The sequence below is a fragment of the Oratosquilla oratoria genome, chromosome 12 (assembly GCF_046742065.1).
Source record: "Oratosquilla oratoria isolate Oo_2021 chromosome 12, ASM4674206v1, whole genome shotgun sequence".
NCBI classification, from domain to species: domain Eukaryota; kingdom Metazoa; phylum Arthropoda; class Malacostraca; order Stomatopoda; family Squillidae; genus Oratosquilla; species Oratosquilla oratoria.
In genome coordinates, this window is record NC_134788.1 from 46470032 (window position 1) to 46591878 (window position 121847).

Sequence of the window (121847 nt, forward strand, 5' to 3'; positions counted from 1 at the left end):
CTGGGGGACCACAATGTCGCCGCATACTCTAATCTAGGCCTTATCAATGTAACCAATATTTTTTTTATCAAGTCTTCGTCCAAGTATGTAAATGACACTTTTATTGATCTTAGCAAGTTGTAAGTCTCCCCGACAATTTTGTTAATCTGTATATCATAGGACAAGTTGTTCGTGATAATTACACCCAAATCTTTTTCGGATCCTACTTTCTTTCCTTCCTTGGTTCCAATTGTATATTTTCCTGATATTCTGTTTTTGTTTTTTCCAAACTCCATTATGCTACACTTCTTAGTATTAAAGTCCACTTCCCATTTCTGACTCCAGTTCCATACCCTATTTAGGTCTTCTTGCAGTGCTTCACAGTCCTCATCAGTTTCTACTTTCCTTAACAGTTTGGCATCATCAGCAAAGAAGCTCATGTAGCAGTTCATGTCCTCGTCCATGTCATTCATATAGATAGCAAACATTATTGGTGCCAGTACAGATCCTTGCGGTACTCCACTGATCACCTCTTTCCAATCTGAATATTTTTCTCTGAGCACTACTCTCATATTTCTACCAGTCAGAAAGTCCTCCATCCATTTTAATAGGTTTCCTTGTATTCCTCCTATGTGTTCCAGTTTTTTTTAGTAATTTTCTGTGTGGTACTTTGTCAAAGGCTTTTTGCAAGTCTAGGAATGCACAATCAGCCCATCCATTTCTTTCTTGCACTATGTCTATTAGTCTTGAGTAAAAGCATATTAAGTTTGTGGTGCATGATCTTCCTTGTCTGAACCCGAATTGTCTTGCGTTTAATATGTTGTTGTCTTCCAGATGTTTTACCCATCTATTCTTGATTATTTTCTCACAAATTTTGGCTATAGTGCTTGTTAGTGATACTGGCCTATAGTTGGTGGGTTCTTCCTTGTTTCCTCCTTTATATATTGGTACAATGTTAGCGTTTTTCCAGTCCTTGGGTATCTTTCCTTCTTTGAGTGAGCTGTTTATTAAGATGTGTATTTTGTCTGTTAGTTCTTCTTTGCACTCCTTTAGAATCCAATTTGCAATACCATCCGCGCCATGTGATTTTCTGACGTCCAGTCTTGATAGATGTTCTGATATTTCTTTTAGTGATGTTGTAAACTCACTCATGTGGGGAGATTGCTTGTTATTATCTATGTCCCAACTTTGTATTTTCTCTCTGGTGAAGACAGATTTAAAGTGATTGTTCATGACTTCGGCCATCTCTAAATCTTCTGTGTATTCTATATTTCCTTGGCATAGTTTCACCATTTCCTGTTTGGTTTTAAGTTTACCATTCACATACCGATAGAATAGCTTGGGTTGATCTTTGCATTTGTCTATAATATCCTTCTCATGGTTCCTTTTTTCCTCTCTTCTCACTTTAACATACTAATTTTTACATTTTATATAAATTTGCCATTTGCTTTGTTTTTTGTCTTTTCTCCACTTTTTCCAAGCTTTGTCCCTTCTGTCTTTTGCCTCACTGCATCTTTTGTTAAACCAACATTTAATGTACTCACTCTCTCGCTTTTGTCTTGGTACATGCCTGTTTACCCCTGTGTGTGTGTGTGTGTGTGTGTGTGTGTGTGTGTGTGTGTGTGTGTGTGTGTGTGTGTGATCTGTAATGGAAGCTGCTCTTCATTAAACCATATCTTATTCCAATCTCCTCCTGTCAGGCCATTTGTGATGTTCAATAGTGGTGTCCAAGTTGGGTAATGAAAGAATATAGGGTTTTCTATCTGAATTATTAAATTGTAGTAAATTATATGTGGGTTCTATTCAATACTCATTAACTTGTATCAAACTTAGCAAGAAAATATATGTGGATCTTAGATTAAAAATTGTATCAAAAGTAGTGAAAAAATATATATGTGGTTCTTCTCCAATAGTCATTAACCCCTTCCATACGATGATGCCTACGTAGGTGTCATGAGGAGCAAGTGGGTACACAAGGCTGCCATATCGGCATCTTGATTATATTTATTGTAGTTGTACCTGCGTGACCCCCATACTCTGTAAACTGGCTTCATCGTATTTTCTATGGTTATCAAAATTCACGGGTGAAGGAGAGAACGGTCAATACAGCGGTGACTTTATTTTCTATAATGCAAGTATTATGACGCAACATCGTACGGTTGGCAGCCAATACTGCCTGCGAGATTTTGGCCCGGCATGAAGTGGTTAAATTGTAATAAACACAGAAAATATATGTGGGTCTTGTTCAACAATTATGGTACTTAAGATACGTAGGTCCTGTTCAACAACTGCAGTGACTCCACTGACTTAGGTTTAATAACCTGAACATTCGAGGTAGCTTATGACATGAGCTACCACTTTATTAGATCTTATCTATTTATAATGTTTTGCTTAAATAATAACACAAGTACACCACTTACCAGTATATCTTAAACAATATAATTTGCATCACTTATTTGAGTCAGATGAGTAACATGAACTGAATAAATCTTCCTAGAGTGGATCATATTTAGATTCAGGTATTATGAGTCCAAACATGGAATGTCATGGAGTTATATCAAAATATGACTGCTGTGGCCAGGTGGACCATTCCCCACTTCTAAACCTCATGACATGAGAAAAAAAGCTAGAACAAAATTTGAGTTATTCTCGTGTTTGTGGGTTGGGTATGCATGTAGATTATGGGTGGCTCAGCATATTTCTAATGAAAAAATAGAATGCAATATATCATAGCACCATCTCTGTTAGTGTTACTACTTATTTGATATTAAGTGATGGCAAGTACAAAGGGACTTGAGAATGAAATGGCTTGTGTATGAAACATCCATTATCCTATTGCAGTGTATTACAGATTTTTAAAGAGTTTAGGTATCAACCTTATAAATACATTTTTTTTTTCCAGGATGAGGGTACCTATCACCATTTCTTTGGAAGAGCTACCCATAGATTCCATGTGTGTCATGCAATAATAAGGATCCAGTGTGACATCTTTGGCACAGCTATATCATGAGTCATCTTAGATATATAATGACCCACACTATAGAGAATCCTTTCCAGTGTGACCTGTGTGATTTTGTTTTCTCACAAAAAGATGGACTTGCAAAGCATATGAGGACCCACACAAGAGAGAAGCCTTTCCAGTGTAACCTTTGTGATTCTGCTTTCTCACAAAAGGGTTATCTCACAAAGCATATGAGGACCCACACTGGAGAGAAGCCTTTCCAGTGTAATCTTTGTGATTCTGCTTTCTCACAAAAGGCTCATCTCACAAAGCATATGAGGACCCACACAGGAGAGAAGCCTTTCAAATGTTACCTGTGTGATTCTCTTTTCTCACATAAGGATGGACTTACAAAACATATGAGGACCCACACAGGAGAGAAGCCTTTCCAGTGTGACCTTTGTGATTCTGCTTTCTCACAAAAGGATGTTCTCACAAAACATATGAGAACCCACACAGGAGAGAAGCCTTTCCAGTGTGACCTGTGCAGTTCTGCTTTTTCACAAAAGGATCATCTCACAAAACATTTGAGGACCCACACAGGAGAGAAGCCTTTCAAATGTGACCTGTGCAATGGAGTTTTCTCACAAAAGAATAGCCTCAATTTACATATGATGACCCACACTGGAGAGAAGCCATTCCAATGTGGCCTGTGCAATAAAGCTTTCATACAAAAGCATGAACTCAAAACTCACATGGTGATCCACACAGGAGAGAAGCCTTTCCAGTGTGACCTCTGCAACTCTGCTTTCACAATAAAGAAATCCCTCACAAAGCATAGGAGAACCCACATGGGAAAGATGCCTTTCCAGTGTGCCCTGTGCAATTCTGCTTTTTCAGCAAAGGATTATCTCACAAGACATATGAGGACCCACACAGGAGAGAAGCCTTTCCAGTGTGACCTTTGTGATTCTGCTTTCTCATTTAAATGTAATCTCACACAGCATATCAGGACCCACACAGGAGAGAAGCCTTTCCAGTGTGACCTTTGTGACTCTGCTTTCTCACTAAAGAGTAGTCTCACAACACATAAGAGGACCCACACAGGAGAGAAGCCTTTCCAGTGTGACCTTTGTGATTCTGCTTTCTCAAATAAGAGTAATCTCATAGAGCATATGAGGATCCACACAGGAGAGAAGCCTCACCAGTGTAGTCTTTGTGATTCTGCTTTCTCACGAACAGGTAATCTCACAATGCATATGAGGACCCACACAGGAGAGAAGCCTTTCCAGTGTGACTTTTGTGATTCTGCTTTCTCACAAAAGGGTCATCTCACAGAGCATATGAGGACCCACTCAGGAGAGAAGCCTTTCGAGTGTAATTTTTGTGATTCTGCTTTCTCACAAAAAGGTAGTCTCGCAGCACATATGAGGACCCACACAGGAGAGAAGCCTTTCCAGTGTGTCCTATGCAATTCAGCTTTCTCACTAAAGAGTAGTCTCACAACACATATGAGGACCCACACAGGAGAGAAGCCTTACCAGTGTATTTTTTGTGATTCTGCTTTCTCACAAAAAGGTAGTCTCACAGGACATATGAGGACCCACACAGGAGAGAAGCCTTTCCAGTGTGACCTATGCAATTCGGCTTTCTCACTAAAGGGTAATCTCACAAAGCATATGAGGAACCACACAAGAGAGAAGTCTTTCCATTGTGACATGTGCAATTCTGCTTTTTCAAAAAAGGGTTCTCTCACACAGCATATGAGGACCCACACAGGAGGGAAGCCTTCCTAGAGTGTGACCTGTTGGAATCAGCCTTCTTGACAAGGTTTACCTCTCACAGCATATGACGATCTTCACAAGAGAGGAGCCTTTCCAGTGTGACCTGTGTGATCCCACTTTTTCACTAAAGGCTATCTCACAAAACATATGAGGACCCATCCAGCATGACCTATGCGATACAGCTTCTTTCTTACAAAAGAATCGCCTCAAATGTTAGGTGATGACCCACACAGGAGAGTATTCTTTCCAGTGTGACCTGTATGATTCTGCATTCTCACATAAGAGGTCTAAATTGGCACATGGTGGCTCACAATGGTTAGAAACCATTCCCATGTGATCTGTGCAGTGAACAGTGTTCCCTCTAAGCTGTGCGCCTGTGTGTGCACATATGTTTTACTCGTGCACAAAGGAAAAATGTGTTCATGGAAGGTGTTCAAGATGAAATTGAAATGTTTTGATTAAATAAATGTATAATTCCATAATGAATTCAAAATTAAAGAGGTGAGTTTGAGAATCTGGCGATGACACCTGAAATGTAAGTGTACAATTTCATTATTTTACATATAATTATGAGATTCTTTGTACTGTGTTTGGTTGTTATTCATCATGAGTGGTTCAGTCAAGTGAAATAAATCAAGAAGTATGTAATGAATTTTACCTCCTCACATTAAATAAATCTGATGGCCTGATAACTCCAAATTCTTTATACAATCTTTATTTTTTTTTTTATGCATCAAATTCTATTTGGAAAAGAAAAAATTAGTAGTGTTTCCTACTGAGACATTATATTAAAAAATAACAGCATGAGTGAAGAAGATACGAAAAAAGGCTATTCAAAGAGCTTTGGATTAGTAGAAATATTAAGATAAGCACATCATTAAAACAAAGCCAAACCAAAGTTCAGAAATGAAAAATTATAAGGGAAAAGGAAGCTGTTGGAAAGGCCCATCTTGACTGCTTGACTTTAATTGAAGAGAAGACAAAATAAGGTGACATGTCAAATTCAAAGGAAGCAAATGGTGAGAAGCAAAAACAAACTGCTAGTGAATAATTGGATGAAATATTGAAAACTGCCAAATTACCCAATTACAGGACAGATTCCCTGAGGATAAGGTACAAGAATGGTCATTGTTTGATCTCTCCTATTTCACATTATTATTTCTTGTTTGGTAGTGAACATATTAATGCCCTTTGTCTTGAATATCATGATTTTCTGGCTGATACTGTAGAAATTATAGTTTAATGATTTCAATTTTTTTGTGCACAAAAGAGATGAAATCCATATTTATATAAAATTCACAAATGGTGGTATTTGGTCTTCAGAATGAACAGTTCAATGACTAGGTAAAGGAGATGGAGATTGGAGGAGCCTTCCTTGCGTTTAGTGCAGACTTTGAGACTTGGCTCCGGAGGATTTTTCAAGTGTAACCATACAGATATTTTGTGATTTAATTGGCTCCAGGAGCCAAAGGCAACCACCTACTGAGACTAGGAGAGGAATGAGCAACAGGGTAACTTGTCTCCGTGGTAACCGCTTGTTTTGAAAAGTGGTTCCTCATGATTTGAAAGTTTGTTCATGACGGAGCAAAGACTTGACCTCACAACTCATCCCATCCAGCACATGACAGCCTTATAAGATGGTCCCTCTTGTGGGCGTCACTGTTGGCCCACACAGGCAGCCTTGCTCCAGGAACCATTTCATCTAGTCCCTCACTGGTGAACTTGCTAGCATGGGTGGGCCTCTTCCCCTAAGTAAGGAAGACTTGGGGTGACCCCCCCCTCTAGCCTCATTTGCTAGGTCATAGGAACACGCAAGCCCCCAACCCCATCCCACCACCACAACAAGGCGGTTCCCATCAGGGGAGCACAACTAGGCAAATGCGAGACCAACAAAAGAGTGTGGGCTAAGTGGAATGTGGGTGGATGCTTTGACTCTGGCCCATATAGGAAGAAAAGGCCCAACAGGTACACTGGTTGGAATGTAGCTCATGTTTGAGTTGATCTGGACACTGCGTATTCACAATATGAAAAAGATGGCACCAACACTCTCCAAATTGACATACAAAGGTTGGACACACTTGAACTGCTAACCCTGGAACAAAGAAGAGAAAGAGGAGATCTACTAAACATCTACAGAATTATGAAAGGGATGTAAGTCCTTGATAGAGATGATTTACTAAAGTGGGATAATAGAAAAAGAAGAGGGCATGAATTTTTTTTAAAAAAGATAGTCACAGAAGAGATCTGAAAAAGAATAGCTTCCCACACAGAGTGGTAGGTATCTGGAACAAATGGAATGAGGAAACAGTGCAAAAACTATACAAGAATTTAAGATCAAACTGGATGCTGAAAGATACAAAAGTGGGTCACTAAGAGCATGGCTCACCTCCCATAAAATACAACTAGGTGAATACATTATATCAACTTTATAAATATAGTAGAAATTCTGATAATGGTAAACTAGTCATTATGATGATGGGTGCTCTGATCCATTCATATTGTTTCACTACAATGTAAACAAACATACAGTTGCCAGATCAAGTCTTTGACACAAGCCACTGTCTAACCAGTACACTGGATATAATTGCTGATGATAAAATATCTGTCTGTACTATTATAATGTTCTTGTATAAAGTGCTCATATGGGAAGCATCCATTTGAAAAGCATTAATGTGGGAAATGCTCAAATGAAATCAAAGCTCACTGAGCTTTCATCTATACATTGATTAATGTTAATAGGTAGGGACACCTTCTCAACCGAGATAATAATATCAAATAAAGGTTCCAGAATGAGATTTTTTTCCCTTTCTTTTTTAAGCCATTAATATTGCACCAAGTGCCACAACCAGTAAAGATGTTGCAGGCTTCTTGAAAGATGACTGTGTTTATGCACAGTACTTGTCAAAAGTATGTGCCCCCTACTCCTTGCAGCCACTTATTCATGATGAAAATAAGAAGGCTTTTTCCGAGATGAATGTAAATAGAGTGTATCTGGCAACCCCCTGCTGTCACGCTGGGCCAACAGAGAGGAACATGAGGGAGACCAGCCAGTCGCTCCCACAATGCCATAGGAAGGGTATTTACAGGTAACCCCTCTCTTCGGGACTGCCTTTTTACACTGACATTCTTCATTTCCTTTGGGTCTGTATCATTACCATGGCCCCTACAAAGAAATTAACTAATGAAATTATTGTCCAAATCATTGGGCTATGAACCAAAGAAATTAGTGAAATGTTGAAGATGGCCAAGCCCAAAGTCAAGAGATGTATTGTGCGATTTCAGGAGGGAAGAGGGCTGGAGATACCATCCCAGAAACCTGGTACAGGGGATCCTAAGAAGACCTCTCCTTTAGAGATTTTGCTTTTGTTAGTGGATTTGACCATAAAGTACACTTTATGATGTTCAAAACCATTGGAGAAATCTTAGAACGCCCTACCCTATACTAGGTTTCTGGGATGATGTCTCCAGCCCTCTTCCCTCCTGGAATTGCACCATGTATCTCTTTGACTTTGGACCTGGCCACCTTCAACATTTCACTTATTTCTTTAGTTCCTTGGCCTGCCTTCTGTAATGCAATGACTCAGGCAATTATATCTTTAGTTAATTCCTTTGTAAGGGTCATGGTAATGATACAGACCGTAGGGAAATAAAAGAAAACTAGTGTGAATAAAGGCAAGGTCCCGAAGAGAAGGGTTACCTGTAAATGCTTATCCCACAGCAGTGTGGGAGCAACTGGCTAGGTTCTCCCTCATGTCCCACTCTGTATCTGGCAGGGGGCTGCCAGATACATTCTATCTACATAATTTCATCTCGGATAAAGCATTCTTATTTTCGTCATTAATAATTATTGGCCGCATAGAGTAGGGGTCACATACTTTTGATGAGTACTTTATGTAATGCCAATCTAAATGACCTGTAGCTTGAAAATGTTAAAGCACCAGTTCTCACAAAGGATTACAAAGGAGGAGCATGCTGAGAGGAGACCTTTTGGTCCATAACTAGGTCGAATGCAAAAAAAATATAATGATAGAAATTATAATATAAGTAGAATTGATAAAATAGGTAAAGTTAAATAATAAACATAAGTAGTAAATAAAAAATGATATAGGACAAATGGCAAGCATTACAGGATTCTGTTTGGGTGTTTATCTAAACTAATCTTCCTCAAAGATCATGTGATGACTCACACAGGAGAAAGCCTTCCCACTGTGTCCTTTGTGATTCTGCTTTCTCACAAAAGGATGGTCTCGCACATCATATGATGACCCACACAGGAGAGAACCTTTCCACTGTGACTTGTGTGATTCATTTTTTTCACCAAAGGGATCTCTCAAAACATGAGGACCCACACAGGAGAAAGGCCATTCAATTGTGGTCTGTGCAATAAAGCTTTTGCACAAAAGTATTACCTAAAAAGTTATGTAATGATCCGTATAGTAGGGAAGACCTACCATTGTGTCCTGTGTGATTCTGCTTTCTCACAAAAAAGTTGTCTCACAGAGTAATGAGTATATGGAGACTTACACATGAGAGAAGCCTTTCCAGTTTGACCTGTGCAACTCTGCTTTCTCAAATATGGATTCACAAAGCATGTGAGGGACCACACTGGAGAGAAGCCTTTCTAGTGTGACCCATGCAATTCCGCTTCCTCATAAAAGGGCTATCTTACACAGCATATGAGGACCCACACAGGAGAGAAACATTTCCAGTATGACCTTTGCAATTCTGCATTCTTACAAAAGGGTTATTTCACACAGCATATGATGGCCCACACAGAAGAGAAACCTCTCCAATGTGACCTGTGCAATTTTGCTTTCACCTGAAAGTATCCTCAGCACAGCATATGAGGACCCACACAGGAGAGAAACATTTCCAGTGTGACCTTTGCAATTCTGCATTCTTACAAAAGGGTTAGTTCACACAGCATATGATGGCCCACACAGGAGAGAAGCCTTTCCAGCATGACCTATGTGATTCTTCTTTCTCACCTAAGATTTCCTTCTCAAAGCATATGAGGACCCACATTAGAGAGAAGTCATTCCTGTGTGACCTATATAATGCAGCTTTTTCACAAAAGAATCGCCTTGCATATAACATGACCCACAATGGAGAGTAGCCTTTTCAGTGTGACCTGTGCAATTCACCTTTCTCACAAAAGAGGTCTCTCAAACTTCACATGGTGACTCACACTTGCCAGAAATTCCAGTGTGATCTGCTTGATGAACAATGTGTCCTCTAAACTGTGTGTGTGGGCACACAGTTTTTACAACTAGTGCACAAAGGGGAAAAAGTGTGCACACAAGATATTCAAGATTAAATTCAAATGTTTTAAAGAAATTATTTCATAGTGATGAATTTTAAAGAAAAAGATGTGATTTTGAGAATCTGTCAATGACTTTTGAAATGCATGTGTACAATTTCATATCTTCACATGTAGTTAGATTGTACTGTGGCAATTATTCATCACTACTACTTGTTCGGTGAAATGCTCTAAATCAAGAAGCATGTTATAAATTTCGCCCCTGGAAATTTAATAATCCTAATACCCTGATATAATTGAGAGTACTTGATACAATACAATTTTTCTTAATTCTATTTGGAAAAAAATCAGTAGAGATTCCTAAAAAAAAAAAAAAAAAATCAGGAAAAAACATGAGCAAAGAGGGTACTGATAAAAAAAAAAAACTAAATGAGCTTTCGAATAGCAGATAAAAGTGCAACTTTGAAACAAAGCCAATGCAAAACTTGAAAGTTTAAGATTATATTAAAGGAAGAGGGAGTTGCTGGAAAGCCCCCTCCCAACTTTCTACTTGAAAGGTAAAGAGAGGAAAACAAAACAAGTGAACAGTCATGTTTGGTAAATCATGCATGCAGACATGGTCTGTAATTTAATCTGCAGTCCTTTGTAAATTTACAAAACGGTAAAGGAACATTCTTCAAATAATGAAATTGCAAAGAACTGATGCACCATGTCAAATTCAAAGGAAGCAAAAGGTGTTTAGTGAAAATGAACTGCTAGCTGCTAGTGAATGTCTAGATGAAATAATGAAAACTACTGTGCCCATTTACAACCCAGATTCCCTGAGGATGAGGTACAAGAATGGTCAGTGTTTGAAATCTCCTCTATTTCACATTTTGATTCTTCACGAGGTAATGAACATGTTAATACCCTTTGTCTTGATACTACAGAAATAATCTATTTGTCAGGGTAACTATTTAAAAACTCTGTGTAAGAAAATAAAAAATTATATCTAATATTACATAAATGGTGGTATTTTCTCTTCAAAATGAAAACTTCTGTGACTTGTTAAAGTTGATGAATCTGCATCAGTCTAAGGACTTGTTTCTTGGCCTAAGACCTGCCTTTCCATAAAATATAATCACAATGTGATTTTACATACATATATATATATATATGTATATATATATATATATATGTATATATACATATATATATATATATATATATATATGTATGAATATATATATATATATATATGTATATATATATATGTCTATATATATATATATATATATATATATATAAAAATATATATATATATAAATCAAATATTGCTAAGAAAGAAATGCTGGGAGAAATGTAACTATCTTGGTGGAGATAATACACACTCAAGAACAGTGCTCATTTGCTTAACTGGTCATTATGATGACTTGTATGGATGAGAATGTATTATTGTGCAAAGAAGGTCAACTTTGACGAGATAAACACCATGTGAGGACGGACCCTTCATTTGTACGACGTTTCGCTTATTACAGCTTTTTCAAGTACAAGTTGAGATACAAATGCTTGAGATTAAATAAGGGGAAAGGAGGGAACGGGGAGAGAAAAAGGGGGGGGAGGAAGAGGAGGAGGAGAAGAAGGGGGGGGGATTGGACACTGGGAAAGGATGAGAATGCTGGCCCAAACGTCCGTGGGCGAAATGTCCACAAAGGGTGGTTTAGATATTTAATATTTTGCTGGCCATGGGTATTAGGGGAATAATGTGAGGAGAGATGTTAAACATGCCCCTGTTTTGTTCAATAGTGTTCGTTCCTTGAATGATTGCTGCTTCTAAACATTTCCTGCGGATTTTGTCTGGTTCCCGTATCAGCAGCTCTGCATTCTTCCAGTCCATAAGATGGTTTTCCTTGCAGACAGCAGACCGCTAAGATTCGGGAAAGTGAACGTATTCTGGCTCTTCCATATACCTGCTTGAAGAGCCTGGTTGATTGACAGATTCTTTCTGAAGGCTAGGGAGGTCCCTACTGCCCTCAGATCATGGGCTTTCACTTTAGGGCAATCTGTGTGGTTCATTTCGTAGGTTCTGCGAATGACTTCCTTGATCCATCAAGAAATTGAATTCTTAGTCCAGATGGGTCGTACCGGGCATAGGACTAATTCCGTCTGCTCTCCCCCTACAAATTCGTCTAAGGACGGAACACTAAAGGACCAGAATCTAGGGTCGGGCTTGGCAGGATCTTGGTTTTCGGCAATGAAAGCGAAGGAGACCTCTTTCCATCCTTTTGAATGGGCGACTCTATAAGAGATGGCGTGTAACTCCCCTACTCTCTTAGAAGATGCTAGGGCTAGAAGAAAAACTGTCTTCAAGGTGAGATCCTTCAGATGTGCCTCTCGGAGGGGTTCGTAAGGGGGACCCATCAGAGAGTTCAGGACTCTACATCCCACGGAGGAGAACTGATTTCTCTGGGGGTGGGGAGCACGATTTTTTTAAATGCCTGAAGAGCATGGAAATTTATGGTGAAAAGGCTAGGTCCATTCCCTTCAAATAAAACACCTGATTTAGTGCTGCCCTATAGCCTTGCACTGCCGAGAAGGAGATCTTCTTGGACTTCTTGAGGAAGTGGAAGAAGGAGGCGATCTCAGGAACGGTGGCTTGATCTGGGACTATTTTCCTGGAGTGGCGCCATTCTGCAAAGGCATTCCATTTCCCTTGATAAAGGTTAGCTGAGGAAGAGCGAATAGGAGTGGACATGTCTTCTGCCACCTCTCTGGGAAAACCCTTCTTTAGGAGGATCCGGACCATAGTCTGAACGCGTGAAGATTGAGTGCTGAAGGGTTCTTGTGCCAAGCCCCGTTGATAGATTGATGTAGAAGATCTGGTCTTCCCTGAAGGGCCAGGGGATCTTCTACTGCTAGATCGGGGGCGTCTGGAAACCATGGGGCTTCTGGCCACCAAGGAGCGATAAAAGTGATCCGAAGGTTGGATGCGTTTCTTGCTCTCTGGAGTACCTTCTGGAGCAAGGGAAACGGTGGGAAAGCGTAGGTGTCTAAGTTGTTCCAACTTTGCAGAAGTGCGTCCTCTCCTGCTGCCAGAGGATCCGGGAGAGGGCCGATATATATTGGGAGTTGGTGATTCCATCTGGTGGCGAAAAGGTCCACTAGAGGGGAGCCCCATTTGCTGAGGATGGAGTTCGCTACTTCTTGATGGAGGGACCATTCTGTGCTGATGATCTGACTCCTGCTGAGGTGGTCCGCCCAGACATTCTTCTTCCCTGGGATGTAGCGAGCTTTGAGCGACACTTGGAGATTCTCGGCTAGATTGAAGATGTCCATAGTCAGAAGGCATAGGTCCTGGGAGACTGTGCCCCCTTGCTTGTTCAGGTAGGCTACTACCGAGGAATTGTCCGACATTATGCCCACTACTTTCCCCGAGACTTGATCCTTGAAGTGACGGAGAGCCAGGAGTACTGCTTTCAACTCTAGCCAGTTGATATGGGCTGTCTGCTCGACTGTGGACCAGGAGCCGCTGACGTGATCGTCGTTGAGGTGGACTCCCCAGCCCTCCTTGGAGGCATCGGAGAACAAGAGGACTTCGGGGGGGAGATGGGCCGAGGGGCATCCCCACGAGCAGGTTGCACGGATCCTTCCACCAGAGAAGAGAATTCTTGAGTTCTTCGGTGAGGGTGATGTGCTGTAGGGGTTCTCCCTCTTGCGGGGACCACTGAGACTTGAGGAGCCACTATAGCGGTCGCATTCTTTGTCTGCTCCTGGGGATTAATCTCTCTACGGAGGCCATATGGCCCAGGAGGACTTGGCACTGTTTCGCCGTCAGGAACCCGGTCGATAGTGCTTGTACAACGAGAGAAGTGAGATTCTGGATCCTCTTTTCTACTGGGAAGGGCTTCATTAGGTATGAGTCCAGGACCATACCCAGGTACGTGACTCTCTTTGTTGGCAAGAAATCTGACTTCTTCGGGTTTACTACGGTGCCCAATTTTCAGACGAAGGTTAGGACCATTCTCAGGTGTGCTTGCCATAGCTGTGCGGAATGGGCAAGGATCAGCCAATCGTCCAGGTAACGGAGTAGGCGAATTCCCTTGGAGTGGGACCACGCTGAAACGAGTTTGAACACTCTGGTGAAGACTTGGGGTGCTGTGGAAAGTCCGAAGCATAGGCAGGTGAAATGGAAGGTGTTGCCCTTGTGGACGATTCTGAGGAATTTCCTGGAGGAGGGATGCACTGGTACTTGGAAATAGGCATCTTGGAGGTCTAGCGACACCATGAAGTCCCTTCCCTGATAGACGCCCTTACGGACTCTGGGGTGTCCATTCGGAACTTCGTTAGGGAAAGGAACTTGTTGAGTGGCGACAAATCGATGACTGGTCTCCACTCCCCTGTTGTCTTTTCTACTAAGAATAGTCTTGAGTAGAACCTTGGGTCCAGAGTCGAGACTTCCTCTATAGCTCCTTTCTGGAGCAGAACGGAGATTTCCTCTGCTAGGGCCAGCCCGCGAGCCGAGTCCGGATGGTAGCTGCTGACTTGGATGGGATAGGGGGATAGCTTTGGGAGTGAAAAGGGAGACGATAGCCTATCTTGATGACTTTTAGGGTCAAGTCTTCCGCCTCGGCCTCTTCTCATGCCCTCCAGTAGAGAGAGATGCAACCTCCTATCTTCTGCAGACGGGTAGGCGAATTCCTAGAATTTTCTGTGGGGGGGGGGGCGGAGTCTCTATGATGTTTGCGCTTAGGTTCTCTATTCGGAAAGGGGCGGGGCTTTTCTGTCTGCATTTTCGACTTGTAGTGGAGGGGTGGCCTTTCTTCTTTCTTGGAGTGATGAAAGGGCTGTCTCTGCGTCTGAGAGGGCCTAGGGGCTGATGGGGGGGGGGGGTGGCCTTGGCCTCGAGGTAGGAACGGCTACTCTCTCGATGGCTCTGTTATGCATCAGTTGGTTTTTGCTTGTGATTGCTGAATCCACCATTTCCGGGGGAATCAGCATGTGGGTTAGAAGGGGGCCCCTCTTCGATGGAGCATAAATTTCTCTGAGGAGGGGGTCACTGGATCCTCCTGATCAACGGGCATGCCAAGGTCTCCGTTGATCACCCGGCTCTTCTTATGATGGGTTTTAGGTGGACTTCGGGACTCCTGATTAGAAGAAGAGGCTAAGGCACTCTTTTTCTTCGAACCCGGGTTCTTTGTCCGTCTCGGACCCGAGCCTACGGGAAGGGTTGAGGGCGAACCGCAAGCAACCGCCTCCGGGAAAAAAATCGTACAGGAGCGGTAGCTAGAGGTGGCCGGAGGCGCATGTCCGTCTAAGCTAACCGCCCTGGTTTATAAATTAAGAAAGTCGAGCTTCCGGGAAGGGTTGAGGGCGAACCGCAAACAACCGCCTCCGGGAAAAAAAAAACTCGTACAGGAGCGGCTGCTAGAGGTGGCCGGAGGCATATGTCCGTCTAAGCTAACCGCCCTGGTTGAAGAAATACAAGACAACTTGGCCTGAGATTGACTCGAGGTGGACGTTGTACAACCTTCCTGTCTACTACGCTTTGGAGGAGAGAGAGAATTGCTCGTCTCCTCTGAAGCCGCAGTATGCCTTCTCTTGTTTTTGGGGGGTGAAGGTGGAAGCCATTTTCTGTGCTTGTGCACCTTTTTCCCTGCATGCCCTTGAAAGCCCTATGAAAGCACACTGACCACTGATTATCATCCCATTGAGTGCACGTCTCACACGGGGATGAAGGTGAACACTTTAGACCTCTACAACTGATATACCAAATATGTGGGTCCGCTTGTGCTGGGGGCAGGGGTATTTCCCTTTAGCGAAGGTACACAACCTATCTTGAACAACAACAACACTAGAACTAGATTCCATACTTACAGTGAAGGGTAGGATAGCCGGTGGTGGCTAAGGGAATAATAAAGGATAGGATGTAGATAGCACTCAAGAAATTCCAAGGCACAGGATGTCGTGGATAAACACCGATGTACAGGATGTAGATAGACACCGATGAATTGTAAGGACGACGAGCTCCTTAGCGTTCTGGAAACAGCTGGAGACGATCGAAGCCGGTTGCCTGATTTTCATCACAACACAAACGGCAATACTGTACAGCGTCTCCAATAAGAGATACATAAACAAAATTGGAGCAGGTATTGTTGAGAGATGTTGACCCTTTGGCTACCGCGAAGAGAATGGAGCATAGTGTGCGAGACTTGTGGTGGAGGGGAAGGGCCCCCTTGCCCCAAGTGGGCCCCTTACTGAGGATAAGCGTTACCCAGACCCACGGAGTGAGGATTCTAAAAACACACAATGTTTAGTGGTAGGAATCCTAACGCTACGCGAAGTATCCTATTGTAAGGAGTACCGAAGAGTTTGTATTCTTCGGAACAAATTTCGTCTGGACCCGGGGATTTTGTAGCTTAAAGTCTTTCAATTTGCTTGACTACTTCTATTTTACTAGTGCTGATATTAGACTACTTTCTTCATACCCACTGAAAATCGGATCGCAGTCAGGTACTTTATTTAACCTCACATTAGTAAACACTGGGAGAGAATATTTGTTAAACTCCTCACTCATTTTTCCTCCGATTCTATCATGACATTTTCATCGTTTTTAACTGGTCCTATTCTTTATTTTTTTGTTCTATAGAGATGAAAGAAACCCTTTGGGTTGGATCTTGCTTGACTGGCAACCGTAATCTCATAATAACGTTTCGCTGTACGTGTATTCTTTTTAACCAGCTTTGCCATTTCGTTATATCTTGATCTAAGGTGTGTTATATCTTGATCTAACGGACGGAAAGGAGACAAAAGAAAATGTGAAGTAATAGGCAGTGTGTCACACATGATTAACTTTATCACAGCGTCAAACAGATGCTGTGAATTCATTATTTCAATAGCAAGTGAATAAAAGATGTCTTTAGACGCTTTCACCAGCCTTTCCTAAGCGAATAAAAGCAGCGCCAAGTAAACTACGCTTAATATACAAAATGTAAAAAATCATAAAGTATAAATTATGAAAATATTAGATATAAAATATGAAACTTAGAATAGAAAACAGAAAAAGGAAAACATGAAATACATATAGAAAACCTACATCTTCACCTTAATGTAACGTTTGCTTACATGTGACGTCATAGCTCGATGTGAACTGCTTTGCACTCTTCCTTAAAAAATCTTATTTTCGTGGCTGTGCTATGTTCAGGCTAAACAAGTGTGCTTACTTCTTAAATTCGTAAGTGCAATGATTTAATGATATGGTAGCTTAGAGCATGCGTAGTGTGTTGGCAGTTGTTATATTTCAATTCCCGATTGGCTTTGCATTTGGTATTCAGAGCAGAAGTAAACTTGTGGGTAATTATCAAAATGTTTGTCAGTCGGGCACCCGCAGTTACCTAAATAATCGGCCAGCTCTTATCATTATGAGTACATAATATTCCATAAATAAGTATGGCAAACTAATGATAACGTTGGTAGCTATTGGAAAAAAGAAGCTGGGGAAACATCTTTATTTATATGTATCCAGGTCTCACAGCAGCAGTTCTTATCTTTATTATTGGCTAGTTCGTATCATTGATTATTTTGAATCTCATATGGAAGTATTGTAAATTAATAGTAATGTTGGTAGCAATTTTTAGAAAATTTAAACTGGTAAACATCTTTGTATATTATAGTTTCATTGACCCCACAGCTGCACTTCATAACTGTATCATTGGCTAGCTCTTATCATTGTGAGTATTTTGAGCTGTATGTACAATAAGTACCAGAAATTAATATTAAAATCAGTAGCAATTTTAAATATTAATGGAGACTGGCAAGCAGTTTTTATATATATCAATGTGTGTATCCAGTTTGTTTAAATTTTTCTTACAATCTCAGAGATGGTCTCCATCTTGCCTTCCTCTGTCCAAAAGTAAAGAATTCATGAAGTTCATTCTGAATTCAGTGTGCACTAATTGTTCTTGGAAGTAAAATCCTAATATTCATTCCACAAATCCACATCACATCTATTACAAGTCTTTGCATTATGGTATGTGTAATTATACCCATTTATTTTTAGAAGTGCACATCTAAACAATATAGCAATAGAAAAATATAGATTTGATAAGTTATAATACATCAATGTGATATGTTTTTCATGATGGAAATTAAAAACAAAAAACCTTGCTAAAAGCAAATACAAAACCAGAGCTGCAACAATAGGCTCAAAATGCCATGTTATCATCTGTCCAGTCCCATGAATAGTTTGATGATAATGACTATAACATGTACTGGGTTTTCTCCCACTCCAAGTGACATCATATATTTGAAACAGTTCTCTGGAGGTGAGTTTCATGCTTTTCTTGAAGTTATGGAGCTCCTCTACACCCTGCATTATGTTGGATACCAAAACTTGCTGTCAACAATGATGACCCTGACGACCTCTAGCATTACAGGGACCACATTATTAAATGCATGTTAGGTTAGACCATGCTAACATGTTTCAATTTCTTTGACTTCCTCGTCCATTGCTTTTGGCAACTTTCTCTTATTGATTTCCACAAAGAAAAATGTATTATGTTGATGTATTATATTATGCAAACTTGATATTTAATTTTCTATTACTATATTTTTTGGCATGTATTTCTAAAAATTTACCATTATACCTTCCCTTATGTAATCTTAGATAGTGGGTGCTGGTCATGTGACCTGTTGACTGCTGTGAATGATGTAATCATAAATAGATATGCCGCCATATTGGAGGACAACCATTAGCAAGAAAGATCTACTGATGCTGGTAATTTCCTGTGTTTCATATGTAAGAGGCCATTACAAAGGTAAAAATATTTTCAAAATATCAGGTAACGAATCTTCATTGTTGTTAGATTAGGTCTTTGTCAATGTGTACAATTTTGTTAATTTTTTGTACCTGTCAATGGGCAATTTAGTTTGATTATATGAGTGTCCTTTTTCTGGGGAAGCATTAATCCAAAAAAATTCTGAAATAAAACAAGTTTACATATTCTATCTTGGACCATGCCCTCTATTATATGATAACCTGCAAAATATGTATGAGGGCATGACAACACATAGGGGCTTCCCTATCTGTTATAAAACTATAGATTGCAACCATGTTGAATGGGATCATTCCTGATGTATCTACATTACATTGGGATCACCAGAAACATGGGAAGTTATGTAAAACTTGGCAAAATGGTTCTCACCTTAAATTTTAAGATTTCCCCAGAACTACTCACGGCATACAATTTTGTTCTTTCTTTCCAGCTCTTCTCAGGGCTGCAGTCTGTTCCCTGTGTCTCTGGACACTGAGTTCCTTACATTTTTCCCACTGGTTGGTGAAAACAGAGGGGATGCTATAGAAAGATTTTTTTCACTGTGACCTGCTTTATTTGAGGAGCTTATAACTACACAAAATTAACTGTAACTACAGTTCTCCAACAATCTCTTCTTGCTCGTGATTTGTCTTCCAATATGGATCAAACAAACCTAAATAATTATTTTATTTCTTTTTTTGACTGGTGTTTGGCCCAGAAGTGCTAGAACTGATTCAATTGAAGTTGAAGAATTTTCTTCAACTGAGTATTCACTGTACAGATCTCGATATGAAGATATGCCACTCAAATCACTGCTTGAAGATGATTGAAATATATGTTGCTCAGTCTCATTGTTTGCAATAGTTCTTAGTATTGTGGGGTTATTCATTATTAGTGTCCAACAGTTCACACATAACAGTGAGTATTTTTTTTTTCTAAGGATTATTGTTATGTGCCTCTTATGTGTTTTAGTATTGTCTTGGCAGTATTTTAAGTGCTGAACCATTCTGTTTTACTGAAAAGGCCTAATAGTCAAGATTTAGATATCATTATGAGTAGTTTCTCTAAATCTGTAAATAAAAGATATACAATAAGATGACACATTTAGAATACAGTTATACATACATACATACACCAAGGCTTTTTCCCCCTTACAAGGGAGGTAGCCAAAAAGGAAAAGGCATAAAATCATTCCCACCCATTCCATCCCTGAATACGCTCCACACCCCTCCACCCTCCCTCTTATCTTATCACCTCCTGGATGACGGGTCATCCACCTTGTCCACTGCCCTGGGTTAGAAGCAGTGCCGCAAGACACAGCTCATCCACAGGAAGGCCGCTTCATTAAATCGGTGACCCCCCCCCCTCTCCGTCCCCCCATGCATAAAGGAGAGGATGGGGTGAAATCCCTTTGGGCTGTGTCAAAAATTTGTTCACACATACTACCTCACCCCCCATCCCCCCACTCATTCCACCTCATGCATCACAACATCATCCATATACAACCATTCTCCATTCACCCCTGTCTTCTGTCCTCTCCCGTCCTTCCTCAACAGACATTCCCCTCTTCCCTAAAGCCCCCTTCACCCCATCCATCCACCTCATCCTAGGGCATCCCCTCATGTTCACTCCCTCCACATCTGCCTTCCATACCTCTTTTACTAGTCTTTCTTCACTCATTCTTTCCATGTGTCCAAACCATCCTAATACTCTTTCATCAACCCTATCTCCCAACCCCCTTTCCACCCATGTTCTTCTCCTCACCTCCTCATTTCTCACTCTATCCAGCCTAGTAACCCCCATCATACTTCTCAGACACCTCATCTCAAATACATTTAAACTCCTTCTCTCTTCCTCTCTTATGTTCCAAGTTTCTGCACAATCACTCCTTCATATAGTCTCCTCTTAGCATCCATTCCCAAATGTCTATTCCTCATTACACTATTTAACCCACCATGGCATTTACTCGCTTCTCTCAATCTACATTCTACCTCTGACGCTCCTGAACTTATGTTTTAGTTACGTTCCGAACGGCCGAATGTAACGTGAAAATGAACGTAAGTTGTTAAATCCATAAATTATATTACCGTATCAAGTAGAGAAGAAAAGGTAAAAGGTGCAGATGGGGAGATGATAATGGAGGAGAAGGCAGTAAGGGGAAGATGGGCAGAATATTTTAGGGAGTTACTAAATGTGAAGGAGGATAGGGAGGGAAAGATAGCTGCGGTGGGAAATGCTAAGAGAATGACCGTGATGAGTGAGGAAAAGGGAGGAGAAATAAGGAAGGATGAAGTGAAGGCAGCTGTTAATATGATGAAAGCAGGTAAGGTACCTGGTTTGGATGGATGCCATGCACAATGTCTGAAAAAGGGAGATGCAGTGATGGTGGACTGGTTGGTGAGGTTATTTAATGTTTGCTGGAGAGAGGGTAGAGTGCCGGAGGACTGGAGGAGTGCTTGTATAGTTCCACTTTACAAAGGAAAGGGGGACAAGTGTGAATGTAGTGGTTTCAGAGGGATTAGCTTGTTAAGTGTAGTTGGGAAGGCTTATGGGAGGATCTTGATTGAGAGAATTAGGAGAGGAACAGAGGGAGTAATTGGTGAGGAACAGTGTGGATTTAGGACAGGTAGAGGTTGTGTAGATCAGATCTTTGTGGTAAGACAGATATGTGAGAAAGCTATAGGAAAGGGGAAGGATGTTTTTTGGGCTTTTATGGACCTGGAAAAGGCTTACGACAGGGTAGACAGAAAGGCACTGTGGGAGGTTATGCGGATATATGGGATAGGAGGAAAGCTTCTCGGAGCTGTCAAGAGTTTTTATGAGAGTAGTAGAGCTTGTGTCAGGATTAGAAATGGAGAGAGTGAGTGGTTGGAGGTAAAGGTGGGACTTCGTCAAGGATGCGTTATGTCACCCTGGCTGTTCAACTTATACATGGATGAGGTAGTGCGAGAGGTAAATGCAAGGGTAGTGGGTCAGGGATTGGAGATGGTCAAAGAAAATGGAGACAAGTGGGAGGTGAGCCAGCTGTTGTTTGCGGACGACACTGCGCTTGTGGCAGGATCGGAGAAGGGATTGAGGAAGTTGGTGACAGAGTTTGGGAGAGTGTGTGATAGAAGAAAGCTGAAGATAAATGTGGGTAAAAGTAAGGTGATGAGATGTACAAGGGGTGAAAGTGGCAGTAGACTGGAAATGAGCACTAAGGGAGAGTGACTGGAGGAAAAGGATAGTTTTAGATACTTGGGTACAAATGTGGCAGGAAAAGGTGGAGTGAAGGTGGAGGTAGAATGTAGATTGAGAGAAGCGAGTAAATGTCTTGGTGGATTAAAAAGTGTGATGAGGAATAGAAATTTGAGAATGGATACTAAGAGGAGACTGTATGAAGGAGTGATTGTGCCAACAGCACTGTATGGAGCAGAAACATGGAACATAAGAGAGGAAGAGAGAAGGAGCTTGAATGTGTTTGAGATGAAGTGTCTGAGAAGTATGATGGGGGTTACTAGGCTGGATAGGGTGAGGAATGAGGAGGAGAACAGGGGTGGAAAGGGAGTTGGGAGATAGGGTTGATGAAAGAGTATTAGGATGGTTTGGACACATGGAAAGAATGAGTGAAGAAAGACTAGTAAAAGAGGTATGGAAGGCAGATGTGGAGGGAGTGAATATGAGGGGACGTCCTAGGATGAGGTGGATGGATGGGGTGAAGGGGGCTATGGGGAAGAGGGGAATGTCTGTTGAGGAAGGACGGGAGAGGACAGAAGACGTGTGAATGGAGAATGGTTGTATATGGAAGATGTTGTGATGCATGAGATGGGGTGGATGGGGGGTGAGGTGGTGTGTGTGAGCGGGGTTTTGACGCAGCCCGAGGGGATTTCTCCCCGTCTTCTCCTTTATATGGGGGGACGGAGAGGGGGGGTCGCCGATTTATGAAGCGGCCTTGCTGTAGATGTGCTATGTCTTGCAACACTGCTCTCTGATCCAGGGTAGTGGACAAGATGCAGGGATGACCTGTCATGTAGGAGGTGCCAAGATAAGAGGGAGAGAAGAAGGTGAAGGTGAGTGGAGTGTGATAGAGATGGAATGGGTGGGAGTGGTTTTTATTCCTATGTTTTTTAGCTACCTCCCTTGTAAGGGGGAAAAAGCCTTTGGTATATGTATGTACATAGTAAATTGTAGGTTTGTCCAACTATTTTGTTTACATGCTTGTCTGGTGACATGTCTTTGCTATTACTCCTAGGTTCACTGTGTAAGTGTCTGATTCGTCTACTTCTATCAAAACCTAACCTCACATCTATGTCCTTAATAGAGAACAATTTAGGACAAAATTTCACTTAACAATTACACGACAACTTCACCCAATTGATGTGTGATCCCTTTGATCACCTACCCTAAGCAACAAAGTGTTTTTGTGTACACTCCCTCAACCCCTTTCCTCCCTGTTAAGGGGAATAGTTGGGGTGTGAGACTCACTAGATATTTGATAATGATATCTGCCTATTATATTTTCAATGTATGTCCATTTCTCTCAGTTATGGTCATATATTTCTATTAATTTTACAGAATGCACTGACATACCTGTCAAGGGGAATAGTTGGGGAGTGAGACTAATCTAGCTACGCACAAGAAACAGAGAGATTGGCATATGTGTTCACATCCATGTGTAAATCTACCAACTCCCCCTTTGTGTTATATTGCAAAACCCCATCTCTCTTCTGAAGTCAACCCCTAGTCATCATAATCTCTCCTTAACCCGCTAAGACCGACGGCCGAAAATTTAGCAATCTCCCAGTACCGCAATTATCATCAAAAAATCAACTCTTATGAATTACTCTGGAAAAAAATCTGCTGTTAGTAGACATGACAATGCATCATCCTACAAGTTTTTATTGCTCTACTCACCATAGTTGTCTCGGAATAATTACCGAGAGTTGGAGAAGATTGTGGTAGCGGCAACTCTCCGCCTCTCTGGCGGTGGTACGCAGTGCTGCGTGGACACGATTTGCTTCACAGAATCCCGCTTTGCCCGACCTCGTGCACTAACAACAGGGGTTGTTGATGCCGTTTTTGGCACGTTTATGGTCACCACCAGATGCATAGTTGTAAATAATAGTTTCGTAAATAGGTAAATACGTAAATACGTAAAAATTCTCGCCGTGACACGATACGCACGCCTCTCACAAAATTTTGCGGCACACTGGCTGGCGAGAGCAGTTTACTTCCTGCTAGCCTACAGTACTACCATAGGACTACGTCATGGCCAAATATAGCAGTGCTACCAATTTTAGCGCGGTTTTTATTAGCGCTGAAAGTAGCTGCCCCATTTAAGGCCTGTCGGACGTTTGCGATGCAGCCCTATTTAAGGCCTGTCGGTCTTAGCGGGCTAAACTATCCCTCTAATGGAATCCTGAACAGGGGGTTGGGAATTTTTCTCATTTTCTTAATACTAACGGCCCTAGTTTATGTCTCTGTCCGAATGCATCTTAGTGACATCACAGATGGATCGAGCTACAGCACACTCGCTTACAGCGCTCTCTAGAAGAAACTTAATTAAATCAAAATAATATTCCTTTAAAAATACCTGGCCTTACAATGGCCCTATGCTCTCCTGGAAGAAAAATTCCGCAACACCACATGAAGGATTATCTGAATTGGTCCAAATATCCTGCAATAACTTCATCCTGTCATCTGAGAGTGATCACCCTTTTGATTGATTGGTGAGGTACTCTCCACTCAGCACACTGTAGGTGTGCAAATCACAGGTAACCCTTGGGTACACCAATTTACTGTGGATACCTCCATGGGTTCTTTCATCAGTTTTTGTATTGGCTGGATTCTCTTCAATGTTTGATGCATCTGTTCTACCACACCGTTTGGTTGTGGGTGGTATGGGGTGGTGTAGGGTAGGGTTATTTGCTGCTCTTCACACATCTTCTTGAAGGTTGTGTTGGTGAATTCTGCTCCGTTGTCTGACAAGATGCTCTCTGGGATGTCATAGTCTGCAAAGAACTGGGTTAGGGAGTATAGTATGTGTTGGTGGTGTTTTGTTCTTAATGGGAAGAATCTAACAAACCTACTGTAGATGTACCTCCTTCTAAGTAACTGTCTAACTCCTGTCATGTGGAGCTCTCCCTCTGTTTATCCTTGAGAGTCGTTTAAATGCAGTTGGTGTCTCTGTTTCTCCAACTGCCTTCTGTTGGCTTGTAAAACCTGCCTCTTCTCCTTCTCCCAGGTTAAAGCTCCACTCAATTTTATTTTCCAGTTTTGCTTAATTACCTTTAATTGTGTAGTTCTAACAAAACTATACACCTTAACACATTACTCCCCCTACAGTCTCATATGCTATTTCTATAGTTTTATTTGTGAACTGCCTAGGACCTATTCCCTCTCTGATGACACTACTGATAATCCACAGGATGCACAAGTTTTGTCTCAATCAACACACAGATAAGTGGACTTGAGGTTGGTTAATGGCATAAATCCCATGGCTACCACCAAAAACGTGGTGCCGTTGGCGTTTGATTGATTGTCATCCAATAAATACTAGGTTGTAATTGATAAGTATTATTATCTTTCAATTGATGAATGGAAGGGCAAGATGTCTATAACACCTCTACAGAATAGTGTTTAACCAAGAGCACCTCCAATGAGAAAAATCAAATATACCTATATGAGGGTGACTTGGGAATTATGATATTAAGCCCAATGACTTAAAAGGTATCACTGCCACCACCCAAGTCGATTATATGTGTATATATGATCTGTAATGGAAGCTGCTCTTCATTAAACCATATTTTATTCCATTCTCCTCCTTTGTGATGCTCAATAATGGTGTCCAAGTTGGGTAATGAAAGCCTATAGTTTTCTCTGATAATTATTAAATTGTAGCAAATTATATGTTAGCTAGTATTCAGTACTCATTAACTTGTATCAAATGTAGCATGTAAATATATGTGAATCTTAGATTAAAAATTGTATCAAAAGTAGTGAAAAAATATATATATGTGGTTCTCCAATAGTTATTAAATTAGTCAGCATATTTCTAATGAAAAAATAGAGTGCAATATATCATAGCACCCTCTCTGTTTGTGTTACTACCTGTTTGATGTTAGGTGATGGCAAGTACAAAGGGTGTATTTAGGTACAAAGGGACTTGAGTATGAAATGGCTTGTACACAAAACATCCACTATCCTATTGCAGTGTATTACAGATTTTCAAAGAGTTTAGGTATCAACCTTATAAATGCATTTTTTTTTCCAGGATGAGGGTACCTATCACCATTTCTTTGGAAGAGCTATCCGTGGATTCCATGTGTGTCATGCAATAATAAGGATCCAGTGTGGCATCTGTGGCACGGCTATATCATGAGTCATCTTAGATATTGTGTAATGACCCACACTATAGAGAATCCTTTCCAATGTGACCTGTGTGATTTTGTTTTCTCACAAAAGGATGGACTTGCAAAGCATATGAGGACCCACACTGGAGAGAAGCCTTTCCAGTGTAACCTTTGTGATTCTACTTTCTCAGAAAAGGGTTATCTCACAAAACATATGAGGACCCACACTGAAGAGAAGCCTTTCCAGTGCAATCTTTGTGATTCTGCTTTCTCTCAAAAGGCTCATTTCACAAAGCATATGAGGACCCACCCAGGAAAGAAGCCTTTCAAATGTGACCTGTGTGATTCTGTTTTCTCAAAAAGGGATGGACTTACAAGACATATGAGGACCCACACAGGAGAGAGGCCTTTCCAGTGTAACCTTTGTGATTCTGCTTTCGCAATTAAAAGTAATCTCACCAATCATATCAGGACCCACACAGGAGAGAAGCCTTTCCAGTGTGACCTTTGTGATTCTGCTTTCTCAATTAAATGTACTCTCACAAGACATATTAGGACCCACACAGGAGAGCAGCCTTTCCAGTGTGACCTTTGTGACTCTGCTTTCTCACTAAAGAGTGGTCTCACAACACATAGGAGGACCCACACAGGAGAGAAGCCTTTCCAGTGCAATCTTTGTGAGTCTGCTTTCTCAAAAAAGAGTAATCTCACAATACATACGAGGGTCCACACAAGAGAGAAGCCTTTCCAGTGTGTCCTATGCAATTCGGCTTTCTCACAGACGGGTGATTTCACAAAGCACATGAGGACCCACACAGGAGAGAAGCCTTTCCAGTGTGACCTTTGTGATTCTGCTTTCTCAATTAAATGTAATCTCACAAAACATATTAGGACCCACACAGGAGAGAAGCCTTTCCAGTGTGACTTATGTGATTCTGCTTTCTCACATAAGGGTCATCTCACAGAGCATATGAGGACCCACACAGGAGTGTGACCTGTATGATTCTGCATTCTCACATAAGAGGTCTGAATTGGCGACCACACTGGCGAGAGATTATTCCCCTGTGATCTGTGCAGTGAACAGTGTTCCCTCTAAGCTGTGCGCCTGTGAGTGCACACATGTTTTACTAGTGCACAAAAGAAAAATGTGTACATGGAAGGTGTTCAAGATGAAATTGAAATGTTTTAATCAAATATATTAAATGTATAATTCCATAATGAATTCCAAATAAAAGATGTGAGTTTGAGAATCTGTCAATGACTCCTGAAATATAAGTGTACAATTTCATTATTTCACATATATATATGAGATTGTACTGTGTTTGGTTGTTATTCATCATGAGTGCTTGTTCAGTCAAGTGAAATAAATCAAGAAGCATGTGATTAATTTTACCCCCTCACATTAAATAATTCTGATGGCCTGATAACTCCAAATTCTTTATACAATCCTATTTTATGTATCAAATTCTATTTGGAAAAGAAAATTTTTGTAGTGTTTCCTACTGAGACCTAAAATTAAAAGATAACAGCATGAGTGAAGAAGATATGAAAAAGGCTACTGAAAGAGCTTTGGATAAGTAGGAATACTAAGATAAGCACAACATTAAAACAAAGCCAAAGCAAAGCTTAGAAATTAAAAATCATAAGGAAAGGCCCATCTTGACTCTGCTCGACTTTAATTGAAAGGAAGACAAAATAAGGCGACATGTCAAATTCAAAGGAAGCAAAAACAAACTGCTAGCTGGAAATATTGAAAACTGCTACACCCAATTACAGGACAGATCCCTGAGGATAAGGTAGAAGAATGGTCATTGTTTGATCTCCCCTATTTTACATTGATTTCTCATTTGGTAGTGAACATGTTAATGCCCTTTGTCTTGAATATCACGATTTTCTGGCTGATACTAGAGAAATTATGGTTTAATGATTTCAATTTGTTTTGTGCACAAAAGAAATGAAATCCAAATTTATATCAAATTTTACACAAATGGTGGTACTTGGTCTTCAGAATGAACAGTTAAATGACTAGGTAAAGGAGATGGAGATTGGAGGAGCTTTCCTTGTGTTTAGTGCAGACTTTGAGACTTGGCTCCGGAGGATTTTTCAAGTGTAACCATGCAGATATTTTGCAATTTAATTGGCTCCAGGAGCCAAAGGCAACTACCTACTGAGACTTTGAGAGGAATGAGCAACAGGGTAACTTGTCTCCGTGGTAACAGCATGTTTTGAAAAGTGGTTCCTCATGATTTGAAAGTTTGTTCAATACGGAGCAAAGACTTGACCCCACAACTCATCCCAGCCCAGACACCCAACCATCCAGCACATGACAGCCTTATAAGGTGGTCTCTCTTGTGGGTGTCACTGTTGGTCCACACAGGCAGCCTTGCTCCAGGAACCATTTCATCTGGTCCCCCACTGGTGAACTTGCTAGCATGGGTGGGCCTCTTCCCCTAAGTAAGGAAGACCTGGGGCTGAAACTCCCCTCTATCCTCATTTGCTAGGTCATAGGAACACGCAAGCCCCCAACTCCACCCCACCACCACAACAAGGCGGTTCCCATCAGGGGAGCACAACTAGGCAAATGTGAGACCAACAAAAGAGTGTGGTCTAGGTGAAATGTGGGTGTATGCTTTGACTCTTGGCCCTTGTAGGAAGAGAAGGCCCAACAGGTACACTGGTTGGAAAGTAGCTCATGTTTGAGTTGATCTGGACACTGTGTATTCACAATATGAAAAAGATGGCACCAACACTCTCCAGATTGACATACAAAGGTTGGACACACTCGAACTATTAACCCTGGAACAAAGAAGAGAAAGAGGAGATCTACTAACCATCTTCAGAATCATGAAAGGGATGGAAGTCCTTGTTAGAGATGATTTACTAAAGTAGGATAATAGAAAAACAAGAGGACATGAAAAATAAATAAATAAAAAAGATTAGTTACAGAAGAGATCTGAAAAAGAGTAGCTTCCCACAGAGTGGTAGATATCTGGAACAAATTTAATGAGGAAACAGTGCAAAAACTATACAAGAATTTAAGATCAAACTGGATGCTGAAAGATAAAAGTGGATCACTAAGAGCATGGCTCTCCTCCCATAAAATACAACTAGGTGAATACATTGTATCAACTTCATTATCTGGCAGGTAGGAATGCTTATGTATCATATAATGGCCAATCATCACACATTAGAAACATTAAGAATGGAGTACCACAGGGCTCTGTTCTATCCCCCACGCTCTTTAATCTATACATGCATGACTTACCCACACCAGACACCTCAGAAATACAGATCTCTTCCTACGCAGACGACATAAGAATCACATGCACACATCGTAATACAGACAAAGCTGCAGAAATAATCCAGCCATACCTTGATACACTCAACACATGGTTCATCACAAACAGACTCAAAATAGCTCCAACCAAATCTACAGCAACACTTCTCACCAACTGGACAAAAGAACACAAATACATACCTCATCTCTACATCAACAACACTCTAATACCACACACAAACACACCGAAAAATCTTGGTGTAACATACGATACATCCATGTCTTTTAAACAACACATCACAGACATAAAAAAGAAAAATGCACACCTAGACTTAACGCACGTAAGTCAATCACTGGAGCAAAATTTGGACAAAACAAAGAAACTAATACAACAATATACAAACAATGCATATGCTCAGTGATGAATTATGCGAGTCCTGCATGGGCTCCTGATCTCAGTGAGACACACCACAACACCCTTCAAATCATACAAAACAAAGCCCTAAAAACAATTACAGGCTGCACAAATACAACACCTACAGACCATTTACACCATGAAACAAAAGTCCTCAAAGTCAAGGACCATCTCGACATGAGAGGCACACAAACACTTGCCGCAGCCACCACAAACACATCACACCCACTACACTACATAGCAGAACACCCACACACACCAAGAAACATTAAAACAACACCCAAAGACCTGTATTACACACAGATACTCTCTTCTCTTCCTCCACAACCACCAAATACCAGCCTCCGGAAACATATTCATAATCATATCACTCACCACTCCATTAACACACTGCTGCATGTCAGACCCCCTGATATCCACCCTTCTGAATCCTCTCTCCCACAAAAGGACAGAGTCCACCTGGCCAGACTGCGGTGCCGCCACCACCCAGCACTTCTAAGCTACCAGAAGAGGCTGGATGACCGCATTGTGAATAGCTGCCCGGGATGTAACACTTCACCCCATACCATACAACACATAATGGAAGACTGCATTATACACAATCATGCATGCAAACAACACAACATACACTCTATAAAAGATTTGTGGGAAAACCCAGTCTCGGCTGTGGCATTCCTTGGGGAGACGGGACTGCTCGGACAGACAGTCCAAGGAACCACAAGAACAACAACAACTTCATAAATATAGTGGAAATTCTGATAATGGTAAACTAGTCATTATGATGGTGGGTGCTTTGACCCATTCATATTGTTTCACTACAATGTAAACAAACATACAGTTGCCAGATCAAGTCTTTGACACAAGCCACTGTCTAACCAGTACACTGGATATAATTGCTGATGATAAAGTATCTGTATTGACGAGATAAACACCATATGAGGACGGAGCCTTTATTTGTACGACGTTTCGCTTATTACAGCTTTTTCAAGTACAAGTTGAGATACAAATGCTTAAGATTAAATAAGGGGAAAGGAGGGAACGGGGAGAGAAAAGGGTGGGGGGGAAGGAAGAGGAGAAGGGGGGGGGGGATTGGACACCTCCTCCTCTTCCTTCCCCCTCCCCTTTTCTCTCCCCGTTCCCTCCTTTCCCCTTATTTAATCTTAAGCATTGGTATCTCAACTTGTACTTGAAAAAGCTGTAATAAGCGAAACGTCGTACAAATGAAGGGTCCGTCCTCATATGGTGTTTATCTCGTCAATCTTGTCGGCAACTGCCACTTTTAAGGTATCTGTCTGTACTATGTTCTTGTATAAAGTGCTCATATGGTAAGCATCCATTTGAAAAGCATTAATGTGGGAAATGCTCAAACGAAATCAAAGCTCACTGAGCATTCATCTTTACATTGATTAATGTTAATAGGTAGGGACACCTTCTCAACCGAGATAATAATGATATCAAATAAAGGTTCCAGAATGAGATTTATTCCTTTCTTTTTTGAGCCATTAATATTGCACCAAGTGCCAGTAAAGATGTTGCAGGCTTCTTGAAAGACGACTGGGTTTGTGCACAGTACTCGTCAAAAGTATGTGGCCACTACTACTTGCAGCCACTTATTCATGACGAAAATAAGAAGGCTTTTTCCGAGATGAAATTATGTAAATAGAATGTATCTGGCAACCCCCTGCTGTCACGCTGGGCCAACAGAGTGGAACATGAGGGAGAAACCAGCCAGTCGCTCCCACACTGCCATAGGAAGGGCATTTACAGGTAATCCCTCTCTTCGAGACCTTGCCTTTTTACACATTGACATTCTTCATTTCCTTTGGGTCTGTATCATTGCCATGGCCCCTACAAAGAAATTAACTAAATAAATAATTGCCCAAATCATTGGATTACAGAAGGCAGGCTATGGAACTAAAGAAATCAGTGAAATGTTGAAGATGACCATGTCCAAAATCAAAAGATACATTGTGCGATTTCGGGAGGGAAGAGGGCTGGAGATACCATCCCAGAAACCTTGTACAGGGGATCCTAAGAAGACTTCTCCTTTAGAGATTTTGCTTTTGTTAGTGGATTTGACCATAAAGTACACTTTATGATGTTCACAACCATTGGAGATGTCTTCTTAGGACGCCCTATACTAGGTTTCCGGGATGTCTCCAGCCCTCTTCCCTCCTGGAATCGCACCATGTATCTCTTGACTTTGGACTTGGTCACCTTCAACATTTCACTTATTTCTTTAGTTCCTTGGCCTGCCTTCTGTAATGCAATGACTCGGGCAATTACATCTTTAGTTAATTCCTTTGTAAGGGTCATGGTAATGATACAGACCGTAGGGGAATAAAAGAAAACTAATGTGAAAAAAGGCAAGGTCCCGAAGAGAAGGGTTACCTGTAAATGCTTTTTGCACGGTAGTGAGGAAGGAACTGGCTGGGTTCTCCCTCACGTTCCACTCTGTATCTGGTAGGGGGATGCCAGATACATTCTATCTACATAATTTCATCTCTGATAAAGCCTTCTTATTTTCGTCATAAGTGGCTGCAAAGAGTAGGGGTCATATACTTTTGATGAGTACTTTATGTAATGCATGTTTTGATGAGCTGTAGCTTGAAAATGTTAAAGTACTAGTTCTCACAAAGGATTACAAAGGAGGAGCATGCTGACAGGAGACCTTTTGGTCCATAACTAGGTCAGGTGCAAAGAAATATAATAATAAAAATGATGATATAAATAAAAATGAATAAAATAGGTAAACATAAGTAGTAAATAATAAATGATAAGCAAATAATATAGAATAAATGGCAAGCATTACAGCATCTTCTTTGGGTGTTTATCTAAACGAGTCTTCCTCAAAGATCATGTGATGACCCACACAGGAGAAAGCCTTCCCACTGTGTCCTTTGTGATTCTGCTTTCTCACAAAAGGATGGTCTTGCACAACAAATGATGACCCACACAGGAGAGAACCTTTCCACTGTGACTTGTGTGATTCATTTTTTTCACCAAAGGGATCTCTCAAAACATATGAGGACCCACACAGGAGAAAAGCCATTCCATTGTGGTCTGTGCAATAAAGCTTTTGCACAAAAGTATTACCTCAAAAGTTATGTAATGATCCGCATAGTAGGGAAGACTTACCATTGTGTCCTGTGTGATTCTGCTTTCTCAAAAAAGTTGCCTCACAGAGTAATGAGTATATGAAGACTCACACATGAGAGAAGCCTTTCCAGTTTGACCTGTGCAACTCTGCTTTCTCAAATAATGACTCACAAAGCATATTTCGGCTTTTAATGAGATTGATAAGAGCAGGGAAAATATTCGTCAAGCAGGTATTTATTGTGTGCCATGTCTAGGTTGTGAAAAGGTTTACATTGGTCAAAGTTTCCGTGGTATTGATAAGAGAATATTAGAACATAAATATTATATGAAAACTTACAATATGAATGATGCCATTGTTAAACATAGATTCGATACCGGCCACAATGCTGATTGGAATAATTCCAAGATTATAAAATATGAAAACCATACAATGAAACGTAGATGTTTAGAATCGGCGTTTATATCCCTCATAGAAAATATAAATCAGAATAGTGGATTTTTTACAATAAACAAACCATTGGCAATTGTAATTACAAGTAACAAGCAATTTGCGTAAATTGTGTGTACATCATTTTAATGTTTGTTTCTCCCCGCAAGGCTTGGGCTATATAAGGAGTAAAATGTTTTCCATCGATGTTATTTCTGAAGAAGTCCTGCTGGGCGAAACGTAAAGTATATTGGACTCCCATACTCTGCGTTTGGCCTCTTTCCTACAAAGTCCTTTTGGTCTCATTTTTGTGAAGCAAAATCACTATAGCATTGCACCACGGTTCAGCAAGGCTTTCTTGACGTAAGCACTGTGTATCCAAGTGAGCTAACTTAATATGAACTTCTTTCCCTGCGCCTTTCAACAGATCTAACGGTATAGCTACCATCTTCCCCATATGTTTTTTCTCATTTCTTATTTTTAGAGCAACTATTCTACTTCTTCCTTTGTAATCTCTGGTACACTACTAACGTCTACAGATGAACTTACTGACTCAGCTACGGTCTTCGACGAGCAAAGCTCTTGGTAAAATTCTTCTACTCTTTTTACCATTATGTCTCTGCATTTAATGATTTCTCCGTTTCTATCTTTCAAATAGATCATTTGCTGTCTTCCTAAAGCGTGTCTGCGCTCGGTCCCTTTAATACTTTTACCTTTCCAAATATTTTTCTCTTTTTCATCCATGTTTCTCTTCCTTTTCTCTAATCTCTGCCTTTTGTTGATAAGTTTGTATAGTTCTGCTCTATTACATCTCTCCTGCTTTTAATCTGCATAGTCCTTCTTTTAATTAGGTCATTTGTGGCTTTGGAGTATTTGTTTTCTCTAATACGTTTTGTACGTCCTACTTTCTCTGCCGATTCCCAAATGATATTCACTAAATTCAAATTCATATCTTGGACGGTGTCCTCGTTAGTTCGTAGAACTTCGAATCTATTTTTAATTTCTAACTGAAATTTCATCTTATCACTTTTGTAAGGCTTTTTTAAGACTGGTTTAATTCTCTCGGCTCTGAAATTAAATTTAGCTGTGCAACCTACCATTCTATGGTCACTACCTATGTTGCCTTTATTTATGACCGTAACATTGCTAACGTTCTTGCTCTCATCTGCTAATATGAATTGTACTTCGTTCTTTGTTGTTCTATTTGGACTTCTCCAGGTCCATTTACTACCTACACGCTGCTTTTGTAAGAAAGTGTTCATTATACTCATGTAGTTCTCTACAAAATTGACTAACATCTCGCATGTGTCATTTCTTTCACCTACTCCAAACTTCCCAATATACGACTGATCTCCCATGTTCTTCCTCACTCTAGCATTAAAGTCGCTTATTACCTATGTGTACTTTTTTCTTGATCCATTACTTGACTTAAATCACCATAGAAGGATTCAATTTTATGGTCTGAACTCTGTAAAATTGGTGCATAAACTTGAACTATTTTTGGAGTGTACCTTTTACACAGCCTTGTCACATTCCAAGCTACCCTGTCTGATAAAATACTGAACTTGACTATGTTACCACCAACCTCTCGGTTTAGTCAAGAATCCTACTCCACTAGATCTTTCTTTGTCCTTACCTCTATAGTAGAATAGGTGGTGACCATCTTGTAATTGTATCAGCTTTTCTTCCGCTCTTCGGACTTCGCTCACTCCTACAATGTCCCACTTGATGTTGTCTAGTTCTTTCATTAAACTCTCCAGCCTGTAGTCTTCTGAGAGAGTTCTTACGTTGTAGTATAGATATTAATTTTCTTCATGTTGTTTAATGCCCAAGAATTGGATCTGCTTGGACAGTGCTTACTCACATTCGGTGCCACACTGCCCGTAAGCACACGCTATGTATCATTGTGCTGAAAAGGACCACAGATAGTGGTCGAAATATACAGAATTTCTGTCCATCTAATCTTATTCTCCGACAGTGGGTCAATAAGTCTTGTAAGAATAAAGGAGACTACAGGAGACCATAAAGGCTACACTAGGCGGCTCCGTATCCATCACTACCTGCCATCCCCATCCATAAATTTGTCTAATCGTCTCTTTCAACAACTGATAGTTTCAGCGCTTACTACATGGTTACTAAGTCTATTCCATTCGTCGATCACCCTAGTAGTAAACCAATTCATGCCTACTTCCTTCTTAAATCTAAATTTGTCCAGTTTAAATCCATTTCTGTGAGTCCTGTCCTGTTGTTTTAATATGTTTGCATCACCCTTGTTAAAGCCTTTGATCCACTTGAACACGTCTATTAGATCACCCCGCACTATGCGTCTTTCAGGAGAGTGTAAGTAAAGGTGCCTAAGCCTCTCTTTGTAAGGCAAATTTCTGAGTCCATGTATCATTTTGGTCATTCTTCTCTGTACTGATTCTAGTGAATTGATGTCCATTCTGTAGGACGGAGACCAAAACTGTACTGCATAGTCAAGGATGGGTCTAACTATCGCTAGATAGAGTTTTATAATCACCTCTGCAATTCTATTCGTTACCGTCCTAGCAATGAAACCAAATGCTCTGTTATCTTTATTCCTGGCACTAATGCACTGTTTCATGGTTTTAAGGACCGGACTCACTAGAACTCCCAAGTCTCGCACTCAGTCTTCTCTAAAAGCGTGTTATCTAAGCTGTGTCTATTTTCGGGGTTGTGTAGCCCTACGTTTAACACACTACAATTAGAGATATTGAAGTTCATTTGCCATTTCTCCGACCATGTGAAAATTTTGGTAAGACCATCCTGCAGGATCTCTACATCGTCTCCTGACCTAATTTGTCGTCCTATTCTAGTGTCGTCCGTAAACTTACTGACATCACTATCCCATCGTCTTAGTCGTTTATGTACACAATGAACAACAAGGGACCCAAAACCGAGCCCTGGGGGACCCTACTAGTAACATTGCCCCACCTAGATATTACTCCATTTATGGTGACCCGCTGTTTTCTGTTACTAATCCAAGCTCTAATCCATTCTAACACTGTTTCTCCTATGCCATGGACTTTGATTTCATTTAGTGGTCTCTGGTATGCCACCTTGTCGAACGCTTTGCTAAGGTCAAGGTAAATAACATCGTAATCATCATTGCTATCTGACGCCTTATATACTTTAGAGTAAAAGGATAGAAGATTAGTCACACATGACTTACCCTTGGAGAAACCATGCTGTGTATCACGAATTAAATGATGTCTTTCGATGTATTCTCTGATTCTATTTACTATTATTGATTCAAGCATTTTTCCTATAACCGATGTTAAGCTGATTGGCCTGTAATTGCATAGACGATCTATCTCCCTTCTCAAAACAGATACAACGTTTGCTTGCCTCCAAGCAGTAGGCACAAAACCAGTGTCTAGCGATTTATTAAATATTTCAGTTAACTGGTCGCAGATTTCAAATTTACACTCCATAAATATATTCGGAAAAAAAAATCGTTTGGAGCCGGGGATTTTGTAGTCAATCTGCTTGACTACTATTTTACTAATGCTGATATTAGACTACTTTCTTCATCCCCACTGAAAATCGGATCGCAGTCAGGTACTTTATATAACCTCACATTAGTAAACACTGAGAGAGAATATTTGTTAAACTTCTCACTCATTTTTCCTCCGATTCAATCATGACATTTTCATCGTTTTTAACTAGTCCTATTCTTTCTTTATTTTTTGTTCAATAGAGATGAAAGAAAACCTTTGGGTTGGATCTTGCTTGACTGGTAACCTTAATTTCATAATAACGTTTCACTGTACGTGTATTCTTTTTAACCAGCTTTGCCATTTCGTTATATCTTGATCTAAGGTGTGTTATATCTTGATCTAACGGGCGGAACCAAAAGAAAATGTGAAGTGAGAGGCAGTGTGTCACACATGTTTAACTTTATCACAGCGTCAAACAGATGCTGTGAATTCATTATTTCAATAGCAAGTGAATAAAATATGTCTTTAGACGCTTTCACCAGCCTGTCATAAGCGAATAAAAGCAGCGCCAAGTAAACTACGCTAATATATACAATGTAAAAAATCATAAAGTATAAAGTATGAAAATATTAGATATAGAATATGAAACTTAGAATAGAAAGCAGAAATAGTAAAACAGATGAAATACATATAGAAAACCTACATCTTCGCTAGTTAATGTAACGTGTGCTTACATATGACGTCATAGCTCGATGAGAACTGCTTTGCATTCTTTCATAAAAGATCTTGTTTTTCGTGGCAAGCTTTGTACAGGCTAAACAAGTGTGCTTACTTCTTGAATTCGTAAGTGCAATGATTTAATGATAAGGTAGCTTAGAGCATGCGTAGTGTGTTGGCAGTTGCTATATTTCAATTCCCGATTGGTTTTGCATTTGGTATTCAGAGCAGAAGTAAACTTGTGGGTAATTATCAAAATGTTTGTCAGTCGGGTACCCGCAGTTACCTAAATGATGGGCTAGCTCTTATCATTATGAGTACATAATACTCCATAAATAAGTACGGCAAACTAATGGTAATGTCGGTAGCTATTGGAGAAAAAACAACAACAAGAACTGAGGCTCGAAACATCTTTATTTATATGTATCCAGGTCTCACAGCAGCAGTTCTTATCTTTATTATTGGTTAGTTCGTATCATCGATTATTTTGAACCTCATATGGAAATATTGTAAATTAGTAGTAATGTTGGTAGCAAGTTTTAGAAAATTGAAACTGGCACACATCTTTGTATATTTATATTATAAAGAGTACCACTGACCCCTCAGCTGCACTTCATAACTGTATCATTGGCTAGCTCTTAAGATTTATCATTCTGAGTATTTTGAGCTGTATGTATAAGTACCAGAAATTAATATTAAAATCAGTAGCAATTTGAAATGTAAATGGAGACTGGCAAGCATTTAATGTGTATCCTGTTTGTTTACATTTTTCTTACATTCTCATTAAGAGATGGGTCTCCATCTTGTCTTCCTCTGTCCAAAAGTAAAGAATTCATGAAGTTCATTCTGAATTCAGTGTGCACTAATTGTTCTTGGAAGTAAAATCCTAATAATCACTCCACAAATCCACATCATATTTATTGCAGGTCATTGTACTGTATTATAGTATATGTGATTACACCAGTTTATTTTTAGAAGTGCACATCTAAGTAATATAGCAATAGAAAAATATAAATTTGATAAGTTATTATACATCAATGTAATATATGTTTTTCTTGATGGAAATTAATAACAAAAAACCTTGCTAAAAGCAAATACAGTACCAGAGATGCAACAATAGGCTCAAGATGCCATGTTATCATCTGTCCAGTCGCATCAATGTCAGTTTGACGATGTTGATCACTACAACGTGCACTGGGTGTTCTCCCACTCCAAGTGGCATCATATATTTGAAACAGTTCTATGGAGGTGAGTTTCATGCTTTTCTTGAAGCTATGAAGCTCCTCTACACCCTGCATTATGTTGGATGCCAAAACTTGCTGTCAACATCCCTAACAATGATGACACTGACGACCTCTAGCATTACAGCTATCACATTATTAAATGCATGTTAGGTTAGACCATGCTAACATATTTCAATTTCTTTGACTTCCTCGTCCATTGCTTTTGGCAACTTTCTGTTATTGATTTCCAGCAAGAAAAACATATTATGTTGATGTATTATATTACACAAACTTGATATTTAATTTTCTATTGCTATATTTATTAGGTGTGTATTTCTGAAAATTTACCATTATATCTTCCCATATGTGACCTGCTTTATTTAAGCAGCTTATAACTACACAAAGTTAACTGTAACTACAGTTCTCCAACAATCTCTTCTTGCTCGTGATTTGTCTTACAATATGGATCAAATAAACCTAAATAATTATTTTATTTCTTTTTTTGACTGGTGTTTGGTCCAGAAGTGCTAGAACTGATTCAAATGAAGTTGAAGTATTTTCTTCAACTGAGTATTCACTGTACAGTTCTCGATATGAAGATGTCACTCAAATCACTGCTTGAAGATGATTGAAATATATGTTGCTCAGTCTCATTGTTTTCAATAGTTCTTAGTATTGTGGGGTTATTCATTATTAGTGTCCAACAGTTCACACACAACAGTATTTTTTTTCTTTCAATCTTCCATCAACTTTTCAATAAGCACATCGGTCACTTTTCTTACAATGATTGTTATGTGCTTCTTATGTGTTTTAGTATTGTCTTGGCAGAATTTCAAACGCTGAACCATTCTGTTTTACTGAAAAGGCCTAATAGTCAAGATTTAGATATCACTATGAGTAGTTTCTATAAAGCTGTAAATAAAAAATATGCAATAAGATGACACATTTAGAATACAGTTATAGACTATATTTTAATTCTTGATATTCTTTGAGGTTCATTAGAAAACCATAATAACCAACCACACACACTTCTTGCTGAACCTGTACTAACATGTAGATCTAAACTGCAACTATCTGTGCTGATTCTGTACAAGTGGCAACATGTTGCAAAAGTTGCCAGCTCGTTCAGTACTTGTATGAATTGAGAATTTGTAAATACATGGTGTTTACTTATAAGTTAATTACATGAAGATTACCAAGATAAATAACCTTTATACGGCTGTTTGTAATAGCCTAGAGATTTTTTTTTATTAGAATAAATGTAATTACATTATGAGTTAAAATGCAAAAAATATGTACAGTTGACAGACAACGTATGAATATGGCACTCATTTATATGTTGATTTAATAAAAAAAAAAAAAATAGCATAATTTTTGTTTTTTACTGATTCTATTAGCCAGAGGTCATGCCTTCATTTTTATCTTTTTTTTTTACTGATTCTATTAGCCAGAGGTCATGCCTTCATTTTTATCTATAATATATATATATATATATACATTTTTTTTTTTTTTTTATATACCACAGGAGTTAAATCTTGACCACAAATATTTGGTAAAGTTGGATTTTTTTTCTCAATCTAGAGTTTTAAAACTGATATTTGGATTCTTGTCTTTTTCTGATTCTAAATATATATACATTAATATAATTACCAGTTTTATCACCATAATTATTGGTTGCCAAATGATAGTGACCTCTCCTATGACCTCAAAAAATCAGAAGTCATATCTCATGAACAGTTGTTTAGATTGACCTTAAAATTTCAGAAATGTGTTTAGGGCATTAAAACTACCTTAAACACAATTTTAGCAAAATTGGATAGATAAGGGTGTTGATTTGAAATTATTTTTGTTGCTCTCACAGAGAATTCCCCTATACAAAGTTTTACCTATATGCATGTATTTGCATTTTTATGGGTGAAATTTCAACAACCATTTTCTGACCATTTCTCCATTGATACAATATCATGCAATTTCTATATATTCATCTTTGTTTTTTTATCAGTAAACAGAATATATGTATATATATATTATATATATATATGTATACATACACATATATATTCTTATGTATATATACATATTTATATGAATATATATATGTATAAATATGTACATATATATATTTATATATATATTCATATATATATATATATATATATATATATATATATATATACATATATATGTACATATATATATGTGTATATATATGTACATATATATATATTCTTGTATATATATATTCTATATATACAATATATATGTATATATATATATTGTCAGTGTATTTGGGCAGGAGTTTTTCTCTAATGCATGTATCATTAAAAGTGATGGCTAGTTGTGCATTAATTATTTTCATAAAGGTATTTTCCATAGACCTTATTATGGATTTGTGTTCCTTAGAAAGGAAATTTATGACTTGGCTGTATGTAGTCACATTAGCTAGATCGCGATTTCGGGTTCAAGACCCTTCTTCAGTAGCTATAGGGATGTTCTTTCTTATCAGGATAAGAATTAATCCGATGAGTCTCGTTGAAGTTCTAAGATTTATACTAGAGTTTCTTCCTTGCTAATCACTTTAGGGGAGGTCACCTGGTATTTCGGGGAGTGACGAAATGTCACGTGCACTGGGGAGCCTCCGGGTTCGTGTTGTGGCGGAATGTGTCATGCTTATGGTAATAGCGTTTTGTCTCGTAATTGGACGAGTGGCGTTTTGGCATTTATGGTGTTATGTTATTTGTAACAGTTTGTATCATTCTTGGAAGGGCTCTAAGGTCTCGTGCTTGTACATTTAGGTTTGGGCTTAACTCTTTAATATACAACGCTTCTAAAATTGGGAGGCGTCTATCACCAGTACATAAATCCAAGATCTCAGAGTTTTTCTCTAGTGTCTCTCTTGCTAGTGTTATGCCATAGGCTTCTCTGAAGTGATTTTTAGGGGCTCCAGATGTCAGGTGGTATGAGAGGCGATGGGATAACCCCATTGTGGTCATGCCAATATAGGTGGATGGGAAGGCTTCACAGTTCCCTCGTGTACATGTGAATTTATAGATGACATGTGATTTCTGAAGTTCCTTCCTCTCTTGTTGGGGGCTGTTTCTAACAAGGAAGTGGCTAGTTTTCCTAGTTTTATAATAATTCACCAGGTTGAGTATTTTCTTTGGATTGACTGGTTTAATGTTTCTTTTTATAATTTGTTTCATAATATGTTCTTCTTCCTTATAAGCTGGTGAAAAAATGGATTTATAATATATGTTGATTTTTTCTTTATTTTGGTTATTATTGTTGTTTTTATGCCAGCCAGCCATCATTTTCTTTGAAGATTTATCTCTTTTTCACTGAAGCCGTTATTAATCAGAACTTGAGTGGAACATTCAATTTCATCATGCACTTGTGTCCATGTGCTGCAGTGAGTTAGTGCTCTTCGGATATAGGCACTGATGGTAGAGTCTTTATATCCTTGAGGCACTCACTAGTGCCATTATGGTAGTGTCCAGGGTTTGTGGGTTTTGTGTACACTGTTGTATTAAAAGAATGTTCATTTTGTTTCACTAGTTCTGACCCAGGGCAGTGGACAAGGTGCAGGGATAACCCGTCACCCAGGAGGTGTTAAGATAAGAGAGAGGGTGGAGGGGTGTGGAGTGTATTCAGGGATGGAATGGGTGGAAATGATTTTATGCCTTTTCCTTTTTGGCTATCTCCCTAGTAAGGGGGAAAAAGCCTTGGTATATGTATGTATGTAGGTGTGAATGTGGCAGGAAAGGGAGGAATGGAGGTGGAGGTAGAATGTAGATTGAGAGAAGCAAGTAAATGCCTTGGTGGATTAAAAAAGTGTAATGAGAAATAGACATTTGGGAATGGATGCTAAGAGGAGATTGTATGGGGTGATTGACCAGACAGCACTGTATGAAACAGAAACATGTAACATAAGAGAGGAAGAAAGATGGAATTTGAATGTGTTTGAGATAAGGTGTCCGAGAAGTATGATAGGGAGTACTAGGCTGGATAGAGTGAGAAATGAAGAGGTGAGGAGGAGAACGGGAGTTGGGAGATAGGGTGGATGAAAGAGTATTGGGATGGTTTTGACATATGGAAAGAATAAGTGAAGAAAGACTAGTAAAAGAGGTGTGGAAGGACTGAAAATTAGGGGACGACCTAGGGTGAGATGGATGGATGGAGTAAAAGGAGCTTTGGAGAAGAGGGACATGTCTGTTGAGGAAGGGTGAGAGAGGATAGAAGACAGGTGAATGGAGAATAGTTATGTATGGATGATGTTGTGATCCATGAGGTGGAATGGGTGGGGGATGGGGGGGTGAGGGAGAATGTGTGAGAAACATTTGACACAGCCTGAAGGGATTTCTCCCCGTCTTCCCCTTTTCTGCATGAGGGGACGGAGAGGGGGTTCATCAATTCAATGAAGCGGCCTTGCTGTGGATGTGCTGTCTTGCAACACTGCTTTCTGATCCAGGGTAGTGGACAAGATGCAGGGATGACCTGTCATGTAAGAGGTGCCAAGATAAGAGGGAGAGAAGAAGGTGAAGGGGAGTGGAGTGTGGTGGAGATGGAATGGGTGGGGTGGGAGTGGTTTTTATGTGTATGTTTTTTGGCTACCTCCCTTGTAAGGGGGGAAAAGGCTTTGGTATATATATGTACATAGTAAATTGTAGGTTTTTCCAACTATTTTGTTTACATACTTGTCTGGTGACATGTCTTTGCTATTACTCCTAGGTCCACTATCTAAGTGTCTGATTCGTCTACTATCAAAACCTAACCTTACATCTGTGTCCTTAGTAGAGAACAATTTCGGACAAAATTTCACTCGATAATTACACGACAACTTCACCCAATTGATATGTGATCCCTCTGATGATCACCTACCCTAAGCAACAAAGTGTTGTTGTTTGCACTCCCTCAACCCCTTTCCTGCCTGTTAAGGGGAATAGTTGGGGTGGGAGACTCACTAGATATTTAAGGATAATATCTGCCTATCATAAGAAGCCTTCTGGAAAACTGCAGATTACATGTCGAAATAAATGGCATCAAAAGCAGACGGCGGACACAAAAGAACGGTCTACCTCAGGGATCAGTCCTGGTACATCTGCTCTTTAACATCTATACAAACGACCAACCCTCCTTCCCCAACATCCGCAGATTCATCTATGTGGATGACTTGTGCCTAGCCACACAGGCCACCACCTTCCAAGAGGTCAAGACACGACTATCAGCCAACCTCGAGCTCATGGGGCAGTACTATGATAAACAAATCATGATGAGGAAAGGTTAATGGAGGGTGCCCTACCTAGTACTTACTGCAAAATTAATTTCACCATGTTATCATAAAACCCAGGAATCAGTTGAGGAAAGAGAGACAACCTTCCCCTGTGCACACTGTTCATAGCTGCTGTTGTTCCTCCCCTTTTCAGTCATCACCAAATGCTGTGACATATGTTCTAATGTCATTCCTATCTGGCCTCTGAGACTGGTCAAAGTTTATCTCAGGGCATTATCCCAGCATGACATAGCTCCTACAAAACAGTAAACCACACAAAAACACTTCCATTGACTTACATACATGAAGACGTATGTGCATAGTGCATATGTAGTGGATATATACTTTTGTCTACACTGTCATGTACATGTGTACATGATGGAGTTTTAGATGTTAACATAATTTGAATTAATTAGACTGTCAACAAAGGTAAAGTAGCTAGTTTAAATTATTTAAAGATAAAAATCATCACTGTCACTTGACAGTCGACGAATTATTCAAGAATTTGAATTAATCATTATATTTATTGAATATTTATTAAGAATAGAAATACATTCCACTGGCTAGAACTACCATAGTATAAAATGAATGAAGCATTAATACAAACTACATTCTGGAAACATCTATAAATGGTATATATCCTTATTTATGTTGAAGTAGAAGCATTGTAGTATAGTACAAAATATGATATATATACAGTATATATATAGTTTCACTCTCCTTACAGGAAACAATTACAAATACATGACCACAGACACTTTTACCCAGACTGACAACGATAACTTGTCAGTATTGTGTATTTTTCTTTTTTATTGTTGATGGATTGTTTTTTTTTTTTTTTCATCTGGAGAGACCACTTAGTGTACATATACACTGCACACACTATTACCTCCAAAAATATAAGCAAAACCATACAAAAACTGCTAAATTGTGCAACTGGTAAAAACCAAACAGGGAAATCATGTTAAAAAAAAATATTTTTTTTGGACTTAAGGAGTCGGAGTCGGATAAAAAATTCCAACTCCGACTCTGACTCCTATTACTCTTAGAAATCCGACTCCGACTCTGACTCCCAGCTAAAACCTCTGACTCTCTCCGACTCCGACTCTGCAACCCTGCTTACCAGTATATCTCAAACAATATAACTTGCATCACTTATTTGAGTCAGATGAGTAACATGAACTGAATAAATCTTCCTAGAGTGGATCATATTTAGATTCAGGTATTATGAGTCCAAACATGGAATGTCATGGAGTTATATCAAAATATGACTGCTGTGGCCAGCTAGACCATTCCCCACTTCTAAACATTATGACATGAGAGAAAAACTAGAACAAAATTTGAGTAATTCTCGTGTTTGTGGGGTGGGTATGCATGTAGATTTTGGGTGATTTTCAGCATATTTCTAATGAAAAATTAGAATGCAATATATCATAGCACCATCTCTGTTAGTGTTACTACCTATTTGATGTTAGATAATGGCAAGTGCAAAGGGTGTGTTAGGTACAATGGGACTAGTGTATGAAATGGCCTGTATATGAAACATCCACTATCCTATAGCAGTGTGTTACAAATTTTCAGAGTTTAGGTATCAACCTTACAAATACATTTTTTTTTTCCAGGATGAGGTTACTTATCACCATTTCTTTGGAAGAGCTATCCGTGGATTCCATGTGTGTCATGCAATAATAAGGATCCAGTGTGACATCTTTGGCACAACTATATCATGAGTCATCTTAGATATCATGTAATGACCCAAACTATAGAGAATCCTTTCCAATGTGACCTGTGTGATTCTGTTTTCTCAAAAAGGGATGGACTTACAAGACATATGAGGACCCACACAGGAGACAAGCCTTTCCAGTGTAACCTATGTGATTCTGCTTTCTCACAAAAGGGTAATCTCACAGAACATATGAGGACCCACACAGGAGAGAAGCCTTTCCAGTGCAATCTTTGTGATTCTGCTTTCTCAATTAAAAGTAATCTCACACAGCATATCAGGATCCACACAGGAGAGAAGCCTTTCGAGTGTGACCTTTGTAACTCTGCTTTCTCACTAAAGAGTAAGCTCACAACACATATGAGGACCCACACAGGAGAGAAGCCTTTCCAGTGTAACCTTTGTGATTCTGCTTTCTCAGAAAAGGGTTCTCTCACAAAACATATGAGGACCCACACAGGAGAGAAGCCTTTCCAGTGCAATCTTTGTGATTCTGCTTTCTCAAACAAGAGTAGTCTCACAATACATATGAGGACCCACACAGGAGAGAAGCCTTTCGAGTGTAACCTTTGTAACTCTGCTTTCTCACTAAAGAGTAAGCTCACAATACATATGAGGACCCACACTGGAGAGAAGCCTTTCCAGTGTAACCTTTGTGATTCTGCTTTCTCAGAAAAGGGTAATCTCACAAAACATATGAGGACCCACACAGGAGAGAAGCCTTTCCAGTGCAATCTTTTCTTGATTCTGCTTTCACGAACGGGTAGTCTCACAATGCATATGAGGACCCACACAGGAGAGAAGCCTTTCCAGTGTGACCTTTGTGATTCTGCTTTCTTACACAAGGGTCATCTCAAAGAGCATATGAGGACCCACACAGGAGAGAAGCCTTTCCAGTGTAATCTTTGTGATTCTGCTTTCTCACGAACGGGTGGTCTAACAATGCATATGAGGACCCACACAGGAAAGAAGCCTTTCCAGTGTGATCTTTGTGATTCTGCTTTCTTACACAAGGGTCATCTCACAGAGCATATGAGGACCCACACAGGAGAGAAGCCTTTCGAGTGCAAGCTTTGTGATTCTGCTTTCTCAAACAAGAGTAGTCTCACAATACATATGAGGACCCACACAAGAGAGAAGCCTTTCCAGTGTGTCCTATGCAATTCAGCTTTCTCACAGAAGAGTATTCTCACAATGCACATGAGGACCCACACAGGAGAGAAGCCTTTCCAGTGTAGTCTTTGTGATTCTACTTTCTCACAAACGGGTAGTCTCACAATACATATGAGGACCCACACAGGAGAGAAGCCTTTCCAGTGTGACTTTTGTGATTCTGCTTTCTCACACAAGAGTAATCTCACAAAGCATATGAGGACCCACACAAGAGAGAAGCCTTTCCATTGTGACATGTGCAATTCTGCTTTTTCAAAAAAGGGTGATCTCACAAAGCATGTGAGGACCCACACAGGAGAGAAGCCTTCCTAGAGTGTGACCTGTTGGAATCAGCCTTCTTAACAAGGGTTATCTCGCACAGCACATGAAGATCCTCACAAGAGAGGAGCCTTTCCAGTGTGACCTGTGTAATACTGCTTTCTCCCTAAAGGCTATCTCACAAAACATATGAGACCCATCCAGCATGACCTATGCAATGCAGCTTCTTTCTTACAAAAGAATCGCCTCAAATGTTAGGTGATGACCCACACAGGAGAGTGTGACCTGTATGATTCTGCATTCTCACATAAGAGGACTAAATTGGCACATGGTGGCTCACACTGGTTAGAAACCATTCCCATGTGATCTGTGCAGTGAACAGTGTTTTCTCTAAGCTGTGCGCCTGTGTGTGCACACATGTTTTACTAGTGCACAAAGGAAAAATGTGTACATGGAAGGTGTTCAAGATGAAATTGAAATGTTTTAATTAAATAAATGTATAATTCCATTATGAATTCAAAATAAAAGATGTGAGTTTGAGAATCTGGCTATGACTCTTGAAATGCAAGTGTACAATTTCATTATTTCACATATATTTATGAGATTGTCTGTACTGTGTTTGGTTGTTATTTATCATGATTGCTTGTTCAGTCAAGTGAAATAAATCAAGAAGCATGTAATGAATTTTACCCCCTCACATTAAATAAATCTGATGGCCTGATAACTCCAAATTCTTTATACAATCCTTTTTTATGTATCAAATTATAATATAAATAGAATTGATAAAATAGGTAAAGTTAAATAATAAACGTAAGTAGTAAATAATAAATGATAAGCAAATAATATAGAATAAATGGCAAGCATTGCAGCATCTTGTTTGGGTGTTTATCTAAACGAATCTTCCTCAAAGATCATGTGATGACCCACACAGGAGAAAGCCTTCCCACTGTCATTTGTGATTCTGCTTTCTCGCAAAAGGATGGTCTTGCACAACAAATGATGACCCACACAGGAGAGAACCTTTCCATTGTGACTTGTGTGATTCATTTTTTTCACAAAAGGGATCTCTCAAAACTAATGAGGACCCACACAGGAGAAAAGCCATTCCATTGTGGTCTGTGCAATAAAGCTTTTGCACAAAAGTATTACCTCAAAAATTATGTAATGATCCGCCTAGTAGGGAAGACTTACCATTGTGTCCTGTGTGATTCTGCTTTCTCAAAAGAGCTGTCTCATAGAGTAATGAGTATATGAAGACTCACACATGAGAGAAGCCTTTCCAGTTTGATACAGACCATAGGGAAATAAAGAAAACTAGTGTGAATAAAGGCAAGGTCCTGAAGAGAAGGGTTACCTGTAAATGCTTTTCCCACGGCAGTGTGGGAGCAACTGGCTGGGTTCTCCCTCATGTTCCACTCTGTATCTGGCAGGGGGCTGCCAGATACATTCTATCTATATAATTTCATCTCAGATAAAGCCTTCTTATTTTCGTCATGAATAAGTGGCTGCAAAGAGTAGGGGTCACATACTTTTGATGATTACTTTATGTAATGCCAATCTAAATGACCTGTAGCTTGAAATTGTTAAAGCACCAGTTCTCACAAAGGAGGAGCATGCTGACAGGAGACCTTTTGGTCCATAACTAGGTCGGCTACAAAAAAATATAATAAAAATGAAAATGATATAAATGAAAATTAATGAAATAGGTAAAGTTAAATAATAAACATAAGTAGTTAATAATAAATGATAAGCAAATAATATAGAATAAATGGCAAGCATTACAGCATCCTGTTTAGGTGTTTATCTAAATGAATCTTCCACAGGAGAAAACCTTCCCACTGTCATTTGTGATTCTGCTTTCTCACAAAAGGATGGTCTTGCACAACAAATGATGACCCACACAGGAGAGAACCTTCCACTGTGACTTGTGTGATTCATTTCTTTCATCAAAGGGATCTCTCAAAATATATGAGGACCCACACAGGAGAAAAGCCATTCCATTGTGGTCTGTGCAATAAAGCTTTTGCACAAAAGTATTACCTCAAAAGTTATGTAATGATCCGCATAGTAGAGAAGACTTACCATTGTGTCCTGTGTGATTCTGCTTTCTCAAAAAAGTTGCCTCACAGAGTAATGAGTATATGAAGACTCACACATGAGAGAAGCCTTTCCAGTTTGACCTGTGCAACTCTGCTTTCTCAAATAATGACTCACAAAGCATATTTCGGCTTTTAATGAGATTAATAAGAGCAGGGAAAATATTCGTCAAGCAGGTATTTATTGTGTGCCATGTCTAGGTTGTGAAAAGGTTTACATTGGTGAAAGTTTCCGTGGTATTGATAAGAGAATATTAGAACATAAATATTATATGAAAACTTACAATATGAATGATGCCATTGTTAAACATAGATTCGATACCGGCCACAATGCTGATTGGAATAATTCCAAGATTATAAAATATGAAAACCATACAATGAAACGTAGATGTTTAGAATCGGCGTTTATATCCCTCATAGAAAATATAAATCAGAATAGTGGATTTTTTACAATAAACAAACCATTGGCAATTGTAATTACAAGTAACAAGCAATCTGCGTAAATTGTGTGTACATCATTTTAATGTTTGTTTCTCCCCGCAAGGCTTGGGCTATATAAGGAGTAAAATGTTTTCCATCGATGTTATTTCTGAAGAAGTCCTGCTGGGCGAAACGTAAAGTATATTGGACTCCCATACTCTGCGTTTGGCCTCTTTCCTACAAAGTCCTTTTGGTCTCATTTTTGTGAAGCAAAATCACTATAGCATTGCACCACGGTTCAGCAAGGCTTTCTTGACGTAAGCACTGTGTATCCAAGTGAGCTAACTTAATATGAACTTCTTTCCCTGCGCCTTTCAACAGATCTAACGGTATAGCTACCATCTTCCCCATACGTTTTTCCTCATTTCTTAATTTTAGAGCAACTATTCTACTTCTTCCTTTGTAATCTTTGGTACACTACTAACGTCTACAGATGAACTTACTGACTCAGCTACGGCCTTCGACGAGCAAAGCTCTTGGTAAAATTCTTCTACTCTTTTTACCATTCTGTCTCTGCATTTAATGATTTCTCCGTTTCAATCTTTCAAATAGGTCATTTGCTGTCTTCCTAAAGCGTGTCTGCGCTCGGTCCCTTTAATACTTTTACCTTTCCAAATATTTTTCTCTTTTTCATCCATGTTTCTCTTCCTTTTCTCTAATCTCTGCCTTTTGTTGATAAGTTTGTATAGTTCTGCTCTATTACATCTCTCCTGCTTTTAATCTGCATAGTCCTTCTTTTAATTAGGTCATTTGTAGCTTTGGAGTATTTGTTTTCTCTAATGCGTTTTGTACGTCCTATTTTCTCTACCCATTCCCAAATGATATTCACTAAATTCAAATTCATATCTTGGACGGTGTCCTCGTTAGTTCGTAGAACTTCGAATCTATTTTTAATTTCTAACTGAAATTTCATCTTATCACTTTTGTAAGGCTTTTTTAAGACTAGTTTAATTCTCTCGGCTCTGAAATTAAATTTAGCTGTGCAACCTACCATTCTATGGTCACTACCTATGTTGACTTTATTTATGACCGTAACATTGCTAACGTTCTTGCTCTCATCTCCTAATATGAAGTCTACTTCGTTCTTTGTTCTATTTGGACTTCTCCGGGTCCATTTACAACCTACACGCTTTTGGAAGAAAGTGTTTATTATCCTCATGTAGTTCTCTACAAAATTGACTAACATCTCGCATATATGTCATTTCTTTCACCTACTCCAAACTTCCCAATATACGACTGATCTCCCATGTTCTTCCTCACTCTAGCATTAAAGTCGCTTATTACCTATGTGTACTTTTTTCTTGATCCATTACTTGACTTAAATCACCATAGAAGGATTCAATTTTATGGTCTGAACTCTGTAAAATTGGTGCATAAACTTGAACTATTTTTGGAGTGTACCTTTTACACAGCCTTGTCACATTCCAAGCTACCCTGTCTGATAAAATACTGAACTTGACTATGTTACCACCAACCTCTCGGTTTAGTCAAGAATCCTACTCCACTAGATCTTTCTTTGTCCTTACCTCTATAGTAGAATAGGTGGTGACCATCTTGTAATTGTATCAGCTTTTCTTCCGCTCTTCGGACTTCGCTCACTCCTACAATGTCCCACTTGATGTTGTCTAGTTCTTTCATTAAACTCTCCAGCCTGTAGTCTTCTGAGAGAGTTCTTACGTTGTAGTATAGATATTAATTTTCTTCATGTTGTTTAATGCCCAAGAATTGGATCTGCTTGGACAGTGCTTACTCACATTCGGTGCCACACTGCCCGTAAGCACACGCTATGTATCATTGTGCTGAAAAGGACCACAGATAGTGGTCGAAATATACAGAATTTCTGTCCATCTAATCTTATTCTCCGACAGTGGGTCAATAAGTCTTGTAAGAATAAAGGAGACTACAGGAGACCATAAAGGCTACACTAGGCGGCTCCGTATCCATCACTACCTGCCATCCCCATCCATAAATTTGTCTAATCGTCTCTTTCAACAACTGATAGTTTCAGCGCTTACTACATGGTTACTAAGTCTATTCCATTCGTCGATCACCCTAGTAGTAAACCAATTCATGCCTACTTCCTTCTTAAATCTAAATTTGTCCAGTTTAAATCCATTTCTGTGAGTCCTGTCCTGTTGTTTTAATATGATGACCTTGTTTGCATCACCCTTGTTAAAGTCTTTGATCCACTTGAACACGTCTATTAGATCACCCCGCACTCTGCGTCTTTCCAGAGAGTGTAAGTAAAGGTGCCTAAGCCTCTCTTCGTAAGGCAAATTTCTGAGTCCATGTATCATTTTGGTCATTCTTCTCTGGACTGATTCTAGTGAATTGATGTCCATTCTGTAGGACGGAGACCAAAACTGTACTGCATAGTCAAGGATGGGTCTAACTATCGCTAGATAGAGCTTTATAATCACCTCTGCAATTCTATTCGTTACCGTTCTAGCAATGAAACCAAATGCTCTGTTATCTTTATTCCTGGCACTAATGCACTGTTTCTTGGTTTTAAGGACCGGACTCACTAGAACTCCCAAGTCTCGCACTCAGTTTTCTCTAAAAGCGTGTTATCTAAGCTGTGTCTATTTTCGGGGTTGTGTAGCCCTACGTTTAACACACTACACTTAGAGATATTGAAGTTCATTTGCCATTTCTCCGACCATGTGAACAATTTGGTAAGACCATCCTGCAGGATCTCTACATCGTCTCCTGACCTAATTTGTCGTCCTATTCTAGTGTCGTCCGTAAACTTACTAACATCACTATCCCATCGTCTAAGTCGTTTATGTACACAGTGAACAATAAGGGACTCAAAACCGAGCCCTGGGGGACCCCACTAGTAACATTGCCCCACCTAGATATTACTCCATTTATGGTGACCCGCTGTTTTCTGTTACTAATCCAAGCTCTAATCCATTCTAACACTGTTTCTCCTATGCCATGGACTTTGATTTCATTTAGTGGTCTCTGGTATGCCACCTTGTCGAACGCTTTGCTAAGGTCAAGGTAAATAACATCGTAATCATCATTGCTATCTGACGCCTTATATACTTTAGAGTAAAAGGATAGAAGATTAGTCACACATGACTTACCCTTGGAGAAACCATGCTATGTATCACGAATTAAATGATGTCTTTCGATGTATTCTCTGATACTATTTACTATTATTGATTCAAGCATTTTTCCTATAACCGATGTTAAGCTGATTGGCCTGTAATTGCATATAGACGATCTATCTCCCTTCTCAAAACAGAAACAACGTTTGCTTGCCTCCAAGCAGTAGGCACAAAACCAGTGTCTAGCGATTTATTAAATATTTCAGTTAACTGGTCGCAGATTTCAAATTTACACTCCATAAATATATTCGGAAAAAAATCGTTTGGAGCCGGGGATTTTGTAGTCATTCTGCTTGACTACTCCTTTACTAATGCTGATATTAGACTACTTTCTTCATCCCCACTGAAAATCGGATCGCAGTCAGGTACTTTATATAACCTCACATTAGTAAACACTGAGAGAGAATATTTGTTAAACTCCTCACTCATTTTTCCTCCGATTTTATCATGACATTTTCATCGTTTTTAACTGGTCCTATTCCTTCATAATTTTTTGTTCAATAGAGATGAAAGAAACCCTTTGGGTTGGATCTTGCTTGACTGGTAACCTTAATTTCATAATAACGTTTCACTGTACGTGTATTCTTTTTAACCAGCTTTGCCATTTCGTTATATTTTGATCTAAGTTGTGTTATATCTTGATCTAACGGACGGAAAGGAAACAAAAGAAAATGTGAAGTAATAGGCAGTGTGTCACACATGTTTAACTTTATCACAGCGTCGAACAGATGCTGTGAATTCATTATTTTAATAGCAAGTGAATAAAATATGTCTTTAGACGCTTTCACCAGCCTGTCCTAAGCGAATAAAAGCAGCGCCAAGTAAACTACGCTTAATATATAAAATGTGAAAAATCATAAAGTATAAAGTATGAAAATATTAGATATAAAATATGAAACTTAGAATAGAGAGCAGAAATAGTAAAACAGATGAAATACATATAGAAAACCTACATCTTCGCCCTAATGTAACGTGTGCTTACATATGACGTCATAGCTCGATGAGAACTGCTTTGCACTCTTTCATAAAAGATCTTGTTTTTCGTGGCTGTGCTTTGTACAGGCTAAACAAGTGTGCTTACTTCTTGAATTCGTAAGTGCAATGATTTAATGATAAGGTAGCTTAGAGCATGCGTAGTGTGTTGGCAGTTGCTATATTTCAATTCCCGATTGGTTTTGCATTTGGTATTCAGAGCAGAAGTAAACTTGTGGGTAATTATCAAAATGTTTGTCAGTCGGGTACCCGCAGTTACCTAAATGATGGGCTAGCTCTTATCATTATGAGTACATAATACTCCATAAATAAGTACGGCAAACTAATGGTAGTGTCGGTAGCTATTGGAGAAAAACAACAACAACAACTGAGGCTCGAAACATCTTTATTTACATGTATCCAGGTCTCGCAGCAGCAGTTCTTATCTTTATTAATTGGTTAGTTCCTATCATCGATTATTTTGAACCTCATATGGAAATATTGTAAATTAGTAGTAATGTTGGTAGCAATTTTTAGAAATTTGAAACTGGCACACATCTTTGTATATTTATATTATAAAGAGCACCATTGACCCCTCAGCTGCACTTCATAACTGTATCATTGGCTAGCTCTTAAGATTGATCATTCTGAGTATTTTGAGCTGTATGTATAAGTACCAGAAATTAATATTAAAATCAGTAGCAATTTGAAATGTAGATGGAGACTGGCAAGCATTCAATGTGTATCCTGTTTGTTTATGTTTTTCTTACATTCTCATTAAGAGATGGGTCTCCATCTTGTCTTCCTCTGTCAAAAAGTAAAGAATTCATGAAGTTCATTCTGAATTCAGTGTGCACTAATTGTTCTTGGAAGTAAAATCCTAATATTCACTCCACAAATCCACATCATATTTATTACAGGTCATTGTACTGTATTATAGAATGTCACATGTGTGATTACACCAGTTTATTTTTAGAAGTGCACATCTAAGTAATATAGCAATAGAAAAATATAAATTTTATAAGTTATGATGCATCAATGTAATATATGTTTTTCTTGATGGAAATTAATAACAAAAAACCATGCTAAAAGCAAATACAGTACCAGAGATGCAACAATAGGCTCAAGATGCCATGTTATCATCTGTCCAGTCCCATCAATGTCAGTTTGACGATGTTGATGACTATTACATGTACTGGGTGTTCTCCCACTCCAAGTGGCATCATATATTTGAAACAGCTCTATGGAGGTGAGTTTCATGCTTTTCTTGAAGCTATGAAGCTCCTCTACACCCTGCATTATGTTGGATGTCAAAACTTGCTGTCAACATCCCTAACAATGATGACACTGACGACCTCTAGCATTACAGATAGGTACCACATTATTAAATGCTTGTTAGGTTAGACCATGCTAACATATTCCAATTTCTTTGACTTCCTCGTCCATTGCTTTTGACAACTTTCTGTTATTGATTTCCACCAAGAAAAACATATTATGTTGATGTATTATATTACACAAACTTGATATTTAATTTTCTATTGCTATATTTATTAGGTGTGTATTTCTGAAAATTTACCATTATATCTTCCCATATGTGACCTGCTTTATTTAAGCAGCTTATAACTACACAAAGTTAACTGTAACTACAGTTCTCCAACAATCTCTTCTTGCTCATGATTTGTCTTACAATATGGATCAAATAAACCTAAATAATCATCTTATTACTTTTTTTGACTGGTGTTTGATCCAGAAGTGCTAGAACTGATTCAAATGAAGTTGAAGTATTTTCTTCAACTGAGTATTCACTGTACAGTTCTCGATATGAAGATGTCACCCAAATCACTGCTTGAAGATGATTGAAATATATGTTGCTCAGTCTCATTGTTTTCAATAGTTCTTAGTATTGTGGGGTTATTTATTATTAGTGTCCAACAGTTCACACACAACAGTATTTTTTTTTTTTTCAAACTTCCATCAACTTTTCAATAAGCACATCGGTCACTTTTCTAAGGATTATTGTTATGTGCATCTTATGTGTTTTAGTATTGTCTTGGCAGAGTTTCAAACGCTGAACCATTCTGTTTTACTGAAAAGGCCTAATAGTCAAGATTTAGATATCACTATGAGTAGTTTCTATAAAGCTGTAAATAAAAAATATGCAATAAGATGACACATTTAGAATACAGTTATAGACTATATTTTAATTCTTGATATTCTTTAAGGTACATTAGAAAACCATAATAACCAACCACACACACTTCTTGCTGAACCTGTACTAACATGTACAGTAGATCTAAACTGCAACTATCAGTGCTGATTCTGTACAAGTGGCAACATGTTGCAAAAGTTGCCCGCTCGTTCAGTACTTGTATGAATTGAGAACCTGTAAATACATGGTGTTTACTTATAAGTTAATTACATGAAGATTACCAAGATAAATAACCTTTATACGGCTGTTTGTAATAGCCTAGAGATTTTTTTTTATTAGAATTAATGTAATTACATAATGAGTTAAAATGCAAAAAATATGTACAGTTGACAGACAGCGTATGAATATGGCACTCATTTATATGTTGATTAAAAAAAAAAACTAGCATAATTTTTTTTTTACTGATTCTATCAGCCAGAGGTCATGCCTTCATTTTTATCTTTTTTTTTTTTTTTTTACTGATTCTATTAGCCAGAGGTCATGCCTTCATTTTTATCTATAATATATATATATATACATTTTTTTTTTTTATATATACCACAGGAGTTAAATCTTGACCACAAATATTTGGTAAAGTTGGATTTTTTTTCTTCTCAATCTAGAGTTTTAAAACTGATATTTGGATTCTTGTCTTTTTCTGATTCTAAATATATATACATTAATATAATTACCAGTTTTATCACCATAATTATTGGTTGCCAAATGATAGTAACCTCTCCTATGACCTCAAAAAATCAGAAGTCATATCTCATGAACAGTTGTTTAGATTGACCTTAAAATTTCAGAAATGTGTTTAGGGCATTAAAACTACCTTAAACACAATTTTAGCAAAATTGGATAGATAAGGGTGTTGATTTGAAATTATTTTTGTTGCTCTCACAGAGAATTCCCCTATACAAAGTTTTACCTATATGCATGTATTTGCATTTTTATGGGTGAAATTTCAACAACCATTTTCTGACCATTTCTCCATTGATACAATATCATGCAATTTCTATATATTCCTCTTTGTTTGTTTTTTATCAGTAAACAGAATATATGTATATATATATTATATATATATATATATATATATATACATACACATATATATTCTTATGTATATATACATATTTATATGAATATATATATGCATAAATATGTACATATATATATTTATATATATACATATTCATATATATATATAAATATATATATATATCTATATTTATATATATATATATGTACATATATATATATGTGTATATATATGTATGTATATATATATATTCTTGCATATATATATTCTATATATACATATATATATATATGTATATATACATACAATATGTATATATATATTGTCAGTGTATTTGGGCAGGAGTTTTTCTCTAATGCATGTATCATTAAAAGTGATGGCTAGTTGTGCATTAATTATTTTCATAAGGGTATTTTCCATATACCTTATTATGGATTTGTGTTCCTTAGAAAGGAAATTTATGACTTGGCTGTATGTAGTCACATTAGCTAGATCGCGATTTCGGGTTCAAGACCCTTCTTCAGTAGCTATAGGGATGTTCTTTCTTATCAGGATAAGAATTAATCCGATGAGTCTCGTTGAAGTTCTAAGATTTAGAGTTTCTTCCTTGCTAATCACTTTAGGGGAGGTCACCTGGTATTTTGGGCAGTGACGAAATGTCACGTGCACTGGGGAGCCTCCGTGTTCGTGTTGTGGCGGAATGTGTCATGCTTATGGTTATAGCGTTTTGTCTCGTAATTGGACGAGTGGCGTTTTGGCATTTATGGTGTTATGTCTCATGTTTGTATTTGTAACAGTTTGTATCATTCTTGGAAGGGCTCTAAGGTCTTGTGCTTGTACATTTAGGTTTGGGCTTAACTCTTTAATATACAACACTTCTAAAATTGGGAGGCGTCTATCACCAGTACATAAATCCAAGATCTCAGAGTTTTTCTCTAGTGTCTCTCTTGCTAGTGTTATGCCATAGGCTTCTCTGAAGTGATTTTTAGGGGCTCCAGATGTCAGGTGGTATGAGAGGCGATGGGATAACCCCATTGTGGTCATGCCAATATAGGTGGATGGGAAGGCTTCACAGTTCCCTCGTGTACATGTGAATTTATAGATGACATGTGATTTCTGAAGTTCCTTCCTCTCTTGTTGGGGGCTGTTTCTAACAAGGAAGTGGCTAGTTTTCCTAGTTTTATAATAATTCACCAGGTTGAGTATTTTCTTTGGATTGACTGGTTTAATGTTTCTTTTTATCATTTGTTTCATAATATGTTCATCTTCCTTATAAGCTGGTGAAAAAATGGATTTATAATATATGTTGATTTTTTCTTTATTTTGGTTATTATTGTTGTTTTTATGCCAGCCAGCCATCATTTTCTTTGGAGATTTATCTCTTTTTCACTGAAGCCGTTATTAATCAGAACTTGAGTGGAACATTCAATTTCATCATGCACTTGTGTCCATGTGCTGCAGTGAGTTAGTGCTCTTCGGATATAGGCACTGATGGTAGAGTCCTTATATCTTTGAGGGCACTCACTAGTGCCATTAAGGCAGTGTCCAGGGTTTGTGGGTTTTGTGTACACTGTTGTATTAAAAGAATGTTCATTTTGTTTCACTAGGAGGTCGAGGAAGGGTAAAGCTCCCTGTTGGAGGTGGAGCGTTAGGCGACGGCTGAGACTACAGTTCGTAAACCCAATGTATGCACATTGGTAGAGCGTGCAGTCTCCATAATTGCAATTGAATTTGTACACACATTGGTTTTTGACAGAGTCCCAGACTTGCCAGACAAATCATTTTTCAGCACTAAGGAGCAAGTGCGGGGGTTCTTGTAAAAAATCACCATACATAAGACACCTTGACCGTGGTACTTATATTGACAAATGTAATCATTTACTACATGACCCTACAAAATTTATGCCACTTTCTAGTAATCCCACGGACAAAGAAGGTTACCCTTTAAGGCCCATTATTTCTCAAATTCCCACCCCTACCTACTCCCTTGCTAAATGCTTAAACCAAATTCTCACCCCTTACATCCCCACTTACTCCAATCCACAGATGAATTTATTAACATTCTAAGGATCAGTAGGCCTACTGGCATCATGGCTTCGTTGGATGTGGATAGTCTCTTCTCAAATGTCCCCCTTTTTAGAACTATTGATATCATTCTTAACTTTGTTCATCGCCACTCTGTGCTCCCTCCCCCCCCAAACTCCCTGAAAACATCTTGAAAGATATGCTCCTGGCCTCTACTTCTGAGGCCCCTTTCAGATGTCCTTTGGGTAATCTGTTTGTTCAAAAAGATGGAGTTGCTATGGGATCACCTTTAGGGGTTCTCTTTGCCCAGGCTTTCATGGCCCATGTTGAAGAAGCTATAAAAAACCTTCATACCAAACCAATTTTGTATCGTAGGTATGTTGATGATATTTTTGTGTGTGTAGATGACCTACAGTTACTTGAGGAACTCAGATCTAACCTTCAAGTTATTTCTGGTTCACTGTGGAGTTGAATAAGAACAACAGACTCCCTTTCCTCGATGTAATGGTGGATGGTGCCTCAGATGCTTTTATTACCTCCATTTACCGCAAGCCCACTAATGCGGGTAAGTGCATGAATGGTGAGGGTGAATGCACACAAGATTACAAGAGAGGGGTAATAAAGGCATACGTAAGGTGGGCAATTAAGGTATGCTCTTCTTGGCACCTGCTGCATGCCAAACTTCAGCACTTACATCAGATGTTGGTTAACAATGGTTACTCTAACACAGATTTTGATCAAATTACCAAATACTTGCTAGACCGTCGTGCCCCTGAGTACTCCCCGTGTCAGCAAAATAGAATTACAGTTTACCAACAAAATATTTTAAGCAGTTCGTACCAGGAAGATGAAAAACGTATTAAAGGCATCGTCTTTAGGAACTGCAAATTGGTGGAAGACAGCCATGTCTTATGTATGGTGATTTTTTACAAGAACCCCCACACTTGCTCCATAGTGCTGAAAAATTATTTGTCTGGCAAGTATGGGACTGTCAAAAACCAATGTGGTGTACAAATTCAATTGCAATTATGGAGACTGCACACTACAAATGTCCATACATTGAGTTTATGACCTGTAGTCTCAGCCGTCGCCTAACGCTCCACCTCCAACAGGGAGCGATTAAAAATCATTTTCAGTACAAGCATCAATCTTCCCTTGATAGAGTAACCATTGTATATAGATATAAATTAAATATAAACATATATATATATACACACACATATGTTGAAGTATGGAAGACAAATGAGTGGAAGGGCAGTGAGCTAAACACAGAGGACAGTTGGAGTTTTATTAACTGACGTTTTGTCTTTACCAGGACATTCTCAAAGTTGTTCATTTTCTGAGACTTTATGCACTATGAGAATGTCTTAGTAAAGATGAAACGTCAGTGAATAAAACTCCAACTGTTCTCTGTGTTTAGCTCACCGCCCTTGCACTTATATATACATATATATGTATATACATATGTCACCCTGGCTGTTCAATCTACACATGGATGGGGTGGTGCAAGAAGTAAATGCAATGGTGGTGGGTCAGTGATTGGAGATGGTTAAGGAAAATGGAGAAAAGTGGATAAGCCAGCTGTTGTTTGCGGATGACACTGCACTTGTTGCAGGATCAGAGGAGGGATTGAGAAAGTTAGTGACAGAGTTTGGGAAAATGTGTGAAAGAAGGAAATTGAAGATCAATGTGGGTAAAAGTAAGGTGATGATATGTACAAGGGGAGAAAGTGGCAGCAGACTGGAAATGAGTATTAAGGGAGAGAGACTGGAGGAAGTAGATATTTTTATATACTTCGGTGCGAATGAGGATAGGGAGGGAAAGATAGCTGCAGTGGGAAATGCGAAGAAAATGAGAGTGATGAGTGAGGATAAATAAGGAAGGATGAGGTGAAGGCAGTTGTTAAGATATTGAAAGCAGGTAAGGCACCTGGTCTGGATGGATGCCATGCAAAATGTCTGAAAAAGGGAGGTACAGTGATGGTGGACTGGCTGGTGAGGTTATTTAATGTTTGCTGGAGAGAGGGTAGAGTGCCGGAGGACTGGAGGAGTGCCTGTATAGTTCCTCTTTACAAGGGAAAAGAGGACAAGTGTGAATGTAGTAGTTTCAGAGGGATTAGCTTGTTAAGTGTAGTTGGGAAGGCTTATGGGAGGATCTTGATTGAGAGGATTAGGAGAGGAATAGAAGGAGTAATTGGTGAGGAACAGTGTGGATTTAGGACAGGTAGAGGTTGTGTAGATCAGATCTTTGTGGTAAGACAGATATGTGAGAAAGCTATAGGAAAGGGGAAGGATGTTTTTTGGGCTTTTATGGATCTGGAAAAGGCTTATGATAGGGTAGACAAAAAGGCACTGTGGGAGGTTATGCAGATATACGGGATAGGAGGAAAGCTTTTGGGAGCTGTCAAGAGTTTTTATGAGAGTAGTAGAGCTTGTGTCAGGATTAGAAATGGAGAGAGTGAGTGGTTCGAGGTAAAGGTGGGACTTCATCAAGGATGCGTTATGTCGCCCTGGCTGTTCAACTTACATGGATGGGTGGTGCGAGAGGGAAATACAAGGGTAGTGGGTCAGGGATTGGAGATGGTTAAAGAAAATGGAGAAAAGTGGGAGATGAGCCAGCTGTTGTTTGCCGACGACACTGCGCTTGTGGCAGGATTGGAGGAGGGATTGAGGAAGTTAGTGGCAGAGTTTGGGAGAGTATGTAATAGAAGAAAGCTAAAGATAAATGTGGGTAAAAGTAAGGTGATGAGTTGTACAAGGGGTGAAGGTGGCAGTAGACTGGAAGGAGCATTAAGGGGGACTAGAAGAAGTGGATAGTTTTAGATACTTGGGTGCAAATGTGGCAGGAAAAGGTGGAGGTAGAATGTAGATTAAGAGAAGCGAGTAAATGCCTAGGTGGATTAAAGAGTGTAATGAGGAATAGACATTTGGGAATGGATGCTAAGAGGAGACTGTATGAAGGAGTGATTGTGCCAACAGCACTGTATGGGGCAGAACCGTGGAATGTAAGAGAAGAAGAGAGAAGGAGTTTGAATGTGTTTGAGATGAGGTGTCAGAGAAGTATGATGGGGGTTACTAGGCTAGATAGAGTGAGAAATGAGGAGGTGAGGAGGAGAACAGGGGTGGAAAAGGAGCTGGGAGATAGGGTTGATGAAAGAATATTAGGATGGTTTGGACACATGGAAAGAATGAGTAAAGACTAGTAAAAGAAGTATGGAAGGCAGATGTGGAGGGAGTGAACATGAGGGGACATCCTAGGATGAGGTGGATGGATGGGGTGAAGGGGGCTTTGGGGAAGAGGCGAATGTCTGTTGAGGAAGGACTGGAGAGGACAGAAGACAGGTGTGAATGGAGAATGGTTGTATATGGATGATGTTGTGATTGCATGAGGTGGAATGGGCGGGGGGATGGGGGTGAGGTAGTATGTGTGAGCAAAATTTGATGCAGCCCGATGGGATTTCTCCCCGTCTTCTCCTTTTATGCAATGGGGGGACGGAGAGGGGGGTGTCGCTGATTTAATGAAGCGGCCTTGCTGTGGATGTGCTGTGTCTTGCGACACTGCTTCTGACCCAGGGCAGTGGACAAGGTGCAGGGATAACCCGTCACCCAGGAGGTGCTAAGATAATAGGGAGGGTGGAGGGGTGTGGAGTGTATTCAGGGATGGAATGGGTGGAAATGATTTTATGCCTTTTCCTTTTTGGCTATCTCCCTAGTAAGGAGGAAAAAGCCTTGGTATATGTATGTATGTAGGTGTGAATGTGGCAGGAAAGGGAGGAATGGAGGTGGAGGTAGAATGTAGATTGAGAGAAGCAAGTAAATGCCTTGGTGGATTAAAAAAGTGTAATGAGAAATAGACATTTGGGAATGGATGCTAAGAGGAGATTGTATGGGGTGATTGTGCAGACAGCACTGTATGAAACAGAAACATGTAACATAAGAGAGGAAGAAAGACGGAATTTGAATGTGTTTGAGATATGGTGTCTGAGAAGTATGATAGGGAGTACTAGGCTGGATAGAGTGAGAAATGAGGAGGTGAGGAGGAGAATGGGAGATAGGGTGGATGAAAGAGTATTGGGATGGTTTTGACATATGGAAAGAATAAGTGAAGAAAGACTAGTAAAAGAGGTGTGGAAGGACTGAAAATTAGGGGACGACCTAGGGTGAGATGGATGGATGGAGTAAAAGGAGCTTTGGAGAAGAGGGACATGTCTGTTGAGGAAGGGTGAGAGAGGACAGAAGACAGAGGTGAATTGAGAATAGTTATGTATGGATGATGTTGTGATCCATGAGGTGGAATGGGTGGGGGATAGGGGGGTGAGGGAGAATGTGTGAGAAAAATTTGACACAGCCTGAAGGGATTTCTCCCCGTCTTCTCCTTTACTGCATGAGGGGACGGAGAGGGGGTTCGTCAATTTAATGAAGCGGCCTTGCTGTGGATGTGCTGTCTTGCAACACTGCTTTCTGATCCAGGGTAGTGGACAAGATGCAGGGATGACCTGTCATGTAAGAGGTGCCAAGATAAGAGGGAGAGAAGAAGGTGAAGGGGAGTGGAGTGTGGTGGAGATGGAATGGGTGGGGTGGGAGTGGTTTTTATGTGTATGTTTTTTGGGTACCTCCCTTGTAAGGGGGAAAAAGGCTTTGGTATATATATGTACATAGTAAATTGTAGGTTTTTCCAACTATTTTGTTTACATACTTGTCTGGTGACATGTCTTTGCTATTACTCCTAGGTCCACTGTCTAAGTGTCTGATTCGTCTACTTCTTTCAAAACCTAACCTTACATCTATGTCCTTAGTAGAGAACAATTTCGGACAAAATTTCACTTGATAATTACACGACAACTTCACCCAATTGATATGTGATCCCTCTGATGATCACCTACCCTAAGCAACAAAGTGTTTTTGTTTGCACTCCCTCAACCCCTTTCCTGCCTGTTAAGGGGAATAGTTGGGAGACTCACTAGATATTTAAGGATAATATCTGCCTATTATATTTTCAATGTATGTCCATGTCTTTCAGTTATGGTCATGTATTTCTATTAATTTTACAGAATGCACTGACATACCTGTTAAGGAGAATAGTTGGGGTGTGAGACTAATCTAGCTACGCACAAGAAACAGAGAGATTGGCGTATGTGTTCCCATCCATGTGTAAATCTACCAACTCCCCCTTTTTGTTATATTGCAAAACCCCATCTCTCTTCTGAGGTCAACCCCTAGTCATCACAATCTCTCCCTAAACTATCCCTCTAATGGAATCCTGAACTGGGGGTTGGGAATTTTTCTCATTCTCTTAATACTAATGGCCCTAGTTTATGTCTCTGTCTGAATGCGTCCTAGTGACATCACAGATGGATCGAGCTACATCACACTCACTTACAGCGCTCTCTAGAAGAAACCCAATTAAATGAAAATAATATTCCTTTAAAAATACCTGGCCTTACACGGCCCTACGCCCTCCTGGAAGAAAAAATCCGCAACACCACATGAAGGATTCTATCTGAATTGGTCCAAATATCCTGCAATAACTCCACCCTGTCATCTGAGAGTGACCACCCTTTTGGTTGATTGGTGAGGTACTCTCCACTCAGCACACTGTAGGTGTGCAAATGACAGGTGACCCTTGGGTACACCAACTTACTGTGGATACCTCCATGGGTTCTTCCACCAGTTTTTGTATTCCCAGGATGCTCTTCAATGTTCGATGCATCTGTTCTACCACACCGTTTGGTTGTGGGTAGTATGGGGTGGTGTAGAGTAGGGTTATTTGCTGCTCTTCACACATCTTCTTGAAGGTTGTGTTGGTGAATTCTGCTCCATTGTCTGACAAGATGCTCTCTGGGATGTCATAGTCTGCAAAGAACTGAGTTAGGGAGTGCAGTATGTGTTGGTGGTGTTTTGTTCTTAATGGGAAGAATCTAACAAACCTACTGTAGATGTACCTCCTTCTAAGTAACTGTCTAACTCCTGTCATGTGGAGCTCTCCCTCTGTTTATCTTTGAGAGTCGTTTAAATGCAGTTGGTGTCTCTGTTTCTCCAACTGCCTTCTGTTCGCTTGTAAAACCTGCCTCTTCTCCCTCTCCCGGGTTATAGCTCCACTCAATTTTATTTTCCAGTTTTGCTTAATTACCTTTAATTGTGTAGTTCTAACAAGACTATACACCTTAACACATCACTCCCCCTACAGTCTCATGTGCTATTTCTATAGTTCTATTTGTGAACTGCGTAGGACCTATTCCCTCTCTGATGACATTACTGATAATCCACAGGATGCACAAGTTTTGTCTCAGTCGACACACAGATAAGTGGACTTGAGGTTGGTTAATGGCGTAAATCCCACCGCTACCACCAAAAACGTGGTGCCGTTGGCGTTTGATTGATTGTCATCCAATAAATATAAGGTTGTAATTGATAAGTATTATTATCTTTCAATTGATGAATGGAAGGGCAAGATGTCTATAACGCCTCTACAGAATAGTGTTTAACCAAGAGCACCTCCAATGAGAAAAATCAAATATACCTATATAAGGGTGACTTGGGAATTATGGTTTTAAACCTAATGACTTAAAAGGTATCACTGCCACCACCCAAGTTGATTATATGTGTATATATGATCTGTAATGGAAGCTGCTCTTCATTAAACCATATTTTATTCCATTCTCCTCCTTTGTGATGTTCAATAGTGGTGTCCAAGTTGGGTAATGAAAGAATATAGTTTTCTCTGATTAAATTGTATGTTGGTTTGTATTCAATACTTATCAACTTGTATCAAATGTAGCATGAAAGTTTATGTCGATCTTAGATTAAAAATTGTATCAAAAGTAGTGACAAAATATATATATGGTTCTTCTCCAATAGTCATTAAATTATAATAAACACAGTAAGAAAATATATGTGGGTCTTGTTCAACAATTATGGTACTCAAGATGTGTAGGTCCTGTTAAACAACAACAGTGACTCCAGTGACTTAGGTTTAATAACCTGAACATTCGAGGTAGCTTATGACATAAGCTACCACTTTATTAGATCTTATCTATTTATTATTTTTTTGCTTAAATAATAACACAAGTACACCACTTACCAGCAGGGTTGCGGAGTCGGATGGTATAAGGTCCGACTCCGACTCCAACTCCTAGAATTCCTAGGATGCCAACTCTGACTCCGACTCCGACACCCGACTCCGACTCCCGACTCCTTAACTCCTTGACCCCTGTGTGGAAATCTATTCTGCAGATCCATATACCAGCCTCCCAACCTATTCAGCAAGTAATTTATAAATATTTTTCATGTATATTATTTTTTTCATGAAACATTCACTTGTATGATAAATATACACTCACCTGACTTTATATATATATACAGTATATGCACACAAGCATGTATATACGTATAAACATATATTAAATATATAATGGTATTATTTATGCTCATGATCATCTACCAGCTTATGAACACTTTCAAATCTGTCATGGCAGAGTTGCCACTTCAAGCTATATATTTTCTTTTTCCTTTGTGCCCCTCCCCTCCCCCCCAAAAAAAATCATCTGTTATTTCATTTGTCTATTCTCATAAACCTTCTATGACAATATTAGGAAAAAATGTGACAAATAATGGTCATCATAGCTTATCACGCCAGACAGACAGCCATTCAAGTGTTCTTTGGTTAATTTTGACTGGGTCAATGTTGTCGAAATTGGTTGAAAGCGGGCACGAGCTTAGGACATGGTCAATGTTCTGTTCAGTTTCTCTGGACTCGCAGGATGGGTCGGTTTTGAGGCCCCATTTAACCAGATTGTCGCCAGTTCTGGCGACTCTGGATCTTGCTCTATTTAGTGTGGACCATTCACGTCTTGGTAGCAGTGCCCCATCTGAGAGCTCTTCACTGGGTCCTTGCACTGTACTGTTAGGGAGAGTTGTGCTGTCAGACTCCTTCAACTGTTGTATTCTGTAATTGTGGGGCAACATACCAGGTGATATCTCCTCCACGGTGGCAAAGCTCTTTCGCGACTTGAGTCTACTTGGGGGAGGCACATGTGATCGTAGTGGGTGCCTTGTGTCTGAGGTTTGTTTACCCTTTTCGACTTTTGCTAAAGCGCGTCGTCGAATATCTGGGGGTGCTATGCCTGCGATTCTGTACAGGATGTTGATGGGCGTGGGGCGAAGTGTTCCTGTGATGATTCTGCAGGTTTCGTTCAGTACTGGGTCTATTTTCTTTGTGTGGCCTGATCTGCTCCACACCGGAGCGCAGTATTCTGCTGGTGCATAGCACAGTGCTGAGGCAGATGTTCTGAGTGTGCGTGCATTTGCGCCCAACTTTGTTCCCACTAGTTTTTTGAGCTGGGAGTTACAGGAGCTTACTTCCCCTCTGAGTTTTTGGATGTGGGTGGCAAACGAGAGGGTCCTGTCCAGGGTTACCCCTAGGTATGCTGGATAGTGGTGGTGTTCTAGCTCCTTTCCACACCATTGGACTTTAAGCTTTCGATTAGCTTCTCTATTTTTTAGGTGAAATGCACACACTTGGGTTTTGGATGGGTTTGGGTTGAGAGACAAAGAATATACCTCCCTGTACAAAGAAGACCCTTTTAGCCAAGAGACCATTGCATGGGGAGAAACAGTTATATCTCTAATTAGCCAAGAAAAACAGCAAAAATGGCACGAACCCATTGAAAACACGGATATTACCCACAATAGTAAAAAAGCATGGACAACTATCCACAAACTAAATACTGAAAATAGACTACCACAGAGATTGGCGGCGGTAACCTCCAATCAGGTTGCTCACCAGCTAATTGTAAACGGCCGACCAAACAACAAAGAATGGCGGCAAAAGAAGAGACAGAGGCAGCTTATCTAATGGAAATGACATCTTCCAGCCTTTCACCTTAGAAGAACTTATAGAAGAAATAAAGCAACTCAAGTCCAACAAAGCTGCAGGCGTAGACGGAATACCAAATGAATTCATTAAAAACCTTGGACCTATTGCACATCAGTGGCTTCTGTCCTATTTCAACTCATGCCTGAGAATGCAGAAAATACCTAAGAAGACAAGAACCAAAATTGTGGCTCTCTTAAAACCAAAATAAGGACCCTAATCACCCCAAAAGCTATAGACCCATATTACTACTGTGTACAACCTACAAACTATACAAGAGACTCATATGAAATAGAATATCCACTGCTGTCGATAGCTTTCTCACTCCTGACCAAGCTGGGTTCAGGCCAGGTCATTCATGTTGTGGACAGGTCCTTAACCTAACTCAGTTCATAGAAGATGGGTTAGAACTGTGGCAAATTACTGGGACAGTGTTTGTAGACCTAACAGCAGCATATGACAGTGTGAACCACAAAGGCCTGTTGCTGAAACTTGCCAACATGCTTCAGAAGAAGACCATAGTTAATGTTATAAGAAGCCTTCTGGAAAACTGCAGATTCTATGTCGAAATAAATGGCATCAAAAGCAGATGGCGGACACAAAAGAACGGTCTACCTCAGGGATCAGTCCTGGTACCTCTGCTCTTTAACATCTATACAAACGACCAACCCTCCTTCCCCAACATCCGCAGATTCATCTATGTGGATGACTTATGCCTAGCCACACAGGCCACCACCTTCCAAGAGGTCAAGACACAACTATCAGCCAACCTCGAGCTCATGGGGCAGTACTATGATAAACAAATCATGATGAGGAAAGGTTAATGGAGGGTGCCCTACCTAGTACTTACTGCAAAATTAATTTCACCATGTTATCATAAAACCCAGGAATCAGTTCATGAAAGAGAGACAACCTTCCCCTGTGCACACTGTTCATAGCTGCTGTTGTTCCTCCCCTTTTCAGTCATCACCAAATGCTGTGACATATGTTCTAATGTCATTCCTATCTGGCCTCTGAGACTGGTCAAAGTTTATCTCAGGGCATTATCCCAGCATGACATAGCTCCTACAAAACAGTAAACCACACAAAAACACTTCCATTGACTTACATACATGAAGACGTATGTGCATAGTGCATATGTAGTGGATATATACTTTTGTCTACACTGTCATGTACATGTGTACATGATGGAGTTTTAGATGTTAACATAATTTGAATTAATTAGACTGTCAACAAAGGTAAAGTAGCTAGTTTAAATTATTTAAAGATAAAAATCATCACTGTCACTTGACAGTCGACAAATTATTCAAGAATTTGAATTAATCATTATATTTATTGAATATTTATTAAGAATAGAAATACATTCCACTGGCTAGAACTACCATAGTATAGAATGAATGAAGCATTAATACAAACTACATTCTGGAAACTTCTATAAATGGTATATATCCTTATTTATGTTGAAGTAGAAGCATTGTAGTATAGTACAAAATATGATATATACCGTATTTTTCGGACTATAGCCCGTACCGTTATATGACCCGCACCCCCTTACACCATAGTGAAAAACCGCACAAGACCCGCACCGCTGTATGACCCGCAGTCATATGAGAAAAAAAAAAACTAGAACAAAATTTGAGTTATTCTTGTGTTTGTGGGTTGGGTATGGATGTAGATTTTGGGTGATTTTCAGCATATTTCTAATGAAAAAAAAAAGAATTGCAATATATCATAGCACCATCTCTGTTAGTGTTACTACCTATTTGATGGCAAGTACAAAGGGTGTGTTTAGGTACTAAGGGACTTGAGTATGAAATGGCTTGTACACAAAACATCCACTATCCTATTGCAGTGTATTACAGATTTTAAAAAAGTTTAGGTATCCACCTTATAGATACATTTTTTTTTCCAGGATGAGGGTACCTATCACTATTTCTTTGGAAGAGCTATCCATAGATTCCATGTGTGTCATGCAATAATAAGGAACCAGTGTGACATCTTTGGCACAGCTATATCATGAGTCATCTTAGATATCGTGTAATGACCCACACTATAGAGAATCCTTTCCAATGTGACCTGTGTGATTTTGTTTTCTCACAAAAGGATGGACTTGCAAAGCATATGAGGACCCACACAGGAGAGAAGCCTTTCCAGTGTAACCTTTGTGATTCTGCTTTCTCACAAAAGGGTCATCTCACAGAACATATGAGGACCCACACTGGAGAGAAGCCTTTCCAGTGCAATCTTTGTGATTCTGCTTTCTCTCAAAAGGCTCGTCTCACAAAGCATATGAGGACCCACACAGGAGAGAAGCCTTTCCAGTGTAACCTTTGTGATTCTGCTTTCTCACAAAAGGATTATCTCACAGAGCATATGAGGACCCACACAGGAGAGAAGCCATTTCAGTGCAATCTTTGTGATTCTGCTTTCTCACAAAAAGCTCATCTCACAAAGCATATGAGGACCCACACCGGAGAGAAGCCTTTCCAGTGCAATCTTTGTGATTCTGCTTTCTCTCAAAAGGCTAATCTCACAAAGCATATGAGGACCCACACAGGAGAGAAGCCTTTCCAATGTGACCTGTGCCGTTCTGCTTTTTCACATAAGGATCATCTCACAGGACATATGAGGACCCACACAGGAGAGAAGCCTTTCCAGTGTGACTTTTGTGAGTCTGCTTTCTCACAAAAGGGTCATCTTACAGAGCATATGAGGACCCACACAGGAGAGAAGCCTTTCCAGTGTGACCTTTGTGACTCTGCTTTCTCACGAAAGAGTACTCTCACAAAACATATGAGTACCCACACAGGAGAGAAGCCTTTCCAGTGTAACCTTTGTGATTCTGCTTTCTCACAAAAGGGTCATCTCACAGAACATATGAGGACCCACACTGGAGAGAAGCCTTTCCAGTGCAATCTTTGTGATTCTGCTTTCTCACTTATGGGTAGTCTCACAATACATATGAGGACCCACACAGGAGAGAAGCCTTTCCAGTGTAACCTTTGTGATTCTGCTTTCTCACGCAAGGGTCATCTTACACAGCATATGAGGACCCACACAGGAGAGAAGCCTTTCCAATGTGACCTGTGCCATTCTGCTTTTTCACATAAGCATCATCTCACAATACATATGAGGACCCACACAGGAGAGAAGCCTTTCCAATGTGACCTTTGTGACTCTGCTTTCTCACAAAAGGGTAATCTTACACAGCATATGAGGACCCACACAGGAGAGAAGCCTTTCCAGTGTGACCTTTGTGACTCTGCTTTCTCACTAAAGAGTACTCTCACAAAACATATGAGTACCCACACAGGCGAGAAGCCTTTCCAGTGTAACCTTTGTGATTTTGCTTTCTCACAAAAGGGCTATCTCACAAAACATATGAGGACCCACACTGGAGAGAAGCCTTTCCAGTGCAATCTTTGTGATTCTGCTTTCTCACGAACGGGTAGTCTCACAATGCATATGAGGACCCACACAGGAGAGAAGCCTTACCAGTGTATTTTTTGTGATTCTGCTTTCTCACATACGGGTAGTCTCACAATACATATGAGGACCCACACGGGAGAGAAGCCTTTCCAGTGTGACTTTTGTGATTCTGCTTTCTCACGCAAGAGTCATCTCACACAGCATATGAGGACCCACACAGGAGAGAAGCCTTTCCAGTGTAGTCTTTGTGATTCTACTTTCTCACAAACAGGTAGTCTCACAATACATATGAGGACCCACACAGGAGAGAAGCCTTTCCAGTGTGACTTTTGTGATTCTGCTTTCTCACACAAGGGTCATCTCACAGAGCATATTAGGACCCACACAGGAGAGAAGCCTTTCCATTGTGACATGTGCAATTCTGCTTTTTCAATAAAGGGTTCTCTCACAAAGCATATGAGGACCCACACAGGAGAGAAGCCTTCCTAGAGTGTGACCTGTTGGAATCAGCCTTCTTAACAAGGGTTATCTCCCACAGCATATGAAGGTCCTCACAAGAGAGGAGCCTTCCCAGTGTGACCTGTGTGGTCCTGCTTTCTCACTAAGGGCTATCTCACAAAACATATGAGACCCATCCAGCATGACAAATGTGATGCAGCTTCTTTCTTACAAAAGAATTGCCTCAAATATTAGGTGATGACCCACACAGGAGATTATTCTTTCCAGTGTGACCTGTATGATTCTGCATTCTCACATAAGAGGACTAAATTGGCACATGGTGGCTCACACTGGTTAGAAACCATTCCCATGTGATCTGTGCAGTGAACAGTGTTCCCTCTAAGCTGTGCGCCTGTGTGTGCACACATGTTTTACTCGTGCACAAAGGAAAAATGTGTACATGGAAGGTGTTCAAGATGAAATTGAAATGTTTCAATCAAATAAATTAAATGTATAATTCCATAATGAATTCAAAATAAAAGAGGTGAGTTTAAGAATCTGGCGAAGACTCCTGAAATGTAAGTGTACAATTTCATTATATAATTATGAGATTTTTTGTACTGTGTTTGGTTGTTACTCATCATGAGTGGTTGTTCAGTCAAGTGAAATTAATCAAGAAGCACGTAAAAAAATTTACCCCCTCACATTAAATAAATCTGATGGCCTGATAACTCCAAATTCTTTATACAATCCTTTTTTATGTAAGAAACTCTATTTGGAAAAGAAAAAATTAGTAGTGTTTCCTACTGAGACCTAAAATTAAAAGATAACAGCATGAGAGAAGACATGAAAAAAAGGCTACTGAAAGAGCTTTGGATAAGTAGGAATACTAAGATAAGCACAACATTAAAACAAAGCCAGAGCAAAGCTCAGAAATTAGAAATTATAAGGGAAAAGGAAGCTGTTGGAAAGGCCCATCTTGACTCTCTGCTCGACTTTAATTGAAAGGAAGACAAAATAAGGCGACATGTCAAATTCAAAGGAAGCAATAACAAACTGCTAGCTGTTTGTGAATAGCTGGATGAAATAATGAAAACTGCTAACTGCCCATTTACAGGTCAGGTTCGCTGAGAATGAGGTACAAGGATGGTTAATGTTTGATTTCTCTATTTCACATTATGATTTCTCATTTGGTAGTAAACATGTTAATGCCCTTTCTCTTGAGTATCACGATTTTCTGGCTGATACTGTAGAAATTATGATTTAATGATTTCAATTTTTTTGTGCACAAAAGAGATGAAATCCAAATTTATATCAAATTTTACACAAATGGTAGTACTTGGTCTTCAGAATGAACAGTTCAAAGACTAGGTCAAGGAGATGGAGATTGGAGGAGCCTTCCTTGCGCTTAGTGCAGACTTTGAGACTTGGCTTCGGAGGATTTTTCAAGTGTAACCATCCAGCACCTTATAAGGTGGTCCCTCTTGTGGGTGTCACTGTTGGCCCACACAGGCAGCCTTGCTCCAGGAACCATTTCATTTGGTCCCTCACTGGTGAACATGCTAGCATGGGTGGGCCTCTTCCCTTAAGTAAGGAGGACCTGGGCTGAACCCCACCTCTAGCCTCATTTGCTAGGTCATAGGAACATGCAAGCCCCCAACCCCACCCCACCACCACAACAAGGCGGTTCCCATCAGGGGAGCACAACTAGGCAAATGTGAGACCAACAAAAGAGTGTGGGCTACGTGAAGTGTGGGTGTATGCTCTGACTCTGGCCCTTGTAGGAAGAAAAGGCCCAACAGGTACACTGGTTGGAAAGTAGCTCATATTTGAGTTGATCTGGACACTGCATATTCACAATATGAAAAAGATGGCACCAACACTCTCCAAATTTACATACAAAGGTTGGACAAACTCGAACTGCTAACCCTGGAACAAAGAAGAGAAAGAGGAGATCTACTAACCATCTACAAAATTATGAAAGGGATGTAAGTCCTTGTTTGAGACGATTTACTAAAGTGGGATAATAGAAAAACAAGAGGACATAAAAAAAAAAAAAAAAGGATAGTTACAGAAAAGATCTGAAAAAGAATAGCTTCCCACACAGAGTGGTAGATATCTGGAACAAATTGAATGAGGAAACAGTGTAAAAACTATACAAGAATTTAAGATCAAACTGGATGCTGAAAGATACAAAAGTGGGTCACTAAGAGGTAAATACATTATATCAACTTCATATATATAGTGGAAATTCTGATAATGGTAAACTAGTCTTTATGGTGGTGGGTGCTTTGACCCATTCATATTGTTTCACTACAATGTAAACAAAGACACAGTTGCCAGATCAGGTCTTTGACACAAGCCACTGTCTAACCAGTACACTGGATATAATTGCTGATGATAAAGTATCTGTCTGTACGTACTATTATAATGTTCTTGTATAAAGTGCTCATATGGGAAGCATCCATTTGAAAAGCATTAATGTGGGAAATGCTCAAGTGAAATCAAAGCTCGCTGAGCATTCATCTTTACATTGAGTAATGTTAATAGGTAGGGACACCTTCTCAACCGAGATAGTAATATCAAATAAAGGTTCCAGAATGAGATTTTTTTCCCTTTCTTTTTTAAGCCATTAATATTGCACCAAGTGCCGCAACCAGTAAAGATGTTGCAGGCTTCTTGAAAGATGACTGGGTTTATGCACAGTACTTGTCAAAAGTATGTGGCCCCTACTCTTTGCAGCCACTTATTCATGACGAAAATAAGAAGGCTTTTTCCGAGATGAAATTATGCAAATAGAATGCATCTGGCAATCCCCTGCTGTCACGCTGGGCCAACAGAGAGGAACATGAGGGAGAGACCAGCCAGTCGCTCCCACACTGCCATAGGAAGGGCATTTACAGGTAACCCCTCTCTTCAGGACATTACCTTTTTACATACTGACATTCTTCATTTCCTTAGGGTCTGTATCATTACCATGGCCCTTGCAGAGAAATTAACTAAAGAAATGATTGCCCAAACCATTGGATTACAGAAGGCAGGCTATGAACTAAAGAAATTAGTGAAATGTTGAAGATGGCCAAGCCCAAAGTCAAGAGATGTATTGTGCGATTTCGGGAGGGAAGAGGGCTGGAGATACCATCCCAGAAACCTTGTACAGGAGATCGTAAGAGGACATCTCCTTTAGAGATTTTGCTTTTGTTAGTTGATTTGACCATAAAGTACACTTCATGATGTTCAAAACCATTGTAGAAATCTTAGGACGCCCTATAGGGCTTCCTAAGATTTCTACAATGGTTTTGAACATCATGAAGTGTACTTTATGGTCAAATCCACTAACAAAAGCAAAATCTCTAAAGGAGAAGTCCTCTTACGATCTCCTGTACAAGGTTTCTGGGTTGTCATGTCTCCAGCCCTCTTCACGATGTAATGAACATGTTAATTGTTGAAATATGAATATTTGTTATTGTGCATCTTGTGTTGTTTTTGATTGAATGTATAATGCAATGTATAGTAAGAATTTTGTCATTTGATTTATTGTATAACCTATACTTAATTTGCATGTATAAGAAAGTTCAGTTGCTAGGCCTGAGAGATTTCCCGCGCTAAGGGAAACATTACGCTTCTCCAAGTTAGTCATTGTGAAACCACAGTGTGGAGAGGTTGTCGTGTACATTTTTGTCTGAATATAAACTTAATCGTGTCATGTGCATTGTGCCTTTCAAGAACAATAAACAGTTAAGTACTTTTCTAAGCGTTTATATAATACCCATAACTTTCAACATAGGTTATGGGCCCAGGACACGTTATTTTGTGTGCTTAGAAATTACACTGCGTCACAGCGAATAGTGATTGAATCGAGCATGGCGGTGTAGGCACGTGAACAAGAGTGAACGTAAGTGTTTATTACGTTGCATTTCATTTGTGTGACACAGACTGACAAAATGGATCGTAGTACAATCAACCTCACACTGTTGAATGATAAGAACTATCCTACGTGGAAGTTGCAGATGAAGATGCACTTGATTAAAGAGGATATGTTCGGTATAGTAAATGGCTCAGAAACAGTACCGACAGAGGAAGGGGAACTGGAAAAATACAATAAGAAAAAGGCCAGGGCGTTGGCTTTTATTGTATTGGCTATTGACCAAAACCTTCTGTATTTGGTTGGGGATCCAACTGATCCAGGTGCTGTGTGGAAACTACTGGAGGACACTTTTCAAAAGAAAACCTGGTCAAATAAACTAAGACTCAAGAAACGGTTGTACAACATGAAATTACGCCAGGAAGACAGTATGCAGGAACATTTGAAGAAGCTCGTAGAACTATTTGATGAACTCGCAGTGGTTGGCGACGCCGTTAACGAGGAAGACAAGGTTATTATATTGTTATCGTCATTGCCTGACAGTTATTCAGTGCTTGTAACAGCACTAGAGGCTTCGGAAAATTTTCCAAAGTGGGAAACTGTGACGGAACGTCTTCTACACGAAGAAAGTAAGTGTAGTCTTATGAAGTCAACAAACAATAACAGTGCACTTGTTGTTAATAAAACAAAGTCATATAGAAAGATACAGTGTTTTGAGTGCAAAAAGATGGGGCACGTCAAGAAAAATTGTTGGGTTTATTTGAAGAAGTGTAAAAATGAAAAAGTGAATTGTGCAGTGGGAAATAAAAAGGATGAAAAAGAAATAGCATTGGTTGCTAGTGCTTTATCTATAAATACTGTAGTCAAAGCAGGCAGTTGGGTAATTGATTCAGGTGCTACGCAACATATGTCCCATAAAAAGGAACTTTTTTCAAGTTATGAGACACTAGAAATACCTTTGTTTGTTGAAGTAGGAGATGGTAGAGCATTGAAAGCTTATGGAGTAGGTGATGTTTGCATTAAATTGAAACTACCTAATGATGAAATAACTAATTGTACTCTAAAAGATGTTCTCTTGATTCCTGATTTAACTTATAATTTGATGTCAGTACCTAAGATGGTTAAGAATGATGTAACTGTAAATTTCCATGAAGGTAAATGTGAAATTTTCAACCAAGAAAATAAGTTGTTGGCTGTTGCAAATTTAGTAGGGAATTTGTATTTTCTAGAATGTGTAAGTGATATTGCAGCTGCAACGACACTTGACTCTGTCTCCAATTCTGCACTTGTTGCACAGTCAAAAGAGATGTTATGGCATCGCAGGTTAGGCCACCTTGGCATTGATAATCTTTGTAAATTAGTTAGGAAAGATTTGATAAATGGTGTCAACAGTTCTCTTAGAAGTGACTCTATTTTTTGTGAAAGCTGTGTTGATGGTAAGAATCATAGACAACCATTTCGACCATCACTGAAGGACGGAAATAGAAAATTGTTTGAATTAATACATACTGATGTATGTGGGAAGCTTAACCCTAGTTCTTTGGGTAATGGTAATCACTTTCTGACCTTCATAGATGATGCTTCTAGGTATACATGGGTGTGCATTTTGACAAATAAGAGTGATGTTTTCAACAAATTTGTAGAGTGGAAGACATTGGTTGAGAAACAATATGATGCTAAAATCAAAATTGTGAGATCAGATAACGGGGGAGAGTATACCTCCAATGAGTTCCAAAATTATCTTAAGAAGGAGGGAATACGTCATGAAACTATTGTACCTAAAACTCCTGAACAGAATGGTGTTGCAGAAAGGAAAAATCGTACCCTGGTTGAAACCGTAAGAGCAATGCTATCAGATTCAAATTTACCTAAGTCATTTTGGGCTGAAGCTCTAAGTACAGCAGTCTATATTAGAAATAGGTGTCCAACAGCTGCTCTAACAGACATGACACCATATGAAGCTCTTAATGGCAGAAAACCTAATGTTGAACATTTAAGAATTTTTGGATGTGTATCATATGTTCATGTACCTAAAGATGAAAGATCTAAATTAGATTCTAAATCTAAGCGTTGTGTTATGTTAGGATATGGATCTACTACTAAAGGTTACAGATTGTATGATGTAACTAGTAAGAAAATAATTTACAGCAGGGATGTAATTTTCAATGAATCTCAAATGTATTTTCTTGAGAAGGAGTGTGCTAATGTTGATTCTGCTTCAGTTGAAAAAGTTGATATTTCCATTCCTGTAGATAAAGATGAGAAAAATGGAAATGAAGCTCCTGAAATGCATGTTAGGCGGTCCAATAGAGATAGACGTCCACCAGAACGTCTTGGTGAATGGGTTAATATTTGTGATGCACCATCACTTGGTGAACCACAAAGTGTCGAGGATGCTTTGAATGGACCTGAAAAATCTCTTTGGAAGGCAGCTATGCAGAGTGAAATAACAGCTCTTTCTTCTAATGATGTTTGGGATTTGACAGAGTTGCCGGAAGGACGAACTCCCGTCAAATCGAAGTGGGTTTTTAAAAAGAAAATTGGACCTGATGGCTCAGTTTCCTCTTACAAAGCTCGCTTAGTTGCTCAAGGTTTTTCACAAAGACCTGGTATTGACTATGATGAGACCTTCAGTCCCGTGGTTAGGTTTGAGTCAATACGTACCATCTTATCATTAGCTGCTCGTGAAGGATTAAAGATCCATCAGATGGATGTATCTTCTGCATTTCTCAATGGAGAACTGCGTGAAGAGATTTACTTAACTCAACCCGAATCTTTTCATGAACCTGGAAAAGAAGAGTTAGTATGCAAACTAAACAAGGCCATCTATGGCCTCAAACAAGGTCCTAAATGTTGGAATGATAACTTAGATAAATTTCTTAAAGACTTGCATTTTGAACAAAGTCCTAGTGATTCATGTGTTTACACTCGTATGTATGATAATGATTTGTGTATAATTGCCATATATGTTGATGATGTCATTTTAGCTTGTAAGTCCTTTGAAGTTGTTGCTGAGATTAAGAATTTGTTGAGTGAGCGTTACTCGATGAAGGACTTAGGAGAATTGAAATATTTTTTAGGTGTAAAAATTGCACAAAATAATGGTAAAATATTCATCAATCAATCTGGATTTATTAAGAGTGTTCTTAACAAGTTTGGCTTTGGTGACTGTAAGCCTGTATCTACTCCATGTGATGTAAGCAATGTTCTTTTAAAAGACTATGATGAATCAGATCTCTTTGATACTACTAAGTATCAATCTGCAGTTGGCAGTTTGTTATATTTGTCCACAAAAACCAGACCAGACATTTCATATGCAGTATGTAATGTTGCAAAGTACTGTAATAAACCTTATCAACAGCATTGGTCAGCAGTTAAGAGGATCTTCAGATACCTCAAAGGAACCATTACAGTTGGACTACTCTATACTAATGATGATGTAAATGAATGTGTAGGTTTTGCTGATGCTGACTGGGCTGGTGATAGATCTGACCGTAAATCCACATCAGGTTATTGTTTTAGGCTCGGGACCAGTGGACTGATTTCTTGGCGCTCAAACAAGCAATCGTGCGTTGCACTCTCAACTGCTGAGGCGGAATATGTAGCACTATCTGGTGCAGCACAGGAAGCTGTTTGGCTTAAATCTTTGCTAACGGAATTGAAACACGATTGTCAAAGTCCTATAACTATCTTTGAGGATAATCAGTCTGCTATAGTCCTTGCGAAGAATCAGAAAGATCATTCTCGTACTAAACATATTGATATAAAGTTTCATTTTGTGAGAGAGTTGATCAATAACAAAATCATTGGTGTGAAATATTCTCCAAGTGATAATATGTTGGCTGATATATTAACCAAGGCACTCCCTGTGGATAAGTTTCAAAAATTTAGAAAAGGTATGGGAATGACTGAACTAAAAGTGAATGAATAGAATTTACAAAAGCAATACAATCTGAGAAGGAGTGTTGAAATATGAATATTTGTTATTGTGCATCTTGTGTTGTTTTTGATTGAATGTATAATGCAATGTATAGTAAGAATTTTGTCATTTGATGTATTGTATAACTTATACTTAATTTGCATGTATAAGAAAGTTCAGTTGCTAGGCCTGAGAGATTTCCCGCGCTAAGTGAAACATTACGCTTCTCCAAGTTAGTCATTGTGAAACCACAGTGTGGAGAGGTTGAGGTGTACATTTTTGTCTGAATATAAACTTAATCGTGTCATGTGCATTGTGCCTTTCAAGAACAATAAACAGTTAAGTACTTTTCTAAGCGTTTATATAATACCCATAACTTTCAACATATTAGACGGAAACGTAAGGAGAGGAAACGACTACAGCACTATCTCCCTCATCCTTGGAAAGTGCCTACCATCTGGAAAGAGAGGAGAAAGCGCATCTGTCTCTAGCACACATTTCAACGACAAATGATTGGAGCTAAAGATATGCTAGATGGTGACGTATAAATTCATTAATTGATTTTACATTTTCAAATTATAAATATAAAGAAATACACCTTTAGAATATATCATTTACAATACAGTAAGAATTAGTAAAAGCTGAAAATGATAACCTCCAATACAGTAATAACTACTGCCATCCCTTTCTAGTAGGGGTATGAATTACAATTCATAACAATGCAACATTATATCATGAAGGAATAACAAAGACAGACGAGAAATTAACAATCTCCAATACATCAAAACAGATAATAAATGAGTGAAAACTAGAATGAAAATATAATGATAGACCAAACAAATAATTTTCGTTATAGTGAGAACTCTTTAGACCTTTTCATTTAGACCATAAGTGGACAGCAGGAATATACAATTCCTCATAAATAATGCGGAATGAGATGAGAAAGGAAAGAGAAGTGAAGGGAGAGGATAGTAAAGGGGTGAGGAGAGGAAAGTAAAGGAAGGACAGGCGTAAATGTCTGAAGAAAAGAGAAATGCAACAATGAATTTAGGAAGGAAAGCTAGTGTGGAGAAAGAGGGGGAATAAACTTCAGTCAGCACTACATTCAATGCAAGTACACATTTTGCAAATGGAATGATGCGTCGTTTGGCGTGTAGCCACAAAGCATATTTCTTTTTCAGTACTCTAGCACTCAATAGGTTCGAAGAGTGTGGTACTGCGTATAGCATTTCCCTGGGCAGAGTGCCACATTGCACTCCTTACAATGGTAAGATGTTGTTTTTCTTTTCCTTGGTCGCAAGATGGTGTTCATACAAACGTGGCAATCCCTTTGTCTTTTTGTACGTTTTATTGAGGCAGCAGTAGGTGCTGGGGGTGAGAGAGATTTGCAGGTAGTGCCTCTGTACCCACGCTGTACGGGCCAGACGATCGGGCATGTTTTGAAGTAGCGAGTGGCGGCCTGGCCTGGGTGTGGTGAACTTTGTTCTCCGAACTTGTCCAGCAATTGGTACGACACTGCATACGTGAATTTCTTCAGAGGCGTTGGTCTGTTGCCACTCCTTATCAGCCTGAAGTTGTAGGCATTGAGCACAGTTTGCCTCACACATTCCACAAAGCTGACCATCATGTCGACCTTGTCAACAAGACGCATATTTGCCGTGTAGTCAATCACAAGGTCTGGTTTCTTTATTACTTCACCTGTCCTGTAATTCACCTTCCCTGTAGTCATCATTTTTCCGGTATGCAGAGTTGACAGCATAATGACTTGACGCTTGCCATGCCACTGCATTGCCATGACCTTTCCCCACTTCTGATTGTTGTGGTCCTCACTTGTAGTTTTGTGTGCCTCGAAAAGTGGAGGCATGTGCTTTCGTGTCTTTCGAGCTATACCACAGGATCCTCCTACTCCTTTTTCGTGCAGAAAACGGGACAAATCTGGGGGGAATTGAATAATAGGAGGAGTCTTTATCAAACGTGGCCTTTCTCCATGTATGGTGTAAGCAGAGTTTTTTTTTATTTTTTTTTTATGATGCTCCTGGTGCTTCCGTGAGGGTCATTTCGATTGTAATCAATGCTGATACCTGTGTATGGGATCATGTCCACTACAATACCAGTCTCACAATCACACAAGACAAACAATTTGATTCCAAATTGGTTCCTTTTCGTCTCCATATACTGCTTGAAAGTAAGACGTCCCTTGAATAGCACAAGCGATTCGTCTATTACCAGCTTGCAGAAGGGTTTGAGAAATCGGCTGTACCGTTCTTTTATCAGCATAAACACATCACATATCTTCCACATGCGGTCGTCTGGTCGAGGTTGTGTATTCGTGGCAAAGTGGCAAGGTCCTTAGTAGTGTTTGGAACCTATTTCTTGACGCGAATTTCCCGAATGTTGGTGTACCCAGCAACGGTTCTGTTTTCCAATAGTCGCTGATGACATGTTTCTTTGCGTGTGGCATCACAATAATTAGAGTTCCCTGACTGTTGCGTCTTTCATTGATAATGATAATGATGGTAAGGACAATGGTAATGATGATACTGATGATGATGGCTATTGTGATGAAATAACGATGAAGGAAATAGCAACTCTAATAGGCCAGTTGACAAGAGGCTAAAGACACACAAGTCCCCATTTGGCGCCGCCGCCGTTTACACTCCTTAAGCATTCTCGGAAAAATTTCGTCTGGACCCGGGGATTTTGTAGCTTTGAGTCTTTCAATCTGCTTGACTACTTCAGTTTTACTAATGCTGATGTTAGACTACTTTCTTCATCCCCACTGAAAATCGGATCGCAGTCAGGTACTTTATCTAACCTCTCATTAGTAAACACAGAGAGAATATATTTGTTAAACTCCCCACCCATTTTCCCTTCGATTCTATCATGACATTTTCATCGTTTTTAATTGGTCCTATTCTTTCTTTATTTTCTTTTCTTTTTTTCCTATAGAGATGAAAGAAACCCTTTGGGTTGGATCTTGCTTGACTGGCAACCTTAATTTCATAATTACGTTTCGCTGTACGTGTATTCTTATTAACCAGCTTTGCCATTTCGTTATATCTTGATCTAAGGTGTGTTATATCTTGATCTAACAAAATCAAATAGTAATACATAGGGAAACTATACCAATCCTAATCATAAAGTACAAGGATACAAATGTAATATGGTGAACTAGTAAAACTGAGAAGTTGAGACATTTCAATCTTGACATTATAACATCTGTGATGACTTCGATCAAGAGCATACGTACACATCTTGCGGTTGTCACTAATTTCAGAGAAAACAGAGAAACAGAGAAAATGCAAAAAAAAAGGACGGGTTTTGCTCAAATGCACACTTCTATATATGTATGGTTGCATATAGTTGAATTATTTAATTTTTTTTTTCTTTAAAATGTGTGATTTTCATGTAATTTCACCAAAGAGAAGTTATGTTTTAGTCTCTGCAGTATGACCGACCACAGCTACATATACCGTAACAAATTAGCATATGGTTGCATTATTTGAACTATTTTCTTTAAAAGGTGTGATTTTCATGTAATTTGACCAAAGAGAAGTAACGTTTTTAATCCTCTGCAAAATTACCGACCCCAGCTACGATTCGTGGTTACGATTCGTGGTTACCGCTAGCCTGCCATCTATGTTCCGCGAATGCAGATCATCACTGAGCGTCAGAGTTGCCAGATTGGCGTTTTCAATGCCAAATTTTGTATCTTTGGAATGTTTTTACCGTGTTTGGCAGGAAAATTTGTTGGGTGGCATTTTTGGGGGGCGTTTTTAAATACCCGGTCGTGATTAGAGATCACTTTTACTTATATCAAGAATTAAATGATGATGTATATGAATTATATAAATTTATCTTGGTTATATCATGCGGGAAATGTTGCAAAGATTTTGTGCCTAGCCAAAGGATGTTTCAGCTCTTCTTTAGTGAAAATATGTAAGAACGGAGTAGCTCATCAAACATTTCTAAATCTGATTATGCTTTTGATTATATTTAGACACAATAGAAAAGTCACATGTATTTTTATTCATGTTGAAAGTAGATTTATTTCAGAGGATGGTGGTTTATTACAGTACCACTAGAATTAAATGATGGTGTACATGAGTGATATAAATTGATCTTGGTCATATCATGTGACAATGTTTTATATTGGCTAGTCAACAGTAAAAATTATTTTTATATTGTAATTGTAGTTATACACATTATTTTTAACTACTTGATCTTGGTTATATCATGTGGTATTGTTTTATATTGGCTAGTCAACCGTAAAAAATAGTTTTCATGTAATTGTAGTTATACACATTATTTTTAACTACACATGTAAAACCAAAATGCAAAAAAGAAAAAATCTTAGACAATGTAATGGTTGGCATTTTGGGGCATGTTTTAAAAACAATTTGGCAGTTTTTGGCAGCATTTTGTCAGAAGTTGGTATTTTTCCTGGTAGAAAACCTGGCAACCCTGCTAAGCGTGGTTGATGGATTGGCCAAAAACATAATACTTTTAGAATTTCTTGTGAGGTTCGAACATGTGGGGCATATTTGCATACTAACTTGAATAAATGAAGAGTGAATTTTTTTATGTTAACTATTGTAAATTATTTATTTATAATACAAAGGATGATTAAAATTCCATGAAATTAAATAAAAAAAAATCATTAAATTTTATTTGAAATGCGCTATACAAAATTTATATTCTATGAAATATGACATTGCATACATGGTATTATGCAAAGTAGACCACTTGAAAAAAGAAACTAACGAAGCAGAGCGCTTTCGTATATCACATATTCAATACAAAAAGTACATAGTTGAATAGAAATACATATTTTGTATATACATGAAAAAGGAATACAAAAACTCCATTAAATATTGACGTCAACTTCGCCGTGTTCCATCATGCCAACCAAGAAGACCACAGAATGGACTTTAGTTTAGTTAGTTTATTATTTAACATTAGTACATGAATATATACACAATCACATACACGTATGTATATATACTCGTGCATACATATACTTATAACTATATACATATACATATAAAAATGCGCGGGCCACAAGCCCGCCGCTGGGGCTTACGCCCCGATATTTTGCTACCATGTTTCAGCGAGGGGGCGGAATGTCTCGCATGATGGTTAGCAATTTGCTAGGTGTGTTAAGAGCCCGCCTGACCAAATGGGCGGCCAAAGCTTCCTCATCCTGTGGGCCCTCGATGGGTTGCTGTCTTAGTTGAGCTGTGGCGGGGCAGTGAACCAGGTAGTGTATCAGCGGTCGACGGCTCTGGAGGCCGCAGTGTTCGCACTCCTGACCACTGAACTCGGGCCGTAGCTGCTCCAGCGTGCCGTACCCGAGCCGGAGCCTGTGCAACCGAACTTGGTCGGCTCTAGTTAGCGGACGGCCGCATTGTAGCGGCTGGTAATTTGTGGTGGCAGCGTACCATGCTGCCTGCCGCGAGGTTCTCTCCATGGTGCGATGGTGGTGATGAGCGGAGTGCCAGGTGCTCCGCTTAGCCTGCGTCTTGATCTGCTGCAGGCTGGGGAGGACGTAGCAGGATACTGCGGGCATGGTGCTAGCTGCTCGGGCTGCTGCATCCGCCAACTCGTTCCCTCGGAGCCCCACGTGACTGGGTACCCAGTTCATCCGTAGGTGCCGGCCTTCACCGGCAAGTCTCTGCGCGCTGAGCTGAATGGATGTTACCAGCTGGATGTTGTCGGTGGGGCTGGCTTGCTGGAGTGTCTGGAGGGAAGATTTGGAGTCTGTGTGTATAATTACCGCACCTTCACGATGGTGAAGGGCGTGCTCCAGGGCTTGCTGTATGGCAACTAACTCCGTCTGCAGGGTAGAGCAGTGGTCGGGGGTCCTCCATGACAGCGTCTCCCCGCCGGTGACTGCCGCCGCTTCGGTCGTGCCTCGAACAGGGTCCACAGATCCGTCTGTGTAGTACACGGCTCCCCCTGGGATGCTGGCCTGTGTCACAGATGCCAGCGCGTGTAACCGCAGCTCGTGTTGTGTGCACTGTGCCTTCCTTGCTGGCGGGTTGTTGATGATGATTTCGACGGGTGGGGGCTGCCATGGGGCCGGTACAACGTAGTTTGCAACGGCCAGATCCGGACTCCACATGGCTATTTGACCGTCGTCGAACAGTGCATTGGTGGCGTCAGCTAACCTCCGTAGCCAGGTGTTTGTGCTGAAGAGGTCCCGTCGCTGCGGTAGGGTCCTTTTGATTCTCCAAGGGCGTAGGGACGGCCGACAGCATCATGACTCTCCTGAGTCACATAGTCAACCGCCCTGCCGTGGCCGTTTTCCTCGACCTGGAAAAAGCGTTCGAGCTAGCCAGTGCTCACGCCATCCTAGATGCGCTGGTACAGCGGGGTGTCCAGGGACGACTCCTCTCCTGGATAGAGGACTACCTGCTACACCGACGCGCCCGGGTCAGGTTCCAAGGCCACCTTTCAGCCTACCGGGACCTAGAGAACGGCACTCCGCAGGGTGGGGTTCTCAGCCCCGTCCTCTTCAACCTCCTAATGGAACAGTTGGTGAGCCTACCCTTCCGGGGTGGCACGGCGCTTCTCAGCTATGCCGACGACCTGGTTCTTGTCGTCTCGGGCAAAACCCGAGGCAATAGGATCACCAGAGCACAAGAGGGCCTTGATCTTATCTCTAACAAGTGTGAAGAACTGGGCCTCAAGATCTCAGCTGAGAAGTCCAAGGCCTTGATGCTTAAGGCCACCACCCCGGACACCCACCTCCACATTCAGGGTATCCAGCTGGCTTGGACCAGCTCGTACCAGTACCTGGGAGTATGGGTTGACCAAGGCTTATCCTTCAACACCCAGGTCACCTACCTAAGGGAGAGGACGAGGACGAGAATCAATGTCATGAGGGCGATGACAAGGACACACTCTGGAGCCTCACATGCCGTGCTGCGCCTGTACTACATACAGGCCGTCCGCTCGTTGATTGACTACAGCGCTGTCGTGCTGGTTTCCCTGTCACCCACCCAACAAAGGAGGATCGAGTGCATCCAGAACCAGGCCATGAGGACCATGCTCGGGGCACCTCGCTGGACCAGTATGTCCATAATGCAAAGTGAGACTCGACTGGTACCTCTGGCCTCCAGGGTTCAACATATTGCGACTTGCCGGGTGGCTAAGATCCTCCGACAAGACAGGGAGACCATAGCACGAACCAAAATCACAGAATGGACTGGGATAACGCACCAGTTATATTCAAATCCCATTGTAGCTTTCAAAGTGGTACCATCGCAAATGCCAAGATATTCCGCAAACTACGTTCCAAGAACTCGGTGAGATGTCCCTTGGGTACTGGTGCAACTCTTGCGTAACGAACGGGTGCTTCGAGGATAAACTGTTGCTTTTTTGTATAACCATAGTAGTTTGTTGCAGGAAGCACAAAAAGGGAACAAATATTTTTGCACAATACACCAAGTACATCAACACCTATAACCTTGGGCAAGTTTGAATTTAAGATTTGTTATATTCTTGGGGGTGTTTCTCGGCGTGTTTCAAGTATCAGTTATCGCTTATCGCCCCCCCCCCCCCAATAACAATCCTGGATCCGTGCCTGGGTGGTATGGATCAAACTTCACTCTATTTAGAAACACTATTGTGTTTTTAGTGTAATAGACTGCATATAGTTGAATTATTTTCTTTAAAAGGTGTAATTTCCATATAATATGATCAAAGAGAAGTTACGTTTTTATCCGCAGAGATATGATAGATTCTGAATGGAGAACATTCACACTCGATTGCTCATCACATCAATTACGCCCTGTCATTTACCCTAGTCCCTATCTCTGATTGACGTGCTAACCACACCGCAATTACCGAAAGTACTGCTACCCGAGACTTCCCCCTTCTTGAGAAATCTCGCCCTGGCAGGATTATGTCCCGGTCTCACGCGTTTAGGCGCACTCGGGCCTCGTGTTCTATAATTGTTGCGAGATTACAAAGGCGGAGCATGCCGACAGGAGACCTTTTGGCCCATATCTAGGACGGATGCGAGAAAAAATCATAATAGTACAAAATAAATAAATAAAAACTATAATAATGTAGATAACAAATAGAATACATAAATAAATGCAAAGGTATAGTTAGATAATAAACAGGTTTCGTGCGTTAAGCGACTTATTTGGCACCAAAAGGATTTTTTTATGTTCATTCATCCATCCATCCATAAATAAATAAATAAAGGTAAATAAAGTATAAATAAAGAATGGCCAAAGTAGTTATGTTGGTGCTCAAAAAATAATAATGGCATTTTGGTGTTCTAAATTTTAAGTAAACAAAGAAACGAGTTAAGCGTAAACATGTCCAGCTTCAGAATAAACTAAATACTTTGCGAGCAGCATCGCGATGGCATATCAGATGCCAATGATTTCTTTCGTCGTGTTTGAAGAAGTCTGCGATCATGAACTAAAAGTTTCAATAAACTGTGTTTCTCATGATGATATCTGTGCTAGAACGTTGACAAATACCCGTAATTCTACTCGTCTTACATAATTGTAAACTTATTAAAGTGAATGATTATATTACATTGTATTGAAAAATGTATATCATATGTAAAGAATTACATAGTAAAGAATTATCTATACATAAATTTCAATCGTTCTTGAATGATTGTATTACATTGTATTGAAAATAATGCATATCATATGTGTCTATAAATAATAAAGAATTGTATAGACATGAATTTCAATCTATCTTTTTTTCTTAATATAGATATTTTAAGCTGATTATCCTATTATAACTTGAAGATGAGGACTAATTGTCCAGAAGACTAAATGCCTGAAGACCAGTTATTTTGCAAAGGAAGACCAATTGTCCGAAGACTAAATGTCCAAATACTAAATGTCCAAAGACTAAATTTTAGTCCGAAGACTAAATTTTAGTCCGAAGACTAAATTTTAGTCCGAAGACTAAATTTTAGCCCGAAGACTAAATTTTAGCCCGAAGACTAAATTTTAGTCCGAAGATTAAATTTTAGTCCGAAGACTAAATTTTAGTCCGAAGACTAAATTTTAGTCCGAAGACTAAATTTTAGTCCGAAGACTAAATTTTAGTCCGAAGACTAAATTTTAGTCCGAAGACTAAATTTTAGTCCGAAGACTAAATTTTAGTCCGAAGACTAAATTTTAGTCCGAAGACTAAATTTTAGTCCGAAGACTAAATTTTAGTCCGAAGACTAAATTTTAGTCCGAAGACTAAATTTTAGTCCGAAGACTAAATTTTAGTCCGAAGACTAAATTTTAGTCCGAAGACTAAATTTTAGTCCGAAGACTAAATTTTAGTCCGAAGACTAAATTTTAGTCCGAAGACTAAATTTTAGTCCGAAGACTAAATTTTAGTCCGAAGACTAAATGTCCGAAGACTAAATGTCCGAAGGCTAAATGTCCGAAGACTAAATGTCCAAAGACTAAATGTGACAATGGTTAATCAATTAATAAAGGTTTATTGTATAAATTATGTACATGGATATATAAATTTATATACAATGCGGGTAACAGCACGCCAGTGGGGGAGTTATCGTGCCCTAGTGGGTGGAAGGTGAGTGCGTGGGCTGTAAAGGGCCACTTGTCCACGGATCCATGACAAATTACCTCCTAAACCACCCATAATACCTCCATACGGAAACAGCATATTCTATATGTGGACGAACTAACCCAAAAAGTGAAATACCTACAGTCAAGCAGAAATTCGGGTGAAGCCCTTCTGGTAAGATTACAAAGGATTACAAAGGCGGAGCATGCCGACAAGAGACCTTTTGGTCCATATCTAGGCGGGTACGGACAGTTGCTCACTGGATAATTGCTCACCGGATAATTGCTCACCGGACAATCGCTCACCGGAGAAGTGACAAATAGGACACTTGCTCACCAAAGATTTTTTTTTACTTCTCTTGAACTTGATAACAAACAATATACAGGATTTTTTGTTATATTTAGGTTTATTACAGCAATAATACAAACTTTCATATTTTAGTTTTTAATAATTATAAAATTCAATACAAATTTCTCCCATCAATATATATTTACCGCCAGGTGTATGTTATCCCATGTACATTCAAAATCCCACAAAACAAAATCCCATAAGTCAAAATCCCACATTCAATATCCCATTGTTCAAAATCCCACACTTCATGGTCAAAATCCCACATGTATTTTAATTCAATGTTTTATGACATGTAGAACAAATTCCATATGGAAATGTGTCTAAATTTCAGTTCACCGGTGCAAGTCTATATCTATTTTGTTATAGTTATTATTATATATTAATTATAATATTGAGTCAATATGAAATGTTAATTGAAGAATTAGGATTAATTAATTGACAGGAAAATTAGTGAGTGTTGTATCGATTTCAGTTTACATGTACAAGTTATTGATCAATACGTGGTGTTAATTGTTATCACCATTAGTCGCGTTTGATCAAAAAACATAAGTGAAAAGGACATTGATTTCAGTTCACAGCCTAAATCTAAATAAGTTTTTTGTTATTTTTTTACACAAAGAAACAATATTGTGATAATGTGCATCAGAATCCCCAATCATCACCACCACTAAACAACTCTTTACTGAATCCCCAGTCCCAAGTGAACACCCCCCATCCTCATGTCGTTGATATACTGTGGGTACTGTTTGGACCTTTCCTTGCCAAAATAATTAAAAATTATTTGTTTTATTTATTAATATTTTATTGATTATTACATGCAAACTTTATAAACCTCAATCATATTATCACAGCACTTAATCGTACAGATTGCATAAAGAATTCAAATAATTCATAAGCATCGTACATATTAGCATTCATGTCATATCACAACAAAATCCATACATTGAAATCATAGCGACAAGTAAACTATACTAGAAAATCATACATATGCATTCAAAATTTAGTACAGAATCATACATAGGATTAAACATCATATTGTACTCAAGATTGTACATAAACACTCACATCAGAGGGCAATATAATTGAAAATATATTCAAATCACTGATGTGAGTGCTTATGTACAATCTTGAGTACAATATGATGTTTAATCCTATGTATGATTCTGTACTAAATTTTGAATGCATATGTATGATTTTCTAGTATAGTTTACTTGTCGCTATGATTTCAATGTATGGATTTTGTTGTGATATGACATGAATGCTAATATGTACGATGCTTATGAATTATTTGAATTCTTTATGCAATCTGTACGATTAAGTGCTGTGATAATATGATTGAGGTTTATAAAGTTTGCATGTAATAATCAATAAAATATTAATAAATAAAACAAATAATTTTTAATTATTTTGGCAAGGAAAGGTCCAAACAGTACCCACAGTATATCAACGACATGAGGATGGGGGGTGTTCACTTGGGACTGGGGATTCAGTAAAGAGTTGTTTAGTGGTGGTGATGATTGGGGATTCTGATGCACATTATCACAATATTGTTTCTTTGTGTAAAAAAATAACAAAAAACTTATTTAGATTTAGGCTGTGAACTGAAATCAATGTCCTTTTCACTTATGTTTTTTGATCAAACGCGACTAATGGTGATAACAATTAACACCACGTATTGATCAATAACTTGTACATGTAAACTGAAATCGATACAACACTCACTAATTTTCCTGTCAATTAATTAATCCTAATTCTTCAATTAACATTTCATATTGACTCAATATTATAATTAATATATAATAATAACTATAACAAAATAGATATAGACTTGCACCGGTGAACTGAAATTTAGACACATTTCCATATGGAATTTGTTCTACATGTCATAAAACATTGAATTAAAATACATGTGGGATTTTGACCATGAAGTGTGGGATTTTGAACAATGGGATATTGAATGTGGGATTTTGACTTATGGGATTTTGTTTTGTGGGATTTTGAACCGCCCCCGGATAACATACACCTGGCGGTAAATATATATTGATGGGAGAAATTTGTATTGAATTTTATAATTATTAAAAACTAAAATATGAAAGTTTGTATTATTGCTGCAATAAACCTAAATATAACAAAAAATCCTGTATATTGTTTGTTATTAAGTTCAAGAGAAGTAAAAAAAAATCTTTGGTGAGCAAGTGTCCTATTTGTCACTTCTCCGGTGAGCGATTGTCCGGTGAGCAATTATCCGGTGAGCAATTATCCAGTGAGCAACTGTCCGTACCCGCCTAGATATGGACCAAAAGGTCTCTTGTCGGCATGCTCCGCCTTTGTAATCCTTTGTAATCTTACCAGAAGGGCTTCACCCGAATTTCTGCTTGACTGTAGGTATTTCACTTTTTGGGTTAGTTCGTCCACATATAGAATATGCTGTTTCCGTATGGAGGTATTATGGGTGGTTTAGGAGGTAATTTGTCATGGATCCGTGGACAAGTGGCCCTTTACAGCCCACGCACTCACCTTCCACCCACTAGGGCACGATAACTCCCCCACTGGCGTGCTGTTACCCGCATTGTATATAAATTTATATATCCATGTACATAATTTATACAATAAACCTTTATTAATTGATTAACCATTGTCACATTTAGTCTTTGGACATTTAGTCTTCGGACATTTAGCCTTCGGACATTTAGTCTTCGGACATTTAGTCTTCGGACTAAAATTTAGTCTTCGGACTAAAATTTAGTCTTCGGACTAAAATTTAGTCTTCGGACTAAAATTTAGTCTTCGGACTAAATTTAGTCTTCGGACTAAAATTTAGTCTTCGGACTAAAATTTAGTCTTCGGACTAAAATTTAGTCTTCGGACTAAAATTTAGTCTTCGGACTAAAATTTAGTCTTCGGACTAAAATTTAGTCTTCGGACTAAAATTTAGTCTTCGGACTAAAATTTAGTCTTCGGACTAAAATTTAGTCTTCGGACTAAAATTTAGTCTTCGGACTAAAATTTAGTCTTCGGACTAAAATTTAGTCTTCGGACTAAAATTTAGTCTTCGGACTAAAATTTAGTCTTCGGACTAAAATTTAGTCTTCGGACTAAAATTTAGTCTTCGGACTAAAATTTAGTCTTCGGACTAAAATTTAGTCTTCGGACTAAAATTTAGTCTTCGGACTAAAATTTAGTCTTCGGACTAAAATTTAGTCTTCGGACTAAAATTTAGTCTTCGGACTAAAATTTAGTCTTCGGACTAAAATTTAGTCTTCGGACTAAAATTTAGTCTTCGGACTAAAATTTAGTCTTCGGACTAAAATTTAGTCTTCGGACTAAAATTTAGTCTTCGGACTAAAATTTAGTCTTCGGACTAAAATTTAGTCTTCGGACTAAAATTTAGTCTTCGGACTAAAATTTAGTCTTCGGGCTAAAATTTAGTCTTCGGGCTAAAATTTAGTCTTCGGACTAAAATTTAGTCTTCGGACTAAAATTTAGTCTTCGGACTAAAATTTAGTCTTTGGACATTTAGTATTTGGACATTTAGTCTTCGGACATTTAGTCTTCGGACAATTGGTCTTCCTTTGCAAAATAACTGGTCTTCAGGCATTTAGTCTTCTGGACAATTAGTCCTCATCTTCAAGTTATAATAGGATAATCAGCTTAAAATATCTATATTAAGAAAAAAAGATAGATTGAAATTCATGTCTATACAATTCTTTATTATTTATAGACACATATGATATGCATTATTTTCAATACAATGTAATACAATCATTCAAGAACGATTGAAATTTATGTATAGATAATTCTTTACTATGTAATTCTTTACATATGATATACATTTTTCAATACAATGTAATATAATCATTCACTTTAATAAGTTTACAATTATGTAAGACGAGTAGAATTACGGGTATTTGTCAACGTTCTAGCACAGATATCATCATGAGAAACACAGTTTATTGAAACTTTTAGTTCATGATCGCAGACTTCTTCAAACACGACGAAAGAAATCATTGGCATCTGATATGCCATCGCGATGCTGCTCGCAAAGTATTTAGTTTATTCTGAAGCTGGACATGTTTACGCTTAACTCGTTTCTTTGTTTACTTAAAATTTAGAACACCAAAATGCCATTATTATTTTTTGAGCACCAACATAACTACTTTGGCCATTCTTTATTTATACTTTATTTACCTTTATTTATTTATTTATGGATGGATGGATGAATGAACATAAAAAAATCCTTTTGGTGCCAAATAAGTCGCTTAACGCACGAAACCTGTTTATTATCTAACTATACCTTTGCATTTATTTATGTATTCTATTTGTTATCTACATTATTATAGTTTTTATTTATTTATTTTGTACTATTATGATTTTTTCTCGCATCCGTCCTAGATATGGGCCAAAAGGTCTCCTGTCGGCATGCTCCGCCTTTGTAATCTCGCAACAATTATAGAACACGAGGCCCGAGTGCGCCTAAACGCGTGAGACCGGGACATAATCCTGCCAGGGCGAGATTTCTCAAGAAGGGGGAAGTCTCGGGTAGCAGTACTTTCGGTAATTGCGGTGTGGTTAGCACGTCAATCAGAGATAGGGACTAGGGTAAATGACAGGGCGTAATTGATGTGATGAGCAATCGAGTGTGAATGTTCTCCATTCAGAATCTATCATATCTCTGCGGATAAAAACGTAACTTCTCTTTGATCATATTATATGGAAATTACACCTTTTAAAGAAAATAATTCAACTATATGCAGTCTATTACACTAAAAACACAATAGTGTTTCTAAATAGAGTGAAGTTTGATCCATACCACCCAGGCACGGATCCAGGATTGTTATTGGGGGGGGGGGGGCGATAAGCGATAACTGATACTTGAAACACGCCGAGAAACACCCCCAAGAATATAACAAATCTTAAATTCAAACTTGCCCAAGGTTATAGGTGTTGATGTACTTGGTGTATTGTGCAAAAATATTTGTTCCCTTTTTGTGCTTCCTGCAACAAACTACTATGGTTATACAAAAAAGCAACAGTTTATCCTCGAAGCACCCGTTCGTTACGCAAGAGTTGCACCAGTATTATCAAGGGACATCTCACCGAGTTCTTGGAACGTAGTTTGCGGAATATCTTGGCATTTGCGATGGTACCACTTTGAAAGCTACAATGAGATTTGAATATAACTGTCCATTCTGTGGTCTTCTTGGTTGGCATGATGGAACACGGCGAAGTTGACGTCAATATTTAATGGAGTTTTTGTATTCCTTTTTCATGTATATACAAAATATGTATTTCTATTCAACTATGTACTTTTTGTATTGAATATGTGATATACGAAAGCGCTCTGCTTCGTTAGTTTCTTTTTTCAAGTGGTCTACTTTGCATAATACCATGTATGCAATGTCATATTTCATAGCTTATAAATTTTGTATAGCGTATCTTAAATAAAATTCAATGAAAATTTTGTATTTAATTGTATGCAATATTAATGTAATCTTTGTATTGTAAAGAAATAAACAACAGTTTTTAAAATAAAAATGTTCACTCTACCACATGTTCGAACCTCACAAGAAATTCTAAAATTATTATGTTTTTGGCCAACTTCATCAACCACGCTTAGCAGGGTTGCCAGGTTTTCTACCAGGAAAAATGCCAAATTCTGACAAAATGCTGCAAAAATGTTTTTAAAACATGCCCCAAAAATGCCAACCATTACATTTTCTAAGATTTTTTTGTATTTTGGTTTTACATGTGGTTAAAAATAATGTATATAACTACAATTACAATATGAAAAATAGTTTTTACGGTTGACTAGCCAATATAATACAATACCACATGATATAACCAAGATCAACTAGTTAAAGATAATGTGTATAACTACAATTACAATATAAAATATTTTTCTACTGTTGACTAGCCAATGTAAAACAATGTCACATGATATGACCAAGATCAATTTATATCATTCATGTACATCATCATTTAATTCTAGCGGTACTGTAATAAACCACCATCCTCTGAAATAAATCTACTTCAAGACTGTGTGAAAAGGAAAGAAAAATATGAACTTCCAAAATAAAATATATTATACTCCGTATTATGTGAGAAAGAAAAAATACCAATAACTAAAATAAAATGTATTACTCCATACATTACGTTTAAGTTCCTAAGTAAACTTTTTGGTATCCTCTACAATAAATTAAACCAGTTTATTAAACAACCTCCTAGAGACTCAGATGTACATAAATAGAAAATACATTTGTGACTTTTCTATTGTGTCTAAATATAATCAAAAGCATCATCAGATTTAGAAATGTTTGATGCACTACTGCGTTATTACATATTTTCACTAAAGAAGAGCTGAAACATCCTCTGGCTAGGCACAAAATCTTTACATTTCCCACATAACCAAGTTAAATTTATATCATTCACATACATCATCATTTAATTCTTGATACAAGTAAAAGAGTGATCTCTAATCACGCCCCCCAAAAATGCCACCCAACAAAATTTCCTGCCAAACACAGTAAAAACATTCCAAAGATACAAAATTTGGCATTAAAAACGCCAATCTGGCAACTCTGACGCTCAGTGATGATCTGCATTCGCAGAACATAGATGGCAGGCTAGCGGTAACCATGAATCGTAACCACGAATCGTAGCTGGGGTCGGTAATTTTGCAGAGGATAAAAACGTTACTTCTCTTTGATCAAATTACATGAAAATCACACCTTTTAAAGAAAATAGTTCAAACAATGCAACCATATGCTAATTTGTTACGGTATATGTAGCTGTGGTCGGTCATACTGCAGAGACTAAAACATAACTTCTCTTTGGTGAAATTACATAAAAATCCACACATTTTAAAGAAAAGAGTTTAAGTAATTCAACTATATGTAGTCTATTACACTAATAACACAACAATAAGAAACTTAAAAGTGTAGTTTGATCCATACCACCAGTAATCATAGACGGCGGGCTGGACGAGTCGTAGCCGGGGTCGGTAAAATTGCAGATGATAAAAACGTAAGTTCTCTTTGATCATATTACATGGAAATCACACACTTCAAAGAAAATAGTTCAAATAATGCAACCATACATATATAGAAGTGTGCATTTGAGCAAAACCCGTCCTTTTTTGTATTTTCTCTGTTTTCCCTGTTTTCTCTGTTTCTCTGCAATTAGTGAGACCCCACATCTTGGAAGACAGGGGGTAAATAAGAGCTACTTAAACTCGATAAGGCACTGTACTTAATTAGTGCTAAATTCAGACAGCAGTTGCTGTAAAGAGGAGATACTTAAACTCGATAAGGCACTGTACTTGATTAGTGCTAAATTCGCACAACAGTTGCTGGAGAGAAGGGGGAGGGAAAATATCAAGAAGTAGTTACTAGAGGCCTTAAGACTTCCAGCAGTTCCATAGAGGGAAAGAAAAGCAATAGCTACAGGGACGGAAAGGACACAAAAGAAAATGTGAAGTAATAGGCAGTGTGTCACACATGTCTAACTTTATCACAGCGTCAAACAGATGCTGTGAATTCATTATTTTAATAGCTAGCGAATAAAATATATACGCTTTCACCATCCTGTACAAAGCGAACAAAAGCAGCGCCAATTAAACGACGCTTAATATATATAAAATGTAAAAAATCATAAAGTATGAAAATATTCAATATAAAATATGAAACCTAGAATAGAAAGCAGAAATAGGAAAACAGATGAAATACATATAGAAAACCTACATCTTCGCCCTAATGTAACGTTTGCTTACATATGACTTCATAGCTCGATGAGAACTTCTTTGCACTCCTTCATAAAAGATCTTGTTTTCGTGGCTGTGCTTTGTACGGGCCAAACAAGTGTGCTTACTTCTTGAATTCGTAAGTGCAATGATTTAATGATAAGGTAGCTTAGAACATGCGTAGTGTGCTGGCCGTTGCTATATTTCAATTCCCGATTGGCAGTGCATTTGGTATTCAGAGCAGAGGTAAACTTGTGGGCAATTATCAGAATGTTTGTCAGTCCTGCACCTGCAGTTACCTGTATAATCGGCTAGCTCTTATCATTACGAGTACATAATACTCCATATATAAGTACGGCAAACTAATGGTAACGTCGGTGGCTACTGAAAAAAGGATGGGCAAACATCTTTATTTATATGTATCCAGGTCTCACGGCGGTAGTTCTTATCTTTATCATTGGCTAGTTCATATCATTGATTATTTTGAACCTCATATAGAAGTACTGTAATTTAATGGTAATGTTGGTAGCAATTTTTAGAAAATTGAAACTGGCAAACATCTTTGTATATTATAAAGTTTCACTGACCTCATGGCTGCAATTCATAACTGTATCATTCTGAGTATTTTGAGCTGTATGTATAAGTACCAGGAATTAATATTTAAATCAGTAGCAGTTTGAAATATAAATGGAGATTGGCAAGCATCTTTATATTTAACATGTGTATCCTGTTTGTTTACATTTTTCTTACATTCTCATTAGGAGGTGGGCCTCCATCTTGTCTTCCTCAGTCCAAAAGTAAAGAATTCATGAAGTTCATAGTGAATCCAGTGTGCACTTATTGTTCTTGGGAAGTAAAATCCTAATGTTCACTCCACAAATCCACATCAAATTTATTACAAGTCATATGTGTGATTATACTAGTTTATTTTTAGAAGTGCACATCTAAGTAATAGAAAAATATAAATTTCATAAGTTATAATACATCAATGTAATATATGTTTTTCTTGATGGAAATTAACAACAAAAAACCTTGCTAAAAGTAAATACAATACCAGAGATGCTCAAGATGCCATGTTATCATCTGTCCAGTCCTATCAATGTCAGTTTGACGATGTTGATGACTTTAAGCATGTACTGGGTGTTCTCCCACTCCAAATGATATCATATATTTGAAACAGTTCTATGGAGGTGAGTTTCATGCTTTTCTTGAAGCTATGAAGCTCCTCTACACCCTGCATTATGTTGGATGCCAAAACTTGCTGTCAACATCCCTAACAATGATGACACTGACGACCTCTAGCATTACCGGTACCACATTATTAAATGCTTGTTAGGTTAGACCATGCTAACATATTTCAATTTCTTTGACTTCCTCGTCTATCATTAGTGTATTGCTTTTGGCAACTTTCTGTTATTGATTTCCACCAATAAAAACATATTATGTTGATGTATCATATTAAGCAAACTTGATATTTAATTTTCTATTGCTATAGTTTTGAGGTGTGCATTTCTAATAATTGACCATTATACCTTCCCATATGTAATCTTAGATAGTGGGTGCTGGTCATGTGACCTATTGACTGCTGTGAGTGATTTAATGATAAATAGATATACCGCCATATTGGAAGACAACCATTAGTGAGAAAGATCTACTGATGCTGATAATATCCTGTGTTTCATATGTAAGAGGCCATTACAAAGGTAAAAATAATTTCAAAATATCAGGTAACAAATCTTCATTGTTGTTAGATTAGGTCTTTGTCAATGAGTACAAGTTTGTTAATTTTTTGTACCTGTCAATGGGTAATTTAATTTGATTATATGAGTGTCCTTTTTCTGGGGAAGCATTATTCCAAAAAAGTTCTGAAATAAAACAAGTTTACATATTCTATCTTATCTATTATATGATAACCTGCAAAATTTGTATGAGAGCATGACAACCATTGCAACATATATAGGGGTTGCCCCATCTGTTATGAAACTGTAAATTGCAACCACATTGAATGGGTTTATTCCTGATGCATACTAATGTACATTGGGATCACCAGGAATATGGGATGTTAAATCAAAATTGGCAAAATGGTTCTCACTTTAAATTTTAAGATTTCCCCAGAACTACTCAGTGCATGCAATTTTGTTCTTTCTTTCCAGCTCTTCTCAGGGCTGCAGTCTGTTTTACCTGTGTCTCAGGACACTGAGTTCCCCATTTTTCCCACTGGTTGGTGAAAACAGAGGGGATGCAGCTTATAACTACACAAAATTAACTGTAACTACAGTTCTCCAACAATCTCTTCTTGCTCATGATTTGTCTTCCAATATGGATCAAACAAACCTAAATAATTATTTTATTACTTTTTTTTTTTATTGGTGTTTGGCCCAGAAGTGCTAGAACTGATTCAATTGAAGTTGAAGAATTTTCTTCAACCGAGTATTCACTGTACATATCTCGATATGAAGATATGTCTCTCAAATCACTGCTTGAAGATGATTGAAATATATGTTGCTCAGTCTCATTGTTTTCAATAGATCTTAGTATTGTGGGGTTATTCATTATTAGTGTCCAACAGTTCACACATAACAGTGAGTATTTTTTTTCAAACTTCCATCAACTTTTCAATAAGCACATCAGTCACTTTTCTAAGGATTATTGTTATGTGCTTCTTATGTGTTTTAGTATTGTCTTGGCAGTATTTCAAGTGCTGAACCATTCTGTTTTACTGAAAAGGCCTAATAGTCAAGATTTAGATATCACTATGGGTAGTTTCTATAAATCTGTAAATAAAAAATATACAATAAGATGACACATTTAGAATACAGTTATAGACTATATTTTAATTCTTGATATTCTTTGAGGTTCATTAGAAAACCATAATAACCAACCACACACACTTCTTGCTGAACCTGTACTAACATGTAGATCTAAACTACAACTATCTGTGCTGATTCTGTACAAGTGGCAACATGTTGCAAAAATTGCCAGCCCATTCAGTACTTGTATGAATTGAGAATCTGTAAATACATGGTGTTTACTTATAAGTTAACTACAAGAAAATTACCAAGATAAATAATAGCGTAGAGATTTTTTTTATTAGAAGGAAGGGTAGTGAGTGGTGGGATGAGGAAGCTAAGAAATGTTGAAGAAAAGAAGCAGGCATTCATAGATTGGCTGCAAATTAGGACGAGGGAACCGTATGAGAGGTACAAAGTAAAGAGAAAGGAAGCAAAGAGGAGAGCAGATGTAAAATGTGGTAAGAGTATGACAGAAAATTTTGAAAGCAATAAAATGATGTTTTGGAAGGAAATTAAAAGAGAAAAAGAAGGCGAATCAAGTAGAGAGGAAAAGGTAAAAGGTGCTGATGGAGAGATGATAATGGAAGAGAAGGCAGTGAGAGGAAGGTGGGCAGAGTATTTTAGTGAGTTGCTAAATGTGAAGGAGGATAGGGAGGGAAAAGTAATTGCAGTGGGAAGCGCTAAGAAAATGAGTGATGAGTGAGGAAAATGGAGGAGAAATAGGGAAGGATGAGGTGAAAGCAGCTGTTAAGATGATGAGAGCAGGTAAGGCACCTGGTCTGGATGGATGCCATGCAGAATGTCTTAAAAAAGGAGGTACAGTGATGGTGGACTGGCTGGTGAGGTTATTTAATGTTTGTTTGAGAGGGTAGAGTGCCGGAGGACTGGAGAAGTGCTTGTATAGTTCCTCTTTACAAGGGAAAGGGGGACAAGTGTGAGTGTAGTAGTTTCAGAGGGATCAGCTTGTTGAGTGTAGTTGGGAAGGCGTATGGGAGGGTCTTGATTGAGAGGATTGGGAGAGGAACAGAGGGAGTGATTGGTGAGGAACAGTGTGGGTTTAGGACTGGTAGGGGTTGTGTAGATCAGATCTTTGTGTAAGACAGATATGTGGGAAAGCTATAGGAAAAGGTAAGGATGTTTTCTGGGCTTTTATGGATCTGGAAAAGGCTTATGACAGGGTAGATAGAAAGGCACTGTGGGAGGCACTGCAGATATATGGGATAGAAGGAAAGCTGTTAAGAGCAGTCAAGAGTGTTTACGAGAGTAGTATTGCTTGTGTTAGGATTAGAAATGGAGAGAGTGAATGGTTTGAGGTAAAGGTGGGACTTTGTTAGGGATGTGTTATGTCACCCTGGCTGTTCAATCTTTACATGGATGGGGTGGTGCAAGAGGTGAATGCAAGGGTAGTGGGTCAGGGATTGGAGATGATTGAAGAAAATGGAGAAAAGTGGGAGGTGAGCCAGTTGTTGTTTGCTGACGACACTGCGCTTGTAGCAGGATCAGAGGAGGGATTGAGTTACTGACAGAGTTTGAGAAGGTGTGTGAAAGAAGGAAGCTGAAGATATATGTGGGTAAAAGTAAGGTGATGAGATGTACAAGGGGAGAGAGTGACAGCAGGCTGGAGGTGAGCATTAAGGGTGAAAGACTGGAGGAAGTGTATAGTTTTAGATATTTGGGTGCGAATGTAGCAGGAAAGGGAGGAGTCGGGGTGGAGGTAGAATGTAGATTGAGAGAAGCGCCTAAATGCCTTGGTGGATTGAAAAGTGTAATGAGAAATAGACATCTGGGAATGGATGCTAAGAGGAGGTTATATGAAGGAGTGATTGTACCAACAGAATTGTACGGGGCAGAAACATGGAACATGAGAGAGGAAGAGAGAAGTTTGAATGTGTTTGAGATGAAATATCTGAGAAGTATGATGAGGGTTACTAGGCTAGATAGAGTAAGAAATGAGGAGGTGAGGAGGAATAAAGGGGTGGAAAGGGAACTGGGAGATAGGGTTGATGAAAGGATATTAGGATGGTTTGGACACATGGAAAGAATGAATGAAGAAAGATTAGTAAAAGAAGTATGGAAGGAGTGAATATGAGAGGGTGTCCTAGGATGAGATGGATGGATGGGGTGAAAGGGGCATTACAAAAGAGAAGAATGTCTGTGGAGGAAGGACGGAAGAGGACAGAGGATAGGGGTGAATGGAGAGGGGTTGTGTATAGATGATGCATGAGGGGGAGTGGGTGGGGGATGGGGGGAGAGGAAGTATGTATGAAAAAAAAATTGATGCAGCCCGAAGGGATTTCTTCCCGTCTTCTCCTTTTCTGCATGAGGGGGGGTCGACGAATTTATGAAGCGGCCTTGCTGTGGATGTGCTATGTCTTGCAACACTGCTTTCTGATCCAGGGTAGTGGAGAAGATGCAGGGATGACCTGTCATGTAGGAGGTGCCAAGATAAGAGGGAGAGAAGGAGGTGAAGGAGAGTGGAGTGTGATAGAGATGGAATGGGTGGGAGTGGTTTTCATGTGTATGTTTTTTGGCTACCTCCCTTGTAAGGGGGAAAAAGCCTTTGGTATATGCATGTACATAGTAAATTGTAGGTTTTTCCAACTATTTTGTTTACATACTTGTCTGGTGACATGTCTTTGCTATTACTCCTAGGTCCACTGTCTAAGTGTCTGATTCGTCTACTTCTTTCAAAACCTAACCTTACATCTATGTCCTTAGTAGAGAACAATTTCGGACAAAATTTCACTTGATAATTACACGACAACTTCACCCAATTGATATGTGATCCCTCTGATGATCACCTACCCTAAGCAACAAAGTGTTTTTGTTTGCACTCCCTCAACCCCTTTCCTGCCTGTTAAGGGGAATAGTTGGGGTGGGAGACTCACTAGATATTGAAGGATAATATCTGCCTATTATATTTTCAATGTATGTCTGTTTCTTTCAGTTATGGTCATGTATTTCTATTAATTTTACAGAATGCACTGACATACCTCTTAAGGGGAATAGTTGGGGTGTGAGACTAATCTAGCTACGCACAAGAAACAGAGAGATTGGCGTATGTGTTCCCATCCATGTGTAAATCTACCAACTCCCCCTGTGTGTTATATTGCAAAACCCCATCTCTCTTCTGAGGTCAACCCCTAGTCATCACAATCTCTCCCTAAACTATCCCTCTAATGGAATCCTGAACTGGGGGTTGGGAATTTTTCTCATTCTCTTACTACTAACGGCCCTAGTTTATGTCTCTGTCCGAATGCATCTTAGTGACATCACAGATGGATCGAGCTACATCACACTCACTTACAGCGCTCTCTAGAAGAAAAGCAATTAAATGAAAATAATATTCCTTTAAAAATACCTGGCCTTACACGGCCCTACGCCCTCCTGGAAGAAAAAATCCGCAACACCACATGAAGGATTCTATCTGAATTGGTCCAAATATCCTGCAATAACTCCATCCTGTCATCTGAGAGTGACCACCCTTTTGGTTGATTGGTGAGGTACTCTCCACTCAGCACACTGTAGGTGTGCAAATGACAGGTGACCCTTGGGTACACCAACTTACTGTGGATACCTCCATGGGTTCGTCCACCAGTTTTTGTATTCCCAGGATGCTCTTCAATGTTCGATGCATCTGTTCTACCACACCGTTTGGTTGTGGGTGGTATGGGGTGGTGTAGAGTAGGGTTATTTGCTGCTCTTCACACATCTTCTTGAAGGTTGTGTTGGTCAATTCTGCTCCGTTGTCTGACAAGATGCTCTCTGGGATGTCATAGTCTGCAAAGAACTGGGTTAGGGAGTGTAGTATGTGTTGGTGGTGTTTTGTTCTTAATGGGAAGAATCTAACGAACCTACTGTAGATGTACCTCCTTCTAAGTAACTGTCTAACTCCTGTCATGTAGAGCTCTCCCTCTGTTTATCCTTGAGAGTTGTTTAAATGCAGTTGGTGTCTCTATTTCTCCAACTGCCTTCTGTTTGCTTGTAAAACCTGCCTCTTCTCCTTCTCCCAGGTTATAGCTCCACTCTATTTTATTTTCCAGTTTTGCTTAATTACCTTTAATTGTGTAGTTCTAACAAAACTATACACCTTAACACATTACTCCCCCTACAGTCTCATGTGCTATTTCTATAGTTTTATTTGTGAACTGCCTAGGACCTATTCCCTCACTGATGACATAACTGATAATCCACAGGATGCACAAGTTTTGTCTCAGTCGACACACAGATAAGTGGACTTGAGGTTGGTTAATGGCGTAAATCCCATGGCTACCACCAAAAACGTGGTGCCGTTGGCGTTTGATTGATTGTCATCCAATAAATAAGTATTATTATCTTTCAATTGATGAATGGAAGGGCAAGATGTCTATAACGCCTCTACAGAATAGTGTTTAACCAAGAGCACCTCCAATGAGAAAAATCAAATATACCTATATAAGGGTGACTTGGGAATTATGGTTTTAAGCCTAATGACTTAAAAGGTATCACTGCCACCACCCAAGTTGATTATATGTGTATATATGATCTGTAATGGAAGCTGCTCTTCATTAAGCCATATTTTATTCCATTCTCCTCCTTTGTGATGTTCAATAGTGGTGTCCAAGTTGGGTAATGAAAGAATATAGTTTTCTCTGATTAAATTGTAGCAAATTATATGTTGGTTTGTATTCAATACTCATTAACTTGTATCAAATGTAGCATGAAAATATATGTGGATTTTAGATTAGAAATTGTATCAAAAGTAGTGAAAAAACATATATGTGGTTCTTCTCCAAAAGTTGTTCAATTGTAATAAACACAGTAAGAAAATATATGTGGGTCTTGTTCAACAATTATGGTACACAAGATGTGTAGGTCCTGTTCAACAACTACATTGACTCCAGTGACTTAGGTTTAATAACCTGAACATTCAAGGTAGCTTATGACATAAGCTACCACTTTATTAGATCTTATTTATATATAACACATGTAACCACTTACCAGTATATCGTAAACAATATAAATTGCATCACTTATTTGAGTCAGATGAGTAACATGAACTGAATAAATCTTCCTAGAGTGGATCATATTTAGATTCAGGTGTTATGAGTCCAAACATGGAATGTCATGGAGTTATATCAAAATATGACTGCTGTGGCCAGCTGGACCATTCCCCACTTCTAAACCTTATGACATGAAAAAAAAAAAAAAAACGAACAAAATTTGAGTTATTCTTGTGTTTGTGGGTTGGGTATGGATGTAGATTTTGGGTGATTTTCAGCATATTTCTAATGAAAAATTAGAATGCAATATATCATAGCACCATCTCTGTTAGTGTTACTACCTATTTGATGTTAGATAATGGCAAGTGCAAAGGGTGTGTTTAGGTACAATGGGACTTGAGTATGAAATGGCCTGTATATGAAACATCCACTATCCTATTGCAGTGTGTTACAAATTTTCAAAGAGTTTAGGTATCAACCTTACAAATACATTTTTTTTTTCCAGGATGAGGTTACTTATCACCATTTCTTTGGAAGAGCTATCCGTGGATTCCATGTGTGTCATGCAATAATAAGGATCCAGTGTGACATCTTTGGCACAGCTATATCATGAGTCATCTTAGATATCATTTAATGACCCAAACTATAGAGAATCCTTTCCAATGTGACCTGTGTGATTCTGTTTTCTCAAAAAGGGATGGACTTACAAGACATATGAGGACCCACACAGGAGAGAAGCCTTTCCAGTGTAACCTTTGTGATTCTGCTTTCTCAGAAAAGAGTAATCTCACAAAACATATGAGGACCCACACAGGAGAGAAGCCTTTCCAGTGCAATCTTTGTGATTCTGCTTTCTCAAACAAGAGTAGTCTCACAATACATATGAGGACCCACACAGGAGAGAAGCCTTTCGAGTGTGACCTTTGTAACTCTGCTTTCTCACTAAAGAGTAATCTCACAACACATATGAGGACCCACACTGGAGAGAAGCCTTTCCAGTGTAACCTTTGTGATTCTGCTTTCTCAGAAAAGGGTAATCTCACAAAACATATGAGGACCCACACTGGAGAGAAGCCTTTCCAGTGCAATCTTTGTGATTCTGCTTTCTCACGAACGGGTAGTCTCACAATGCATATGAGGACCCACACAGGAGAGAAGCCTTTCCAGTGTGACCTTTGTGATTCTACTTTCTCACAAACGGGTAGTCTCACAATACATATGAGGACCCACACAGGAGAGAAGCCTTTCCAGTGTAGTCTTTGTGATTCTACTTTCTCACAAACGGGTAGTCTCACAATACATATGAGGACCCACACAGGAGAGAAGCCTTTCCAGTGTAACCTATGCAATTCGGCTTTCGCACTAAAGGGTACTTTCACAAAGCATATGAGGAACCACACAAGAGAGCCATTCCATTGTGACATGTGCAATTCTGCTTTTTCAAAAAAGGGTTCTCTCACACAGCATATGAGGACCCACACAGGAGGGAAGCCTTCCTAGAGTGTGACCTGTTGGAATCAGCCTTCTTAACAAGGATTATCTCCCACAGCATATGAAGGTCCTCACAAGAGAGGAGCCTTTCCAGTGTGACCTGTGTGGTCCTGCTTTCTCACTAAGGGCTATCTCACAAAACATATGAGACCTATCCAGCATGACCTATGCAATGCAGCTTCTTTCTTACAAAAGAATCACCTCAAGTATTAGGTGATGACCCACACAGGAGAGTATTCTTTCCAGTGTGACCTGTATGATTCTGAATTCTCACATAAGAGGTCTAAATTGGCACATGGTGGCTCACAATGGTTAGAAACCATTCCCATGTGATCTGTGCAGTGAACAGTGTTTCCTCTAAGCTGTGCACCTGTGTGTGCACACATGTTTTACTAGTGCACAAAGGAAAAATGTGTACATGGAAGGTGTTCAAGATGAAATTGAAATGTTTTAATCAAATAGATTAAATGTATAATTCCATAATGAATTCAAAATAAAAGAGGTGAGTTTAAGAATCTGGCGATGACTCCTGAAATGTAAGTGTACAATTTCATTATTTCACATATATTTAAGAGATTGTTTGTACTGTGTTTGGTTGTTACTCATCATGATTGCTTGTTCAGTCAAGTGAAATGAATCAAGAAGCATGTAATGAATTTTACCCCCTCACATTAAATAAATCTGATGGCCTGATAACTCCAAATTCTTTAAACAATCCTTTTTTATGTAAGAAACTTTATTTGGAAAAGAAAAAAATAGTAGTGTTTCCAACTGAGACCTAAAATTAAAAGATAACAGCATGAGAGAAGTAGACATGAAAAAAAGGCTACTGAAAGAGCTTTGGATAAGTAGAAATACTAAGATAAGCACAACGTTAAAACAAAGCCAAAACAAAGCTCAGAAATTAGAAATTATAAGGGAAAAGGAAGCTGTTGGAAAGGCCCATCTTGACTCTCTGCTCGACTTTAATTGAAAGGAAGACAAAATAAGGCGACATGTCAAATTCAAAGGAAGCAAAAACAAACTGCTAGCTGCAAGTGAATAGTTGGATGAAATATTGAAAACTGCTACACCCAATTACAGGACAGGTTCCCTGAGGATAAGGTACAAGAATGGTCATGGTTTGATCTCTCCTATTTCACATTATGATTTCTCATTTGGTAGTGAACATGTTAATGCCCTTTGTCTTGAATATCACGATTTTCTGGCTGATACTGTAGAAATTATAATTTAGTAATTTCAATTTTTTTGTGCACAAAAGAGATGAAATCCAAATTTATATCAAATTTTACACAAATGATAGTACTTGGTCTTCAGAATGAACAGTTCAAAGACTAGGTAAAGGAGATGGAGATTGGAGGAGCCTTCCTTGCGTTTAGTGCAGACTTTGAGACTTGGCTTCGGAGGATTTTTCAATTGTAACCATCCAGCACCTTATAAGGTGGTCCCTCTTGTGGGTGTCACTGTTGGCCCGCACAGGCAGCCTTGCTCCAGGAACCATTTCATTTGGTCCCTCACTGGTGAACATGCTAGCATGGGTGGGCCTCTTCCCCTAAGTAAGGAGGACCTGGGCTGAACCCCACCTCTAGCCTCATTTGCTAGGTCATAGGAACACGCAAGCCCCCAACCCCACCCCACCACCACAACAAGGCAGCTCCCATCAGGGGAGCACAACTAGGCAAATGTGAGACCAACAAAAGAGTGTGGGCTAGGTGAAATGTGGGTGTATGCTTTGACTCTTGGCCCTTGTAGGAAGAGAAGGCCCAACAGGTACACTGGTTGGAAAGTAGCTCATGTTTGAGTTGATCTGGACACTGCGTATTCACAATATGAAAAAGATGGCATCAACACTCTCCAGATTGACATACAAAGGTTGGATAAACTTGAACTACTAATCCTGGAACATAGAAGAGAAAGAGGAGATCTACTAACCATCTACAGAATCACGAAAGGGATGTAAGTCCTTGATAGAGATGATTTACTAAAGTGGGATAATAGAAAAACAAGAGGGCATGAAAAAAATTAAAAAGGATAGTTACAGAAGAGATCTGAAAAAGAATAGCTTCCCACACAGTGTGGTAGATATCTGGAACAAATTGAATGAGGAAACCGTGCAAAAACTATACAAGAATTTAAGATCAAACTGGATGCTGAAAGATAAAAGTGGATCACTAAGAGCATGGCTTGCCTCCCATAAAATACAACTAGGTAAATACATTATATCAACTTCATAAATATAGTGGATATTCTGATAATGGTAAACTAGTCTTTATGATGGTGGGTGCTCTGACCCATTCATATTGTTTCACTACAATGTAAACAAACATACAGTTGCCAGATCAAGTCTTTGACACAAGCCACTATCTAACCAGTACACTGGATATAATTGCTGATGATAAAGTATCTGTACTATTATAATGTTCTTGTATAAAGTGCTCATATGGGAAGCATCCATTTGAAAAACATTAATGTGGGAAATGCTCAAATGAAATCAAAGCTCACTGAGCATTCATCTTTACATTGATTAATGTTAATAGGTAGGGACACCTTCTAAACCGAGATCATGATAATATCAAATAAAGGATTTCGGGAGGGAAGAGGGCTGGAGATACCATCCCAGAAACCTGGTACAGGGGATCCTAAGAAGACCTCTCCTTTAGAGATTTTGCTTTTGTTAGTGGATTTGACCATAAAGTACACTTTATGATGTTCAAAACCATTGGAGAAGTCTTCTTAGGATGCTCTATACTAGGTTTCTGGGATGTCGCCAGCCCTCTTCCCTCCTGGAATCGCACCATGTATCTCTTGACTTTGGACCTGGCCACCTTCAACATTTCACTTATTTCTTTAGTTCCTTGGCCTGCCTTCTGTAATGCAATGACTCGGGCAATTATATCTTTAGTTAATTCCTTTGTAAGGGTCATGGTAATGATACAGACCATAGGGAAATAAAGAAAACTAGTGTGAATAAAGGCAAGGTCCTGAAGAGAAGGGTTACCTGTAAATGCTTTTCCCACGGCAGTGTGGGAGCAACTGGCTGGGTTCTCCCTCATGTCCCACTCTGTATCTGGCAGGGGGCTGCCAGATACATTCTATCTACATAATTTCATCTCGGTCCTTCTTATTTTCGTCAAGAATAAGTGGCCACAAAGAGTAGGGGTCACATACTTTTGATGAGTACTTTATGTAATGCCAATCTAAATGACCTGTACCTTGAAAATATTAAAGCACCAGTTCTCACAAAGGATTACAAAGGAGGAGCATGCTGACAGGAGACCTTTTGGTCCATAACTAGGTCGGATGCAAAAAAAATATCATAATAAAAATGATAATGATATCAATAAAAATGAAATAGGTAAAGTTAAATAATAAACATAAGTAGTGAATAATAAATGATAAGCAAATAATATAGAATAAATGGCAAGCATTACAGCTTCCTGTTTAGGTGTTTATCTAAATGAATCTTCCTCAAAGATCATGTGATGACCCACACAGGAGAAAGCCTTCCCACTGTGTCCTTTGTGATTCTGCTTTCTCACAAAAGGATGGTCTCACACAACATATGATGACCCACACAGGAGAGAACCTTTCCACTGTGACTTGTGTGATTCATTTTTTTCACCAAAGGGATCTCTCAAAACATATGAGGACCCACACAGGAGAAAAGCCATTCCATTGTGGTCTGTGCAATAAAGCTTTTGCACAAAAGTATTACCTCAAAAGTTATGTAATGATCCGCATAGTAGGGAAGACTTACCATTGTGTCCTGTGTGATTCTGCTTTCTCAAAAGAGCTGTCTCATAGAGTAATGAGTATATGAAGACTCACACATGAGAGAAGCCTTTCCAGTTTGACCTGTGCAACTCTGCTTTCTCAAATAAGGACTCGCAAAGCATATGAGGCACCACACTAGAGAGAAGCCTTTCTAGTGTGACCCATGCAATTCTGCTTTCTCAGCATATGAGGACCCACACAGGAGAGAAGCCTTTCCAGTGTGACCTTTGCAATTCTGCATTCCTACAAAAGGGTTATTTCACACAGCATATGATGGCCCACACAGAAGAGATACCTTTCCAATGTGACCTGTGCAATGCAGCTTTCTCACAAAATCACCTCAAATTTCACGTGATGACCCACACTGAAGAGAAACTATTCCAATGTGGCCTGTGCAACAAAGCTTCCACACAAAAGTGTTTCCTAAAAAATCACATGGTTACTCAGACAGGAGAGAAGCCTTTCCAGTGTGACCTGTGTGATTCTGTTTTCTCAAAAAGGGTTCTCTCACACAGCATGGAAGGACCCACAAAGGAGGAAAAGCCTTTCCAGCGTGCCCTGTGTGATTCTGTTTTCTCACAAATTGGTTCTCACACAGTATGTGAGGACCCACACAGGAGAGAAGCCTTTCCAGTGTGACCTTTGTGATTCTGCTTTCTTAGAAAAGGGTAATCTCACACAGCAGAGAAGCCTTTCTAATGTGACGTGTGCAATTCTGCTTTCACCTGAAAGTATCCTACAATGTCCCACTTGATGTTGTCTAGTTCTTCCATTAAACTATCCAGCCTGTAGTCTTCTGAGAGAGTTGTTACGTTGTAGTATAGATCTTCATTTTCTTCATGTTGTTTAATGTCCAAGACTTGGATCTGCTTGGACAGTGCTTACTCACATTCGGAGGCACACTGCCCGTAAGCACACACCATATATCATTCTGCTGAAGAGGACCACAGATAGTGGTCGAAATATACAGAATTTCTGTCCATCTTATTCTCCGACAGTGGGTCAATAAGTCTTATAGGAACATAAGAATAAAAGAGACTGCAAGAGACCATAAGGCCTACACTAGGCAGCTCCGCATCCATCACCACTTGTCATCCCCATCCATAAAGTTGTCTGATCGTTTCTTAAGACAACTGATAGTTTCAGCGCTTACTACATGGTTACTAAGTCTATTCCATTCGTCGACCACCCTATTAGTAAACCGATTCTTGCCTATTTCCTTCTTAAATCTAAATTTGTCCTGTTTAAATCCATTACTGCGAGTCCTGCCCTGTTGTTTTAATATGATGACCTTGTTTGCATCACCATTGTTAAAGCCTTTGATCCACTTGAACACCTCTATTGGATCACCCCGCACTCTGCGGCTCTCCAGAGAGTGTAACTTAAGGTGCCTAAGCCTTTCTTCGTAAGGCAAATTTCTGAGTCCATGTATCATTTTGGTCATTCTTCTCTGTACTGATTATAGTGAATTGATGTACATTCTGTAGGACGGGGACCAAAACAGTACCGCATATTCAAGGATGGGTCTAACTATCGCTAGATAGAGTTTGATAATTACCTCTGCAATTCTATTCGTTACCGTTCTAGCAATGAAACCTAATGCTCTGTTATCTTTATCCCTGGCGCTAATACACTGTTTCCTGGTTTTAAGGTCTGCACTCACTAGAACTCCCAAGTCTCTCTCGCACTCAGTTTTCTCTAAAAGCGTGTTATCTAAGCTGTGTCTATTTTCGGGGTTGTGTAGCCCCACGTTTAACACGCTACATTTGGAGATATTGAAGTCCATTTGCCATTTCACCGACCATGTGAACAATTTGTTAAGATCATCCTGCAGAATCTCTGCGTCGTCTCCTGACCTAATTTGGCGCTCTATATCAGTGTTGTCCGCAAACTTACTAACATCACAATCTATCCCATCGCCTAAGTCGTTTATGCACATAATGAACAACAAGGGACCCAAAACCGAGCCCTGGGGGACCCCACTAGTAACATTGCCCCACCTAGATTTGACTCCATTTATGGTGACCCGCATTTTCTACTAGTAATCCAAACTCTAACCCATTCTAACACTTTTCCTCCTATGCCATGGGCTTTGATTTTATTTAGTAGCCTTTGGTGTGCCACCTTGTCGAACGCTTTGCGAAAGTCAAGGTAAATAACTAAATAACATCGTAATTATCATTGTTATCTGACGCCTTATATACTTTAGTGTAAAAGGATAGATGATTAGTCACACATGACTTACCCTTGGAGAAACCATGCTGTGTATCACGAATTAAATTATGCTTTTCGATGTGTTCTCTGAGTCATTTATTATTATTGATTCAAGCATTGTTCCTATAGCCGATGTCAAACTGATTGGCCTGTAATTGCATATAGACGATCTATCTCCCCTCTTAAAAACAGGAACAGCGTTTGCCTGCCTTCAAGCAGTAGGCACAAAACCAGTGTCTACCGATTTATTAAATATTTCAGTTAACTGGTCGCAGATTTCAAATTTACACTCAGCGGTGGCGCCAGGAATTTTTAGTCGGGGAGGCTAAAGGGTGCTGAGCAGTTTTTTGGGGTGGATTATAGTACTATAATTTCTCTTAACGGTAATTCGAAAAGCGTAGTCCAAGGTCCGCCATAGGGTCAAAGAGGCCGGCCTAGGGTCCTTGGTGGGGTCCAGGGGCACCGCCCTGACGGGAGCTCTGCTAGGATTTTTTGTTGGGGGCTGAGGAGGGACTCGACATGTTGACGAGGGGGTGGTCTCAGAAAATAAACTCAGATGATGATCATTCACGAACATCTGAACATGGGAGGCATACCATGCTGTTTTGATCCCGGTAAAAAAAAAAAAAAAAAAAAAAAGTTGAATTTCTAATCTCATTTATCTATTGTTCGAGTGAGGTATATCGAGTTTCCAAACCCACTGCCGGAGGTCTATCATTATCACTTCACCGAGCTGCTATTCCACTTAGGTTGCACAAAATTACACGGTACTTTGGGCAGGATTGTAATCAAAACCCCCTCTACATGCTCTGCATGCTGTGACTAGGGTTTCTTGAGCTGGATTAAATGTCTATGAATGGGGTATTATTGTCTGTCAATCATCAAATTGTGTAATTGGGTAAGGAAGGAAATCAAGTGTATATTTTTACCGTGACCAATTCATCATGCAGTACATGCCATAGGAAATTCAGGGCCAATGTGGAAATTCAAAAGCTTCTTATATAATATTGTGGGCCCTGGCATCTAATCACCCTTTTAACCCACGTAGCATATACGTCTGTGTAAATTGCTTCATGAAACATTACTTGAAGTAGGCTATATTTCTTCAGTTGTCGAATAAACAAAAATTGAAATAAAAACAAAAACAAAAAGGTTTTACAGTTTGTAAAACATTTAATTGAATGAAAATGAAATTCCTATATAGCTGAACAAATACTTTTGAAACATAAGCACTTCCCTAGAAACTATTGACATATTTCGATAACAAAAATGTAATCCTCTTGCTAAACTTAATTACAAGTTGTTCCTTAAGAATAGTTTTAAAAACAGATAGAAATTCATGTTTTCTTCATTCAGTGTCCTCCATATGAAAACACCAGTAAATCCTTGATGTTTTGACATTTCATGGATTTCAACCATAAACAGATCAAGTTAAAAGAAGAGAAACTCAAGATGATATATCTCAGGAAATACATAGTTCCACCTATTTTAAAATGGTACGCCTATTCCTATGGCTGGCAGCAAATGCATCGATAATCATATCCCTGTCTAATATCTTTACTCTTTGGGAAATGATGTTTAATACTCCAAGATTACTGGTACGTTTGTCACCGCTACTGTTACACAAGCAGGTTTTCAGTTGCTTTAGGCACGAAAAGCTTCTTTCACATGATGCTGAGTTAACTGGAAGAGTAACATTAATACGCACTAGTTTTGACAAATCTATGAATGCATCTTTGTACGGTTGGAGCATGATGGCAAGTTGAATAGGTGTGTCCACTTCCATTCCTTGCTCCTGCTTTCTGGCAATCAACCTTCTTAGTTGGTGCAGCTCTCCACCCCGTAATTTGCAGCCATTCCTGATAGTTTTTCCTTGTTCAAAAAGGTTGGATGATTGGGGTTGAGGGCAGATACTCCAATAAGTACCTGACATGCATCGCCGGAAAACCTTCTTCTCAACTCACAGAGAAACTTGTCTATCACGGAGTAGTAAATGCGTCTCTTGGTAACATCGGAGTCATTCGAATCATCATCTTGTCCTATGCCGGATGTTATGACAAACTCATCCAAGTATCGCGGGGCTGCCCTTTGCCTCTGACGTGAAAGTTGTCTGCCAATCCCTACAGTCTGGCACACTTCTTCAGCATGATTTCGTAGTTGCTCCCAGCTATCTAGAGATTGACAAAAAAAATTCTCACAATGTTTCGCTCAGTGTTAATATCAACACAATTGTCAAAAATCATCTTTTCTATATCTTTAAAGCATTTTTCTCTGCACGTGCTGAACGGTTTTCTCAGAATGTTTCGTTCAGTGCTAATATGAACACTTCAGAATTCATCGTCTTTTCTATATTTTTAAAATGTTTTTCTCTAGGTTTTCTCAGAATGTTTCGCTCAGTGTTAATATGAAAAAAAAATCAAAATTCATCGTCTTTTCTATATTTAAAAAAAAATTGTCTATATGTGTTTAAGGATTTTCTCAGAATGTTTCGCTCAGTGTTAATATGAACAGAATTGCCAAAAACTACTGTCCTTTTTATATTTCAAAACATTTTGCTCTCTACGTGTTTAAGGATTTTCTCAATGTTTCGTTCAGTGTTAATATGAACTCAATTGTCAGAATGTTTTGCTCAGTGTTAAAATGAACATAATTGTCCAAATTTATCGTATCTTCTATACGAGTATTTTTCATATTTTCTCTACAAGTGTTTAAGGGTTTTCTCAGAATGTTTCGCTCAGTGTTAATATCAACACAATTGTCAAAAATCATCTTTTCTATATCTTTAAAGCATTTTTCTCTGCACGTGTTTACGGGATTTCTCAGAATGTTTCGTTCAGTGTTAATATGAACACTTTTCAAAATTCATCGTCTTTTCTATATTTTATAAGGTTTTTCTCTAGGTTTTCTCAGAATGTTTCGCTCACTGTTGATATGAAAATTTTCAACATTCATCGTCTTTTCTATATTAAAAAAAATCTCTACACGTGTTTAAGGATTTTCTCATAATGTTTCGCTCAGTGTTAATATGAACACAATTGTGCAAAATTCATCGTATTTTCTATATTAAAAAAAGATTCCACGTGTTTAAGAATTTTCTCAGAATGTTTCCTTCAGTGCTAATATGAACATAATTGTCAGAATGTTTCGTTCAGTGTTAAAATGAACATAATTGTCCAAATTTATCATATTATCCATACGAGTGTTTTTCATATTTTCTCTACAAGTGTTTAAGGATATTTTCAGAATGTTTCGCTCAGTGTTAATATCAACACAATTGTCAAAAATCATCTTTTCTATATCTTTCAAGCAGTTTTCTCTCCACGCGTTTAAGGGATTTCTCAGAATGTTTTGTTCAGTGTTAATATGAACATTTCAAAATTCATCGTCTTTTCTATATATTAAAAAGGTTTCTCTCTGTTTTCTCAGAATGTTTTGTCAAATTTCATTGTATTGTTTATATTTTTAAAACATTTTTCTCTCCACGTGTTGAAGGATTTTCTCAGAATGTTTCGTACAGTGCTAATATGAACACAATTATCAGAATGTTTCGTTTAATATTAAAATGAACGTAATTGTCTAGATTTATCGCATTTTCTATACGATTATTTTTCATATTTTCTCTACAAGTCTTTAAGGATTTTCTCGGAAGGTTTCGCTCAGTGTTAATAACACAATTGTCAAAAATCATCTTTTTTATGTCTTTAATGCATTTTTTCTCCGCGTGTTTAAGGCTTTTCTCAGAATGTTTCGTTCAGTGTTAATATGAACACTTCAAAATTCATCGTCTTTTCTATATTTCTAAAAGGTTTTCTCAGATTGTTTCGCTCAGTGTTGATATGAAAACTATTTTCAAAATTCATCGTCTTTTCTATATTAAAAAATCTCTACATGTGTTTAAGGATTTTCTCAGAATGTTTCGCTCAGTGTTAACATGAACACAATTGTCAAAATTCATCGTATTTTCTTGATTAAAAAAAATCTCTTCGCGTGTTTGAGAATTTTCTCAATGTTTCGTTCAGTGGTAATATGAACACAATTATCAGAATGTTTCGCTCAGTGTTAAAATGAACATAATTAAAAAAATTGATCGTATTATCCATACGAGTATTTTTCATATTATCTCTACAAGTGTTTAAGAATATTGTCAAAAATCATCTATTCTATGTCTTTAATGCATTTCTTCTCCACGTGTTTAAGGGTTTTCTCAGAATGTTTCGTTCAGTGTTAATATGAACACTTTTCAAAATTCACCGTCTTTTCTATATTTTAGTAGGTTTTTCTCTATGTTTTCTCAGAATGTTTCGCTCAGTGTTAACATGAAAACGATTTTCAAAATTCATCGTCTTTTCTATATAAAAAATCTCTACATGTGTTTAAGGATTTTCTCAGAATGTTCTGCTCAGTGTTAATATGAACACAATTAAAAATTCATTGTATTTTCTATATTTAAAAAAAAGATTCTCTTCACGTGTTTAAGAATTTTCCCAGAATGTTTCGTTCATTGGTAATATGAACACAATTGCCAGAATGTTTCACTCAGTGTTACAATGAATATAATTGTCAAAATTGATCGTATTTTCTATACTAGTATTTTTCATATTTTCTCTACAAGTGTTTAAGGGTTTTCTCAGAATGTTTCGCTTAGTGTTGATATGAACACAATTGTCAAAAATTATCTTCTCCATATCTTTAAAGCACTGTTCTCTCCACGTGTTTAAGGGTTTTCTCAGAATGTTTCATTCAGTGTTAATATGAACACTTTTCAAAATCCATCGTCTTTTCTATATTTCTAAAAAGTTTTTAAGGTTTTCACAGAATGTTTCGCTCAGTGCTAATATGAAAACAATTTTCAAATTTCATCGTCTTTTCCATATTAAAAAAAATTCTCTACTCGTGTTTAAGGATTTTCTCATAATGTTTCGCTCAGTGTTAATATGAACACAATTGTCAAAATTAATCGTATTTTCTATATGTTTAAAAAAATTCTCACCACATGTTTAAGAATTTTCTCAGAATGTTTCGTTCAGTGTTAATGTGAACATAATTGTCAAAATTCATCGTCTTTTCTATATTTCAAAACGTTTCTCTCGAAATGTGTTCAAGGATTTTCTCAGAATGTTTCGCTTAGTTTTAATATGAACACAATTGTCAAAATTCATCGTCTTTTCTATATTCTTAAAACATTTTTCTCTTCACGGGCTTTCTCAGAAATTTTCGTTCAGTATTACGTAAGGCCACGTGCTGAACTGAAAATTTCGCTCCATGATACTATGACATCTTGATTTCCCTTTCACGTCGTCATTAGGCAAAAACAGTCGATTTCCATCTTCAAACGAGATAAAAACACCGTCGATTTTCATCTTCACACTTGGCAAATATACCGTCGATTTTCATCTCCACACTAGGCAAATATACCGTCGATTTCCATCTTCACACTGGACAAAAATACCGTCGATTTCCATCCTCACACTAGGCAAAAATATCGTCGATTTCTATCTACACACTAGGCAAAAATAACGTTGATATCCATATTCACACTAGGCAAAACTGCCGTCGATTTCCATCTACACACTAGGCAAAAATAATGTTGATTTCTATCTTCACGATAGGCAAAAATACCTACGATATCCTCCTTCATACTAGGCAAAAATGATGTCGATTTACATATACACACTAAGCAAAATTACCGTTGATTTTCATGTACACACTAGGCAAAACTGCCATCGATTTCTATCTTCACGCTAGGCAAAAATAACGTTGATTTCCATATACACACTAAGCAAAATTACCGTTGATTTTCATGTACACACTAGGCAAAACTGCCGTCGATTTCCATCCGCACACTAGGCAAAAATACTGTCGATTTCCTCCTTCATATTAGGCAAAAATAACGTCGATTTTCATCATCACACTAGGCAAAAATACCGTCGATTTCCATCTTCACACTAGGCAAAAATGCCGTCGATTTTGGTTTTCTATGTCGATGTCTTCCTTCACATTTGGCAGAAAAATCGTATATTTTTTGTTCTATACGCGAAAAAAATCCTTCAACGAGACAGAAATACCGTCAAAATTTCCTCACATGGACTTCTTTCACACAGTCATGACAAAAATACAGTCGATATTTCACCACCCCCCCCAAAACCCGTAAAGGTGTATTTGTCCCTTGAGAATATAAACAAATAAATAAAAACAAACATTAAGATACAAAAAGAATTAATAACGAAAAAATAAAGGAATAAATGAAAATTAAATCACATAAAACGCAATATGTAAACAAGTAAATAAATAAATAAATAGATCAATAAAATAAACTTTTTACCCTGACACTGCCGTATTCTTGCGCATTGTTACATGATTTTTTTTTTTTTAGCTTAGGGTAAAAGCATAATCATAACTTCATTTAGTTTTTTCTTGCCAAAACGATGCTTACTATCTAATTGATATAGTAAAAAATTGCCATGCTTATGCATACTGTTGTTTTGGAGAAATAATGCAAAATATTGGAATAATTTGAGTGAAAATGGGCTATTGGCAACTCAACGGCAGTGCTGGAATATGATTGGCTAAATTATGTCGTCATACTGAATTTAGATCTTGACTAATTTCGAGGGGAATATGCCATTGAAAAACGAACATGCCTGTTTTGAATAATGTATATATATATATATATATATATATACATATATATATATATATATATATATATATAAATATATATATATATATATATGTATGTATATATATATCACCCTTATCCTCCCGAAATAATGATAAATTGTGAAAATGAAACGTCAGGACCCCGATACTCATGAATAAAAATTCATATAGATACCTTTCCATCAAATAAAGTATTTCCCTGTAATACGTTATGATACTGCAGAACACGACAAAGAAATAATAATGGAATATTAGACGGAAACGTAAAGAGAGGAAACGAAACGAAATAAAGGGTTGAGAGGAGGGTCGGCTTTCAGCGACTACAGCACTATCTCCCTCATCCTTGAAAAGTGCCTACCATCTGGAAAGAGAGGAGAAAGCGCATCTGTCTCTAGCACACATTTCAACGACAAATGATTGGAGCTAAAGATATGCTAGATGGTGACGTATAGATTCATGAATTGATTTTACATTTTCAAATTATAAATATAAAGAAATACACCTTTAGAATATATCATTTACAATACAATAAGAATTAGTAAAAGCTGAAAATGATAACTTCCAATACAGTAATAACTACTGCCATCCCTTTCTAGTAGGGGTATGAATTACAATTCATAACAATGCAACATTATATCGTGAAGGAATAATAAAGACAGACGAGAAATTAACAATTTCCAATACATCAAAACTGATAATAAATGAGTGAAAACTAGAATGAAAATATGATGATAGACCAAACAAATAATTTTCGTTATAGTGAGAACTCCTTTAGACCTTTTCATTTAGACCATAAATGGGCAGCAGGAATATACAATTCCTCATAAATAATGCGGAATGAGATGAGAAAGGAAAGAGAAGTGAAGGGAGAGGATAGTAAATGGGTGAGGAGAGGAAAGTAAAGGAAGGACAGGCGTAAATGTCTGAAGAAAAGAGAAATGCAACAATGGATTTAGGAAGGAAAGTTAGTGTGGAGAAAGAGGGGGAATAAACTTCAGTCAGCACTACATTCAAGGCAAGTACACATTTTACAAATGGAATGATGCGTCGTTTGGCGTGTAGCCACAAGGCAAAATATTTCTTTTTCAGTACTCTAGCACTCAATAGGTTCGAAGAGTGTGGTACTGCGTATAACATTTCCCTGAGCAGAGTGCTACATTGCACTCCTTAATTAAGATAGTATGATGTTGATTTTCTTTTCCTTGGTCGCAGGATGGTGTTCATACAAACGTGGCAATCCCTTTGTCTTTTTGTACGTTTTATTGAGGCAGCAGTAGGTGCTGGGGGTGAGAGAGATTTGCAGGTAGTACCTCTGTACCCACGCTGTACAGGCCAGACGATTGGGCATGTTTTGAAGTTGCGAGTGGCGGCCTGGCCTGGGTGTGGTGAACTTTGTTCTCCGAGCTTGTCCAGCAATTGGTACGACACTGCATACGTGAATTTCTTCAGAGGCGTTGGTCTGTTGCCACTCCTTATCATCCTGAAGTTGTAGGCATTGAGCACAGTTTTCCTCACACATTCCACAAAGCTGACCATCATGTCGACCTTGTCAACAAGACGCATATTTGCCGTGTAGTCAATCACAAGGTCTGGTTTCTTTATTACTTCACCTGTCCTGTAATTCACCTTCCCTGTAGTCATCATTTTTCCGGTATGCAGAGTTGACAGCATAATGACTTGACGCTTGCCATGCCACTGCATTGCCATGACCTTTCCCCACTTCTGAATGTTGTGGTCCTCACTTGTAGTTTTGTGTGCCTCGAAAAGTGGAGGCATGTGCTTTCGTGTCTTTCGAGCTATACCACAGGATCCTCCTACCCCTTTATCGTGCAGAAAACGGGACAAATCTGGGGGGGAATTGAATAATAGGAGGAGTCTTTATCAAACGTGGCCTTTCTCCATGTATGGTGCAAGCAGAGTTTTTTTTTTTTTTTTTTTTTTATAATGCTCCTGGTGCTTCCGTGAGGGTCATTTCGATTGTAATCAATGCTGGTACCTGTGTATGGGATCATGTCCACTACAATACCAGTCTCACAATCACACAAGACAAACAATTTGATTCCAAATTGGTTCCTTTTCGTCTCCATATACTGCTTGAAAGTAAGACGTCCCTTGAATAGCACAAGCGATTCGTCTATTACCAGCTTGCAGAAGGGTTTGAGAAATCGGCTGTACCGTTCTTTTATCAGCATAAACACATCACATATCTTCCACATGCGGTCGTCTGGTCGAGGTTGTGTATTCGTGGCAAAGTGGCAAGGTCCTTAGTAGTGTTTGGAACCTATTTCTTGACGTGAATTTCCCGAATGTTGGTGTACCCAGCAACGGTTCTTTTTTCCAATAGTCGCTGATGACATGTTTCTTTGCGTGTGGCATCACAATAATTAGAGCAAAGAACACAAAGAGTTCCCTGACTGTTGCGTCTTTCATTGATAATGATAATGATGGTAAGGACAATGGTAATGATGATACTGATGATGATGGCTATTGTGATGAAATAACGATGAAGGAAATAGCAACTCTAATAGGCCAGTTGACAAGAGGCTAAAGACACCCAAGTCCCCACTTGGCGCCGCCGCTGTTTACACTCCTTAAAGCATTCCCGGAAAAATTTCGTCTGGACCCGGGGATTTTGTAGCTTTGAGTCTTTCAATCTGCTTGACTACTTCAGTTTTACTAATGCTGATATTAGACTACTTTCTTCATCCCCACTGAAA

General features: G+C 38.8%; 4 protein-coding genes across 8 annotated transcripts in view; all 4 read left to right on the forward strand.

Moving 5' to 3' along the window:
• The window catches only part of LOC143031650 (uncharacterized), a 17857-nt gene extending 10412 nt beyond the window's left edge, over positions 1-7445 (forward strand). The window contains exon 2 of the mRNA XM_076195757.1: positions 2882-7445. Coding sequence (XP_076051872.1) covers positions 2986-4716 — 1731 coding nt within the window. The 5' untranslated portion in view covers positions 2882-2985 and the 3' untranslated portion in view covers positions 4717-7445. The remainder of the gene's footprint in view (positions 1-2881) is intronic.
• Positions 7446-37677: 30232 nt separating this feature from the next.
• LOC143030367 (uncharacterized) lies at positions 37678-47384 on the forward strand. Its single transcript, XM_076193518.1, has 3 exons — positions 37678-37944; positions 45595-46458; positions 47299-47384. The coding sequence occupies exons 2-3, from the start codon at positions 45699-45701 to the stop codon at positions 47382-47384; spliced, it is 846 nt and encodes a 281-aa protein (XP_076049633.1). The 5' UTR covers positions 37678-37944; positions 45595-45698.
• Positions 47385-53804: 6420 nt separating this feature from the next.
• LOC143031651 (uncharacterized) lies at positions 53805-72525 on the forward strand. Of its 2 annotated transcripts, none has more exons than XM_076195759.1 (2): positions 53805-53910; positions 69826-72525. In XM_076195759.1, the coding sequence occupies exon 2, from the start codon at positions 69930-69932 to the stop codon at positions 71829-71831; it is 1902 nt and encodes a 633-aa protein (XP_076051874.1). In that variant the 5' UTR covers positions 53805-53910; positions 69826-69929; the 3' UTR covers positions 71832-72525. The 2 variants fall into 2 exon arrangements, with proteins under 2 accessions (XP_076051874.1, XP_076051875.1); XM_076195760.1 differs by lacking the exon at positions 53805-53910 and adding an exon at positions 66206-66307.
• Positions 53968-107191, forward strand: LOC143031652 (uncharacterized). Of its 4 annotated transcripts, XM_076195762.1 has the most exons (3): positions 97389-98527; positions 98770-98920; positions 105497-107191. In XM_076195762.1, the coding sequence occupies exon 3, from the start codon at positions 105601-105603 to the stop codon at positions 106489-106491; it is 891 nt and encodes a 296-aa protein (XP_076051877.1). In that variant the 5' UTR covers positions 97389-98527; positions 98770-98920; positions 105497-105600; the 3' UTR covers positions 106492-107191. The 4 variants fall into 4 exon arrangements, with proteins under 4 accessions (XP_076051878.1, XP_076051879.1, XP_076051876.1 ...); XM_076195763.1 differs by lacking the exons at positions 97389-98527; positions 98770-98920 and adding an exon at positions 53968-54248; XM_076195764.1 differs by lacking the exons at positions 97389-98527; positions 98770-98920 and adding an exon at positions 58774-59607.
• Positions 107192-121847: the final 14656 nt, after the last annotated feature.

Bases quoted from the DNA above. Each gene is read 5' to 3' on its own strand.
- LOC143030367 (XM_076193518.1), top strand. From the start codon at position 45,699: ATGAGTCATCTTAGATATCATGTAATGACCCAAACTATAGAGAATCCT. The intron at 46,459-47,298 runs GTAGTCTCACAA...TTCTCCCTAAAG, and splicing joins GATTCTGCTTTCACGAACGG to GCTATCTCACAAAACATATG.
- LOC143031652 (XM_076195763.1), top strand. From the start codon at position 105,601: ATGAGTCATCTTAGATATCATTTAATGACCCAAACTATAGAGAATCCT.
- LOC143031651 (XM_076195759.1), top strand. From the start codon at position 69,930: ATGAGTCATCTTAGATATCGTGTAATGACCCACACTATAGAGAATCCT.